General features: G+C 44.4%; 1 protein-coding gene across 1 annotated transcript; it reads left to right on the forward strand.

Annotated features, from left to right (window-relative positions):
* The first annotated feature begins 7,974 nt into the window (after positions 1 to 7,974).
* On the forward strand, positions 7,975 to 67,514 carry LOC126106235 (uncharacterized). Its single transcript, XM_049912463.1, has 4 exons — positions 7,975 to 8,024; positions 9,184 to 9,522; positions 50,992 to 51,333; positions 67,343 to 67,514. The coding sequence occupies exons 1-4, from the start codon at positions 7,975 to 7,977 to the stop codon at positions 67,512 to 67,514; spliced, it is 903 nt and encodes a 300-aa protein (XP_049768420.1).
* Positions 67,515 to 144,179: the final 76,665 nt, after the last annotated feature.

Raw genomic sequence — 144,179 nt, forward strand, 5'->3', positions numbered from 1 at the left:
CACACTAACGCCGGCTGTTGCAAGTCCTTCAGTAGAATATCGAGTCGGATCCCGGCTGGTCTTCCCAGTTTTGGGCGATGCGCAAACAAAAAATGGTACGAATGGCTCTGAGCACTATGGGACTTAACATCTGAGGTCATCAGTCCCCTAGAACTTAGAACTAATTAAACCTAACTAACCTAATGACATCACACACATCCATGCCCGAGGCAGGATTCGAACCTACGACCGTAGCGATCGCGCGGTTCCAGACTGTAGCGCCTAGAACCGCTCGGCCACCCCGGCCGGCGATGCGCAAACAGTCTGAACTGCCGGTTGTGGAACAGAGTTGAGTGACATGGGTGGACAGGAATCTGACGGATCGTGACTGCATAACTCACAATAAGTCAAGCAATTAAGTTAGAAATTGTTTTAGACAATACTGTGACACACGACGCGCAAACTCATCACACTGTTATCATCCAGTATTTGGGTAGGAGAGCTCTTAGTGACTTCCAGCAGACTTTACTCACAATTTCAAACTATTGCGACACTTTTGACGTCCCCCCAAAAAATAAAGAAACGAGAAAAGTTTATCGACTACTACATTTTCGTTGTTCTTGCACTAAACACTAAGCATCAGGTATGACTTTTTAACTTATTGCTTGTCTACTAATAACACTCTTCGTGACACATTTTGCAGACAGTATCCACGTACACCATTGAATATACCTGCAGAATTATATCATTATACGACTTGGAGATGACGTCGTAACACTGACATGCGTGAAAGATTATGTTTTCTTAAAATGGAGCATTAATTACCCAGAAGCTGTTTATTCGTGGGATTTCTATTCTTTAACGAAGTGTGGATTGAGGAGCAGGTGTTACTGGATTGTTTATGAAGTGGAGCAGGCGACGAGGATCAGTTTGAGAAACCTTCATTCTATCTTCCGGCCACTACATCCTGCTGCACCATAGACTGAAGGTATGTCCGGTACCTCCATAATTAAGTGATCCATCTACGAAAGCCAGTCGTGAACTGTAAACGGTGGTAATATCCACGTCACAGACGATTGTATTTCTTCCGGGTTCGATACCACAGTCGGTGATTTGTTTGAAATGCAAGCAATGTACAGAAACATGCTTCTCGGGCATTGTTCATTTAAGACATCATACTGCTTGAAATGTTCGTTTCTGACTGTTGGTATCTTATTTCAAAATACTCAGTTTGGAAGCTGTTACCGTCTGTATAATTCTGACATTACGCCGTTATCGATGGCCAACCCTGGTGATTAGATCTTCAGACAGATTGCAACAATTTACCAGAGCGAAGAGAGATTTGGAACTTCTCGTTTCACAGTCGTACCTCTACTATCTACGCCGTTTGTCCACTTTCACAGCCAGATTCTGCTTGTCACGCCCGTTATATACTCTAATAGGGCTAGTAATTTCACTAAACACGGTTCGTTGGTTGATCTGGAAGAAGGGACCAAACAGCGAGGTCATCGGTCCCATTGGATGGGGAAGGATGGGGAAGGAAATTGGCCGTGTCCTTTCAAAGGAACCATCCCGGCATTTGCCTGAAGCAACTTAGGGAAATCACAGGAAGCCAAAATCAGAACGACAGGACGCGGGTTTAAACGGTCGTCCTCCCGAATGCGAGTCTAGTGTGCTTACCACTGCACCACCTCGCTCGATCCACTAAACACGAAGAACACTGGTGGTTGTCCTACCTGGCGCAGAGAATTGCAATCATCTAAATCGTTTAAATATCTGCTTGAAGGTACGTACGTGTTCGAATTTACATTGAAATCCGATATTGTCTTCTGCATTCCACTGCTTTTGGTCTGGAAGTGTGTAAAAGGAAATATTTCCACCCATGTCCTTATGCCAATAAAGGACAAAACTAGTGAACAGAGAGATGTGAAAGGAGTTTTTGAATGATCCTGTGCACCTAAATAGGTGATGAAGAAAGAGCAGCTATTCCTCCTTGAGACATCTGACGCTTCTTCGACTTAACAGGTACAGTTACACTGTCGCTACTGGAGATGTTGTGGTTCATAAGCTCGCATGTGACTTTTTTGTACTCAGTAGTAGGACGAATTTTTACCTGTATCTGTCGAGTACAGATCGATAAATATCAATATTCTGGTGCGAAATAAGCAAAAATTAAGAAAAAAATACTATTGACAGTCTTGCTGTGCATAGCTGTGTGTTGTAGCATGCAGCGCTTAGGATAATTTTGATTACTTTATAACTCTCCCTGTATATAGCTATAACTTTTTCTCTCCTGGCAAGCGAATCAAGGGATGGCGGCTATAGCTGAAACAACCGGTTTTCGGTTACTCCGGTTCTTTTCGCCCGACTATTAAAACCGCTCAAAAGAACTAGTTTTTAATTTTTTATTACTATTGCTTCTAGTAATAAACGTAGACTTTGAACAAAGATTGGAAAGTTTTAATGAAGGCGAAGGAGTATGTGATCACGATCGATACGGCGATGAGGCTGTGACAGAAATCTGTCTCATTGTCCCGACAACGAGGGCGAAAGGTCGCAAGTCGATGACTTCACTGCATCGTCACTTCTGGACGGTGTCAGCTTTTCACACCGAAGTAACCACAAAAGTAAGGGTCAGTTATCATTCTCAGTTTATAGAACGTCAACAACATTTAAGTATATCAACGATAGTTGGGCTATGTGATCAGAAGTATCCGGACACCCCCAAAAATATACGTTTTTCATATTAGGTGCATTTTGCTGTCACCTACTGGCAGGTACTCCATATCAGCGACCTCAGTAACCATTAGACTAGGCGCGCAGTCTGGAACCGCGCGACTGCTACGGTCGCAGGTTCGAATCCTGCCTCGGGCATGGATGTGTGTGATGTCATTAGGTTAGTTAGGTTTAAGTAGTTCTAAGTTCTAGGGGACTGATGACCATAGATGTTAAGTCCCATAGTGCTCAGAGCCATTTGAACCAGTGAACTAGTAACCATTAGACATCGTGAGAGAGCAGAATGGAGCGCTCCGCGGAACTCACGGACATGGAACGTTGTCAGGTGATTGGATGTCACTTGTGTCAAACGTCTGTATGCGAGGCTTCCACACTCATGAACACCCCGAGGTTCACTGTTTCCGATATGATAGTGAAGTGGAAACGTGAATAGACACGTGCAGCACAAAAGCGTTCAGGCCGACCTCGTCTGTTGTCTGACAGAGAGCGCCGAAAGTTGAAGAGGGTCGTAATGTGTAATAAGCAGACATCTATTCAGACCATCACACAGGAATTCCAGAATGCATCAGGAGCCACTGCAAGTTCTATGACAGTAAGGCGGGAGATGAGAAAACTGGGATTCCATGGTCGAGCGGCTGCTCATAAGCCACACATCATGCCGGTAAATGCCAAACGACGCCTCGCTTGATGTAAGGACCGTAAACATTGGACGATTGAACAATGGAAAAACGTTATGCGGAATGACGAATCACGGTACACAATGTGGCGATCCGATGGTAGGGTGTGGGTATGGCGAATGCCCGGTGAACGTCATCTGTCAGGGTGTGTAGTGCCAACAATAAAATTCGGTGGTGGTGGTGTTATAGTGTGGTGTGTTTTTCATGGAGGGGGTTGCACCCCTTGTTTAATTTATGTTTTAAGCACCTTCTTGCGTCCCACTGTTACAGAGCAATTCGGGGATGGCGATTGCATCTTTCAACACGATCGAGCATGTGTTCATAATGCACGTCCTGTGGCAGAGTGATTACACGACAATAACATCCCTGTAATGGACTGGCCTGCACAGAATCCTGACCTGAATCCTATAGAACACCTTTGGAATGTTTAGGAACTTGGTGTCAAGCTTCACCGACCGACATCGATACCTCTCCTCAGTCCAGCACTCCGTGGAAATGGGCTGCCCTTCCCCAAGTAACCGTCCAGACACCTGATTGAACGTATGCCTGCGAAAGTGGAAGTTATCATCAAGTTAAGGATGGGCCAACACCATATTGAATTCCGGCATTACCAATGGAGAAAGCTACGAACTTGTCATTTTCAGCCAGGTGTCCGGATACTTTTGATCACATAGTGTACCTTCTTCTCCAAGAAACATTACGAATGTTTTTCCTTGTATGACGCCACAAGTTTGTTGTGCCTCCTTGCTTTTAAAGCAAATGGTGCATTGCACTTCATTCCTACAGCACTTCGCAAAATACATCCACAATCAAAGGACAGTACCGTTCAAACAAATTTCGGGCTTGCAGCCGGTCGTCGTTCAATACTTCGCACGATATTTCAACTGGGCACCTGCCAGTCATCTTCAGGTGAGCCCGTCGCAGACTGGCGAAAACGTTTTTATTTATTTTTTTATTTTTTATTGCATTTCAATTCCCCATCGGGGCGGGCTGGCAGCAGCATATGCGCTGCTCTTCAGCCGAAAGACATAGAACAAACAATAGAAGACATTTAAAAAGAACAAAGGAGAGAATATGGTGAACATAGATATAAAAAAGGGGGATCATTATGGAAGGCAATAGACAAAAAACGGGGTGACCGTAAAATGGAGATAAAAAACTGTTAAAACTGTTTAAAAGTAGCACACACAAAAAGCCACACACTGTGACAATTAAAAGAACACAAGGCACAGTATGACTGGAGCATGAAAGGTATCGGCGGATGGTGTAGCACATAACAAACACTGATGGCGAACCTCAAGGCAGTACACAATTAAAATCACACCTCTTGACGCACAGGAGAAACAGCACTAAACACAACACTGATGTGGCACACTGACGATGATCAAGACAGAGGATCTGCCAGGCGCAAGGAGATGAGGGAGACTGGAAGAAGGGAGGGAGGGGAAGAGAGGGGGGAGATGGGCAGGGGGCGCGCTGAAGAGGGTCAGGTAGGGAGGGACGTGGGAAGGAAAGGGAGGAAAATCCGCTCTGGGAGAAGGAGGGAAGAGGAAAAAAGTGAGCCCTGGGGAGGGGAGGGGGGGATCGAAAACGTCCTCCGTTCCGCAATATATAGCGTACTGTAACTATTCTGCGCATGCGTCGAAAACTTGATAGTTGAAACACACTGCCCGCCGGCAGCGCCCTCGCTGGTGGAATAGCAGAACTCAGTCGCCCTCTGCGTTGCTGTTTGACACGGCCGTCGACGCACTCTGTCGCCTTCGATTTGAGCAAATCGTGGAGATGATGGGATTCCAAGCACTGTCCAGCTGGTAGCCGCTGTCACGGTTTAACAGATTTTCCGCCAGTCGTATTTCTACGGATTCTTTAATAATGGAGTCCCAGAAAGACGTTGCTGTGGACAAAATCATTGTTTTCTCATACTCCATTTAATGTTCAGTAGAAATACAATGTTCAGCAATAGCGGACTTGCTTGGCTGCAAAAGGCGGGTGTAACGTTGATGTTCAGTGCAGCGTTCTTTCACGGTGCGTGTGGTTTGACCTATGTAAGCCATACCACATTGGCACGGTATCTTGTAAATTCCGGCCTTTCGTAGTAACAGATTGTCCTTAACTGATCCCACAAGAACAGCAATCTTCGATGGTGGGCGGAAAACCACTTTTACCTGAAATTTTCGGAGGATTCTTGCTATTTTAAACGAAGTGTTGCCAACGAAACGAAAGAGCGTGACTGAACAAAGCAGTGATATCAACAGGAAACATGTTACCAATCAGTGTCAAAGAATCTGCAAGAGGAACTTTTGTAAAAAGTGAGACCACATCAAAACTTACTAGAAGGTCTACACTGCTAAGACGAAGAGCCCCCAGTCTATTGAAGAAGAAGAAAGTTAATAACGAGGAGAACATGCCGGAACAATCTTTGGCTTTAGCATTGACATGACAATTTTTATCCTGTTATTAGTAAAAAAAAACATTGCAACCGATACCAAGCAAATGTCGAAAAATACCAGTTATTCAGATCTTAAATACTGGTACCGGTTTTAACCGAGCGGTTTTTCACATCCCTACGCCAACCTGGCGAACTTAGTGCCACAAAGAGGATATTGCAGATGGTCAGCCCAATGTGCTTTGTGTTCTGGTTACAGCTCTCCGTTCCCACCCGAGCACTGCACTGTGTCTACGGTTAACATACTAAAATTAATAGGCGAAATGTCACTCCTAGGTGTTGTCTGCTATTTGATCCGTAGTATACATCGTGATTATAGTCGCTTCCTTCCTACAAGAACCTAGTTCCACTGCTATATCTTTGATTACGATGTCTGGAAGTTAAGGAGTACAATTTGAAGAATCTCTCTGAAGTAATTTCCATTGCTGCTACAAACTCTTTTTTAATTATTAAAAATATTTATGTGGATTCTGTAACTATCTAGAGGTAAAAAAAGTTACTTAGGAGGACAAGTTCTTAGCCAAGATCAGTATAAAAACTTTATTGTAGATAACCGGTTTCGGTAAAACGAAGTTATCATCTTCAGGTCTTCATAAGGGTAAATACAAATCTTTATGATGCTCTGAAGATGGTAACTTAGTTTTATCTACAATAAAGTTTTTATAGACATCTCGGCTAAGAAGTTCTTCGAGCTCAACATAAGAAAACGAATGAATAAAAAAGAAATTAGTTGAATTACAGTGGAGCATGCAAGCTTGAAAATTCACAGAAACCGCCGCTAAGCCGTCGCTGAGTAGAAAACTTCCTGCTAGATTGAAATTGTACACTATACTGTCAGTCGAAAATGTCTCTCGCAGGCAATGACTAAACCATTTATTGGCAACACTCTTTCATCTTGGAGTGCTAGTCCTTCAAGTTATGCCGGAAAACTTCTGTGAAGTTGGGAGTTAGGAGTGAGAAGGCGGAAGTAAAGCTGTAAGTTTGTGTCTTGCCTGGATAGCTCAGTTTCTAAGACCATTGCACATGAATGGTTGAATTCCTGGCGCGAAGCCTGGTCTGGCGTACAATCATCTGCTGGGGAGTTTCATAACGGTGCATAAGCCATTGCAGAGTGAAGAGCCCAGTCCAGAAATAATGTCCTAGCATAGTTAATCAAAATAACAATAAAGGAAGATAAATACAGGGCCTCGCGTATAAGGATACAGAACGTAATGTAATAGAGGGAACAGGCTGGCCCACAGAATAGCCAACTGGCGATCCAGAGAATTGACATAGCAGAAAAGACAGTCAAACCAGCCAGGATAAACTGCAGCCTCCACTAAACTAAATGGGCTGTCATAGAAGCTAGGCCATGAAGCATTGGTTGGATGGGCTGAAATCACCAGTTTCCACTGATTGTGCGGACTGCGATGTGTCTCCAAGAGTGGGCTGTCAGAGCTGAACAGCATCCACCAACTCGCCAGTGAAACTGCACTTCCTCGCATATTAGAACCGAGGCAGGTATTGGAAGTGATTGGTTGGCTGGATGTTTCTACGTGTCCAGGCTGACATCGTGGGTGGCAGTCAGCTATGGAGTCTGACGAGCCAGGTGGGCTGGCCTGCCTGGACAAGACTATCAAGCATAGGCCACTATGGTGTCATGATATGACCCCATAAGTTGGATGTCAGAGACAAGCAGGACCGGAAGTTGGATGTCAGAGACAAGTAGGAGCTTGTACAACACCCATCAAGTGACACTGTCGACTGTGTCATGCCCTCTCATGACTGACTGGTTTTACATCTTCACATAAGCAATAACCCCAAGGGCTCAAGAAATTACAGGGCAACAAGGTGCATTAACCCAATTCCACTGCTATATCTTTGACTACGATGTCTGGAAATTAACAAGTACAATTTTAAGAATCTATGGGTTGTACTCAGCTGTAGAGACTGGCAACTCCAGTGTACCCTGCATGCCATTTGGATCAGATGTGAAGCAGACCCTGACCAAGTTCAAATCAATACTGAGGGTTATAATTGTGGGGCCACACTCTGTCCCAAGAAGGAGGATATTAGAGTGCAGAAGGAGCCAGTATGACAATGAGTAAGTGGTGCTGTTAATCAAAGAGAATTAGAAGTGGCGCGACCTCCGCGACTATGGTTGTATGTGAGCTAGAACCTGAACGAGCTGGAGAACTGACAGGCCAGTGAGGTGCGTCATCCCAATAGCCAATAACGAAACTGACAATACTGTTATTGTTTCCACTTACAAAAAAAGTAATTTTGTAAGTACAGCACTAGGAAATCCATTTTTCAGTTTTCTAGACATGACGTGTTGTGTTCAGCAGCAGAAATCAGTAAGCCAATGTCGCTGACCAGTGTACCATACAGGCCATGCCACAAGGCAAGGGCCGATTGTTCTGAAACCAGCACTGCGCATAAGTCTAATTGTGGGAATGACAGTAAGTCCTTATGAGTGGGATGTTGGGGTAGAGCAGCAGCCTGTATGGTGCAGGTCGCACCATGTGCCTGTATTTCAGTGCACCTTCTGGCAGCTGGGGCTGTTCTTTCACTCAGACAGAACAAGGAGAGGGTGGAGATGTGACAGGCTGACTAGGTTCATTGAGCCAGCTGTGCTGACCCAGTGTGTGGTGCCCAGCTGTGAGGCTATGTACTGTATGGGCTACACCACAAGCCAAGGGCTGCACGGGCTGAAACCAGTACAGTGGATGACTAATTATGGCAAAGTTGCCATGTATCCATGAGTGGCATCTAGGAGCCAAGCATCGGACTATACAGTGTAGATGGCGCCATTTGCCCATAGCATAAAGTTCTGTGCTTCCACCCAGACAAATAACACAGGCAGCTTCGAGATATGATAGACCAGCAAGGGTTGTCAATCCAGCTAGAATGACCCAGTGGGTGTGCTCAGTGGTAGAAGTGCCCAGTGAGCCAGCTGGTTTTGCCTGTGCACCGTATTGACCAGGTCGCAAGGCAGCAACTGGATCGATGAAAGAACTGCACGACCGCTACGGTCGTAGGTTCGATCCTGCCTAGGGCATGGATGTGTGTGATGTCCTTAGGATAGTTAGGTTTAAGTAGTTCTAAGTTCTAGGGCACTAATAACCTTAGATGTTAAGTCCCATAGTGCTCAGAGCCATTTGAGGCAGCCTGGAGATATGATAGACCAGCAAGGGTTGTCAATCCATCTGGAATGACCCAGTGGGTGTGCTCAGTGGTAGAAGTGCCCAGTGAGCCAGCTGGTTTGGCCTGTGCACCATATTGACCAGGTCGCAAAGCAGGGACTGGATCGATGAAAGCAGTTCCGGTCATGACTCTAATTCTGGGAACGACGTGTGTCCGCAGGTGTGGGATGTCGGAGCGGCAGGGGCGGCCGGAGCCTAGCAACAGCCTGTACGACATCCTGCAGGTGGCGCCGTCGGCCACGGAGGACGAGATTCGGCGCGCCTACCGGCGGCTGGCCCTGCGCTACCACCCCGACAAGAACCCGGGCGACCAGGCGGCGTCCGCGGAGCGCTTCAAGGCGGTGCAGCGCGCCTACCGCGTGCTGGGCGACCCGCGCCGCCGCCAGCTCTACGACCTGTACGGCTCGGCGTCGCTGGCCGAGGGCTTCCCCGACGGCCAGCTGTGGGTGCTGACGTCCGGCTGGGCGCGCTGCCTGCTCGTCGCCATCTTCCTGGCCACGTGCTGCTGCTGCGGCTGCTTCTGCTGCTGCTACTGCTGCTGCTACTTCTGCTGCGGCCTGATGCGACCACCGCCCGTGCCGCAGTACAGCGACTTGGACGCCGTCGTGACGTCTCAGCCGGTAGCCGCGTCCTCGGGCCGAGAACTCACGGAGTACAGCAGCCTTCTCGGCGCTCGGAGGTTCACCTACAACGCGTATCATCCCCAGGGCGCTACATAGAGCGCGAACCTCTACCTGACTGGGGGACAAACTCTGGCCTGTTCAGTTCTGCACACAGTATCCTCATCACTGTATCGTCTTAAACAGTAGTATGCTCCCACCTATATCCCATGTGATCTTATATTCTTTTTAGCCAATACTTAAAATATCGACGCTGTTATTTTTTCATTCATAAAAAGATTATTTTATAATTCCAGAAATAGAAAATCTATTTTTCACGTTTCCATGCATACACAGCAGGAACTCCACTGATACTATTTCAGAGGTTATTCTGGGATTTTTTTCTGAATATTTTAATATAATGGATGTATGTGACCTAGATGATCTTTAGAGAATAATAAAGTTATTGATCTTTTTCAATTTGTTTCTACAGTTACCTTTGTTCCTATGAAAACGCCTGTATTAAACCGAGGACCTAGAAACGACAGAGAGGCTTCGTCCCGCCATAGCCCTCAGAGGTTCACAACCCCACAACAGGCCACAGCAGTCCACCTACCCCACCGCCGCCCCACACTGAACCCAGGGTTATTGTGCGGTTCAGCCCCCAGTGGAGCCCCCGGGAACGTCTCATACCAGACGAGTGTAACCCCAAATGTCTACGTGGTAGAGTAATTATGGTGTGGTCCGCCCTCGTGGTCTCGCGGTAGCGTTCCTGCTTCCCGAGTACGGGGTCCTGGGTTCGATTCCCGGTGGGGTCAGGGGTTTTTCCTGGCTCGAGATGACTGGGTGTTGTTGTGTCGTCTTCATCATCATCATTTATCCCCATTACGGTCGGAGGAAGGCAACGGCAAACCACCTCTATTAGGACCTTGCCTAGTAATGTGGTGCGGGTCTCCCGCATCGTTCCCCTACGCTCTGTAAAGAAGCATGGGACTTCATTTCCATTTTCAATTATGGTGTACGAGTACGTGGAGACAGTGTTTGCGCAGCAATCGCCGACATAGTGTAACTGAGGCGGAATAAGGGGGACCAGCCCGCATTCGCCAAGGCAGATGGGAAACCGCCTTAAAAACCATCCACAGGCTGGCCGGCACACCAGAGCTCGACACTACTCCGACGAGCGGATTCGTGCCGTAGACCGGCACGCCTTCCCGCTCGGGATATATTTAATTACTAATATGTAGAAAAGAAAAAGTCCTGTGAAGTTGTTGCTAGCGCTAAGGAAACTGCTCAGCATAGTGTTGGGCTGCGCCAGTGGATTTAGCTGAAAGTTGGTCGCCAACGCATTGGTGTTCCGTCTCATCGTCACTGAACGAAGGGGTTGGGGCCAAGGGATTCGGCCATGTGAAGTCATACTTGGCTTGAAAACTTGCCGATATTGCTCCCAATTTGTTATTGTTATAAATTAGACAGGAAATACTATTCGAAGCAAAAACGTTTAGTGAATATGTGCTCTAAAATGCATACCGTAAGAGGTTTGAGCAGTTGTTCATCTTCGAGACAGTAAAACACACCTTTTCACAGGAAAAAAGGGCTCATGGCCCTTTAGAGCCCGTAATTATACACTACACAATTTTTTCTTGTTTTTATCCTTACTACCTCCTCCAGACATACGGAAAGCAAAGAGGTTGGAGTAGAAGAGATTTGTTTCAGAGTATCGAAGATGAAGAGGTGCTCATAGTATGCATTTTAGAGCCCACATTTAGTAGACTTTAAAATGATCGTTCGTGCTCTATCCCTGAATACCGACCGTTCCTCCTCGGACACCCTTTTTGCGTGGAGTTGTGGATAGTGAAGTATCGTTAATTTACTTTCAGTGCCAACGCAGGAAATCTGATCAGCCCAACACAATATAATTGCTAATTCCCTGTGTCACAGACATTGATGAAGCGGAGGAAATTTGATGAAAACACAATATAATTGCTATTTCCATGTGTTATGGAAACAGCCACATTTTTCAGAGACCAAGAATAGACTTCTCAGTGACTGTTTACCAGACAACATCCCTGCCCTTAGTCCCAAACTCAGATTACGTAGCGTAAATTGCTAACGTTGCCTGACTCAACACAACAGATGTTTTTTCAGTATCCAACATTTGCAGAGTATTCTGCTTCACATCTTTACGTTATTTTAGTACCTGTCTTCATTTTATAAACGAAAGGAAACGAAAACACTCATTTTGTGTGCACTGGACATGACTAGCAAACCCTAATATCATTCCAGAATGAGATTTTCACTCTTCAGGGGAGTGTGTGCTGATATGAAACTTCTTGGCAGTTCAAAACTTTATGCCGAACTGAGACTCGAGGTCGGGCATAGGTCCCGAGTTCGAGTCTCGGTCCGGCACAAAGTTTTAATCTGCATGGAAGTTTCATATCAGCACACATTCCGCTGCAGAGTGAAAATCCCGTTCTGGAAACATCTCCCAGGCTGTGGCTAAGGCATGTCTCCGCAATATCCTTTCTTCTAGGAGTCTAGTTCTACAAGGTTCGCAGAACAGCTTCTATGAAGTCTGGAAGGTAGGAGTCGAGGTACTGGCCGAATTGAAGCTGTGAGAACGGTCGTGAGTCGTGCATGGGTAGCTCGGTTGGTGGAGCACTTGCCTGCGAAAGCGAAAGCTCCCGAGTTCGAGCCTCGGTCCGGCACACAGTTTTAATCTGCCGAGAAGTTTCCTAATATCATTTCTTATTAAAGCATAAAAAACATTTCAAACGTATTTTTCAGGAATCGTCTGAAAACTAAATTATTCTCCTGCCAAACTGATATTTTGACTTCCACGCAAGCGGTGAACTATATGACGCACAGTGTAGCAAAAGGAGCGAATACACCTAAGAAAATGTAATTATGGTATTTGTAAAAGAATATACGGAAAGACCTGCAAATGCCGTTTTGTTAACGTTTTAACACGATATATACCATGGGAATTTCGCAGTTCACTTGGCAAGAGAGGAACTCGGCTTTAATCCGCAGTCACGTTGGTTCCAAGTCCTAACATGGCAGTGACGGGGGCGTGCACAGTCTATACCTTTCCTGATCAAAGTGGACATTCACTTGGGTTGTGTCCGCACGAGTCACTACTTCCGCCGATTTCATGTGTAGCTTTTTTACAGCCACCCTCGACAGTACACTACGGTCCCTGTTCTTCAGTATATGAGATCTTGATCTTGGTTTAGCTGTAGCTGTTGCCTGGCGTTGTGCACTAGTCAAGTAGAACTGCTTTACATGGGTTGACATGTCAACGATAGATTTGTTAGACAGGTGACGTCCAATGAATAGTCCATGTTCGAAGTCAATGAGCTCTCTTGTTAGTGCTTCTCTGCTGACAACAATGCCGACCAAATTTTATACTGGCGTGGCCGCCTCTCGTACATATAGTGGTCAGTTCGGCGTTCATTAAGTAATGGAGCGCATTTTCTCTCGGCTAGTTTAGGTTCAAAAAATGCCGAATTTGTTGTGCGCTCGCTTCAGCCCCTATAGTTTAATGTTCAATAAGTAATGGAACGCATTTTCTCTTCGCTAGTTTCAGTTGAAAAAATGCGGAATTTGTTGTGCGACATAATGGAATATTCCCGCTTCAGCCCCTATAGTTTCACGAAGCGCTATACGTAGCCTTCAAAATGGCGTCTGTAACGGAGGTGCGTTAAAAGCAGCCAGCGGTCATTGAGTATCTTTTGGCGGAAAACCATATCTTCGCAGATATTCATAGGCACTTGCAGAATGTCTGGCGGTGAACAAAAGCATGGTGAGACCAATTCCTCCATCAAGATGAAATGATCACCTCTAAAGTCTGTTGTGCTACCTTCAGGAAACTGAAGAAACTGTTTCAGTGGGTCCGTCGCCACAAAAATGCAAACGAACTTATCCTCCATGATAACGCAAGGCGCACCCGAGAGGAGATCACAAAACTTCATTAGACTGTGCTTTCTCATCCACCCTACAGCCGACTCGCGTTCGGGAGGACGACGGTTCAAACCCATCGTCCTGCCGTCCTGATTTTTAGTTTTCCGTGATTTCCCTAAATTACTTGAGGCAAATGCTGGGATGGTTCCTTTGAAAGGGTACAGCCGACTTCCTTCCCCAACCTTGCCTAATCCGATGGGACCGATGTCCTCGCTATTTGCCGTCTTCCAAATCAACCAAACCGTGCAGCCAGGGACTCGCAACTTCCAACCTCCACTGGTTGGCCCTAAGAAGGATGCATTTGGCGGGAAGCAGTACGTGGACAATGGGGAGGTTATTCATGCAGCAAGACGTTGGCTCCGACGTCTACCAGTGGAGTGGTACCATACGGGCACACAGGCCCTCACAGTAAAGCGGCGCCTTGAACGGAGATTATGTCGAAAAACAGGTTTGTCTAGCCAAAAGAGTGGGGAATAACATGGTGTATTGGAACCATGAATAAAACCAACTTGTTGCTGTTGTGGTCTTCAGTCCTGAGACTGGTTTGATGCAGCTCTCCATGCTACTCTATCCTAAGCAAGCTTCTTCATCTCCCAGTACCCAATGGAACCTACATCCTTCTGAATCTGTTTAGAGTATTCATCTCTTGGTCTCCCTCTACGATTTTTACCCTCCACGCTTCCCTCCAATACTTAATTGGTGATCCCTTGATGCCTCAGAACATGTCCTACCAACCGATCCCTTTTTCTAGTCAAGTTGTGCCACAAACACCTCTTCTCCCCAACTCTATTCAATACCTCCTCATTAGTTATATGATCTACCCATCTAATCTTCAGCATTCTTCTGTAGCACCACATTTCGAAAGCTTCCATTCTCCTCTTGTCTAAACTATTTATCGTCCATGTTTCACTTCCATACATGGCTACGAACCATACAAATACTTTCAGAAATGACTTCCTGACACTTAAATCTATACGCGATGTTAACAAATTTCTCTTCTTCAGAAACGCTTTCCTTGCCATTGCCAGTCTACACTTTATATCCTCTCTACTTCGACCATCATCAGTTATTTTGCTCCCCCAATAGCAAAACTCCTTTACTACTTTAAGAGTCTCATTTCCTAATCTAATTCCCTTAGCATCACCCGACTTAATTCAACTACATTCCATTATCCTCGTTTTGCTTTTGTTGATGTTCATCTTATATCCTCCTTTCAAGACACTATCCATTCCGTTCAACTGCTCTTCCAAGTCCTTTGCTGTCTCTGACAGAATTACAATGTCATCGGCGAACCTCAAAGTTTTTATTTCTTCTCCATAGATTTAATATCTACTACAAATTTTTCTTTTGTTTTCTTTACTGCTTGCTCAATATATAGATTGAATAATATCGGGGAGAGGCTACAACCCTGTCTCACTCCCTTCCCAACCACTGCTTCCCTTTCGTGCCCCTTGACTCTTATGACTGCCATCTCGTTTTTGTAGAAATTGTAAATAGCCTTTCGCTCCCTGTATTTTACCCCTGCCACCTTCAGAATTTGAAAGAGAGTATTCCAGTCAACATTGTCAAACGCTTTCTCTAAGTCTACAAATGCTAGAAACGTAGGTTTGCCTTTCCTTAATCAAGCTTCTAGGATAAGTCGTAGGGTCAGTATTGCCTCACGTTTTCCAATCTTTCTAAGGAATCCAAACTGATCTTCCACGAGGTCGGTTTCTACCAGTTGTTCCATTCGTCTGTAAAGAATTCGTGTTAGTATTTTGCAGCTGTGACTTATTAAACTGATTGTTCGGTAATTTTCACATCTGTCAGCACCTGCTTTTTTTGGGATCGGAATTATTATATTGTTCTTGAAGTCTGAGGGTATTTCGCCTGTCTCATACATCTTGCTCACCAGATGGCAGAGTTTTGTCAGTACTGGCTCTCCCAAGGCCGGCAGTAGATCTAATTGAATTTGTCTACTCCCGGGGCCTTGTTTCGACTTAGGTCTTTCAGTGCTCTGTCAAACTCTTCACGCAGTATCGTGTCTCCCATTTCATCTTCATCTACATCCTCTTCCATTTCCAGAATATTGTCCTCAAGTACGTCGCCCTTGTATAGACCCTCTATATACTCCTTCCACCTTTCTGCTTTCCCTTCTTTGCATAGAACTGGGTTTCCATCTGAGCTCTTGATATTCATACAAGTGGTTCTCTTTTCTCCGAAGGTCTCTTTAATTTTCCTGTAGGCAGTATCTACTTTACCCCTAGTGAGATAAGCCTCTACATCTTTAGATTTGTCCTCTAGCCATCCCTGCTTAGCCATTTTGCACTTCCTGTCGATCTCATTTTTGTGACGCTCTTACTCATTTTTGCCTGCTTCATTTACTGCATTTTTATATTTTCTCCTTTCATCAATTAATTGCAATATTTCGTCTGTTACCCAACGATTTCTACTAGCCCTCGTCTTTTTACCTACTTGATCCTCTGCTGCCTTCGCTACTTCATCTCTCAAAGCTACTCATTCTTCTTCTACTGTATTTCTATCCCCCATTCCTGTCAATTGTTCGCTTATGCTCTCCCTGAAACTCTGTACAACCTCTGGTTCTTTCAGTTTATCCAGGTCCCATCTCCTTAAATTCCCACCTTTTTGCAGTTTCTTCAGTTTTAATCTATAGTTCATAACCAATAGATTGTGGTCAGAGTCCACATCTGCCCCTGGAAATGTCTTACAATTTAAAACCTGGTTCCTAAATCTCTGTCTTACCATTATATAGTCTATCTGAAACCTGTCAGTATCTCCAGGCTTCTTCGATGTATACAACCTTCTTTTATGATTCTTGAACCAAGTGTTAGGTATGATTAATTTGTGCTTTGTGCAAAATTCTACCAGGCGGCTTCCTCTTTCATTTCTTAACTCCAATCCATATTCACCTAATACGTTTCCTTCTCTCCCTTTCCTACTCCAGTCACCCATGACTATTAAATTTTCGTGTCTCCTCACTATCTGAATAATTTCTTTTATTTCATCATACAATTCTTCAATTTCTTTGTCATCTGCAGAGCTAGTTGGCATATAAACTTGTACTACTGTAGTAGGCGTGGGCTTCGTGTCTATCTTGGCCACAATAATGCGTTCACTATGCTGTTTGTAGTAGCTTACCCGCACTCTTATTTTGTTATTCATTATTAAACTTACTCCTCCATTACCCCTATTTGATTTTGATTTTATAACCCTGTATTCACCTGACCAAATATCTTGTTCCTCATGCCACCGAACTTCACTAATCCCTACTATATCTAACTTTAATCTATCCATTTCCCTTTTTAAATTTTCTAACCTACCTGCTCGATTCAGGGATCTGACATTCCACGCTCCGATCCGTAGAACGCCAGTTTTATTTCTCCTGATAAGGACGTCCTCTTGAGTAGTCCCCGCCCGGAGATCTGAATGGGTGACGATTTTACCTCCTGAATATTTTACCCAAGAGGACGCCATCATCATTTAACCATACAGTAAAGCTGCATGCCCTCGGGAAAAATCGGACAACTTGTTGTCAGAAAAAAATGTATTGCTTTTCTTAGTGAGCGCCCTTTACAGATAGGGTTATACGGATATACTTAATCAGATAGTGCATTTATCTCTGATGTAAGCGATCAAGGCATGATCATTCAAAATGGAAGAAAATGAAGCCACAAGACTCCAACCTGTTAACGTTATTTTCCTATAACGCTGTTTGTTTACTATTTGCAGTGCGACAGAAACTATAGCATTACAAGTTTTTTTTTTCTGTTTGTGTACATTCACGGTAGCCAATGAATTCGACAAGTGGGGGAAATTTACATTTCGTAAATGAGTAACACAAAAATTTTGTTACGTGTACCATCAGAGCCCGGATTTGGTGTAATGCCATATCAAGAAATATGTACATAAATATGTAACCAAAATTAGTGGAATACGTAAATAAATATGTAATGAAAGAGTTATATGTAAAATCCAAAATTCTATTTTTTTGCCAGAAAATGTAAGTTCACAGGTAGGCTAGACAAATATCTATGTCAATTTTAATCAGTTCGCATCTGCTGCAGAGTAACGGAGTATAAATGTCTCCTAATTACGCATTTAAGTCACACTGCAATGGAATGCATAATTAATTATAATGTACTTTTCCAAATATTCTGTTGCCATTCACAGTCTCCTGTCTGAAAATATGTTATTTACAAATACAAAGAGGTCGTTCAGCTTCTCAAGACGTCAACGGTGCATATTTATACAGAGGGATTGTGGTAGGAATAACATTCTCAGGAGATTCTACGATTTCACCATTAAATAAGCGAGACAAAATAACAAGATCTGTGTATCCACGGTTCATATTCAGGACAGACTGCAGTTTACTGGAAACTACATCACCAACTTCACCTGGTACAACAATGAGCTTCCCAGCTGCATCTGACTCTATTCCCACAGCCTCTTGGGGAGACATAATTGAAGTCTTCAGTTTCTTGATACCGACGGGATGTCAGCTAAAGCGATTTGCGACCTATGGAACTGAACTGAGCGCTTTAGAAAAGTTGAATACTGAATACCAGACTGAGATTCATTGGAAGAATCCTAAGGAACCGCAATCCGAAAACAAAGGAAGTAGGTTACAGTCCACTTGTTCGCCCACTGCTTGACTACTGCTCAGCAGTGTGGGATCCGTACCAGATAGGGTTGATAGAAGAGATAGAGAAGATCCAACGGAGAGCAACGCGCCTCGTTACAGGATCACTTAGTAATCGCGAAAGCGTTACGGAGACGATAGATAAACTCCAGTGGAAGACTCTGCAGGAGAGACGCTCAGTAGCTCGGTACGGGCTTTTGTTGAAGTTTCGAGAACATACCTTCACCGAGGGGTCAAGCAGTATATTGCTCCCTCCTACGTATATCTCGCGAAGAGACCATGAGGATAAAATCAGAGACATTAGAGCCCACACAGAGACATACCGACAATCCTTCTTTCCACGAACAATACGAGACTGGAATAGAAGGGAGAACCGATAGAGGTACTCAAGGTTCCCTCCGCCACACACCGTCAGCTGGCTTGCGGAGTATAGATGTAGATGTAGATGTAGATCAGGTAGCTGCCCCTTTTAGCGTTGTACACGATAAGGGCATTTCACGAAAACCTTTCTCGTTACCGATTACAGAATATTTATTTCTGGGAATTGCCACTCTTAGCGGTGCATGAGCTGTACATGTAACGTGCACTAAGTTTAGATAAAATACATTAAGCGATTCCCGCCTTTCAACATGTATGGGGATGCATCTCTGTAAATCAGTAGGCCCCTCTCTTCTTTTACGCCATCTGGCCATGATACTGTAAGTTCATTGTTAATGAATCTAGCAATTGTGGAAGTGTTTGTTGATTCCCAATGTTTACAATAAATTAATTAGGGATTAGGTGCAGCCACAGAGCCCAAAATTAGATTAGCGATGAAACGGATTCATCTCATTAACAGAAATTCATGTAAAAGATTTGCCAATGCCTGACCTAATTTTTTCTAGTATACCAACATACGAATAATCCCCGTAAATGTTCTTGAGTGTGGACTCATCGGAAATGCGGCTGCAGTATTTCTGTAAGAAATGTTTACATTTAGGTACCTGAAGTTTGTTACAGGGTACGTTCCCTACAACCATTGCAAAACACACTTCTTCGTAAAATTCACTATTTGAAGATATAGGCTGCCCCTGCAGTTGTGTAAATAGAACCTTTTTCTTCGAAGAAATCATTTGTTTATTTGTAATATGTCGATTGCTGGTTGGTTGCTGGTTGATTTGGGGAGCGACCAAACACCGAGGTCGTCGGGCCCACCAGATCAGGGAAGGAAGTCGACCGTGCCCTTTCAAAGGAACCATCCCGCCATTTGCCTGAAGCGATTTAGGGAAATACTGGATAACCTAAATCAGGATGGCCGAAGGCGGGTTTGAACCGTCGTCATCCTGAATACTAGCCCAGTGTGGTAGCCACTGCCCCATCTCACTCGGTATGTAGACCGTTTCGTAAATGATGTTCAGTTTCAGATTACATGTTACGTCCCACTCGAATTAATAATTGGCAACAGATGTTGTACAATCGCAGTAAAGTCATGAGATGGTCAATTGACTAACTTATTAGAACATGTTACGCGTTTCGGCATTACATCCATCTTCAGACATCTGTTACAAAAAAGTACAAAACATAAGTGAACAGCACATTCAACACGTCTCAACGTTAGAGAAAATGAGATCGGGTCATATGAGTCACATACCACGAACTTCAACTCCTTCCTAACCAACTAGGCATGCAGCCTTGACAACTCAAAGAAAGTGTCCGATAACATATGATTACTGTAGTGTCACCGCCAGACACCACACTTGCCGCGGTCCGTTAGTATACGTCGGACCCGCGTATCGCCACTATCAGTGATTGCAGACCGAGCGCCGCCACACGGCAGGTCTAGAGAGACTTCCTAGCACTCGCCCCAGTTGTACAACCGACTTTGCTAGAGATGGTTCACTGACAAATTACGCTCTCATTTGCCGAGACGATGGTTAGCATAGCCTTCAGCTGCGTCATTTGCTACGACCTAGCAAGGCGCCATTATCATTTGCTATTTATCTTGTGATGCATGTACCGTCAGACCGATGTTCACCAATTATGGATTAAAGTTAAGTATTCCAGCAGCTACGTATTATTTTTACTAGACTCAACTCCTTTAACTGTTCCAGACCTCACGCCAGCCTGCGTGAGCTTAAACGCGTGCCTTTCGGCTACCGGTCATAGTGGCTTGGCTGTCTTGCCAAGTCACAACAATTACAACTGCGACACAAGCAGTCTAGAAGTAGAACGTATACTGACGCTAAACAAATCAACTAGCAGCGAAGCACCCTCGGTAGGGGGCGCTGCATGGTCATGTGCTCCATGCGTTTACATGTAATCTAATAACAATATACTCAGTACGTAACATCTAACAGCGTATAATTACGATTAGAAACCGGAATGGTACTTCCGTACACGTTAACACTAAAGGATTTTTTAAATTTTTTTTACATTGCCCTACTATATCTACAGCCATTAGTGGCACTAACCGCAACTCAAACCATATGTCGATATAAAATAAATAATGGGGGGGGGGGGGGGAAGGGGCAGTTCCTTTATGAATAAACCTTTCAATCTACAAAATCTCTAAAGGAATACTATCAAATTAAATATAACCAACAGTATCCGCCATAAACTATAACCCGGTAGTAAGCTCTCGTACGCAAACGTCTTAGGCGCCATCTGTTACAGCCAACGGCAACCAAGTCAGCTGCAGCCATCCGCCTATCGAATTACAGCCAGTTGACTTCGTAGCAGCTGAGGAGAGCTCCGCCTACCATCCTAAGGGAGCGATGGGTCTGATGATGGTTATGTAAAAATAGCCGAAACCGGTTACCTATGCCATTGAAACATAAATGGTGTGATCAAGACTGAACTTTAATCAAAATATAACAGCCAACTGAGATTCATGGGCCATTGTTTGAAGGCTTCTATTTGGGCAATCATGGCCCTTGAATACCACTTGGCTGTAATTCGATAGGCGGGCGGCTCCCGCTGATGTGGCTGCCGTTGGCTTTGACAGATGGCGCCTAAGACGTTTGCGTACGAGAGCTGATTACACGGTTATAGTTTATGACGGATACTGTTGGTTATATTTAATTTGGTGGTATTCTTTTAGAGATTTTGGAGATTTAAAGGTTTATTCATAAAGGAACTGCCCCCCCCCCCTCCCCATTATTTATTTTATATCAACATATGGTTTGAGTTGCGCGTAGTGCCACTACTGGCTATAGGTATAGTATGGAATAATAAAAATTTTGGAGCTTTTAAATTTTTTTTAAAAAAATCCTTTAGTGTTAACGTGTACGAAAGTACCATTCCGATGACTAGTCATAACTACATCCTGTTTGATGTTACATGGTGAGTATATTATTAAATTACATGTGAACGCATGGAGCACATGACCATGCAGCGGCCCCTACCGAGGGCGCTTCGCTGCTAGTTGACTTGTTCAGCGTCAGTATACGCTCTGCTTCAAGACTGCTTGCCTGCCTCGAGATGACTGGATGTTTGTGTTGTCCTCATCGTTTCATATACTCATGTACGTGGTGAGATTGGACTGAGGAAAGGTTGGGAATTTGTACGGGCGCTGATAACCACGCAGTTGAGATCCCATCATCATCATCATCATCATCATCATCATCAAGACTGCTAGAGTCGCACTTATGGTCATATGTTATTGGACACTTTCTTTGAGTTGTCAAGGCTGTACGCCTAGATGGTTAGGAAGGAGTTGAAGTTTGTGGTATGTAACTCATATGACCCGATCTCATTTTCTGAAACGTTGAGACGTGTTGAAGGTGCTGTTCACTTATCTTTTGTACTTTTTTGTAACAGATGTCTGAAGATGGATGTAATGCCGAAACGCGTAACATGTTCTAATTAAAGAGTCAATGACGTCGATAGAAATGCGATACGAAGGAAAGAACACGGTTTTTTTTTCGTAACGAATTGCCAACAATTGACAAAGTGCTTACAGTCGTGAACGAAGATGCAGATCTGGGCAATTTTCGTAGAACTACATTTTATAAGTTATTGACGGAAATGAATTTGAAATATGTCCGGCGTGGGCGCGATAGCATGCTAATAGACAGGGATGACATAATTTTATGGAGGCGGCGTTATCTTCGAGCCATTAAAACGGTTGAGAGATGAAGGCAGACCCATTTACTATTTGGACGAGACGTGGGTGAACGCAGGACATACCCGAAGTTACGTCTGGGTAGGTGACCCTATAAATTCCTCAAAACAAGCGTTTCTGTCTGGATTATCCACCAGAAGCAAGGGCCCATCATGTAAAGGGAAACGTCTTATTATCGCACACATTGGCAGCAAAGCAGGGTTCGTTGAAGGAAGTTTGTAGACTTTCGAATCCAAGAAAAGTGGAGATTATCATGAGCAGATGTGCGCCGAAACCTTCGAGAAGTAGTTTCAAGATGTTCTTCCTCGGCTTCAGGAAAATGCAGTTATTGTTCTTGATAACGCGCCGTACCATTCTCGGAGAAAAGAAAAAGTTCCCAATGCGAATACCAATAAGCACGAAATATCAGAGTGGTTAAAATCTAAAAACATCGATTTCGAAGACTGTATGTTGAAGAAAGAACTTTCAGATATAGTTAAAAATCACAGAACAGCGCACAACGAATACGCAATAGATGAAATGGGGAAGAATGCAGAGAAAACTATTCTCAGAATTCCTCCGTACCACTGTGAATTAAACGCCATCGAGTTAGTGTGGGCCTGAATCAAAGACTACGTTGCAGCGAAAAACAAAACATACAAAATGCCGGAAGTTAAAGTACTGCTAGAAGAAGCAGTAAGAACAGTGACTGCTGAGGATTGGAACAAGTGCGTCCACCATGTCGTAGAAAAAGTGGAAACTCAAATGTGGAAATTAGACTGCATTATAGAGGAAAGAGAGGAGCAGTTTGTTATAAACCTCAATGAAAACAGTTAAAGTTCGACAGAGTGAACCTTGTCTCGTCCTTTACCATTATTATTACTGGTATTGTTATTAAAATTACCAATTAATTACGTTTGAATGGAGCGTTTTGTTAGCAACCTGAATGAAAATAAATCTGCTTCGAAAGAATGAACTCAGTTGAACATTATTTTAACATTATTGTTAAATTTATTTCGTACATTGTTGCCCAGGTTTCTCACGGTCCGCTGCGACAGCTCGGCAGCCAGCCGCAAAGCGTGCGTCAAGGATTTTCCACACCCCTACGTGTCACGTGAACACCGAATGCTTTCTCTGGAAACGAACGTAGTCACTCACGTGACACTGTTTATGTTTCGTCCCAGCCCTCGGTGAATAGACTTTAGAATATTTAAGTGAATATCAGAGAAAGCAGTGGGGCACTTTTTCGTGAATGTTCAGATGCACACGCAATGTCGGCCAACAGTGCAGATAACCTGACCAAGGTGTCAGAAGCATGAATAAATACTACAGTCTCACAATTTACGTTGATGTGCTTCATGGTTCTCAGCGCCTCAAATGGATTACTGTATGATAAAATCTAAATTTTAATGTACTATAACTCATTCAGAATCCCACAAAATAGGTTTTTCTATCAGTACAACTGCAACATCTACTGACGTCCGGTCTAATTTTACTATATAGTGGCCGGCCCACGTGGTCGAGCGGTTCAAGGCGCTACAGTCTGGAACCGCGCGACCGCTACGGTCGCAGGTTCGAATCCTGCCTCGGGCATGGATGTGTGTCATGTCCTTAGGTTAGTTAGGTTTAACTAGTTCTATGTTCTAGGGGACTGATGACCTTAGAAGTTAAGTCCCATAGTGCTCAGAGCCATTTGAACCATTTTACTATATAGTGAGTGAACTGGCATATCTGTGGAGTATGCAACAGCCTAGCGCGATTTATGCCAAGCGAACTTGGGTAAACGTCTGCTGCAGTGTGCTGCCACCTGCTGACATTGACGTAAACTGGTAGTTGAGTGGAAAGGGTTAGCTGTGCACGCCGTGAACTGTGCACATTGTTTATCAAATCCGTATGTATTTGGCCTGTAAGGCTGGTATTACAGTATCAAATTTCTCTGTCAAAGATTTGATCAAAGATGTGATCAAATATTCCGTCAAATATATTTGACAAAGATCTTTGATGTAGCGCTAGAAGGGGTATTACACTGTCCTCATATTTTTCGTCAAAGTTCAAGATGGCTGACAACAACAACTTGCCGGCCGCGGTGGCCGTGCGGTTCTAGGCGCTGCAGTCCAGAACCGTGGGACTGCTACGGTCGCAGGTTCGAATCCTGCCTCGGGCATGGCTGTGTGCGATGTCCTCAGGTTAGTTAGGTTTACGTAGTTCAAAGTTCTAGGGGACTGATGACCTAAGATATTAAGTCCCATAGTGCTCAGATCCATTTGAACCATTTTTGAACAACTTGTTATTAACCGGAGCAGTTGCATGTACCACAATTGCACTGTGTGCACATGCGGAACAGAAGTGGGGGAGAAAAAGGAAACATACCCGGGTGAAGCCGTGGGTTTTACGACAACCCGATAAAAGCATTCGACAAAACTTGTTACGTGAACTTGTAGTGGAGGACGTCAAGTTGTACATCAGTTACTTAAGAATGGATGAGCTTACATTTCTGTACGTGCTGAGTGAAGTGTATCCTCATATCACAAAGCACAATATTCACTTAAGAACTGCTACATCTGCAGAAGACAGGTTCACTGTAACACTCCGATTCCTTGCTACAGGTTAGGTTAGGTTAGGTCAGGTCAGGTCTCCAATCTTCTTAATCTGTTTTTGTGTTCAGGATGCCTCACGTTGTAAAGCTCCTCATCAGCTTCATACATCTCTATTAATTTTGTAGTTGTAGGCACACACCAGTTGTATTTACCGGCAATGTTAAATGTTTATAAAAACACTACAGACGACAGAGCGCTGCTAGCGCTCCACGTGGTAACATATCACATTGCAGTGAACAGAAGACAAGCGACTTATTTGATCAAATCTACAGCGAGGCCCTAGATTTGATCAGATATTGGACGACATTTGACAAAGTTCCCTATTACACCATCAAATATCTTTGACAAAGATTTTTGACAAAGATATTTGACAAATCTATTTGATAGTGTAATACCGGCCTATGGCAATTACGGTACGTCACGCCAGTTGCGCATGAGCAGAAGCTCCTTAAAATGTGCACAAGTAAAGATGTGCTCGCAACCCCGATGCCAAGTTTCACTGAGTCGAGAGAGAAATGTAGCACAGCACGATAGATTTAATGAATTTTATTTCATATTACCGCATTTACATTATGCCTCCCCCCATCTGCCACCATGTCACCTGTATAGTGCTGTTATAAGTGAGTGTTCAGTGTTGTGCGTCACCTGTCATTGTTGCGAACAGCCGCCATACTGTCGCTAGTTGTGTTTCTTATCTCGTGCGAACAGAAATCAGACTGTCGCCTTGTTTTTTAATTGTGCCTGTCTACTCCTTCATCCGCATCGTCACCACAGTGATTTTATATTTTAAATTCCACACCTTACCGTCATTTGACAGTTTTTTTTTTACCATGTCACCGTTTTATCACCTGTTTTTCTTGTTTGTTGCTATTCTCATTATGTTTTTTAACTTTTCTGTTGGGTGTAGAGCAGCATATTACGCTGCTGCCAGCCTCCCTCTAGGGGGGAATTGAATCCAATAAAGACATCTACATCTACATACATACTCCGCAATCCACGATACGGTGCGTGGCGGAGGGTACCTCGTACCAAAACCAGCATCTTCTCTCCTTGTTCCACTCCCAAACAGAACTAGGGGAAAATTACTGCCTATATGCCTCTGTACGAGCCCTAATCTCTCTTATCTTATCTTTGTGGTCTTTCCACGAAATGTAAGTTGGCGGCAGTAAAATTGTACTGCAGTCAGCCTCAAATGCTGGTTCTCTTAATTTCCTCGGTAGCGATTCACGAAAAGAACGCCTTCTTTCCTCTAGTGACTCCCACCCGAGTTCCTGAAGCTTTTCCGTAACACTCGCGTGATGATCAAACCTTTCCCAAACGCTCGAGCAGTACTCAAGAATAGGTCGTATTAGTGTTTTATAAGCGGTCTCCTTTACAGATGAACCACATCTTCCCAAAATTCTACCAATCAACCGAAGACAACTATCCGCCTTCGCCACAACTGCCATTACATGCTTGCTCTGCAATGTTACGCCCAAATATTTAATCGACGTGACTGTGTCTTGCGCTACACTGCTACTGGAGTATTCAAACATTACAGGATTCTTTTTCCTATTCATCTGTATTAATTTACATTTATCTATATTTAGAGTTAGCTGCCATTCTTTACACCAATCACAAATCCTGTCCAATTATTACATTGTGTTTAACATTATTACATTATGTTTAACAGCTTCAAAGAAAAATAACCAATAAATCCGGAAGGTGTCTAAAGCTTAGGTGTTCACATGATCTTCACACAACAGCCGCCACTACTAATGACGCTGTACTATGGGATAGTGGCATTGTTGAGAGACCGTAGGAGGATACAAGATGACTTAGACACACTATTCGGTGTGATGAATGGCAGCTAGCTCTAGATGTGGAAAATGTGAGTTAACGCAGATGAGCGGAAAAAATAGACAACTGATGTTCGAATACAGTATAAGCGGTGTGAAACCTGACACAGTCTCTTCGATTGAATATCTAGGTTTAATCTGGCAAAGCGACATGAAGTGGAACGAGCATATAAGGTCGGTAGTAGGGATGGCGAACGGTCGACTTCGGTTTATTGGTAGAATTCTAGGAAAATATAGCAGCACCTGTAAAGATTTGAGGATGAATAACACTAGTGCGACCCATTCTTGAGTACTGCTGCAGTGTTTGGAATCCCTACGGGGTCGGACTAAAGGAAGACACTGAAGCTATTCAGAGGCGTCCTGCCTAATTTGTTACTGGCAGACTCGATCAACAAACGAAATGTACGGAAACGCTCAGTGACCTTAGATGATAATCCCTGGAGGTAAGAAGATGTTCTTTCCGCGAAAAATTATTGGAAAAAAATTACTGAACTGGCATTCGCGACGGACAGCAGAACGATTCTACTGCCACCAATGTACATTTCGCTTAAGAAAGACGAGTAAAAGAAATCAGGGCTGATACGGAGGCATACAGACGGTCGTTTCTCTCTCTCTCTCTCTCTCTCTCTACTTACTAGTGGAACACAAAAGAGAATGAGTAAGAGCGGTAGAAGGTACACTCCACCACGCAACATATGGTGGTTTGTCGATTATTTACTGTTCGTCCACGATTAAGTTGGAAATTGGCGCGGTGGTTGTCGGGAACGGCCGTGGCACCGCACTGGAGTAGCGGCGGGCTGAAGGGGAGAGGGGGACGCAGAAGCGGCTGTTTGCACCGATGCTGCCACCACTACGTGCGTTTTGTGCTTAGGGTGACAATACCTCCCGATTAATGGGGATTGTCCCGTTTTTTGAGGCTTAAAAATTTGTCCTGACTTTTTTTTTTTTTCAAACAAGCAATTTGTCCCGGTTTTCAAGGATTATTTTCAGACATTTACAAAGTGGTTAAAATATTTTCTGAGTGTCGATTTTATAAACTATCAATGGAAACTGACATTCCGTACGTTGGTACCCCTGATAATGTACAGCTGAAGCACTATAATTGTTGCGTACTCTTATTTTCTTTGCTTTTGCTTGCCATTGTTGTCAGCACTCAGTATCAGTTTCGTGAAGTGCTAGCACGTCGTGACGATGCCGAAACGAAAATCAAAGTTTTCGGAAGAGCTTCAGAGGAAATTTCCTTGCTTCACTGCTACAGACAATGACTGTTCAGAAAAATGTAACGTATGTAACTATGCTGTATCTGTGTCTCATGGTGGTGCTGCAGATCTCAAGCATCATGTGGAATCAGAGAAACACAGCAAGAATCTTCGATCGGCAGGTTCCTCACAAAAATGACGATATATTTTGTAACTTCAAATACACAGGAACAGAAAAACGTAGCTGCAGCAGAAGGAACCCTGTCATTCCATGTTGTTAAACACCACCAAAGCTATCGTTCTAATGACTGCAGTGTTCAACTAAACAAAAAAAAAATTCCTGATTCTAAGATTGCAGAAAATGTTTCGTGTGGAAGAACAAAGTGTGAAGCAGTTATCAACAATGTTATAGCTCCGCATTCCCAGAAACAGGTAATAGCTGCTGTAAACAGTGCGAAATACTTTTCAATATCTACTGATGCTAGCAACCACGGGCATCAGAAAATTTTTCCTGTGATATTTCAGTATTTTTCTGTAAATGAGGGTGGACTGCAGACGAAATTGCTTGATCTTGATGAATTGCAGAACGAGAAGTCCGAAACAATTTTCAATTATCTTTCTCATGTTATACAGTCATTCAGTATCATATCAAAGTGTGTTGCATTTGGTGCAGACAATACTAACTGTAATTTTTTGGGGGGGGGGGGGAATGAAGAAAGACGGTAATAATGTTTTCACACATCTGAAACAAAAATTAAATAACATTGTTGGCATAGGTTGTCCAGCACAAGTTGTTCATAACACACTTCAAAGTGCTTGTGATGTTTTACCTGTTGACATTGACTGCATTGTCATGAAGTTGTACAACCATTTTCATATTTTTTCTATTCGTGTTGCATAACTCACTGAATTATGTGAATTTGTTGGTGTCACTTACAAAAATTTACTTTCCTTCTCCAAAACAAGGTGGCTATCATTGTTGCCAGTCATAGAAAGGATCTTGAAAATGTATGAACCTTTCAAATCTTACGTTTTGTCACAGTCTAACTCGCCCTGCAATCTTAAAGCGTTTTTTCAGCGATCCTATAAATGAATATTATTTACTTTTTGTACATTCACAAATGAGTGTTTTCCAACAACCCATTCTGAGCATTGAGAAACAGAATAATCCATATGTGAAGTATTACCAGTCTTAAATAAAGCTTTGACAAGTCTAAATTCAAGGAAACATGAACATTTTGTATCACTAAGTGTAAAAAAAAAAAAAAAAAAAAACTGCTGAATGATTGTGATGACCAATCTGTTAAGAAATTTGACATAGCAGTATCAATGTTTTATGATGCTGCAGTAGACTATTTATCCTCATGGTTACAGGGAATAGCTGAGTTTCCTGTTTTCTCATGGATGGTGCTCACAGAACCACCAGAATGGTCAGTGGTTGAAAATACTTTAATGTGCCTAAATGAGAAGGGCATTCTAGTAAATGACAGCCTCGTATTTGATGAAATAGTTCATATACAGTCATTTGCAAAACAACAAGTACAAACAGACAGTGAACAAATGGAATCAGTTGATGGCACATGAAAAATGGTGAAGGTTTTTCAGATCTTGCCAGTGTAAAGAACAGTTCAGAGAATCGCTTAATATAGCGCATTACTTCTTTTCACCTCCTGCCCACAATGCAAATGTTGAAAGAGTTTTCAGCTTACTATCGTCACAGTGGACAGATGAGAGGAATAGATTTACAGTGAGGAGCGTTAGTGTATTTTATTGACCTGTTTAAACTTCAGTAAATACAGTTGCACTGACTTCTATTCATACCTATTAGGCAAACCTGAGTTGCTGAATGAAATTTCATCTTCGAAGAAATATGATTGCAGTGTGGAATCCACAAAACCATAAATTCCTTGTGTTCACTAAGAACTTTTTTTGTAGTGATTGTTACTGTATGTCTATCTACATTCTGTGTTATAAATGTTACATTTCTTAATAAGTAAATTTCTGAAAACTTGAAACGTACTTCTTTCCATTCTTTGTTTGGTTATGTACAGACACACACACACACACACACACACTTACACACACACACACACACACACACACACACACACACACATATATATATATATATATATATATATATATATATATATATATATATATATCAGTGAATGCTATATTTGCAGAGGAAGAAGAAATGTTAGCATTAAAAGTCATATTTAACGAGAAATAAAAATTGTCCCACATTTTGGCCAAAAAAATGTATGAAAGTCCTACTTTTGTCCGAAGAAAATATGGTCACCCTATTTGTGCTTAACACGAAATCGGAGGCAGCACTCGCGGAAATGTTGTCCGCTTAAGTTACACTTCCTTCGGATCGGTAATCAGCTAACTGATTGACATATTCACGCTCTAGAGTTTTATCCACAAATTATGTATTATTATATTAATCGAAAATAATGTATGTACAACTTAAGACACTATGAATCGAAAAACAACTGATCTTTGGAATCTGTTTGGACATTGCATTTATTAAATACAGTACAGCAGTAATGTTTACAAAGTGTAGTTAACTATCCCTAAAAGTATTGTCAAAAGAATTTTTATTAAAGAGCACTGTCATTTGTGTTTGATTCGAGACCATTATCATCATCGCTTGAGGGCGTGGTATTGATAACTTCATCGATAGCCGTTTCCGTCATCCTGAAATCATATTCATGAGGCAGTCTACCCATCTTCCTGCTGTGGTATGGCGCATTACCCACACAATCACAGAATCGGGTGCAATGTTAGGATCCACCACATCAGCAAGGCCCACCGCCACTTTCCATCCACGTCCGTTAGTCTCGTCAACTTCAAGAAGTTCAAAAGTTAGAGAAAACAGTTTCTTGCTCGAAACTTCCTGACAAATTAGAACTGCATGCCGGACAGGGTTCCCAGGTTCGAGTCTCGTTCCGGCGTACCGTTTTAATTTGTTAGGGAGGTTCAAATCAGCGCACACTGCAATGCACGGTGAAAATTCGTTCTAGTTTCTAGGATATTGCTGCAATTACTTCTCGAATTTGGTATTTCGTGGAAGTTTTCTCAAGCTTACGGAATCTGTGTGTGTTCAGTACTAGCGCGAAAATATCAGTATGGAAAAGGAGAATGGCAAAAGACAGATAGAGCCGAAACAAATGTACCATTGGAACCACTAGACACACATAATTGGCATCACCAGTCATCGAAGTGCGAAATGAGTTTACCAACCAGTTAGTTTCACCACAAGGGAAAGCGGAATGCCAATAAGGATGTCGTTAAATTCTGTATGATTACATTTATGGTAAAAGTAGTAAGTACTGCTTGCAAAAATCGAAGAATAATTAAAAGGCAGTTTCTTGATAACGCACCGTGCCACATTTTTGTTCCCTGTGATCGAACATTTGATCATACAATAGACAAGAGATATACGAAATTTGCATACTACACCCTCAAACTTCTTAATCTACACTCCTGGAAATTGAAATAAGAACACCGTGAATTCATTGTCCCAGGAAGGGGAAACTTTATTGACACATTCCTGGGGTCAGATACATCACATGATCACACTGACAGACCCACAGGCACATAGACACAGGCAACAGAGCATGCACAATGTCGGCACTAGTACAGTGTATATCCACCTTTCGCAGCAATGCAGGCTGCTATTCTCCCATGGAGACGATCGTAGAGATGCTGGATGTAGTCCTGTGGAACGGCTTGCCATACCATTTCCACCTGGCGCCTCAGTTGGACCAGCGTTCGTGCTGGACGTGCAGACCGCGTGAGACGACGCTTCATCCAGTCCCAAACATGCTCAATGGGGGACAGATCTGGAGATCTTGCTGGCCAGGGTAGTTGACTTACACCTTCTAGAGCACGTTGGGTGGCACGGGATACATGCGGACGTGCATTGTCCTGTTGGAACAGCAAGTTCCCTTGCCGGTCTAGGAATGATAGAACGATGGGTTCGATGACGGTTTGGATGTACCGTGCACTATTCAGTGTCCCCTCGACGATCACCAGTGGTGTACGGCCAGTGTAGGAGATCGCTCCCCACACCATGATGCCGGGTGTTGGCCCTGTGTGCCTCGGTCGTATGCAGTCCTGATTGTGGCGCTCATCTACACGGCGCCAAACACGCATACGACCATCATTGGCGCCAAGGCAGAAGCGACTCTCATCGCTGAAGACGACACGTCTCCATTCGTCCCTCCATTCACGCCTGTCGCGACACCACTGGAGGCGGGCTGCACGATGTTGGGGCGTGAGCGGAAGACGGCCTAACGGTGTGCGGGACCGTAGCCCAGCTTCATGGAGACGGTTGCGAATGGTCCTCGCCGATACCCCAGGAGCAACAGTGTCCCTAATTTGCTGGGAAGTGGCGGTGCGGTCCCCTACGGCACTGCATAGGATCCTACGGTCTTGGCGTGCATCCGTGCGTCGCTGCGGTCCGGTCCCAGGTCGACGGGCACGTGCACCTTCCGCCGACCACTGGCGACAACATCGATGTACTGTGGAGACCTCACGCCCCACGCGTTGAGCAATTCGGCGGTACGTCCACCCGGCCTCCCGCATGCCCACTATACGCCCTCGCTCAAAGTCCGTCAACTGCACATACGGTTCACGTCCACGCTGTCGCGGCATGCTACCAGTGTTAAAGACTGCGATGGAGCTCCGTATGCCACAGCAAACTGGCTGACACTGACGGCGGCGGTGCACAAATGCTGCGCAGCTAGCGCCATTCGACGGCCAACACCGCGGTTCCTGGTGTGTCCGCTGTGCCATGCGTGTGATCATTGCTTGTACAGCCCTCTCGCAGTGTCCGGAGCAAGTATGGTGGGTCTGACACACCGGTGTCAATGTGTTCTTTTTTCCATTTCCAGGAGTGTAGATAAATCCGTCTAATTTCAGTTAATTGAATAGTGTTTTTTGATAATATCAATACGTACGCCTCTAAGACTGTTCTCAATTTATTTTTTATTTTTTTGTTTCGTCACGATTTTTTCATTAATAATAATGCAACAATGATGGCAACTGCTATGATTTTTAAGAATAACTGCACTTCTGGTTCAAATGGCTCTGAGCACTATGGGACTTAACTACTGAGGTCATCAGTCCCCTAGAACTTAGAACTACTTAAACCTAACTAACCTAAGGACATCACACACATCCATGCCCAAGGCAGGATTCGAACCTGCGACCGTAGCGGTCACGCGGTTCCAAACTGACGCGCTTAGAACCGCACGGCCACACCGGCCGGCTACTGCATTTCTGCAAGAAGCACTTCACAGCAAGTTCCTGAAATAAACTTGTCCTAGCGACTTGATGAAAACAAACTTGAGGAAGTTTTTGTTCTAGGGTCGACACTCAGCAAATGCTTAGCACTAGCGAAATCGTCAAATTATCGTGGCCAGATAGCACGCAGATGCAGATGTAGACGAAATGACTGAGACTGACGTACAAGAACTTTATTGTCTGACTAACATTGCTCAACGCATTTAACGAATTGCCTGGCAGCACATTTTATGCTACCAAATTTATATACAGCACTTGTTTGTTAAACATGACCATTGTATTGTATTGTATTGTATTGAACTGGGGACCTAGAAGCGAGGGAGAGGCTTCGTCCCTGCCGTAGCCCTCAATGGTAAACAACCCCACAACAGGCTACAGCAGTCCACTCACCCCACCGCCGCCCCACACCGAACTCAGGGTTATTGTGCGGTTCGGCCCCCAGTGAACCCCGTCCCCCCTCCCGGGAACGTCCCACACCAGTCGAGTGTAACCCCAATGTTTGCGTGGTAGAGTAATTACGCGTACGCGTACGTGCAGACAATGTTTGCACACCAATCGCCGACATAATGTACCTGAGGCGCATTCGCCGAGGCAGATGGAAAACCGCCTTAAAAATCATCCACTGACTGGCCGGCACACCGGACCTCGACACTACTCCGCCGGGCCGATTACATCTACATCTACGAGGGCTATCCACAAAGTACATTACGTTTTGGAATTATAAATAAATAAAGTATTGGAATTTTTTAAAATTATATACAGATGAAAGCCACACTTAAATACTACTTTTCTTCATAGTTGCCTATTAAATTAAGGCACTTATCGTAGCGATGGACGAGCTTGGAAATTCCTTCGTCGTAAAATTCGGCCGCCTGCGCCTTCAACCACGTGGTTACTTCTTCTTGAAGCTGTGCGTCGTCATCAAAACGCTGCATAGCCAACCACTTCTTCATTGCTGGGAATAAGTGGAAGTCGCTCGGTGCCAGGTCGGGACTGTACGGCGGATGAGGAAACAACTCCCACTTAAAAGATTCGAGAACTTCACGAGTGGCATTTGCCGTGTGGGCCCGGGCGTTGTCGTGAATCAGCAAGATCTTTGAGCCCAACTTTCCCCTGCGCTTGTTTTGTATTGCACTTCTGAGGTTGTGCAGAGTTTGGCAATACATTTGAGAGTTTATTGTAGTGCCTCTTTCCAGGAAATCCACAAAAATCACACCTTTTCTGTCCCAAAAGAAGAGGTAACCACGTGGTTGAAGGCGCAGGCGGCCGAATTTTACGACGAAGGAATTTCCAAGCTCGTCCATCGCTACGATAAGTGCCTTAATTTAATTGGCAACTATGTAGAAAAGTAGTATTTAAGTGTGGCTTTCATCTGTATATAATAAAAAAAATTCCAATACTTTATTTATTTTTAATTCCAAAACGTAATGTACTTTTTGGATAGTCCTCGTACATCTACATGGATACTCTGCAAATCACATTTAAGTGCCTGGCAGAGGGTTCATCGAACCACCTTCGGGGGCCGGCCGTGGTGGCCACGCGGTTAAAGGCGCTACAGTCTGGAACCGCGCGACCGCTACGGCCGCAGGTTCGAATCCTGCCTCGGGCATGGATGTGTGTGATGTCCTTAGGTTAGTTAGGTTTAAGTAGTTCTAAGTTCTAGGGGACTGACGACCTTAGAAGTTAAGTCCCATAGTGCTCAGAGCCATTTGATTTTTGAACCACCTTCACAATTTTCTACTATTCAAATCTCGTATAGTTTGCGCAAAGAACGAACACCTATATCTTTCCGTACGACCTCTGATTTCCCTTATTTTATAGTGGTGATCGTTTCTCCCTATGTAGGTCGATATCAACAAAATATTTTCGCATTCGGAGGAGAAAGTTGGTGATTGGAATTTCGTGAGAAGATTCCGTCGCAACGAAAAACGCCTTTCTTTTAATTACGTCCACCGCAAATCATGTATCATTTCTGTGACACTCTCTCCCATATTTCGCGATAATACAAAACGTGCGGCCCTTCTGTGAACGTTTTCGATGTACTCCGTCAGTCCCATCTGGTGAGAATCCCACACTGCGCAGCAGTGTTCTAAAAGAGGTCGGACAAGCGTAGTGTAGGCAGTCTCCTTAGTAGATCTGTTGCATTTTTTAAGTGTCCTGCCAATTAGCGCCGGGGATCGGCACACCTTCCCGCTCGGGAAGCAGTGCGTTAGACCTCACAGCTAACTGGGCGGGCAACATGACCATATGGGTTTCCTACGGTATTACATGTTTATCACACTGTTTGTCGATACTCATCAGCACATAAGGCTCCTCTTACTTGTAAGATACCTATTATCAGCCCTTTGTGGTACTTAATTATGAAAAGTGATTTTTCCACGTTTGACGTGCCGTGTACTCTAGATTATCTGCAATTACTGGGGTCTTGAAAACCGCGGATAATCGAATTCGGCGGATAACCCGCAATTAAAGTAGACGGTAGTGTATTAGAGTCATTCAAGATCTAAAATTAAACATAATGTCACAATTAAAATCACTCAACTAACGTATATAATAAATTATGATTTATGCATCGTACTACGTACGAGCACTTACGAGCAATAGAGTGGAAGCCAATTTCTCATTATGCAGCAATTCTTTGAAACAAAATAGTCTCGAATTGATTTCTGTCTCAGTGAGGTAGCCTGTCTTTTACACGTCGCACTACGAATTTTGCGCAACACAAACTTGCTGTTCCAAGTAGTCCAACAACCCTTCGGCCCACTGAAGCGCTGATCCATAACTGATTACTGTTTCTGAACTTAGAGGAATTTTATCATCTTCGGCCTTGCCGCAGTGGTAACACTGGTTCACGTCAGATCACCGAAGTTGAGAGCTGTCGGGCTGGGCTAGAGCTTGGATGGCTGCCCATCCGGTCTGCCGTGCGCTGTTGACAGCGGGGTGCACTCAGCCCTTGTGAGGCAAACTGGTGAGCTACACCACTGGCCATTAAAATTGCTACACCACGAAGATGACGTGCTAAACACGAGCAATTTAACCAACAAGTAGAAGATGCTGTGATATGCAAACGATTAGCTTTTCAGATCATTCACACAAGGTTGGCGCCGGTGGCGACACCTACATCGTGCTGACATGAGGAAAGTTTCCAACCGTTTTCTCATACACAAACAGCAGTTGACCGGCGTTGCCTGGCGAAACGTTGTTGTGATGCCTCGTGTAAGGAGGAGAAATGCGTATCATCACGTTTCAGACTTTGATAAAGGTCGCATTGTAGCCTACCGCGATTGCGGTTTATCGTATCGCGACATTGCTGCTCGTGTTGGTCGAGATCCAATGACTGTTAGCAGAATATGGAATCGGTGGGTTCAGGAAGGTAATACGTAACGCCGTGCTGGATCCCAACGGCCTCGTATCACTAGCAGTCGAGATGACAGGCATCTTATCCGCATGGCTGTAACGGATCGTGCAGCCACGTCTAGATCCCTCTGTCAACAGATGGGGACGTTTGCAAGTCAACAACCATCTGCACGAACAGTTCGACGACGTTTGCAGCAGCATGGACTATCAGCTCGGAGACCACGGCTGCGGTTACCCTTGAGACTGCATCGCAGACAGGAGCGCCTGCGATGGTGTACTCAACGACGAACCTGGGTGCACGAATGGCATTTTTTCGGATGAATCCAGGTTCTGTTTACAGCATCATGATGGTCGCATCCGTGTTTGGTGACATCGCGGTGAACGCACATTGGAAGCGTGTATTCGTCATCGCCATACTGGTGTACCACCAGGCGTGATGGAATGGGGTGCCATTGGTTACACGTCTCGGTCACTTCTTGTTCGCACTGACGGCACTTTGAACAGTGGACGTTACAGTTCAGATGTGTTACGACCCGTGGCTCTACCCTTCATTCGATCCTTGCGAAACCTTACATTTCAGCAGGATAATGCACGACCGCATGTTTCAGGTCCTGTACGGGCCTTTCTGGATACAGAAAATGTTCGACTGCTGCCTTGGCCAGCACATGCTCCACATCTCTCACCAATTGAAAACGTCTGGTCAATGGTGGCCGAGCAACTGGCTCGTCACAATACGCCAGTCACTACTCTTGATGAACTGTGGAACCGGGTTGAAGCTGCATGGGCAGCTGTACCTGTACACGCCATCCAAGCTCTGTTTGACTCAATGCCCAGGCGTATCAAGGCCGTTATTAAGGCCGGGGGTGGTTGTTCTGGGTACTGATTTCTGAGAATCTATGCACCTAAATTGCGTGAAAATGTAATCCGATATCAGTTATAGTATAATATATTTGTCCAATGAATACCTGTTTATCATTTGCATTTCTTTTGGTGTAGGAATTTTAATGGCCAGTAGTGTACTTGACTTAGAAGTAGCGGCTCCGGTCTCGTAAACCGACATACGGCCGGTATAGCGGCCTGCTGACCACATGCTCTCCATATCCGCATCCAGAACGGCTTTGGGTGAGGACGACAAGGCGGCTGCTCGGTACCGTTGGGCCTTGCAAGGCCTGTTCGGACGTAGTTTAGTTTATCTGTTATTAGGTTATCTGTCTTGAACTGACTGCAATGTAATTATAGCTCAAGACACATAATCTATAATAACAGATGTTAACAGCTGCTGCGGAAGAGCTCGTGGTCGTGCGGTAGCGTTCTCGCTTCCCGCGCCCGGGTTTCCGGGTTCGATTCCCGGCGGGGTCAGGGATTTTCTCTGCCTCGTGTTGCCTTGGTGTTGTGTGATGTCCTTAGGTTAGTTAGGTTAAAGTAGTTCTAAGTTCTAGGGGACTGATGACCATAGATGTTAAGTCCCATAGTGCTCAGAGCCATTTTTTTTGCTGCGGAAGATGGCCACACAGACAAACGTAGTTGACTTTAGTTTATCATCTTCGTGACTGTCAGTCACCTCATCGGATATCCCTTGTACTCACTCAATGCACTGTCATTCAAACTCTCATGACCTGGCTCTGTACCATCCACATAAAACCATTAAGAAATATTTTCTTTGTCAACAGTTTCACATCCTGGAGTACTTTTCAAAAGAGCAGCTAACGTTGCTAATTAGCAGTTTCTTTTCTCATCGTAATAACTGATATCATCAATTTTAGGAATAATGCATTTACATGACTTGGCTTTGGTTGACTGTTTTATCTTACGCCACACTTTCGACATTTCATAGATTGCGTCTAGCAGCGTCAATTGTTTAATTGTTTCCGCAATGTTTGAAGATTGCTGCACTCATCAATAAGCTTTTGTAGCAGATTTTGTCTATAAATATTTTTCATGACAGTAATGACAAAAAAATGGCTCAAATGGCTCTGAGCACTATGGGACTCAACATCTTAGGTCATAAGTTCCATAGAACTTAGAACTACTTAAACCCAACTAACCTAAGGACATCACACACACCCATGCCCGAGGCAGGAGTCGAACCCGCGACCGTAGCAGTCCCACGGTTCCTGACTGCAGCGCCAGAACCGCTAGACCACCGCGGCCGGCCAGTAATGACACTATGATCTATAGGTTTAATTAAAGCTATCACATTAGGGGGTAAAGATTTTACAAATAACATCCCGTCACCCGATTTCAGAGCAAGTTCATTCGGATGCGATGGTGCATTGCGCACCAGCAATACAGCCCTTCAACGTTAAATGTCCTCTCACCTGTGGCGCAAAGCAATTATGGAACCGTGTTTGAAATATTGTGAGGTCCATCCACGCCGCTTTCTAGTGAAAATAATGAACAGGTAAATTGTGCATTTCTTTTCCATTGAAACAGCTTTACCTATTATACCAACCTTAACTTTATGTGATCCCATAGCATTAGCACAACACAACACAGTTATCCTTTCCTTACTTGACTCATAAGCTGACACGCTACGCTCCGTTTCGAAAGCTTAAGACTTTGTTGGTAGACACTTCCAAAACAGCCCGATTTCGCCCGTGTTGTGTATTTGCTCCAGCTCTAAATTCTCTCGTGCAATCATCTCCTTGAAATCATTACAAAATTCAGAAGCAGTCTTATTATCTGCACTAAACATTCCATCTTGGACGGCAATCTCCCGGATACCATGACGCTGTTTAAATCTTGTTAGCCAGCCGGACTATGCGTTAAAATCTCCTTCAGTCCCCAAGGTTTTGAAGAAAAACTGGGTCTGTTTGGCGCATATTGGACCATAGATTTGTGTGCCCTCTGCTCTTTTCTGGTGAAACCATTCCGTCATGGCTTTATCCAGTTCTGCGTGTGTACTTATTCATAACCTTCCGCTTTGATTAACCTTTAGATGGATCAGAACTGGCTGCCAGGGTGGTCGAGCGGTTCTAGGCGCTACAGTCTGGAACCGCGCGACCACTACGGTTGTAGGTTCGAATCCTGCCTCGGGCATGAATGTTTGTGATGTCCTTAGGTTAGTTAGGTTTAAGTAGTTCTAAGTTCTAGGAGACTGATGACCTCAGAAGTTAAGTCTCATAGTGCTCAGAGCCATTTGAACCATTTTTTTGATCAGAACTGCTAACAAACTGAATTATTTTGTCTTTATTTTCCAGAATATGTAAATCAGTGCCCGATTCCGCGTATTGACACTGCCTTCTTCGAGTTTGTGTTATATTTCCAGTTTCTGCTGTGCCGTCTGCATAACTGTTTTCGCTTTTGAGAAAAATGGTTCAAATGGCTCTGAGCGCTATGGGACTTAACATCTATGGTCATCAGTCCCCTAGAACTTAGAACTACTTAAACCTAACGAATCTAAGGACAGCACACAACACCCAGTCATCACGAGGCAGAGAAAATTCCTGACCCCGCCGGGAATCGAACCCGGGAACCCGGGCGCGGGAAGCGAGAACGCTACCGCACGACCACGAGCTGCGGACTCGCTTTTGAGATTGTTTAGCACTAGCATAGGGTGACCAAATTATTTTCGGTGAAAACCGGGACACATTCACCTGGGTGCCAATGGACACCTCATTCCACATGTACCCAGGTTTCTTAATTTTAAATATTAATGTTTTATTGAGACATTTTGTTAACCCGATTATTGTAAGTAATAAGAGGATGCAAAAGATTGATATAATCAAGATTATCTGTATAATTAATGACATTTAATAAACGTATACAGTAATAAAGAAATGTATTACGATTTTACAAAATTTTACAGCCATTCAACTTTTAATCAATTAATATTAACATGAGCTTTAATATCACTGAGCACTTGTATATGGAATTGACTGTCCTCGGAGAAAAGGTTATTTTTCACTGCCTTCAGCCTTCTTGATCATGTCTTTGTTCTTTGAGACACAGTGATAAAACTCGGCACAGTCCATTTTGTAGTTGTACAGGATCTGCAGGATTGCTTCAAGAGAGTCCACCTCCATTCTGTTTCTTTCATCAGTCCACTGGATATTCATGAACGAAAATATTCTTTACACATTAGCATTATGGGCTGGGATTGCAAATAAATACCTTGCAATTATTACCAACTCAGAGTAATGCTGAAGACAGCCACAGCTTTTTAAGAAACTCACCCACTTCTCATAACATTCCAATGGTGTTTTTTTTTTTTCATTATTCCACTTGTGGAGACTTTCTTCAACAAAATTTGTCAGTATGCCGAACTGATCAAAGAGAATGGAATCATCGATTTCAGTTTCTTTACTCTTCAAATAAGAAACTGTCTCTTCAACACTTTCCCATTTTGGTACTCTCTTCAGTAACATCCAATCAAACACCGGCGATGAGGGTAAATATGAGGCGCTCCACTTGCTGAAGTATTCTACACAAGTGTTTTAAAGATTGTTAACTTCTTCTCTAAAACTCCTTTCCACTGCTTCTGATACTTCTGCTCTTTTAAGGACAGATTTAACATTAAAAGATATGAACTGCTGTTCTCTCCTCTTAATAACAGTTTTCAGAGCATTTTTCAAAACATCATTTACCTCTATTACACTTTTCGTGCTTCCCTCAATTTCCTTTATCCCATGCTGCAAAGTGCTAAGCTGACTGTGAATGAACCATACGTAGGCTTCACTTAAAGGTTTACTGAAAAACTGAACCAATATTTTGGGGGTTTTGTCTTCATTTAGGAAAAAATCTTTTAACGGTTCAAACAGGCGGATTACTCTTTCAACTGCTGGAAACAGTGATAACCAGCGAGTTTTCGAGTGACACATTACATTCATATATTCAGTTCCCACATAATCACAGAACTCCTTAAACCTCTCTGGTCCAACAGTAAATATGTAAAAGTGTGAGTATACCTTCATGACGATAGTTTCAACATCACAGCTTAAACTGTCAGCAGATGTCTGCACGCTATTGTGTAAAACATGTGCAGGGCACCCTATGCCTTCAATGTTTTCATGCAATGTTGCCTTTAATTCGGTAAATACGTTGCATTTGCCTTGCCTTTTTAAACCACGAAAGTTTGTGTTGGTGTTGTCTCCACAAAATGCCACACATTTATTTTTCTCAAGATCAAACATTTCGATAGTATTCATACAAAATATTGAAATTTCGTCAGACGTTTCGTTAGGTAGGGAACTCATCTTCAAAAGTTTGGTCTGAATTCACTGATTAATATCCAAAAACTGAACAACAAACGGAAATATTTTAGTGACCTTATTATTTCTGGCATCAGTGGATATCCCGTAGAGAGAAGACTTTTTGATGTATTCAAGGATTTCCTTTACACTCTGGGGAGCAATAACTCCTTTCACTAAGGCTGACACTTTAGTTCTTGCTGAACTAAACTTTTTTGCAATGGAAGAATCATCAAACATAATGCTGTTAAGCTTTATAGTACAATCACTAGATCTATACGTTTGGTGATGTTTTATCGTGTGGGAGGCTAGTGTAAGCTCGGCTGCTCGAACTTTCGTCTCTTCACTTGACTGATGTTTCACAAAATAATTTTGTAGAGTTTTACTGCATCTCGGTGCACTGTATCTGTTAATGTGTTTCTTTGACCTGATGTGATCAACTGTGTTGGAACGTCCACCATGACTTATACTAATGAAACAGTTACATACGGAACACTCTGCTTCGTAATCAATACGACCTTTCTAAATGGAATTCCATTCCTTGGAATAACAGTCACTGAACTTGCAGGCACGTTTCGGCATTGCGTTTCACAGTACTGCAGCAATAATACCACTAATATGAGAAAAAACTATTGCAGTTTGTCTGACAAAACATCAACTACTGCACTGTTCTGACAATGAGTGTGTGAGTAAGTGGCGCGACAATCGGACGGTTTCATAGCTCTGTTACAATAATACAACTTACTACTTGTTGGCCAAAGTACCGCTCAAAGTAAATTATTGCCTGAGTGTACCAATACTGATACTGTGATTACTAGTATGGGACAATGGAGGTTTTAGGCAAATAAGCTAAAATATATTAATTTCTTGTGTTGTATTTCCTTTAATATAGCGAAATCCCAAAAATTTGAGAAAGTTTCACAAAATGTATTTAAAAACTGAATTCCGGGACTTTTGAGCTTCCCGAAACAAATTTTCGGGACACCGGAACACAGGGATGAAAACCGAGACAATCCCGGTTTTCCGGGACGTTTGGTCACCCTACACTAGCAGAAACCATATGACTACAATATCCACCACAACAATACAGAGCAGCTCTTGAGGTGTTCGAGCAGCAGATTGTTTACTACGCTCTTGTTGTAACGTGACATTATGGTCCACAGCTGATCACTCCAAGGGTAAGATAAAAATTTTCTGCAGAAAAAAAGAAAAAATGGGAGAAACGGGCCGCGGATAATCGAGCGTTTACTGTATTTAGATTTACTTCCGTAGCAGCAACAACTAACAGACAATGCTATAACTACAAAATAAATCTCTGAGAACCAGGGAAATAAATGTAATAGTAAAGTTTCGACCTTATCGCAAAATGTAAACAATGTCACGTGACTATTTCGGTTTGATGTAGGTGATAGGTACACAAATCTCTCACGCCTGCACACAGCTCAAGCATGTATGTACGTAAAAGCATCAGTTGGTGCTCGAAATATGTCACACTCTGACGACGAATGATTCTACAAGGAAGTCGAATTTTCCACACTGTGCTGATCGTATTGACGGAAAACTGAGAGTGATAGTTCCTTCAGCTGCGAATGGGTCAATTTATTTTAATTACAAACATACGGAATTGTTCTACTTGCCACAGCAGATGTAAATTACAGATTTATTGTGCTCAATTTCAGAACAAAGGCGGAATATCAGACGAAGGTGTTTTTCAGAATAAAAAAAATTTTAGGTGATTTCTACAAGTCATTGAATATTTGAAAGAGAGTATAGTAGCGAACAGTTCACGGAAAGTGCCAAATGTATTGACAGGATACGATGGGTTGACTTTGAGGACTGATATGATGAAGCTATTTGTTATTTTTCCTGTTGTCATTTGTTCTTGGTGGTTTATCTTTTTTGTTACGCATCTTTTAGTGTTGCAGGATAAATTGCTTTAGATGTAACAGGAAGATCATATTCAGCGTTCCATTTTGCTTTATCATGATACGGATTTGATCTGATGTTCCACAGGAAAGGCGAACTGTTACCAGCGCGAATAGTCTTCCAGATTTCGCGAAACTGAGTTACTTTTGACTTGTTTTTCAGGCAGGTTGGACTTATGGCATTTTACTTTTGCTGGCCGAGCGGTTCTAGGCGCTACAGTCTGGAACCGCGAGACCGCTACGGTCGCAGGTTCGAATCCTGCCTCGGGCATGGATGTGTGTGATGTCTTTAGGTTTAAGTAGCTCTAAGTTCTAGGGACTGATGACCTCAGCAGTTAAGTCCCATAGTGCTCAGAGCCATTTGAACCCTTTTACTTTTAATCTTCAACTTGTGCACATTTTATAAGAATGACTGTTTTACAAACCATGCTGGATCACTCCCTTATAAGCCAGGGTATGGAACAGCTGGCAATTCTTATACCGTTCCATACACTATAACATCTGCTGTATGATTGCAAATTATGGGCATGTGATGCACCTCTTACTAATGCAACCGGCAATTTTGCTTGTTTATTACCGTCATCTTGCTCGATCGTTATTAAGTTATTAACTGCATACTGTCATTGTCTTGTTGGCCCTCGATACGAATGCATTTCCTTGCATGACTACAGTTTATGATGATGTGTTTTAACGCATGTTCACCGCTAAAGATGGTTGTGGAAAACAACCCAAACTAGTCATCGTGCTGTAATTGTATATTGAAAGTTGCGGTCCAGGCACCAAAATTCTTTATATTAAATTGCTTTTATTTAATGAAATATCTGTATGTTGCGAGAGTATCGCCGAAGAAAGGTCACGTGATGTACCGTTTCATACTTTTCATGGTTTTAAGAAACTAAAGGAAGAAAAATGAAGTGTCACGTGTGAGTTGTTGCCGAGCTTTATGACACTAGATACGGTCATGTAAAAGCTATGTTATAAATCAATATAAACGATACTATTCACACTCATCTGATACCGTATTCAGAAGTGTAGCTTACAGCCGCTTGGAGCGCTGCTGTTGCAGTGTGTAACAACACTGGATAATTGCCAAAAACATTTGCAAACGGCACACGTCGAAAGCGTGACGGTCACGGCTCCAGATATCGATTTTGTTTACAGTGTTGACAACTTCAAAGCCGAAAGGGGAACGACTTCGATTTTGTTTACAATGTTGGCAGCAGAAACGCAAAACATGAGTGTCCTCCAATAATGAAATAAGATGTATCTCTCTTACATTACTCATCATCGATATCTTCACACCGGACAATACTGCGTTATGTGTGTGTAGCTGGGAGCAATGCTTTTTTCCTGTGGCCAGGATACACTGTAGCAGTATCTGTCAAGAAAATTGTAGGAGTCTCGTAGGGAAGTTTCTTGCCAAGCGAGCGCAAATTGAGGAAACACAGCTACTGAAAAACATACAGTTCGTCGCTGTCTCCTGATGGGCCTTCTCTTTTGACAAAGGATTTCAGAGATTTCCACAAACGTTCGATATAACGCATGTGAACAGCGGGATCTTTGGAAGCAACTAATTCCACTGGATGATTCAGAAAATCGCAATCGCAACCTACTTCCTGCAAGCTATTGCACGACTTCCAGCCCTCGGTAATTACTTCGGTTCCTGGCAAGATAAAGTGCCTGATAAAGGCCTCTAAAGTGCATTGATCTCTCAAATAATAGTGTTAATGGATAATCCAATTTCAGAAGATGTGTTTTGCAGTGTATAATGTTTTATCCAGCAAGATACCAACATTGTTCTAAAAGTCTGATGATAAATGGGTCCACAGACTTTGTGGAGTTTTTAAATGAAATCATACCGCTTTTGGCAGTTAAATGATTATTTACTGCGATTGCAATTTTGACACGTGGTAATTTTTAAGCATTGTGGGATGTTGTAAGCCTCTCAAAAATAAAAAGATGTGACACGCTGTGTAATAGCAGTTGCATGTGGCGCTGTGAATTTTTCTGCTGTTCCATATACCATATACGCTATAGATGTGTTGAAATACTGATGTAAATACTGAAATCAGGTTGTATTTACAATTTTTATGCTTTTGTGATCAAGTTATCACACCTGTTACATCAAATTTAAACTTCAGTGTTTACGTAATTGTTTCACCAACTCTGTAACTTATAAAGTAAATGGAATAGCTGAAAAATTCACAACACGTCATGTATAGGGGGATAGGCAAAATAATATGAACACCTGTACGTACTTGGGAATTGTTTATTAATAATGGTTTGCCGGCCGCGGTGGTCTAGCGGTTCTAGGCGCTCAGTCCGGAACCGCGCGGCTGCTACGGTCGCAGGTTCGAATCCTGCCTCGGGCATGGACGTGTGTGATGTCCTTAGGTTAGTTAGGTTTAAGTAGTTCTAAGTTCTAGGGGACTGATGACCACAGATGTTAAGTCCCATAGTGCTCAGAGCCATTTAATAATGGTTTGTGCCCCCATTTGCCCGTAATACAGCTGCAATTTTTATTGGAGAACTGGCATATAATGATTGTATAGTCTAGAGTGAAATGTTATGCCACTTTTCGATCAGAACCTCATCGAACTCCTGTAGTGACGAGGGAGGTGGAAACCTGCTCCGGAGTCTGCGAACGCAATGCTCAAGTTCGTTGACTGTCCTGGCCAGGGAAGACGCTGCAATTCAGTTACATGCACCTCATACCAAGATTGTACTCTCCTGGCTGTGTGGATGGGTGCATTGTCATTCTGAAATATGGCATCACTGTTGGGAAACAACATTTGAATTATGCGGTGCACCTAATCACCTAAAATGTTTAAACAATCGTTGGCTGTAACACGGCCTTTAAGAGTAATGATGGGACCAGCAGAATACCATGATATGGCTGGCCACACCATCACACTTCCACCTCTATGCTTAACCGTTAGAATCAAGTAATCAGGACTGTAGGCTTCTTTTGGCGTTCTCCGGACGTAAACCCGGTTGCATGTTGAAACAACGAAAACGTTGACTCAGTTTCCGCTATCAGCCGTCCAGGATTTATGCTCCTGACACCATGTTATACGCTTCTATGCGTTGGTTGTCGTCACTAATGGTTTTGGTATAGCAGCTCGTTCATGAATATTCGCTTTATGGAGTTCTCGGCGGACAATGTCGATAGATACGGGGTTTCGAAGATGGCTATTGAGCTCTGCAGTCACTTCAGGCGCCGTAGCTTTGTGCTGTTTTGAGACAATGCGTGTTAGCGTACGACGATCTCTGTCATTTAGTTTTGATTTTAGCATTCTGTTAAGTTTACACCCTGATGTCTTTCCATGTTTTGTGTAGGCTATCATTACTGTTGCAACAATAGCTCTTGAAACATTCAGTAAGTTGGCTGTCATGCTCCAGCTAATCGGGCCCGCACAAATTGCCCTCTTTGGGACTCTTAGGTCTTTCATTGCACGTCGACATCGGCATTTGAATGCAAATACATTTATGACAACCACAGTGCGATTTACTTGTTATCACTCACACACACAATATTCATGTGACCAGGCCTCTTACACTTAATCGTCACATAAGGTAGGTCAAAAACTTCCAGTCTTTAACAATGTTCACAATTACACTTTGTGTGGTACCGACCAGAAAAATTAACCGACTTGCCGCACTTTTGCTCCATGAGAATCTGACCGAGAACTACTGAGAACTGCACCAGCTCCGACCTTATATAGACGAGTGCTTGAATATTTGACTATTTCTGTTAATATATTACAGTTTATAATTTCCCAGGGTTAAAATGATCCTTTCTAATTGGTTTTGAAGTTAATTATTAGGTTTTATTACTTAAATAACATGAGTGAGCTGTATCAATTTAAATACGCGGAACTAACTTATGCATCCGCAGTGGCAATTCCCTATTTATAACCATGGCCGCCCTCTTGAACAATAATTTTTACTTATTCAAATTTACTTAATTCTTAATTAATGCACTTACAAAGTTGAGACTGGAGTCATTTTACGTAGAAAAATAAAGGTAGCAAAAGTATCAAAACACATCTCGGAATTATTTAGTAGTTTGGTCACAACTGGCACTGAAAGTCATACAGGCTATCTGTTTAACTAAAAGACTTTAGGTTAATTTAAACACTTTGCTGGAATCAGTAAAATTTAGACTTTCTTTTGGATGGAGTCTTATAGCTGAATTCGATCTATTAGCTCACACGAATTTTACTTAATATATATTGCACAATATACGTCATTGTTCATAACTTTTAATAGGATGCATTTCCAATAAAACTAATTAGCTCATTACTTTCAGAATAGACATTATAATGTAATGAAATAATAGATTTTACTAGGGGAGTTTTATTTAAACTATTTCTGAATTCTGTAATATGAGGCTGAAGGCTACAGAATCTGTAGTCGGAATCTGAGTAGTGAAAATGAAAAAAAAATAAAAGTTCATTGCTTAACTAAGTTACTGAAGGAGTGTAAAACCAAAACAGGCTAGCAGTGGGCAACCCTGCTTCGTTACAACACGGCTCCACGCAGTTCCTACTATCCTATCAGAAACAGTCCCAAAACTCCCCTAATTTTTTTTTTATTTTTATTTTTATTTTTTTTTTTTTGCATTCGCTTCTGCTGCGCGTTCAAGTGACTGGTATGTATAAACAACATCGATATCGTAAACGCAGGCGATATCTGATAGTCGCGCATTCGATATACATCGCCATGTGTTCTTAGAAATTACCCAAAAATCAGCACGAGTGACTAGACCGTGACTGGAGTGTGCGCAGCCTATTTGTGTCCGTGGTCAAAGGTCGCATCTCAATACTGTCTCCATAGATATTCCTACTCAGTGCGAAGGACCAGAGCTCAAAGATAGTGTTGCACGGCATCCAGCTGGAAGAATCATCGCAGGTAGCGTTCATAGAGTAAATATCTCTGGAGTGAGCATTGCGTTCTGCGTATGTTGTCAACATTAAACCAGGATAATCACGTGTTTTCGGGACTTCGCTGTGCGTCTGTGCTTTCCGCAGAGTTTGAAGTTTACATTATCAAGAGTTTTTGTTGTGTTTTCACCGTTTGTTGATAGTGTAATAGCGATGGTGAATTACTGTTGTTGCTACGGATGCAAAGAAAAATATGTGAAAGGAGGGTTAGTAACTTTTCACGGGTACTATGTTTAAAAATTTCGAGACGCGTTGTAATTAAGGCTTGAATCTGTAGACGTAATTTTCTTCGATTTTATGGCTATATAATAGATATTATGGCTCGTACAAAAGCTTACAAACAATCGCTTTCTCTTGTAAATTTGCTAGTGGAACAGGAAAGGGAATGGTTAGTTGTTTCAGCAAATACTATCCTCCATGCATTTATCAGTGACTTGTCGATTATATATATAGATTTGAAAGATGGGAGACAGATAAATTCAATAGAGTGGGAGTCTGTAATGGTCTTCGTATAATATGTGTGTCCAAACCATTTTGTCTACTATAAAGTTACAGTAGGAGACCACGTTAAGTGTGTCTAGGATATGGAGAATGATTATGTGTGATTTCTATTTTAGTTTCTCGAAGGATGAACAACGAGATAAGATGTTGCTCCAGAAAATAAGGAGGAGTAATTTTGTCCCCACAAAATATTCCAAAGTATGTTCAAAACTCTTTGAAGAGGAATGTTTAGACAGAGAAAAATTTGGACGTGTGTGGCTGAAGTTAGATGCATACCAACTATTTTCAATTTTCCACAGCACGTACTACCAATTCCTGCGAGGCGAGTGTCGCTAGAGTTTTATGTTTTTGTGTGATGTCTGGCCTTCTTACTAAAATATTGGGATTGAAGTCTTAATGTGCTGTCCAGTGGTTTGGTCACCCATTATTTGTAAGTGGTCACTCAGCCACCGTTAATTATTTTTACCTGTTTCTACTCCTATTTTATTTTTAGTTTCATCTCCCTGTTTTGATGTGCTGTGTCCCATCTTGCAATTTGAACAATACCAATTCTCTCACAATTCGGCTCTGAATTGAACTTTTGGGAACGGGCGCTGATAACCTCGTTGTTATGCGCCCCAAAACACTAATAATCATCATCTGCATTCAGCTTAAATACATTTTCTGCACAAATCAAATAAAAAAACACAGCAGTGTAGCTAATCGAAGTACACATTCATCTTCTTTGGTGTATTTTGCCTTCCATTTATTTTCTTCACCATTTGATTAAGAAGCGTAAAATATTAGTAAACATGTCCCCAAACTCTTTCATTTGTGTCACTTTCCACTTCTCTTAATGGTATTATATGGGTTGACTGTTACATGACCAACTGTATTTGCTTTACAGTACATTTATTCTCCGATCCTCTTTTCCCCCCTTCTTAGTCAGTCTACTATTTATTTAATAAACTGGGAGAAAGTACGTAAAATGCGTTAAATAAACACTTAAAAGCGTCACCAGTAAGAAAAATTGTGCTTTAGGTCGCAAAAACGAGAAAATAAATACGCAGAAATAGCAGAAAAAAGGACGAATTACCAGGGATATAATCGCTAATGTGTGGCAAATTCGGTGCTTTTCGGACACTTGCAAAAGTACTAGCGTACTGTCAAGTCGTTTTGCAAGACTATCACTGCGAAAATGTACGTCAGGCTCTGTAATACTATAAAGTGCCGTATCATACCGAAAACTACCAAAAATCGAGTGCATCTGAACTGTGACAAAATGGTTCAAATGGCTCTGAGCACTGTGGGACTTAACACGTATGGTCATCAGTCCCCTAGAACTTAGAACTACTTAAACCTAACTAACCTAAGGACATCACACAACACCCAGTCATCACGAGGCAGAGAAAATCCCTGACCCCGCCGGGAATCGAAACCGGGAACCCGGGCGTGGGAAGCGAGAACGCTACCGCACGACCACAAGCTGCGGACGAACTGTGACACCTATCGCAAAGAAGCAGAATGCAATATTACTTGCCCTTAAAAGTTACATAGCCGGTTTATTCCCGGTATCAAATGTCTGCGCAACATATGTAAATAATCCACGACACGTACGAAAAGAATCCGTCTGTACTAGGGATGTAGTGACATTCGAAATATACAGGGCGCTATACGGACAAACACACGACGTCCCGAGAACAGGTGACCAGGCCGGCAATGTATGTTGACAACACAAAATTTGTTCTGCGCGTGTGAATGCTCTCTCCAGAGATATTTACTCTATGGTAGCGTTCAACTGTCGCGCTGCGACAACAAACAAACGGATCCGCGTTCTGACAGAGATGAGGCGAGCGAGATGCGTATCGCTGGCGTGAAGCAGCGCGGACCCTACCGTATGTCTCGTCAGCGGACAGCTCGTCAGCGCACGAGCCAACGCATCGGGACCTCCTTGTACGACTCGCTGGGCGTAGCGAGGGGCGCTTCGTCAGAGGAGATCCAGAGGGCGTACCGGCACCAGATGGGCATCCTCCACCCCCGCAGGCACCATCACGACCCGCAGGCCGTGGAGAGGTACCACCAGGCGAGGCGCGCCTACAGCGTCCTGGGACATCCCGACCGCAGGAGGATCTACGACCGCTACGGCAACCTGGGAGTCCAGATAGCAGAGACCGCCGGGGAAAGGTGGGTGCCAACTTACGGTAGCATTCATCTCACGCTAGGTGAGGAGAGCCCTGCGTCATAGTGACGTAGACACGCGTCATAGTGAGTTTCACGAGTTGTCCTATCGTCTGTTGTGTGCATTCTGTATATACCGACTATTGTGTGCGTCTTGAATCTGCATTGTTATTTGTTTATGTGCTTTCATTGTCCTACTGTCCGGTGTTGCTAGCGTGTACGTCGTTCTGAACATGGACTCTAACGGAGATGAGAGAACTTTCGAGCAGATCCATGAAGATAGTATGATTTACAACACGAAGGCAAAATTAAATGGAACTATATGGCTTAATGTTTCTAGCAACCTTCGTAATTATTTTCAAAACCACCTCAAATTCTCAGTTTAACGTTTCTGCCCACATGAATTATGTACAATTCATTGGATTTTATAAAAATACGAAACACTTTAATTTCTTCCTATTTCGCGTTTTTATCCACATGATTTATTCAATATTAATCGGATTGAAAACATGACTAGACACTTTTTAACTTTCGTTATGGTTATGATTCCTTCATTCAGATATTCGTTACGTTCACGAAACACACAATAACATCCCACATTCTTTGGATTGCAGCTTAATAATTAGTTACTTCACTTTTTTGTCCACACGATTTATCTGTTGTGGTCTTCAGTCCTGAGACTGGTTTATGCAGCTCTCCGTGCTACTCTATCCTGTGCAAGCTTCTTCATCTCCCAGTACCTACTGCAACCTACATCCTTCTGAATCTGCTTAGTGTTTTCATCTCTTGGTCTCCCTCTACGATTTTTACCCTCCACGCTCCCCTCCAATACTAAATTGGTGATTCCTTGATGCCTCAACACATGTCCTACCAACCGATCCCTTCTTCTAGTCAAGTTGTGCCACAAACTTCTCTTCTCCACATGATTTATCGTATTTAAAAAGAATGACAAACTTTTTTTTTATTTCGTTATGGTTCCTTCGCTCAGACGTTAATTATGTTCATGAAATACACAATAACATCGCAAATTGTAGGGATTACATTTAACAATTCATTCAGCTGGGATGAGCATATCACACAACTCCTGCCACTGCGTTTGTACACATGTATTTACATTTAGTTTTGACGCTATCGGTACAACTGCAAAGATCGATACACGTACTCATTTAGTCGATTTAGGTTATTACGTCACGATGGCGTAGCGTTACGTCATTATGACGTAGTGTTCTCCTCATCTGCCGTGAGATGAATGCTACCCGCCAACTTAAGCTAAACTTCTCATGCGGGTGTCCGCGAGCTGCCGCTCAAGGTATTCGCCACCTTGTCGTCTTCGCTGATATCGTCCAAAAATATGGTGCATGCAGGGCTTGACCAGAAATAAGATGGACAGAAGCGGGAGCTTAAAATGCCCAAGTGTTTAGAAAAAAAAAAAAACTGGCCAAGTGAGGGTACGACTCGCGTGCTGAGGGAGCTGTGGAAAGTGAATGACTTGTGTAGATAGTTCATTCGGTAATTTCCAAGAATGATTGCCCATCGAAGTGGCGGGGTCCAAATGACACATATCGAAAGTGCGATTGTAAATCGATCATGCGAGTTTCGTGGCGAGTGCTATGATCAATTATTTGTGATCGACATTTTTTTCTGTTTCCCGCCGTTCATTTACTTGCTCTGTTCTCCCCGAATTATTTGTGACTTGCTTGGGAAACGCAGACGATTTCTGTGGATAGTGAGTGTGATGTCTGGTGTTCCTGAAGTTTCTTCGGCGGATTCTCTCACATGGACAAATCTCATTCCCTGCATATCCACCGTAGAAAATTGACTTTTTGCTGCAAAATGTGGAGTTCTACCGGATGACGAAAGGAGGGACTGTGTTAATTGTGGTGCTGCGAAGTGTGTAAAACTTCGTAAGAGTTTCGATGCTGACATACCGTTACAATTTCATTGCGGACAGTGCGGAAAACGAACGAGTATCAGGAAGAATACGTGATTCGACTCTTCCAAGTTATCCATCCATACCAGCGTAATTCTTCTACCGTACTGGATTCAAGACTACACGTTGCAAGCAACAGCATCAGAAACTGAGTTACCTGCAAATACCGTGTGTGACTATTTCGGGAGACCGAACGATGTGGCGCAGTGGTTAGCACACTGGACTCGCTTTCGGGAGGACGACGGTTCAATCCCGTCTCCGGCCATCCTGATTTAGGTTTTCCGTGATTTCCCTAAATCGTTTCAGGCAAATGCCGGGATGGTTCCTTTGAAAGGGCACGGCCGATTTCCTTCCCAATCCTTCCCTAACCCGAGCTTGCGCTCCGTCTCTAATGACCTCGTTTCGACGGGACGTTAAACACTAACCACCACCACCACCACCACCACCACCACCACTATTTCGGGTTTTGCCGAGAAGTCTTATGTGGTAGTGACAAACGACAGTGTACCAATTGGTGGAGAAAGTAAAGTTGTGGAAGTTGACGAATATCATATAGCTAGACGTAAGAACCATAGAGAACGACCTTCAAAAAGTGAGATCGTTCTCATTTGGGTATTCGGTGGAAAAGAAAGAGACGTATTTAGTTGTCAGAGTATTGCCCACAGACAAGGTCGCTTTAGTGGGTCTGATAAAGCACTTCATACTCCCTGGTACTAAATTCATTAAAGACGGGTTTCAGTCGTACAAGACTCTTAAAGCTGAAGGATTCGATCACGAATTCGTGAACCACTCTGTGGAGTTTGTGTCTTCGGATGACCACAGTGTCCACACACACAATATTGAGCGGCTATGGCAATCTGCGATGTCTTTCATTAAAAGAGAAGGGCGTCCAGGACAACTTGCGTATGCAGGGAAAAGTTAACGCATGTGACACTGCCGATATTCTTGCGCGATATTGACAGAGTTTGTCCGCAGCTCGTGGTCGTGCGGTAGCGTTCTCGCTTCTCATGCCCGAGTTCCCGGGTTCGATTCCCGGCGGAGTCAGGGATTTTCTCTGCCTCGTGATGACTGGGTGTTGTGTGCTGTCCTTAGGCTAGTTAGGTTTAAGTAGTTCTAAGTTCTAGGGGACTGATGACCATAGTCCCATAGCGCTCAGAGCCATTTGACAGAGTTTACCCAGGCTATGGGAAAAAGGGAATTGTCCCTGTAGCGTACACATCACATGGATTTTCACATGACAACAACACGAACGACGAATAAGGTAAATCGTGTCCTTTGTTATTACAAGTATTTTTTAACGCTCTTCTTATGCCGTTGCTGTAGTGACCACCGTAAACATACTCATAAAACCCACCACGAGACTCGCATGATCGATTTACAATCGCACGTTCGATAAGTGTCGTTTGGACACCACGACTTCGATAGGCAATCATTCTTGGAAATTACCGTTCATTGATCCCGGGGATCGAGAATCTCGACAAATTTTGCCGGTTACAGATATCGATACTTGTAAGATATAGATTCCAGGAATTCCAAGAATCTCTGCAGCAGTCCCTGGAACTAGTCCGAAAATACAAAAAGAAGCAAGAAGGGGGACTTCAACTTACACATGTAGAGAGAGAAGATCTAATAAACCATTTTCTATTTACTTACTAAAACATGACTACAACTTACATTTTCCTATTACGCTTTCGACGCATGATGATTGCAATGTAAGTCCTAATGACAAAAAGATATTTTTTGTGTGACATAATTACAATTTACATTTTCCAAATTTTTTGCTTTCCTTGCACTGTGAAATCTTATTTCTCACCAAATTTCGTGATTCTATGTCAGCTGGAAATACCCTATAAGTTTTGGAGACTGAGTTCGCGTGTATCAAAATACGTGACATAAACGGCCGTATCCTTTGATTTCTCTGACTTAGAAGCTCACATGTTTTACACCGCCAAGGGGTCGTATATCTTAGCAGCTAAGAAAAATTTCAACTTAATACTCCTATCCGCCTGAGAAAAATGGGTCTTAATAAATGGATAGACAGATAGATGGATAAAAGAAAGAAAATTGTTTTTCCGTGTGATGTAATTACAAATTTACAATTTTTTCCGTTACTCGTACTGTGAAACTTTGCTTCTTGCCAAATTTCATGGTTCTAGGTCAACAAGAAGTACCCCATAGATACTGATGAGTAAGTTTGCGAGTATCAAAAGATGTGACATAAATAACCGTATCTTTTGTTTGTATTTACTCACTAGCTTATATGTCTTACAACGTAAAGGTATCGTGTACATAAATTTCAACTGGATATGTCTTCCTGTTGCTGAGAAGAAGAGTTTTTAACAATCGGAAAGACAGACAACCAAGCTATCCTACAAGGGTGACTTTTTACGGATGGATGTACGGAAGCCTAAAAGAAGCATTTTTGGCGCAAGTCGGACGAGGCAATAAGCCATTGAAGATAGATTAGTTTCTAGGCTGCGTTTGGTTCAAATGGTTCAAATGGCTCTGAGCACTATGGGACTCAACTGCTGTGGTCATAAGTCCCCTAGAACTTAGAACTACTTAAACCTAACTAACCTAAGGACAGCACACAACACCCAGCCATCACGAGGCAGAGAAAATCCCTGACCCCGCCGGGAATCGAACCCGGGAACCCGGGCTTGGGAAGCGAGAACGCTACCGCACGACCACGAGATGCGGGCGCTGCGTTTGGCACGGAGGAAAGAGAGTATACCGTTAATCAGAGGGTTGTGGGATCGAGCCCCCATGTGGAAACTATTTAATTTTGTTTTTACCTGACACTACAAAGAAACTGAAGTAATGCTCAATATATTTTAATTATTAATATTTTCGTGCCAACGGCCTTGCCGCAGTGGTAACACCGGTTCCTGTCAGAGCACCGAAGTTAAGCGGTGTCGGGCTGGGCTAGCACTTGCATGGGTGACCATTCGGTCTGCCAAACGCTGTTGGCAAGTGGGGTGCAGTCAGCCCTTTTGTGGCAAACTGAGGAGCTACTTGATTGAGTCACTGGATGCGGACATGGAGGGGCATGTGCTGACGCCTTTGTACTGAGGATGACATGGTGACCGGTCGGTACCGTTGGGCCTTCATGCCGTGTTCGGGCGGAGTTTAGTTGGTTTTATTCATATTTTCATAATAGGAATGAAACAGGAAAGCAGTGGAAAACTTGGGATTGCAAATAAATTCCCAGGAATGGTTTTTAAGGCGTACATGAGAACTTCGTAGATAAAATTAGATACTTTTATTATTTTACAGTTGATGATTCACAAGTGCTGTGGATGATATTTATAATAAAAACAAGGGGAGCTGTAATATTCTCGGCATCTTGCACTCGTTATAACCGTCGCATTTTTACTATTACACGGTTGTTTTACAGTGACTATAGAAGAACAAAAGTGTCACCACGTTCTAGCAACATCCTCCAAAAATCCAAGTCAGCCGAAAATCACTGGGTGAAGAGCTAACAAGTGGATGAGCTCAATAGCTCTACCGTTGCCCCAACGGCCGATGACATCTTTGACCTTAAGACTCACTAATGCTCGCGTGCAGCTGCCGGAAAACTGCTCGAAGGTCAATATAAAACTAACGAAATGCTGAGTCCTGTACGCATTAATTTGGATCCCATCTTGGAAGTTTATTTGCAATCCCAAATTTTGCTTTCCACGCTTTTTATGAAAATATTAATAAATACAATAAATTGAGCATTATTTCGATTTATTTGCAGTGTTAGTAACGTAAAAATTGTAATTAAAGAACAAGTTACCGCACAGAGATTCGACACCAAAACCCCACCGTTCTGCACATTCCCCACTACGCCAACGGCTGTCTAGAATCTATGTTAACATAATTGGCTCATGACTCGCCGAACTATTCTACTTTTTTTCTAAACACTTGCCATCTGGAGCTGCCACTTCTGTTACTTCATTTCTGGTCAAGCCCCATATTTTCTGTAAATCAGGTGGAAATCGGTCATGACGAGCAGGTGCGTTCCCCTTGTAAATTATAGATCAGGGTCAGCGGCACCCACGGTGGTTTTTACTGCTCATGTATTGGCAACGCGTCAGTTCCACGCAGCCAGTGGGATGATACTTTCACATAACTAGAAGAGGCGAGAAAAGAGGCAATGAAATTTTAGCGCCGAAATAGAAACCACTATTCGCTGCTGTCATAGTCATTTGACTTCTTTTTTCAGAATACGTCACTAATTACGAAGTTGTGATTAGGTTGGAATGTGACAGCTCGGTTGCGAGATGGCGAAGCGAACGAATGTGAAAGCTAAGAAACCCGGTTGCGGCGACAACCTGAGGTATAGTTTAGTCCGAGGTTTAGGTTAGCTTGGAATTTGATAGTGTGGTTGTGAGCCGGAGCCCGACAAATTTGTCTAGTAGGGAGCAAGGCTCAAAACATGTCAGTTTTTATATAACTGATGCAATGAATCGGAAAACGCGCTGTGCCATAAGAACTAAATTGAAGTGAAGCACACAAAAATCGTCCGTCAAAATATTGATAATTATCTTCCTACTACTTTTAATGTAGATCACTTAACTATCTAAACGGTAAGCCTATTTCAATCTAGTGCATGCACAGTACATCTTTTTATGTTATTAACATGAATATGGATGCCTCCTGATTCATTCAGCTGCCTTATGTTACATCCTCAAATGTTTAAATTCACGATATGCAATGAGTTATGAAATAAAGCTAGAAAAATATGTTTTGACACTGCCTTAATGTTAGGCTGAGACTAAACATTACAAATTTGAAAGAAGAAAAAAAGTGACTATGACAGAGAAAATCCTGCTAGATGTCAATAAAAATGCTACATTACTCCTGGAAGCTGTCAATGGGCTTTACAAAGAAATGTGTAGTAAAATCCTCAGATATTGTAATAAATATTTCATTTTCAGTGTGCCTTCAACCTTATCTTTTGCATTTCAGTACACTAGACACAGAAGCAGTAAATATTCACAGTTAATGAAATATTTGAAAAATGAAAACATGTATCATCGACCCAATCAAGACAACTGGTTGTCTTCATTGCGCCAGGCAGTTTCTATAAATTTGCTGTCGTGTAGTAGCATCTAAATACTGTTGTTGTTGTTGTTGTTGTTGTTGTGGTCTTCAGTCCTGAGACTGGTTTGATGCAGCTCTCCATGCTACTCTATTCTGTGCAAGCTTCTTCATCTCCCAGTACTTACTGCAACCTACATCCTACTGAATCTGTTTAGTGTATTCATCTCTTGGTCTCCCTCTACGATTTTTACCCTCCACGCTGCCCTCCAATACTAAATTGGTGATCCATCGATGTCTCAGAACATGTCCTACCAACCGATCCCTTCTTCTAGTCAAGTTGTGCCACAAACTCCTCTTCTCCCCAATCCTATTCAATACCTCCTCATTAGTTATGTGAGCTACCCATCTAATCTTCAGTATTCTTCTGTAGCACCACATTTCTAAACCGTCTATTCTCTTCTTGTCCAAACTATTTATCGTCCATGTTTCACTTCCATACATGGCTACACTCCATACAAATACTTTCAGAAACGACTTCCTGACACTTAAATCTATACTTGATGTTAACAAATTTCTCTTCTTCAGAAACGCTTTCCTTGCCATTGCCAGTCTACATTTTATATCTTCTCTACTTCGACCACCATCAGTTATTTTGCTCCCCAAATAGCAAAACTCCTTTACTACTTTAAGTGTCTCATTTTCTACTCTGATTCCCTTAGCATCACCCAACTTAATTCGACTACATTCCATTATCCTTGTTTTGCTTTTGTCCATTCCGTTCAACTGCTCTTCCGAGTCCTTTGCTGTCTTTGATAGAATTACAATGCCATCAGCGAACCTCAAAGATTTTATTTCTTCTCCATCGATTTTAATACCTACTCCGAATTTTTCTTTTGTTTCCTTTACTGCTTCCTCAATATACAGATTGAATAACACCGGGGAGAGGTTACAACCCTGTCTCACTCCCTTCCCAACCACTGCTTCCCTTTCATGCCCCTCGACTCTTATAAGTGCAATCTGGTTTCTGTGCAGATTGTAAATAGCCTTTCGCTCCCTGTATTTTACCCCTGCCACCTTTAGAATTTGAAAGAGAATATTCCAGTCAACATTGTCAAAAGCTTTCTCTAAGTCTACAAATGCTAGAAACGTAGCTTTGCCTTTCCTTAATCTTTCTTCTAAGATAAGTCGTAAGGTCAGTATTGCCTCACGTGTTCCAGTATTTCTACGGAATCCAAACTGATCTTTCCCGAGGTCGGCTTCTACCAGTTTTTCCATTCGTCTGTAAAGATTTCGTGTTAGTATTTTGCAGCTGTGAGTTATTAAACTGATAGTTCGGTAATTTTAACATCTGTCAACACTTGCTCTCTTTGGGATTGGAATTATTATATTCTTCTTGAAGTCTGAGGGTATTTCGCCTGTCTCATATATCTTGCTCACCCGATGGTAGAGTTTTGTCAGGACTGGCTCTCCCAAGGCCGTCACTAGTTCTAATGGAATGTTGTCTACTCCCGGGGCCTTGTTTGACTAAATACTACACACATCTAAATAAGTGACAATACATATAATATTTTTTATTTTAGGCGTTTTTTTGGGATCTGAAACTGAATAACACCTAATCGAAAACAAGGTGAGTAAAAGCAGAAATGTCGCCTTTGAAGGTAGAATAACATATTTGACTGATTACGAAAATACTTACATGTACTTAGATAAGATACAATGGAAACAATCACTTAAATTTTGTTAATCGTGGCCTATTTAGACTTAAGATTAGACAAAATTCGAGGTCGCTCATCCGAGGCAAATCGCACTGCATTGCTTAGCAGTACCTAGTTTCCTTCTATAATATGTAACTTTTCATTGTTAATACGACAAAATGGCGTGAACTGTTCGTACTTTCCAGTGAGGGCTGAAGAAGTTCAGTCACTAATACCGTATCAGTTCGACGTTTCAATCCCTAATACAAGTCAATTATACGAACGTAGTGCTAATGCTATTTTTTCTCATTGTTACTCTGTGTCTCTGTGGAACAACTCACAACTAACATGGCGAATCTTTGGCAACATGGGGCACAGTTAATGATTGGCGGCACGCGCCTGTTGTCAATATCGACAGGGAAATCGAGTCGACTTATAAAATTTCGCATTTGTTCACATTAAAGTTTTTTTTGCATTAGTTTAAAGATTTATATTTTTTAGTGTCGACTGGAATAACTGAAGTTGAACTAGATGTGTTTTGAAAGCTAATTTTGTTGTAGGGTGGTTATGGAAAGTGCACGTCAGGGCCAGTAAACGACTTGATAAAAGTGTAGACCTTCCAAAAGCGTCCTCAAATTGGCTGGTAGAATCAATTTTTTATCAGCGTGAGACTACACCGATGTAATCCTCCTCTCTCCAGTGTGTCATATTACTGTGCCGTAATGCCAACTGGACTGCAGAATTCCCAGCTGCGTGACTGACTGCTGTATGTCGATCCAAGATACTTACGGGTAGAAGTTTTTCGTTAACGCAATTGAATTTTCATCTAATTTTAGATTTTAAATTGGTTGTAGTTAAGGTATAGTGTCAAATATCAGTTCGTGCATGACTAATATTCATATTTTCGATATCTCATTGACTACCAGTGTGCTGAAATGACGTAGTTCAGTTACAAAGAGTTCACGATCAAGATTCGTTTCGTACTTTCATTCGAATTGATGAGGAGGTTGTTTCGAAGCTGCTCATCACCTTTGAAAAAGATACATACCAGCAAGATAGAAATATGAGCCCGTTCATAAACTACACTCCTGGAAATGGAAAAAAGAACACATTGACACCGGTGTGTCAGACCCACCATACTTGCTCCGGACACTGCGAGAGGGCTGTACAAGCAATGATCACACGCACGGCACAGCGGACACACCAGGAACCGCGGTGTTCGCCGTCGAATGGCGCTAGCTGCGCAGCATTTGTGCACCGCCGCCGTCAGTGTCAGCCAGTTTCCCGTGGCATACGGAGCTCCATCGCAGTCTTTAACACTGGTAGCATGCCGCGACAGCGTGGACGTGAACCGTATGTGCAGTTGACGGACTTTGAGCGAGGGCGTATAGTGGGCATGCGGGAGGCCGGGTGGACGTACCGCCGAATTGCTCAACACGTGGGGCGTGAGGTCTCCACAGTACATCGATGTTGTCGCCAGTGGTCGGCGGAAGGTGCACGTGCCCGTCGACCTGGGACCGGACCGCAGCGACGCACGGATGCACGCCAAGACCGTAGGATCCTACGCAGTGCCGTAGGGGACCGCACCGCCACTTCCCAGCAAATTAGGGACACTGTTGCTCCTGGAGTATCGGCGAGGACCATTCGCAACCGTCTCCATGAAGCTGGGCTACGGTCCCGCACACCGTTACGCCGTCTTCCGCTCACGCCCCAACATCGTGTAGCCCGCCTCCAGTGGTGTCGCGACAGCCGTGAATGGAGGGACGAATGGAGACGTGTCGTCTTCAGCGATGAGACGATGAGAGTCGCTTCTGCCTTGGTGCCAATGATGGTCGTATGCGTGTTTGGCGCCGTGCAGGTGAGCGCCACAATCAGGACTGCATACGACCGAGGCACACAGGGCCAACACCCGGCATCATGGTGTGGGGAGCGATCTCCTACACTGGCCGCATACCACTGGTGATCGTCGAGGGGACACTGAATAGTGCACGGTACATCCAAATCGTCATCGAACCCATCGTTCTACCATTCCTAGACCGGCAAGGGAACTTGCTGTTCCAACAGGACAATGCACGTCCGCATGTATCCCGTGCCACCCAACGTGCTCTAGAAGGTGTAAGTCAACTACCCTGGCCAGCAAGATCTCCGGATCTGTCCCCCATTGAGCATGTTTGGGACTGGATGAAGCGTCGTCTCACGCGGTCTGCACGTCCAGCACGAACGCTGGTCCAACTGAGGCGCCAGGTGGAAATGGCATGGCAAGCCGTTCCACAGGACTACATCCAGCATCTCTACGATCGTCTCCATGGGAGAATAGCAGCCTGCATTGCTGCGAAAGGTGGATATACACTGTACTAGTGCCGACATTGTGCATGCTCTGTTGCCTGTGTCTATGTGCCTGTGGTTCTGTCAGTGTGATCATGTGATGTATCTGACCCCAGGAATGTGTCAATAAAGTTTCCCCTTCCTGGGACAATGAATTCACGGTGTTCTTATTTCAATTTCCAGGAGTGTATTTCTACTAGTGCAAAAGCCTGTTCACAGATACATACGAACTGTAGTGATCACTGACGAATTGTCTACGAAACCGCATTCGCCTGTGTTCTGTTTGATTCGCTCCGGTGAAAAGAGGGCTGCACTGATTTACACATCTCCTGTGAATATTCTACCATCATATGGTAAATGAAGATGGCGCTGCTCTATGCTCCATGAAGCAATTCAGCAAGGACGACTTTCACCGAGGTCACAAAAGTCGTTGAATAGCGATATGCTAACATAGAGGTGGCGATAGTATGGCGTACACAAGGTATAAAAGGAAGTGCATTGACGAAGCCATCACTTGTACTCAGGTGGCTCATTTGAAAAGGTTTCCTACATGGTTATGGCTGCACGACGGAAATTTATATGCTTTACGCGCCGAATGGCAGTTGGACCTAGACACATGGGACATTCCGTTTCGGAAATCGTTAGGGAAGTCAGTATTTTGAGACCCACAGTGTCAAGGGGTGAAACGACATACTTCAATTGTAAAGCGTTCACGATCGAGATTCGTTTCGTGCTGTCGTTCAAATTGAAGAGGAGGTTGTATCGAAGCCGCTCATTACCTTTGAAAAAGATATTCAGACAGATTTCAGGCATTATGTCTCACCACGGGCAACGCAGTGGCCGACGACCGTCACTTAACAACCGAGAGCAACGGTATATGCGTAGAGTTGTCAGTACTAACAGACAAGCAAAACTGCGTGAAACAACGGCAGAAATCAATCTTGGGAGCACTTCGAACGTATCCGTTAGGAAAGTGTGGCGAAATTTTGCTTTACTCGGCAACAGCAGCAGACGACCAACGCGAATGCCTTTGCTAACAGCAGGACATCGCCTGCAGCCCCTCTTCTCGGCTCGTGACCACATCGGTTGGATCCTAGACGACTGAAAAACCGTGGCCTTGTCGGATGAGTCCCAATTTCAGCTGGTAAGAGTTGATGGTATGGTTCTACTGTGGCGCAGACTCCACGAAGTCATGGACCCAAGCTTTCAACAAGGCATTGTGCAAGCTGATGGTGGTTCCATAATGGTCTGGGCCGTGTTTACATGAATGAGCTGAGACCTCTGGTGCAACAGAACCGATCATTGACTGAAAATGGTTCTTTTAAACTGTCTGGAGACCATTTATAGGTATTCATGGACTTCGTGTTCCCAAACAGGAGTGGAATTTTTATGGACGACAATACCACATGCCACTGGGCCACAATTGTTAGCAGTTGGCTTGAAGAACATTCTGGACAGTTCTAGAGAAAGATTTGGCCACCCAGATCGACCGACATGAATCCCATCGAACATTTATAGGACATATTACAGACACCAGTTCTTGCATAAAATCCTGCACCGACAACATTTTCGCAATTATGGACGGCTGTAGACGCAGCGTAGCTCTATATTTCTGTAGCGGATTTCCAACGACCTGTTGACTCGAGTTGCGGCACTAAGCCGGGCAAAAGTAGGTCCGACAAGATACTAGGAGGTTTCCCACGACTTTCGTCGCCTCAGTGTGGAGCAACATTGGGCTGTTGCTTGCCACACTTGGCAAAGTGTGGGGAGGTGCATTCCCAATAGAGATGGGCAGACTCGTTCATCCTTGGGAACTAGTTCACTGGTGATCGCTCTTTTTTTGGGAACCGTTCATTTTTACTCGTTCACCGTTCATTGTGCTTGATATATGGTTCTTATGAAAAATTGAAAATTACTACCATAAGTTACTGAAGATGGAGGGCACTTGCCTCCGCCCTGGAGTACCGAGTTTTTGGTCACATCAGAATTCTCACGCACTTGTAATTTTCGTGATTCTGCAAGACATCTCGTTTAGCCATCTGTAGCGTTATGCCGGCCGGTGTGGCCGTGCGGTTCTAGGCGCTTCAGTCTGGAACCGCGTGACCGCTACGGTCGCAGGTTCGAATCCTGTCTCGGGCATGGATGTGTGTGATGTCCTTAGGTTAGTTAGGTTTTAGTAGTTCTAAGTTCTAGGGGACTGATGACCACAGATGTTAAGTCCCATAGTGCTCAGAGCCATTTATTTAGTAGCGTTATATGGCTGATCGCAGTAAAATAATGTAAGGTGGCGCACGAGAAACCGGCCGCGAGTACAGACTGCTCGCCAATTACGCACGATTTGTTGACCTCTACGAGCAGAATAGATAAACATGTAATAATTAGGCAGTGAAGAAATGACAAATAAGCTAATGCAAACAACTTCGAAACAACAGGTAAGCGACAATGAGCAGTCTAGTACTCGGGGCCGATTTTTCGTGCGCTACCCTGTGCCACTGAAATAGTATTCCAGGAGTTCTCATATTTGCTTTACAAAATGTGACACCATTGACTCGATTACGAAGCGCAGGCTTCATTCTGTTGTAAGTCGGTCTGCCTTCCATAAAAATGGACACGCTCTTTTACCTTGGATCAAAAAGAGACGGAAAATGGCCACTCGTGTGTGCCGTGCCGACATCCTTTGCACGTGTAATAACAAAAAATCTTCCCTTTTTACAAGTATTTCTTCTGCTGTTTATAGAAATAGTGACGTGAGCAGATACACCGTTTTGTTACCTGAAAAGATGTATGAATTACTTACCACGTAATTTTTATGTAATTTACGTAATTATAAAATACATTTTAATTACCGGTTGTTAGACGCTGAATAGGACATGAAAAGAACCAGAAGTTAAGAGTTCAAAAACGGTCTGAAACAGATCTAGAATGGCGCACGCGAAGCGAACGATACGAACAACAACTCGATACTGACCTATGAGCAGTCGGCAGCAGAACTACGACTGGCCGCGCGAAGAATAACGAGTCCGGCTGAGGGAGACCGAGACAGGCGGGAGCGAGACCAGCCGATGTGCGTTGCAGGAACGAGACCGACCGTCTCCCGTTCCCGGGAACTGTAAGTACACTACTGTCCGTTAAAATTGCTACATCACGAAGATGTGCTACAGACGCGAAATTCAACCTACAGGAAGGAGATGCTGTGATATGAAAATGCTTAGCTTTCCAGAGCATTGGCGCCGGTGGCGACACCTACAACGTGCTGACTTGAGGAAAATTTCCAACCGATTTCTCATACACAAACAGCAGTTGACCGGCGTTGCCTGGTGAAACGTTGTTGTGATGCGTCCTGTAAGGAGGAGAAATGCGTACCATCACGTTTTCGACTTTGATAAAGGTCGGATTGAAGCCTATCGCGATTTCGGTTTATCGTATCGCGACATTGCTGCTCGCGTTGGTCGAAATCCAGTGACTTTTAGCAAAATATGGAATCGGTGGGTTCAGGAGGGTAATACGGAACGCCGTGCTGGATCCCAACGGCCTCGTATCACTAGCAGTCGAGATGACAGGCATCTTATCCGCATGGCTGTAACGGATCGTGCAGCCACGTCTCGGTTCCTGAGTCAACAGATGGGGACGATTGCAAGAGAACAACCATCTGCACGAACAGTTCAACGACGTTTGCAGCACCATGGACTATCAGCTCAGAGACTATGGCTGCGGTTACCCTTGACGCTGCATCACACACAGGAGCGCCTGCGATGGTGTACTCAACGACGAACCTGGGTGCACGAGTGGCAAAACGTCATTTTTTCGGATTAGTCTAGGTTCTGTTTACAGCATCATGATGGTCGCATCCGTGTTTGGCGACATCGCGGTGAACGCACATTGGAAGTGTGTATTTGTCATCGCCGTACTGGCGTATCACCCGGCGTGATGGTATGGTGTGCCATTGGTTACACGTCTCGTGCACCTCTTGTTAGCATTGACGGCACTTTGAACAGTGGACGTTACATTTCAGATGTGTTACGACGCGTGGCACTACCCTTCATTCGATGCCTGCGAAACCCTACATTTCAGCAGGATAATACACGACCGCATGTTGCAGGTCGTTTACGGGCCTCTCTGGATACAGAAAAAATTCGGCTGCTGCCCTGGCCAGCATATTCTCCAGACCTCTCACCAACTGAAAACGTCTGGTCAATGGTGGTCGAGCAACTGGCTCGTCACCATACGCCAGTCACTACTCTTGATGAACTGTGGTATCGTGTTAAGCTGCATGGGCAGAGTTACTTGTACACGCCATCCAAGCTCTGTTTGACTCAATGCCCAGGCGTGTGAAGGCTGTTATTACGGCCAGAGGTGGTTGTTCTGGGTACTGATTTCTCAGGATCTGTGCACTGAAATTGCGTGTAAATGTCATCACATGTCACTTCTAGTATAATATATTTGTCCGATGAATACCTGTTTATCATCTCCATTTCTTCTTGGTTTAGCAATTTTAATGGCCAGTAGTATAGAAACCCGCGACCGAACTATGAAACACCGTTCCTTGGAATGCGTTCCCCGCTCGCTCCGTTTATCTTGGTGAACCGTTCCTTTGTACCCCTTAGTTCGCGAACGACCCATCTCTAATCCCCAAGCTGTCGACGACTGCTGTGGTGTTTCGCTGCGTCACCAGCTGCGTGCCGGCCGAAGTGGCCGAGCGGTTCTAGGCGGTTCAGTCTGGAACCGCGCGACCGCTACGGTCGCAGGTTCGAATCCTGCCTCGGGCATGGACGTGTGTGATGTCCTTAGGTTAGTTAGGTTTAAGTAGTTCTAGGGGACGGTTGACCTCAGAAGTTAAGTCCCATAGTGCTCAGAGCCATTTGAACCAACCAGCTGCGTAGCACAGTCTGTGTCGGCGCAGGTTCGTGCTACCGGCGTACATCCTGAGCAAGCGGTGGGGCCGCCTGCTCATCACCTTCTTCTTCCTGCTGACCTGTTGCTGCTTCGGCTGCTGCTGCTGCTGCGGCTGTTGTTGCGGCTGCTGCGGCGCCAGAATCGCGGCCTGGGAGGACGAGCTGGAGGACGAGCACGGCGCCGACTTCTCCGACGACGAGCGCGGAGGCCGCCCTGACGAATCTAGTGCCGACGATGACGACGACGCGCACCGCGACCGCCCCCGCCGCGACAAGAAAGTTACTTACGGGCAGGCCACTGTCGTGGACTGAGCTGCGCGCCGAACCGTGTGACTGCCATCCGGGCGACAGCTGGCCCTTGTATCCATTTAGTCGTGTAGTTTATGTAATAAAAATAGTTTACAGAAGCTAGTGTGAAATCAGAATGATGAGTTGGAAAGAATGCGTCATCACTAGAAAAATCAGTAGCTGAGAACACATACAAAAGAAAAAAAAACGGTTACTGCAGCATGTGTGCATACTGGACAAATTCGTCACACAAGATCACGTCTTGCCAATACTGTCCGCCTACTTAGCTAGGTGGTAACGTGCTTGCCTTCCATGCGAGCACGCCCGGGTTCGATTCCCGGCCGGATTGGAGGTTTTCTCCGCTCGTGGACCGGGTGTTGTGTTGTCCTCATCGCCGGCCAAAGTGGCCGAGCGGTTCTAGGCGCTTCAGTCTGGAACCGCGCGACCGCTACGGTCGCAGGTTCGAATCCTGCCTCGGGCATGAATGTGTGTGATGCCCTTAGGTTAGTTAGGTTTAAGTAGTTCTAAGTTCTAGGGGACTGATGACCTAAGATGTTGTCCCATAGTGCTCAGAGTCATTTGAACCATTTTTTTGTCCTCATCGTCATTTTATCCTCATCACCGGCGCGCTAGTCGCCCATCTATATCTACATACTCCGCAATCCACCGTATGGTGCGTGGCGGAGGAAACCTCGTACCACAACTAGCATCTTCTCTCCCTGTTCTACTCCCAAACAGAACGAGGGAAAAATGACTGCCTATATGCCTCTGTACTAGCCGTAATCTCTCTCATCTTATCTTTGTGGTCTTTCCACTAAATATAAGTTGGTAGCAGTAAAATTGTGCTGCAGCCAGCCTCAAATGCTGGTTCTCTAAATTTCCTGAGTAGCGATTCACGAAAAGAACGCCTCCTTTCCTCTAGAGACTCCCACCCGAGTTCCTGAAGCATTTCCGTAACACTCGCGTGATGATCAAACCTACGAGTAACAAATCTAGCAGCCCGCCTCTGAATTGCTTCTATGTCTTCCCTCAATTCGACCTGATAGGGACCCCAAACGCTCGAGTAGTACTCAAGAATAGGTCGTAGTAGTGTTTTATAAGCGGTCTCCTTTACAGATGAACCACATCTTCCCAAAATTCTACCAGTGAACCGAAGACGATTATCCGCCTTCCCCACAACTGCCATTTACATGCTTGTCCCACTTCATATCGCTCTGCAATGTTACGCCCAAATATTTAATCGACTTGACTGAGTCAAGCGCTACACTACTAATGGAGTATTCAAACATTACGGGATTCTTTTTCCTATTCGTCTGCATTAATTTACATTTATCTATGTTTAGAGTTAGCTCCCATTCTTTACACCAATCACAAATCCTGTCCAAGTCATCTTGTACCCTCCTACAGTCACTCAACGACGACACCTTCCCGTACGCCACAGCATCATCAGCAAACAGCCGCACATTGCTATCCACCCTATCCAAAAGATCATTTGTGTAGATAGAAAACAACAGCGGACCTACCACACTTCCCTGGGGCACTCCAGATGATACCCTCATCCCCGATGAACACTCACCATCGAGGACAACGTACTGGGTTCTATTACTTAAGAAGTCTTCGAGCCACTCACATACTTGGGAAACAATCCCATATGCTCGTACCTTAGTTAGGAGTCTGCAGTGGGGCACCGAGTCAAACGCTTTCCGGAAGTCAAGGAATATGGCATACGTCTGATACCCTTCATCCATGGTTCACAAGATATCATGTGAAAAAAAGGGCGAGGTTCGTTTCGTAGGAGCGATGCTTTCTAAAGCCGTGTTGATCCATATACAGCAACTTCTCTGTCTCAAGGAAATTCTTTATATTCGAACTGAGAATATGTTTGAGAATCCTGCAACAAACCGATGTTAAGGATATTGGTCTGTAATTTTGAGGATCCGTCCTTGTACCCTTCTTATATGCAGGCGTCACATGTGCTTTTTTCCAGTCGCTCGGGACTTTACGTTGGGCAAGAGATTCGCGATAAATGCAAGCAAAGTAAGGAGCCAATACAGTGTCGAATGAAATAAGACTTGCACTTGGCGGCAGAACTTCCCCGAATGGGGCCTCACAGCCAGCGATGCCATACCCTCATTTCATTTCGTGTCATGCTAATACTGACAAAGCCTATAGCCCTGTTACCGGCACCACTTATCGAGGAAGAGTGTTCCCAAATTCTGTCAGATACGCCATATCCAACTGATGCAACTGGTGCGTGCTTGGATCCCTTAGTGTTACCTAATTCCAAGGGTGTTTCATCCTTTTATTGCAAAACGAGCATTATTTATTTGTTTATTGACTCATCCCTCATCCTCTCTTGCGCCTACTTCCTCTTCTCTGACCATCTTTGGCATCCTACATCCTCAGTTATTAGCCTGATGTCGTGGTGGTAAGTTCCTATGGGACGATACTGCCGAGATCATCGATCACTTGGCTTACACACTACTTAATCTAACTTACGCTAAGGACAACACACACACCCATACCCGCGGGAGAACTCGAACTTCCGAGGGGGGGAGCCGAGCGAACCGTAGCAAGGCACCCAAAGACCGCGCGGCTACTAGATATGTTTCAGTCTTTGTCTTTCCCAACAGTATTTGCCGTCCGCAGCTCCCACTAATATCATGGACGTTATTCCCTCATGTCTAAACATACCAGCTATCGTCGTGTTCCATCTTTTTATCACTGTTCTTGATATGACCCTTTCGTAGGCTTCGGAGAATCGCCTCATTCCTTATTTTATCAGTCCACCTAATTTTCACTATTCTTCTGCAGCTCCACATCTCAAACGCTACAATTCTCTTTTGTTCCGGCTTTCCCACTGTCCATGTTGCTGTGCTTCTCAGAAATTTCTTCCTCAAATTAAAGCTTATTAATGATACCAGTAGGCTCCTCTTAGGCAGAATTGCCCTCTTTACCTGCACCAGTCTGCTTCTTATGTTCTCCTTTGTTCGTTCATGAAGGATTGTTTTGCTTCCAAGGCAGCAGAACTCCGTAACTACCTCTATTTCGTAACGACCAATTTTTAGTTTTAGTTTCTCACTTCTCTAATTTCTGCTACCTCTCATTAATTCTGTCTTTTTCCGGTTTACTTTCAGATCATATTTTGGACTCAATCGGCTGTTTATTCTGTTGAAAAGATCTTTTAATTCTTCATCACTTCCACTGAGGATAAGAACGTCATTGGCGAATCTTATTATTGACAACCTTCCACCCACTAGTTTAATCCCACTCTTGAGTCTTACTTTTATTAGCGTCATCGGTTCTTCGATGTGGATATTGAACAGAAGTAGTGGACAAATCCATATCTTAATCCAAACACTTCGTTATTCACCTTCCATCCTTACTGTTTACTCTTGGTTATTGTACATATTGTATACCTGTGTATACAGCTGGGGGACATCACGTAGTGTATCTTTATTTCTCAACCATAAACGTATATCATGTACAAATTTTATTTTATATTCTGTTTTACTAAAACTTTTATAACACTTTTCATGGGGATCCTTACGAGTGGGACACCCGATTATCCGCCTTTCCCTAGAACTTAGTCCTATTTTTCGCACAATCTCGGACATCTAACACCAGTTCTCATTGTCGAACTCTTTTTATTGGTCGGCAAATACTACGCATGTGACTTAATTATTCTTCCATTATCAGTCACAGGGACAGAACTGCTTCTCTAGTGCATTTACCTTTCGGAAAGCCAAATTTATCGTCATCTAACAGATCTTCAGCTATCTTCTCCATTTCTCTGTTCATTATTCTCGTCAGCAGCTTGGATGCCTGACTCGTTAAGCTAATTGTGGCTAGGTCTCTCACTTATTAGCCCTTGCGGTCTTCGGGATTGTGTGAATGACGTTCATCCGAAAGTCTGATGGTACGTTCCGCTCTCATCTGTTCTACACACCAGCTTGAAATGTGACTTGGTTGCTGATTCCAATAACTATTTCAAAAATTCCGAATTGTTGTTATCTATCCCTTACGCCTTATTTGATCACCGGTCTTCAAAAGCTCTGTCCCACTCTGACTCCATTATTGGATCACCTTTGTGTTTCGTGTCGACTCTCAATTGTTCCTCAGTCACGGCCCAGTCGCAACAGATATCGTCTGTGGGATTAGGACTGGGTGTTATAGACCAGTCGACATGTGATGTGGAGCCTCACTGTTCTTAAAATCACTACTACCAGTGTAGAATTATGAACATGAGTATTGTCATCTTGGTGGATGGGAGGGGTGTCTACAGATTTCTCATCATGAAGATTTATAGAAGAAAGAGCAATACTTGATCAGCAAGAATTTTGAAATAAACATCTCGGGCTTCATATTCACGGTATTCTGCAGCATTCTTGCAGTTGATAAACGACATTATTTGTACACACAGACAAAGACAAGGCTGCTTGCTTTTTGTATATTTATTTTTGCGGACCAGTATCCAGCTACATGCTCATCGTCAGTGGCTCTATGAAAGATATTTAACGATGTAATACATGATGCAATATGCGATGGACTACATGTTATGGGAGTTACGATGTGTTTATAATTTAACGTAAATATTAGACAGTCAAAAAAATGGCTCTGACAAGGGAACCTCCCCATCGTACCCCCATCAGATTTAGTTATAAGTTGGCACAGTCGATAGGCCTTGAAAAACTGAACACAGATCAATCGAGAAAACAGGAAGAAGTTGTGTGGAACTATGAAAAAATAAGCAAAATATACAAACTGAGTAGTCCATGCGAAGATAGGCAACATCAAGGATTATCTGAAAGCAGGAGCGCCGTGGTCCCGTGGTTAGCGTGAGCAGCTGCGGAATGAGAGGTCCTTGGTTCAAGTCTCCCCTCAAGCGAAAAGTTTTTCTTTATTTTCGCAAAGCTATGATCTGTCCATTCGTTCATTGACGTCTCTGTTTTGCGACCGCACCGCAAAACCGTGCGATTAGTAGACGAAAGGACGTGCCTCTCCAATGGGAACCGAAAATATTTGATCTCTAGGTCATAGGTCAACCGATTCCTCCACAGGAAAACGCGTCTGATATATTCTATACGACACTGGTGAGGGCATGTGCGTCACATGACAGGAATATGTTGTCGACCCACCTAACCTGTACACTTGGCGAATGGGTAAAAAGATTCTTCTACATTGCCCGATTTAGGTTTCTTGTGGATGTGAGAATTACTCCCAAAAAAGTGATGAAAACATAAGAGTTTGTCACATAAACTGCAACAAATGAATCCAACAGTTTCACAGTCGAACACTTTTCCCTGTGCTCTGTAAAAACAATGTTTTTAACGTTTTCAAATTTTTCCGTGTGTAGACCGTCAAATCCTGCATATGTCCAAGCAAATCTGAACATGTCCTGGAATTTTGGAGAGCGAAGTTGATTATGTGTGAGTGCCTGAACTTCGATAATTGTCTGAAAATAAAAAATAAAATTTTACACTCGAAGGAAGCCTTGAACCAAGGACCTCTCATTCCGCAGCTGCTCACGCTAGCCACGAGACCACGGCGCTCCTAAGCTCACACGCTCCTTGAGTTGCCTATCTTCGCATGGACTACTCAGTTTGCTTCTTTTTTTCATAGTTCCACACAACTTCTTCCTGTTTTATCGATTGATCTGTGTTCAGTTTTTCAAGGCCTATCCACTGTGCCAACTTATAACTAAATCTGAGGGGGGTGCGATGGGGAGGTTCCCTTGTGAACACTATGGGACTTAACATCTATGGTCATCAGTCCCCTAGAACTTAGAACTACTTAAACCTAGCTAACCTGAGGACATCACACAACACCCAGTCATCACGAGGCAGAGAAAATCCCTGACCCCGCCGGGAATCGAACCCGGGAACCCGGGCATGGGAAGCGAGAACGCTACCGCAAGACCACGAGCTGCGGACTATTAGACAGTCTATCGAAAAATTATAAAGACACTGCATCTCCCATAACAGATAGTCAATAGCATAGTGTATCACGCATTGTATTATTACGAATCTTTTGTAGGATCGCTGACAACGTGCACGTTGTTTGCAACCAGTGCGGAAGAAATAAATACGTAGAAAAACAAGCAGCTTTTTCTTTGTCTGCATATACAAATACGAGGATGGTTTGATAAGTCTGGTAAAAAGAGAAAAAATTAGAATATTGTTTGTTTCATAAGCAACTCACCTTACTTCTGCACATGGTCTCCTTTGAGGGATACACACTTTGTGCAGCGATCATGCAGCTTTGTCATCCTATCGGAAAAATAGGCTTTTTCAGACTCTGCAAAATACTCGTTAACTGCAACTATCGCTTCCTCATTTGATAAAAACTTCTCTCTGGCAAGCCAGTCCAAAGTTTCAAGTTAGTGAAAAGATAGGAGTCACTTAGGGCTAAGTCTGGCGAATAGCATGAATGCGATATAAGTTCAAAGCCTAATTCTTGTACTTTCGCGATTTTTATCGCTGATGTGTGGGTGAAAGAGCACTTTTTTGCGTGATAACCTTGCTTTTCTTTCAGCCTCTCCAAGTTTTAAACAGTGGAACACTGAAGCATAATAGGACCTAGTTATGGTTCTAACATTTACAAATAATCTCTGAGGATTATTCCTTGGGAATCCCAAGAAATAGTGGCCATTTCCTTACCAGCTGACAGAATGGTCTTTGCCTTCTTCGGTACACTTCAACCAGCCTTTGTCCATTTTTTGACTGCCGTTTTGACTCTGGCGGTTTCACCAAGAGTCACAAATCGGCGAGAAAGGTCTTGCGGATTGCGATTAAACTTCGCCGTACATTGTGTTGAAATACTGTTCCGGACGCGCTTTTGATCGACTGTGAGCAACTGCGGCACCCACCTCGCACACAGCTTCTTCACAGCCAATCCTCCGTGTAGGATATCAAAGACTCGCTCTGTTGAGAACCTACAGTCTCAGCAATCGCACAGAATTTTATTCAGCGGTCTCGCATTACCGTATCAGTTTTATTTTGTCAGTGGTTTCCTTTCTGGTGGCTTGAGTTCGACAGCCGGAGCGCCCTTGTCTTCGGTGTTTGTCCGGCTATGTTTAAATTCATTAATCCAATAGTAAATGATATTCAAGGATGGTGCAGGCAGAGTCCGTGTGAACTTCAACCAGTTTTTTTTTTTTTTGAGCTGTGCGGCAGTCCAACCCTCCAAATGAAAACAGCACGAAACTTGTCTCCATTTTCAGTCGCGAGCCTCACACTCACTAGTTCAGACGCCTGTCAGCAGTGAAGTGTGCGCTGTACATTGTCGAATTTCTCTATAAGATCTTTGGAATAATCAAGCTTACCAATCATGAAGGCACACAAAAAATTTTCCATTCTTCCATGGAAATCTACGAGACTTATCAAACCACCCTCGCAATGTCGTTTAGCAGCCTGTTTGGGCCACTGGTGCACTCGATGCACATTGTCTGAAGAGCCAGTAGGGCCGTCGGCACATTTGTCATCTTGAATAGCTAGAAAAGTGGCCAAATTCCGATTGTCATAACCGCATTATACGCATGCAGTCAGCTACTGTCTGTTTCTGCGTTGCTTGGTGTATTGAAGACATGCAACCTTCTGTGTCGCTGTGATTAGTAGCTTTTTACGAGGCACCCTATTCCAAACATCCATTGCAGTTAGATTGTTTCGCTGAGTTTGCTCAGAAGCCGGTTGAGACTGACCTGCCATCAGCCCTACGCCTTTCGGTTCCTAGAGCCCTGGCCATCTGGTACTCCGAAATTTTGTAAGCCGAGTTGGACCGCCTCAGAGTCAAATTTCGCCAGAATGGTTATAGTGAATGAGACCAGAAGAGCGCTGCCCTATCGACCAACCGACCAACCGTTGCTATTCACAATATACATAAATGACCTAGTGGATGACATAGGAAAGTTCACTGAGGCTTTTTGCAGATGATGCTGTGGTGTATCGAGAGGTTGTAACAATGGAAAATTGTACTGAAATGCAGGAGGATCTGCAGCGAATTGACGCATGGTGCAGGGAATGGCAATTCAATCTCAATGTAGACAACTGTAATGTGCTGCGGATACATAGAAAGAAAGATCCCTTATCATTAAGCTACAATATAGCAGGTCAGCAACTGGAAGCAGTTAATTCCATAAATTATCTGGGAGTACGCATTAGGAGTGATTTAAAATGGAATGATCATATAATGTTGATTGTCGGTAAAGCAGATGCCAGACTGAGATTCATTGGAAGAATCCTAAGGAAATGCAATCCGAAAACAAAGGAAGTAGGTTACAGTACACTTGTTCGCCCACTGCATTAATACTGCTCAGCAGTGTGGGATCCGTACCAGATAGGGTTGATAGAAGGTATAGAGAAGATCCAACGGAGAGCAGCGCGCTTCGTTACAGGATCATTTAGTAATCGCGAAAGCGTTACGGAGATGATAGATAAACTCCAGTGAAAGACTCTGCAGGAGAGACGCTCAGTAGCTCGGTACGGGCGTTTGTTAAAGTTTCGAGAACATACCTTCACCGAAGAGTCAAGGAGTATATTGCTCCCTCCTACGTACATTTCGCGAAGAGACCATGACGATAAAATCAGAGAGATTAGAGCCCACACAGAGGCATACCGACAATCCTTCTTTCCACGAACAATACGAGACTGGAATAGAAGGGAGAACTGATAGAGGTACTCAAGGTACCCTCCGCCACACACCGTCAGGTGGCTTGCGGTGTATGGATGTAGATGTAGATGTAGATGAAACGACTGAGTGATGCAAACAACGTAACCGCACCTATGTCTACTGCCTTTTTGCCTTATGTAGGTGAGGATTGGTCGTATTCTGCGGAAACATGATGTGAAATGAGTTTTCGATCAGGGTTCTTTTGGTGTCTGTAAACGTTGATCTCAGTTTGCGTAAGTTGGAGGTCTTCCGTATCCCTTGCAGTTATGGCATGTTATGGATTGGTCGGGCCACCAAGACAGTGGAGGACTGGTGTATGGAGTATACACTATACAGAGGTCGTTCTTTTAATTCAGTACTGGAGTGAGTGTGGACGAGCGTAAAGAACTGACTTGGAAACTCATTATTGGCTCTGGTTGAGAACTGCGTGGTGCAGTTATTTACAGCTGCTCAAGTTCATCAGGAGCTGCGACTACTTTATGAGCCTACTGTAATGAGTGAAGAAAATGTTAGACAACGGTGTGAAAACTTCAAATGTGTCAGTACAAATGTGAATATTGAGCAGTCTGTAATAAACCTTTATTTTCTAACTTGTTACGTGATTACGAATCCAATCAGTAATTTTGACATAAATGATGCATTAGGCTGAGTAAATACACTACTAGCAATTAAAATTGCTACACCTCGAAGATGATGTGCTCAAGATGCGAAATTTAACCGACAGGAAGAAGATGCTGTGATATGCAAATGATTAGCTTTTCAGAGCATTCACACACGGTTGCCGCCGGTGGCGACACCTACAACGTGCTGGCATGAGGAAAGTTTCCAACCGATTTCTCATACACAAACAGCAGTTGACCGGCGTTGCCTGGTGAAACGTTGTTGTGATGCCACGTGGAAAGAGGAGGAATGCGTACCATCACGTTTCAGACTTTGATAAAGGTCGGATTGTAGCCTATCGCGATTGCGGATTATCGTCACGCGACATTGCTGCTCGCGTTGGTCGAGATCCAGTGACTGTTAGCAGAATATGGAATCGGTGGGTTCAGGAGGGTAATACGGAACGCCGTGCTGGATCCCAACGGCCTCGTATCACTAGCAGTCGAGATGACTGGCATCTTATCCGCATGGTTGTAACGGATCGTGCAGCCACGTCTCGATCCCTGAGTCAACAGATGGGGAATTTGCAAGACAACAACCATCTGCACGAACAGTTCGGTTCGACGACGTTTGCAGCAGCATGGACTATCAGTTCGGAGACCATGCCTGCGGTTACCCTTGACGCTGCATCACAGACATGAGCGCCTGCGATGGTGTACTCAACGACGAACCTGGGTGCACGAATGGCGAAACGTCATTTTTTCGGATGAATCCAGGTTCTGTTTACAGCATCATGATGGTCGCATCCGTGTTTGGCGACATCGCGGTGAACGCACATTGTAAGCATGTATTCGTCATCGCCATACTGGCGTATCACCCGGCGTAATGGTACTGGGTGCCATTGGTTACACATCTCGGTCACCTCTTATTCGCACTGACGGCACTTTGAACAGTGGACGCTACATTTCAGATGTGTTACGACCCGTGGCTCTACCCTTCATTCGATCCCTGCGAAACCCTACATTTTAGCAGGATAATGCACGATCGCATGTTGCAGCTCCTGTACGGGCCTTTCTGGATACAGAAAATGTTCAACTGCTGCCCTGGCCAGCACGTTCTCCAGATCTCTCACCAATTGAAAACGTCTGGTCAATGGTGGCCGAGCAACTAGCTCGTCGCAATACGCCAGTCACTACTCTTGATGAACTGTGGTATCGTGTTGAAGCTGCATGGGCAGCTGTACCTGTACACGCCATCCAAGCTCTGTTTGACTCAATGCCCAGGCGTGTGAAGGCCGTTATTACGGCCGGAGGTCGTTGTTCTGGGTACTGATTTCTCAGGATCTATGCACCCAAATTGCGTGAAAGTGTAATCACATGTCAGTTCTACTATAATATAACTGTCCAATGAATACCCGTTTATCATCTGTATTTCTTCTTGGTGTAGCCATTTTAATGGCCAGTAGTGTATAACCTGTAAGTATACAGGCCACAGATAATAATAATAGTCATAACAATATAATTGATGTGTGTGTTCCTGTCCTTGGTATCCCTCTTCCCGAAGACAGAGAGGGCGAACTAAGATAATTGGTTTTAATCAGCGACTTAAACAGATAAGACGCATTCGACTATTCGTCCGCTGTTAACAGCAATTCAGTGAAGGGAAATTATAATCCATCATTATGCGCAAGCTTCTGAACAGGACGTGAAATATTGATACTTACGTAAAATTATTACTACCCATTGTCATAGCTGTGAGAAAAGATGCACAGGGTGTTCCATAGTCTTTGCATGAAACTTCTAGGAGTGATAGAACACGTCGTGGGGAAACCTATTATTGACGATAAAATGTTCGATAGCGCTTTACAGCGACAGAAGACGTCTTTGGCTCTGAGCACTATGCGACTTAACTTCTGAGGTCATTCTTCGCCTAGAACTTAGAACTAATTAAACCTAACTAACCTAAGGACATCACACACATCCATGCCCGAGGCAGGATTCGAACCTGCGACCGTAGCGGTCGCTCGGTTCCAGACTATAGCGCCTAGAACCGCAAGGCCACTCAGGCCGGCAGAAGACGTCTTTCCATTGAAATTGCCGTCCCTAGGATGACGAGATTGCTCCGAACTAGCGGGTCTGCTAACCGGGTTAGCTGCATACTCTCTGCTTTAGTAAATTCATAGAATGGCTTCAACAAGAAAACTATAATAATGAGTGTCTCTAAGTAGAGAAACATACATTGAGGGGGAAAAAGTTGCAACACCTAGAGGGAGTTGTGTGGGATAAACGAAAGTTGGTAGGCAATAAGAAATTCAGCCTTCAGTTGCAAGGTAAAATTTTTTTAGTTTACCTAGGTTTCGGTGCCAATAATGGTACCTTCTTCAGAAACTTTATAGATTCTGAAGATGGTCGCATCCGTGTTTGGTGACATCGCGGTGAACACACATTGGCAGCGTGTATTCGTCATCGCCATACTGGCGTATCATCCGGCGTGATGGAATGGGGTGCCATTAGTTACACGTCTCCGTCACCTCTTGTTCGCATTGACGGCACTTTGAACAGTGGACGCTACATTTCAGATGTGTTACGACCCGTGGCTCTACCCTTCATTCGATACCTGCGAAACCCTACATTTCAGCAGGATAATGCACGACCGCATGTTGCAGGTCCTGTACGGGCCTTTCTGGATACAGAAAATGTTCGACAGCTGCCCTGGCCAGCACATTCTCCAGATCTCTCACCAACTGAAAACGTCTGGTCAATGGTGACCGAGCAACTGGCTCGTCTCAATACGCCAGTCACTATTCTTGATGAACTGTGGTATCGTGTTGTAGCTTCATGGGCATCTGTACCTGTACACGCCATCCGAGCTCTGTTTGACTCAATGCCCAGGCGTATCAAGGCCATTATTGCGACCAGAGGTGGTTGTTCTGGGTACTGATTTCTCAGGATCTATGCACCCAAATTGCATGAAAGTGTAATCACATGTCAGTTCTAGTATAATCTATTTGTCCAATGAATACCCCTTTATCATCTCCATTTCTTCTTGGTGTAGCAATTTTAATGGCCAGTAGTGTATTTGCAGTCAGGGTGTGTGGGATAACCAGGAGTGTGTGTCTGCTGTCCTACGATATCACACTCCAGACCATAACTCCGTATGTAGGTCCTGTGTGTCTAGCATGCAGACACGCTGACTGGAGGTCCTCAACAGGCGTCCTCCTAGCCAACAAACGTCTATCACTGGCACCGCGACAGACAGAGATTTCACCAGAAACTGCTACAGACCTTCTCCCTCCTCTCCAACGAGCTCTCCCTTGACAGTCACTCAAGCAAACGGCCGTGGTCTGGGACAAAGGAACACACGCTACACAGCATCTGGCTCTGAGCTGTCCTCGAAGTAACTGATTTGTAACAGTTCGTAGTGTCACTGTGGTGCAAACTACTGCTCGAATAGCTGCTGCAGATGGTGTATGATGCGTGAGAGGCAAATGCCGAACATGACGATGTTCCGTCTTGGTAGTGCCACGTGGCAGTCCAGAGCCTGGTCATCATGTGACCAGCGCTGCCAGCAGTGGCTACATTCCTGCCAAGTCTTTCTCCATATTTCAGAAGGAACATCCAGCTTCTCGTAGCCTTACAAGACGACTTCGTTCAAACTCAGTGAAGTATTGATAATTACGTTTTTGTCATCATAAATGCATTCTTGACTAACATTAACAAAACACATCCAGTCTCAAAGGTAAGAAACGCTCATGCCCGTTGTAGCATGTATTTAAATCAAACCTGATTTGCGAACTCATAGTGGCACTACTAGTACCTCTTTTATGCGACTGGCGCGAAATTTGGATAACCGTCATCTTTCAGATGTAGAAACACGCCTACCAACTCTGAGAATCTTTAACATAATGCAGCGCTTCAGCAACCGTGAATTGTTCAGACAATAAGAAATTCAGCTGTCAGTGGCAAGATAATTTTTTTTTTAGTTTACCTACGTTTCGATGCCATTCCTGGATTCATCCGAAAAAATGACGTTTTGCCTTTCGTGCACCCAGGTTCGTCGTTGAGTACAGCATCGCAGGCGGTCCTGTCTGTGATGCAGCGTTAAGGGTAGCCGCAGCCGTGGTCTCTGAGCTGATAGTCCATGCTGCTGCAAACGTCGTCGAACTGTTCGTACAAATGGTTGTTATCTTGCAAATGACCCCATCTGTTGACTCAGGGATCGCGACGTGGCTGCACGATCCGTTACAGCCATGCGGATAAGATGCCTGTCATTTCGACTGCTAGTGATACTAGGCCGTTGGGATCCAGCACGGCGTTCCGTATCACCCTCCTGAACCCACCGACTCCATATTCTGCTACCAGTTATTGGATCTCGACCAACGCGAGCAGGAATGTCGCGATACGATAAACCGCAATCGCGATAGGCTTCAATCCGACATTTATCAAAGTCGGAAACGTGATGGTACGCATTTCTCCTCCTTACTCGAGGCATCACAACAACGTTTCACCAGGCAACGCCGGTCAACTGCTGTTTGTGTATGAGTAATCAGTTGGAAACTTTCCTCATGTTAGCACGTTGTAGGTGTCGCCACCGGCGCCAAACTTGTGTGAATACTCTGAAAAGCTAATCATTTGCACATCACAGCATCTTCTTCCTGTCGGTTAAATTTCGCGTCTGTAGCACGTCATCTCCGTGGTGTAGCAATTTTAATGGCCAGCAGTGTATGTATGTCAGTCTGGTGATTCGATCTGTTGTGGTGCCATTCATAAAGAGCATTCCAGGGTGTGTTTTCCAAGAGGATAACGCTCGCCCACACACCGCTGTTGTAACCCAACATGCTTTGCAGGGTGTCGTCTTGTTGCCTTGGCCACCATATCTGTCTCCAGTCGAGCACATCTGGGACATCATCAGACGACGACTCCAGTGGCAACCAGCAGCAGCACTGACCACCACTGTACTGACCAACTGAGAGAAGCTGGCATGAAACTCCGTCACACAATATGACTTCCGTCTTCTGTACAACACAATGCATGCACGTATACCAGCTCGCATTCAACATTCTGGTGCTTACACTAGTTATTAATGCGCCAGCGTTAATACATTAATTTATTTATCTGTGATCTCGTAATGTTAATGACTTAAATATGTTACCTAGACAAATGTATTTCTGAAATTTCATTACTCTGCATTATTAGTTTTTGGTGCTGCAAGTTTTTACTGCTGTGTATTTTATAAGCAAATCATGAACTTTAATTTCGAGGGCCTAACTCCTTTCATATGGAGCAGACGATTGGCTTATAGACGACACATACGGCATAGAAATGCCACAGAGGACCTACACTGTGTCAGTATTCCAAAGATGATGAAATAAAGAGAGTAGCCTGCATCCTAACAAACCAGTGGTATCAAAATTGAATTTCTATAAATAAAGAATATATTATTATTATGTCTTCTGCTATACAATGTAATTCACATTTGAATACACTGCCAAAATACGAATTTATCACAAACCATGGGATGGTTTGGGATTTCCCAGAGGGTGGTGAGGGATGGAACATAAATTACCTGTAGAAAACTGCTGACATCATTGGTGGAAGAGGGGATTTAATTGATTTATTAATTAACTAATGTGATATAAATTTGATATAAATTGTCCCAGTACAGCCATTACCCTGCTGCTTACAGACTGCTTATAATTAAAGTTTCTGTACTTAAGCGGGCCCCCATGAAAAATAAGTGACAGTACGACAAAAAACTTAGTGGAAACAGTTGTAAGGGCCTGCGGAAGAGAAATAACAAAATAAACCATTGAAAGAAATGAATTGAAATTTCCACATGAGAGGCTCACATTGCAACGTAAGCGCAAAGTCTACTGGAAGGCCTATGTCACGTGGTAAATGATAGTGAGTAATGTTAGTACCATTTCACATTTATTTGCAGCACTTTTCGAACTGTGGAGAATGGGATGTTCCACTGTCGTTACACAACTCGTGCACTGCATGAAGACCGTATTCTCAGTCGTGGCAACAGTAACTTCTTCATCAAATTGTGGCACAATTTGCCATCGGGCTCTCTCAGCAGAGCAATTACTAAGTCTCCAGTTAATTCTAAGATCCGAAAAATGTTCTTGAACCCCGCCTGGAAAGAGGCCCTCTCCTAACCTTTTAATGCTTCAATACTCTCGAATAGAGCAGCACTTCTGCTGTTGTTTTGATAACACAGATTTACGAGTAAAAATCATCGGTCACCTTGTGCAGACCCATGTCGACTGTCTGCATCTGTAGCGCACACTAATGCTTGTGTTTCAGTCCTTCGTCATCGTACCAGTACCTGCTCCTGAGGGCAAGTCATGACAATAACACGAATAGAAACGAAAATCCTGCAGTGCACAGTCTGAACATCATTCCTATAAAGTTGGGTATTCATGTGGTAAATAGCTTTTCGTCTGAACTGGTTCAAGTAGCGGAAGTTTACTCATAACCAGATTTCGAAATCTCTTGTCTATGGGCCCTGAGTTCCTCTTGGGGTCTGAAGGAACGATTTGGCTCTTGCAATTACTTTTTATTTGTAGAATTCGCCTTTAAACCGTCACCACACGCTTAATCAAAGGAGGTAAGGTCTGGGGACCTTGGTTCACAAGAAATATGAGCGTATCTGCAGTTCCACCTCCTAGGAGCCGGCCGGTGTGGCCGTGCGGTTCTAGGCGCGTCAGTGTGGAGCCGCGTGACCGCTACGGTCGCTGGTTCGAATCCTGCCTCGGGCATGGATGTGTGTGATATCCTTAGGTTAGTTAGGTTTAAGTAGTTCTAAGTTCTAGGGGACTGATTACCTCAGCAGTTAAGTCCCATAGTGCTCAGAGCCATTTGAACCATCTGAACCTCCTAGGAAACGTTACGTATACATGGTACGGCCGCGTAATCCAAAAACGTTCAAATGTGTGTTAATTCCTAAGGGACCTAATTGCTGAGGTCATCGTTCCCTAGATTTACACACTTAAGTAACTTACGCTAAGAGCAACACACACACCCAACCCCGAGGGAGGACTCGAACCTTCGGCGGGAGGGGCCGCACAATCCGTGACATGGCGCCCTAAACAGTGCGGCCACTGCGCGCGGCCCGCGTAATTCCAGGTAATGAAAGTCTGATCTTCCAATGAAGGTGAAAGGCCCGCATCTCGTGGTCGTGCGGTAGCGTTCTCGCTTCCCACGCCCGGGTTCCCGGGTTCGATTCCCGGCGGGGTCAGGGATTTTCTCTGCCTCGTGATGGCTGGGTGTTGTGTGCTGTCCTTAGGTTAGTTAGGTTTAAGTAGTTCTAAGTTGTAGGGGATTTATGACCACAGCAGTTGAGTCCCATAGTGCTCAGAGCCATGTGAACCATTTTTGAAGGTGAAAGGTTATTTTCAAAGAAAGTGTAAATAAGTGGATGCACTGGGAGAACAGGCTGAGTCAACTGACTGATTGTCGTGCCGCACCAAACATTTGCATAGAAGTTAGAGTTCGGATTTTTGAAAATCAAATTTGAACTTCACCATTTGCCTTTGCTTAACGTCTTCTGTGAGTAGGTTTTGGGTTACAGTCTAACAGCTGCATCTCCATAACAAGTAAAGCTTACTCGCATGTTATGGCTCAAATGGCTCTGAGCACTATGGGACTTAACATCTGTCGTCATCAGTCCCCTAGAACTTAGAACTACTTAAACCTAACTAACCTAAGGACATCACACACATCCATGCCCGAGGCAGTGTTCGAACCTGCGACCGTAGATGTCACGCGGTTCCAGGCTGAACCGCCTACAACCACACTGCCACATCGGCCGGCCTGCATGTCATATGGAGTGACTTACTCGATTCCATCTTTACAGCTTAGCAGTCATCTGAGGGCATTACAGTGTTCAAAAGTCCGCCCTCAGTAGCTGAGTGGTAGCCGACGCCTCCTTTTACTGATCAGAGCATTTGTGCACCGCCGCCGTCAGTGTCAGCCAGTTTGCCGTGGCATACGGAGCTCCATCGCAGTCTTTAACACTGGTAGCATGCCGCGACAGCGTGGACGTGAACCGTATGTGCAGTTGACGGACTTTGAGCGAGGGCGTATAGTGGGCATGCGGGAGGCCGGGTGGACGTACCGTCGAATTGCTCAACACGTGGGGCGTGAGGTCTCCACAGTACATCGATGTTGTCGCCAGTGGTCGGCGGAAGGTGCACGTGCCCGTCGACCTGGGACCGGACCGCAGCGACGCACGGATGCACGCCAAGACCGTAGGATCCTACGCAGTGCCGTAGGGGACCGCACCGCCACTTCCCAGCAAATTAGGGACACTGTTGCTCCTGGGGTATCGGCGAGGACCATTCGCAACCGTCTCCATGAAGCTGGGCTACGGTCCCGCACACCGTTAGGCCGTCTTCCGCTCACGCCCCAACATCGTGCAGCCCGCCTCCAGTGGTGTCGCGACAGGCGTGAATGGAGGGACGAATGGAGACGTGTCGTCTTCAGCGATGAGAGTCGCTTCTGCCTTGGTGCCAATGATGGTCGTATGCGTGTTTGGCGCCGTGCAGCTGAGAGCCACAATCAGGACTGCATACGACCGAGGCACACAGGGCCAACACCCGGCATCATGGTGTGGGGAGCGATCTCCTACACTGGCCGTACACCACTGGTGATCGTCGAGGGGACACTGAATAGTGCACGGTACATCCAAACCGTCATCGAACCCATCGTTCTACCATTCCTAGACCGGCAAGGGAACTTGCTGTTCAAACAGGACAATGCACGTCCGCATGTATCCCGTGCCACCCAACGTGCTCTAGAAGGTGTAAGTCAACTACCCTGGCCAGCAAGATCTCCGGATCTGTCCCCCATTGAGCATGTTTGGGACTGGATGAAGCGTCGTCTCACGCGGTCTGCACGTCCAGCACGAACGCTGGTCCAACTGAGGCGCCAGGTGGAAATGGCATGGCAAGCCGTTCCACAGGACTACATCCAGCATCTCTATGATCGTCTCCATGGGAGAATAGCAGCCTGCATTGCTGCAAAAGGTGGATATACACTGTACTAGTGCCGACATTGTGCATGCTCTGTTGCCTGTGTCTATGTGCCTGTGCTTCTGTCAGTGTGATCATGTGATGTATCTGACCCCAGGAATGTGTCAATAAAGTTTCCCCTTCCTGGGACAATGAATTCACGGTGTACTTATTTCAATTTCCAGGAGTGTATATATATATCGCATACCGAGTTCCCCATGTAGCACAAGTTCTACCTTTCCCGCTTACTGTGGCACGTCGCATGTTGGCAGCGATGGCATCTTTCGTCAGCTCTGGGCTGTTGTTCAAAGTTAACTATGCAACCCTTACTCTTCCCCGTGAACGAGGTGGGATAGGTCTGTTTCACGAGCCGGATAGAGCTCGCGCCCTATTTGTCAGCTCCCAGATGACGGTATGGACACGTTGCCCAACGAGCCTCACTGGTCTCCTCCTGTCGGCATATACGCCGGTCTCACTGTCAGCCCCAGTGATGATCTCGGATGTTCCGGCCCAATTGCATTATATACCATACTTATTTCTTGAACTCAGTTATCTACGCCTCACCTTACGAAGACAGCTTTTACTCAAGATAAAGGCAGCATACAATGTCCTCCAATTAGGTCGTCCACCTAACCCGATTGAACAAAAGTTCCCCCAGGTTGACTGGCGTCATGTATGGTGCGCGGTGTTCGCCTGTTACCTTGACACGAATGTTCAGTGTGTCTGGTACCTAACTGTCTATGGTAAGCAAATCAACCAATCTCGCCTTCATCGTATCCACCTCGCCCACTCACCTCTGTGATCCACGTGTGGAGTGCCAGACAATGACGAACATCGGTTTGTTTGCGGACCGGCGGCGGAGGTTTGGCAATTGATTCGTCGTATTGTGGCTTTTCTAACGCGGGACATTCCGGATCGGATTACTCCCCTTTCATTAATATTTCCGGAACGTGACTATTTTCCTCGGACTAAGACCATTGCTGTGAATTGGATTCGCGGACATGCCATTCACTACCTATTTGGACAAACTGTAGACTCTGTACTCGATTTTTGTACATATCTCAATGGCCGTCATTATGTCGTTGTCCGTCACCCAAAATACAGACAATTTTTCTCGAACTTCCTTGGGAGTGTTTTCCACGACCCGCCTCGCAGCTGGAATGTGTTAAGCCAAGAGAGAAGAAGGTTTCCTGTTTGAACCAATGAACATTTCTGAACAATTGAACGGAACACATCAATTTCGAGAAGACGTGACTCAACATATTACCAGCGGGGCGCAGAAGGCCTCTGATCAATAGCACAACAAAAATAAACAAAAAAAATTCAGAAAAAGGAAGTTTTGTTTTGTTTGTGAGGATAGCCCTAACCTTGCTTTCCCATATTTCCCCTGGTATATAGGCAGCTCTCTGGTGTAGGTTTAGTCAGGAGCCAACGCTTGAAGTGGACCAGATTTTCTTGTTATAGGATGAAAATTGGCGGTGTCATTTAGTTTTTTTTTTGTAGTTCCATTTTCATAAGGGGCTTTAAAATAAAAAAGGAAAAAAGTGGTTAAGGCAAAAAAAAGTGGTCAGTGAGACAGGATGTCAATCCTAAGGGTCCGGGTTCGATTCCCGGCTGGGTCGGAGATTTTCTCCGCTCAATGACTGGGTGTTGTGTTGTCCTAATCATCGTCATTTCATCCCCATCGACGCGCAAGTAGCCGAAGTGGCGTCAAATTGAAAGACTTGCACCAGGCGAACGGTCTGCCCGACGGGAGGCCCTACCCACACAACATTTTTGTTTCTTACTGTGAAAAAGGAGCTCGGGGTGGGGCAGTTGGGGGTGGGGAGGAGGCGGGGCGGCAACGTACTTCTTCATTATGAGTGGTCAAATTTAATTCATTTACTGCTGAATTACAGCTTACATCCAGTACATTTTTATGTAAGTTACAATTATAGTACGTCTTAGGAAAAAATTAAAAATATTTGTTGTATTTACTCTCAGGGCCTATGCCTCGTATGTTGATTTGATCCCTGTTCCATTTCTTCTACAGTAGTTGTTCAGATGCTAGGTAGTGCACGTGTTTTGCAATTACAGTATTGATATTCTTCTTGAAAATTGTGACTGTTTGGTGGCAATGTACAGTTTAGTGTGTTCGAACATTCCAAGGAAAGTTAGAAGAAATTCTTTGTTAGCTAGCAGCAGTTACCAGTACCCCCATCGCCGATTCACTGAATAATGCTGCATCCATTTACAAAACAGCTGGATTTTAGGAAAAGCTTGTTTCTCATGCATCTCAATGTTTATAGAGGTTATACCTCGTGAACTATGCGTCGTATAATTAGACAACTCTTCGAGTACATGCAGTGGTATACGTGGATACTGCCAGCATAATGCGTTTGCGAATAAGATTAGTAGTAAAGAAGTAATAAAACGTCACGACTGATGCTGAAATTTTACTGCAAGAACAGTGAGAATATGTGTTGTTGTGGTGGTCATCAGTCCTGAGACTGGTTTAATGGAGCTCTCCATGCTACTCTATCCTGTGCAAGCTTCTTCATCTCCCAGTACCTACTGCAACCTACATCCTTCTGAATCTGCTTAGTGTATTCATCTCTTGGTCTCCCCCTACGATTTTTACCCTCCACGCTGCCCTCCAATACTAAATTGGTGATCCCTTGATGCCTCAGAACATGTCCTACCAACCGATCCCTTCTTCTGGTCAAGTTGTGCCACAAACTTCTCTTCTCCCCAATCCTATTCAATACTTCCTCATTAGTTATGTGATCTACCCATCTAATCTTCAGCATTCTTCTGTAGCACCACATTTCGAAAGCTTCTATTCTCTTCTTGTCCAAACTATTTATCGTCCATGTTTCACTTCCATACATGGCTACACTCCATACAAATACTTTCAGAAATGACCTCCTGACACTTAAATCTGTACTCGATGTTAACAAATTTCTCATCTTCAGAAACGCTTTCCTTGCCATTGCCAGTCTACATTTTATATCCTCTCTACTTCGACCATCATCAGTTATTTTGCTCCCCAAATAGCAAAACTCCTTTACTACTTTAAGTGTCTCATTTCCAAATCTAATACCCTCAACATCACCCGACTTAATTCGACTACATTCCATTATCCTCGTTTTGTTTTTGTTGACGTTCATCTTATATCCTCCCTTCAAGACACTGTCCATTCCGTTCAACTGCTCTTCCAAGTCCATTGCTGTCTCTGACAGAATTACAATGTCATCGGCGAACCTCCAACTTTTTATTTCTTCTCCATGGATTTTAATACCTACTCCGAATTTTTCTTTTGTTTCCTTTACTGCTTGCTCAATATACATATTGAATAACATCGGGGAGAGGCTACAACCCTGTCTTACTCCCTTCCCAACCACTACTTCCCTTTCATGTCCCTCGACTCTTAAAACTGCCATCTGGTTTCTGTACAAATTGTAAATAGCCTTTCGCTCCCTGTATTTTACCCCTGCCACCTTAGAATTTGAAAGAGAGTATTCCAGTCAACATTGTCAAAAGCTTTCTCTAAGTCTACAAATGCTAGAAATGTAGGTTTGCCTTTCCTTAATCTTTCTTCTAAGATAAGTCGTAAGGTCAGTATTGCCTCACGTGTTCCAGTATTTCTACGGAATCCAAACTGATCTTCCCCGAGGTCGGCTTCTACTAGTTTTTCCATTCGTCTGTAAAGAATTCGTGTTAGTATTTTGCAGCTGTGACTTATTAAACTGATTGTTCGGTAATTTTCACATCTGTCAACACCTGCTTTCTTTGGGATTGGAATTATTATATTCTTCTTGAAGTCTGTGGGTATTTCGCCTGTTTCATACATCTTGCTCACCAGATGGTAGAGTTTTGTCAGGACTGGCTCTCCCAAGGCCGTCAGTAGTTCCAATGGAATGTTGTCTACTCCGAGGGCCTTGTTTCGACTCAGGTCTTTCAGTGCTCTGTCAAACTCTTCACGCAGTATCGTATCTCCCATTTCATCTTCATCTACATCCTCTTCCATTTCCATAATATTGTCCTCAAGTGCATCGCCCTTGTATAGACCCTCTATGTACTCCTTCCACCTTTCTGCTTTCCCTTCTTTGCTTAGAACTGGGTTTCCATCTGAGCTCTTGATGTTCATACAAGTGGTTCTCCTTTCTCCAAAGGTCTCTTTAATTTTCCTGTAGGCAGTATCTATCTTACCTCTAGTGAGATACGCCTCTACATCCTTACATTTGTCCTCTAGCCATCCCTGCTTAGCCATTTTGCACTTCCTGTCGATCTCATTTTTGAGACGTTTGTATTCCTTTTTGCCTGCTTCATTTACTGCATTTTTATATTTTCTCCTTTCATCAATTAAATTCAATATTTCTTCTGTTACCCAAGGATTTCTACTAGCCCTCGTCTTTTTACCTACTTGATCCTCTGCTGCCTTTACTACTTCATCCCTCAAAGCTACCCATTCTTCTTCTACTGTATTTCTTTCCCCCATTCCTGTCAATTGTTCCCTTATGCTCTCCCTGAAACTCTGTACAACCTCTGGTTCTTTCAGTTTATCCAGGTCCCATCTACTTAAATTCCCACCTTTTTGCAGTTTCTTCAGTTTTAATCTACAGGTCATAACCAATAGATTGTGGTCAGAGTCCACATCTGCCCCTGGAAATGTCTTACAATTTGAAACCTGGTTCCTAAATCTCTGTCTTACCATTATATAATCTATCTGATACCTTTTAGTATCTCCAGGGTTCTTCCATGTATACAACCTTCTATCATGATTCTTAAACCAAGTGTTAGCTATGATTAAGTTGTGCTCTGTGCAAAATTCTACCAGGCGGCTTCTTTCATTTCTTAGCCCCAATCCATATTCACCTACTATGTTTCCTTCTCTCCCTTTTCCTGCACTCGAATTCCAGTCACCCATGACTATTAAATTTTCGTCTCACTTCACTATCTATATAATTTCTTTTATTTCATCATACATTTCTTCAATTTCTTCGTCATCTGCAGAGCTAGTTGGCATATAAACTTGTACTACTGTAGTAGGTGTGGGCTTCGTATCTATCTTGGCCACAATAATGCGTTCACTATGCTGTTTGTAGTAGCTTACCCGCATTCCTATTTTCCTATTCATTATTAAACCTACTCCTGCATTACCCCTATTTGACTTTGTGTTTATAACCCTGTAGTCACCTGACCAGAAGTCTTGTTCCTCCTGCCACCGAACTTCACTAATTCCCACTATATCTAACTTTAACCTATTCATTTCCCTTTTTTAAATTTTCCAACCTACCTGCCCGATTAAGGGATCTGACATTCCACGCTCCGATCCGTAGAACGCCAGTTTCCTTTCTCCTGATAACGACATCCTCTTGAGTAGTCCCCGCCCGGAGATCCGAATGGGGGACTATTTTACCTCCGGAATATTTTACCCAAGAGGACGCCATCATCATTTAATCATACAGTAAAGCTGTATGCCCTCGGGAAAATTTACGGCCGTAGTTTCCCCTTGCTTTCAGCCGTTCGCAGTACCAGCACAGCAAGGCCGTTTTGGTTATTGTTACAAGACCAGATCAGTCAATCAACCAGACTGTTGCCCTTGCAACTACTGAAAATGCTGCTGCCCTTCTTCAGGAACCACACGTTTGTCTGGCCTCTCAACAGATACCCCTCCGTTGTGGTTGTACCTACGGTAGTAGGTAGAATATAGTAAGCGGAAAACATTCTTGATTTTGATTTTGTGAGGGGTGTAAGCGGGAAAAGGTTTCGTAAAGGTTTGAATATGAGAATTTGTTGGAAGTCGCTAGGCGCTCTAATTCTCAAATACTGGATAATTTGCTCTCCGAAGGTTATATGGCTCAAGGCGTATACAGAGCTTCTAACTCTGATACTTGACTTGTTGTGTGAAGCCTTTAACATAGGATTACACTGAGGTACACTGGGATGCCTCCCAATATAATGTCGGACCTCCTTTTGCCCGGATTAGTGCAGCAAGTCTACGTGGCATGAACTTAGCAACTCGCTGCAAGTCCGCTTTTGATATACCGAGCCAGGCTGCCTCTGTAGCAGTTCATAATTGCGAAAGTCTAACCGGTGCAGGATTTGTTGCACGAACTGACATCTCGATTATGTCCCATAAATGTTCGATGGGACTCATGTCGGCCGATCTGGGTGGCTCAAACATTCGCTCGAACTGTCCAGAATATTCTACGAACCAACCGCGCACAACTGTGGTCCGGAGACATGGCGCATTGTCATCCAAAAAAATTCCATCGTTGTTTGGGAACTAAGTCCACGAATGGCTGCAAATCGTCTACGATCGGTTTAGTTGGACCAGAGGACGCGTCCATTCCATGTAAACACAGCCCACAGCACTATGGAGCAAACAATAACTTGCACAGTGCCTCGCTGATAACTTGTGCCCATGGCTTCATGGTTTCTGCGACACACTCAAACCCTGCCGTCAGCGCTTACCAACCGAAGCCGGCACTCCTCTGACCAGGGTGCCTATTATGTATCTTTCCGCCATTGTGCCGATAGGTGCGCGAGCCCACCGAACGGTCTTGTTTTCGAAGTAGAGGCTCTGATCCTTAACAGTATCAGGCCAGTATATCCATTTCCACGATTTTCAGCTGAAATGCATAGAACTTTTTACAGTTTCCCTGACCGCATGTTTCCAAGCAAGCACAATAACGATAGCGTATTTGACTGTATTCTGGAGACGTCGTAAATGCCGCATTATGTCATCTTATTCTCATTCACACTGACATCGTGTTTTGGAATTTATGTTTCGGAAAATGAGTTAGGAATAGTGTGTAGTACCACATTGTACCAATACATCTATAAACAAACACCCGAAAAATTCATTCTGAGAGTTTCGAAGAAAAGAAGGTGAACAGAATGTGGTTATAACTCGCTCCTAGAGATCCAAATGATTAAGTGGCCTACTTTCCTATATGATACGTCAACGATTTGGGTCTTAAAAACAAAATTTAAAAAACGCATTTTCGAGAGCACCTGCAGTTCGTCGAAGTTTATAACATGCATCTCATTAATGAAAATGTTTCATATATGGTGCTAAAGTCTAAAAATGTTACGGCAGAGAGCTTTCATCTCTGTCTACTGTTGTTGAGGATTCGATCGCAGATAAATACTAGTGACAAGCAAGTGTATGAAGATGACTGCTGCTAGTTACATTCCCAGTGATTTAAGTTGTGCTCTTTGATTCCTGTCTAATCGCATGCACGGAAATCGCTAAATATTCGGAAAAAATGGTGAATTATTTCTCACAAGGGAAAATATCAAGGTCACTGTCGGTTGTTTCACTCACAGCAATTTCATCTCCAGCAATTTCATATTTCGTTTTTTAAACATACAGAAATCACGAAATCATTACTGAGGAAGTGCGCTCTTACATGTAAGTAATAACGAATATAGCAGAAAAATACTTAACTTACAAGAATATCAATGTCTCAGAATGTGTTACATATACGATGAGGGGAAAAAAATGCTCTTATCTGTGCGCGAACCCATGTCTTTTCGTACCGCATTCCCGCGCGCTAACCACTTGCCCACGGCACACAACAGGACAGTAATCCACAATTCTCGCACTATTACGTAGAGGTGCGTAGGCTGACTTCGTTGCCAAGTCATAAATACGTGATATTTTGGAAGGTTTCCAGTATCAGGCTCCACGTAATTGCTTTCCATTGTTACTTGAATGATGTAAACACGTTTCGGATAATTACAAACTAAACCATTTTTGGGAAAAAGTACACAAAGTCGCTAGTAACTTTAGCTCACACTCATGTAATATACGTAAGCAAAGCCGGTGTCTTGATATTTAATGAACTTTAAACTCTTATTTGCATAAAAATAACACGTATTTTGAGAGAATATTGACCGAAAACGGTTTTTTTATGTTGTAATCATTCACAGTAACAACCTAACCTAATAATGTTTCTAACAAAGGAAAACAGTATATTATGAACTCAGTTTCCAACCGGATCCGTCCTCTGGTGATTCTTTAATTACACAGTCTCTAAATCCAAAGCTAAAGCCCTTCAATATGTTCCAAATAACAAATTATAGTCGTAAATAAGCCACAGGTTACCGAACGACACGGCCATACCGAAATCCAAAACCTCTAGGTACAATTGTCGAAAAATCGGTGTGGGAGGACCGTTCGGTAACAGGTCTCAGAAGCTTACTGAATAGGATATTCGGATAAAGAACCGAAAATAACGTCACTACCGATACTAACCTACTGCACCGATCGGTGTGAACGATATAGAATAGGGCCCAAGGCCATGGTTTTCAGTCGACTAGGGTCCAACCGATATGGTCACGAGCCCTGGAGTGACGCCGCAGGCGATGTCGTGATGTTAGCAAAGACACCCGTGTCGGTCGTTTGCTGCCTGAGCCCATTAAGGCCAAATATCGCCGCACCTTCCTAAGGGATACGTTCGTCGTACGTCCCGCAATGATTGCTGCAATTATTTCAGGCACTGTTGCAAGTCCTTTAGCACTGACAACTCTATGAAAATGCCGCAGCTCTTGGTCGTTAGATGAAGGATGTCTGCCACTGCGTTGTCCGTGGTGTGACGTAATGCCTAAAATTTGATATTTTCGCACACTCTTTACACGGTGGATTGTGGGATGTTGAAGTCTCTAACGATTTCCGAAATGGAATGTCCCATGCGTCTAGCTCCAACCATCATTCCAGTCTGTTAATTCCCGTCGTGCGGCCACAGTCACATCGGAAACCTTTCCGCACCAATCAGTTGAGTACAAATGACAGCTCTACCAAAGAACTCCCCTTTTGTACCTTGTGTACGCGATACTACTGTCATTTGTATGTGTGACTTTTCCGGTTGGTTGATTGCTTGATTTGGGGGCGGGCATTACACAGCGAGGTCATCCGTCCGACCTGATTAGGGAAGGATGGGGAGGGACGTCGGCCGTGCCCTTTCAAAGCAACCATCCCAGAAATTGCCTGAAGCGATTTACAGAAGTAAAGGGAAACCACTTCGTAGTTAGGCTTCCCAGCGACTGCGCCCACTGATAAAGATTGTTCAATATGTGATCGTTTGCAGTTCGTTCTGACCTCATCTGCCATTGCCTGGAACATTCCAGCTACACGGCGGACTGTGAAAGGCACTCCATAGGTAGCTTGCGAAGCCCGGAAATAGCATGATGTCTTTCTTGCAAATAGAGCCAGAAGTCAAGGAAAATCTTGTGTCCGTCGCGACAGAGGTAATGGACCGCATGTCCAGGTATCCAGGTGACGGAGTTGGTTCGAGTCTTGGGGTAAAATGTCTCATCCGGAAACAATAACGTGCGTGCAGATATATGCTCCGGCCTAACTCGCAAGCATCTGCCGCACTAGGTGCCAAACCGGTTCCGCCTCTCCACAGCTGAGGCGGTGCTCGTCAAAATCTACTGTATCACAACCAACACAATTGGGAGACTCTGCCATGTGGATACTGTAGAGACGTTCTTGCGTCACCAGCTTCCTATTAACGACTACGTACCATTGGGAAACAACATCGGAATTAAGCATGGCATCGTGTACAGTCTTCCACACCACGCGCCACCGTACGTCAGGATATTTTAGTTCGACCACATTTAGGGGGCGGCGTTGCAGCATGTCATGATATAGGCGTCGAGTCGTGGCCATTTGTGGTGTCGTGAGCGCTACACTGCAATAACTTTGTTCTAAATAGAAACGCCCTATATAAAAGAGGGGCGCTGGGATGTCCTGTAGTGGCACCGGCGCTCTTAGTGAAGCAGGTCGTAGCGCCGTCAGAAGCAGACTCGTGAGGCTCGTAGGACAACGGCGCAGCAGACATAAATGTGAGCTAACATAGAGGGCAATGGCCCTATCATGGACGTTAAATAGGCCGACACCACCTTTTTCCTTGGGAAGGGTAAGAGATACGTATCTGATCTTCAGTAACATACCAGCGGTGACGAAGTATTCCAGAGCTGCCATAATGCTGCGAGCCAAGGGTTTCGGAATGGGTAGCGTTTGGGCGACATGCGGTATGCGGAACGCAAGGTATACATTGGCATAATACGCCCGCTGAAAGATGTTGAGGGATCGCAAGCGCTGATTTGCAATTCCGTCCCTAATTTGGTTAAGAAGGCGTCGATAATTGAGCGTCGTCACGCGTAGCATGTCGTTCATGAAATCTAAGCCCAAGCAGCGGACAGTATCACTGAAGCGTAAGGGGGCAATGTGGTCCTGCGGAAGCCCAAACCCGATGCTCAAGGCGACGGACTTATCAACGCTGATTTGGCTACCAGAAGCTGTACCGTAGGTTGCAATCCAGTCCAAAGCCGCGGCCATATCGTCAGCTCCACGTTCATCAAATCATCTGCATATGCGGTGCAGCGATAGATGGAGCCGCCGAACTGTATCCCAGTGAGCCTGTCTCGGAGACCACACAACAAAGGTTCTAAGGCCAGTGCAAATGACAATGTTGATAATAGACATCCCTGTCGTAGTGATCGGCGGATCGGCAGGGGTGCCGTCATTCTTCCATTAACAAGAACTCGAGAAGTAGCACCATGCAGAAGGCGTGTCAACACTGTGATAAAGGGGTCGAGGTATTCCATGCGCCGTAGAACGGCCGTGAGGAAAGTGTGGCCCACACGGTCAAAAGCCAGGCTAAAGTCGATAGACGCGAGGGCTGCCGGCAAACGTCTCACCCGTGCAAGGGAGATGAGATCACGGTAACGACATAACGCGGTTCTGATGTTGTTGGGTCCCCCCAAGGACGTCTGATCGCTGGACAGGACGTGCAATAGTGTGCTGCGAATACGTTCTGATAGCAGCCTCGAAAAGATCTTGAAGTCGCTGTTCAATAATGTTAAGGGGCGATAATCGCGGACATGATTCCGTCCCTTCGGCTTATGGATAGGGACAATCAGTCCTTCCAAGAACGGTGCAGGCAACGGAACACGGTACCAACAGTTGTGTAAAGGCTCGATAGAACTCTAATGGTAATCCATCGATTCCTGGTGATTTGTGGGGAGCACCTTTACCAATGGCGTCCAGCACTTCCTCTTCTGTCACTTCTCCCAGTAAAGTCGGTATCATGTCTGGTGGAACTGTATCGTGGACATGTGCTGAAACGGTGTCTACCATCGCCATATCAGGGAGCACTGCTGAATAAAGTTGAGCGTAAAGCCCATAGAAGACTTCTGCTATATCTGCTTGTCCTACCACGTGTCGTCCGTCGTCGGTTATCATGTCGGTTACCAGTGCCCTACGGCGCCTCCTGCGTTCTAGGATCACGTGGTGCATAGATGGCCTTTCTGATTGTATCACGTCTGGAATACGCGACCGTATAACAGCGCCCTGTAAACGATGGCGCGCTAAGGAGACGAGCTGCGCTTTCGCGCGATTGACTATGAGCTGTCTGTCAGGTGAGGGCTCCATAGCAAGACATTCCCGTAGGACGGTGTAATAAAAGTTTTCCGTGCTCCTCCTCCACGCCGCCGCTTCCCGGCCGTAAGCCATGAAGGTGCGCCTAAGAGCAGGCTTCGCACATTCAATCCACCAACTGAGGGTCGATCGGTAACGACCACAACGCTGTAAGGACGCGTATAAATCCTGTCTAACCGACTTGATGAACGACTTGTACAATGGGTGTAACCAGGAGCTGGGCCGTGGATGTGGCGCCACGTGTCGAGCAGGTGGAGGTCACGCACTAGCATTTCCAATTCCGCACACGGGACGTGATGTGGTTGCTGATCAGACGGAGATAATCTACAGTTAAAATCTCCTCCGATCACCATATCGTCTATGCGGCCCATAAATAGACACGTAATATCTTCCGAAAAAAAGCGGGCCCGATCTCTCCGTCTCCCTGATCCTGAAGGGGTGTACAGGATGTTACAAAAAGGTACGGCCAAACTTTCAAGAAACATTCCTCACACACAAAGAAAGAAAATATGTTATGTGGACATGTGTCCGGCAACGCTTAATTTCCATGTTAGAACTCATTTTAGTTTCGTCAGTATGTACTGTACTTCCTCGATTCACCGTCAGCTGGCCCAATTGAAGGAAGCCTGATTGGCCTCCACGGGTACACTTCTGCGAATGGTCCATCCAACAATGTGTCAATCCTCATTTCAGTGCAAATGTTCTCTTTACGGATGAGGCTTCATTCCAACGTGATCAAATTGTAAATTCTCACAATCAACGTGTGTGGGCTGACGAGAATCCGCACGGAATTGTGCAATCACATCATCAACACAGATTTTCTGTGAACGTTTGGGCAGGCATTGTTAGTGATGTCTTGATTGGGCCCCATGTTCTTCCACCTACGCTCAATGGAGCACGTTATCATGATTTCATACGGGATACTCTACCTGTGCTGCTAGAGCTAGAACATGTGCCTTTACAAGTACGACACAACATGTGGTTCATGCACGATGGAGCTCCTGCACATTTCATTCGAAGTGTTCGTAGGCTTCTCAACAACAGATTCGGTGACCGATGCATTGGTAGAGGCGGACCAATTCCGTGGCCTCCAAGCTCTCCTGACCTCAACCCTCTTGACATTCATTTATAGGGGCATTTTAAACCTCTTGTCTACGCAACCCCGGTACCAAATGTAGAGACTCTTCGTGCTCGTATTGTGGACGGCTGTGATACAATACGCCATTCTCCAGGGCTGCATCAGCGCATCAGGGATTCCATGCGACGGAGTGTGGATGCATATATACTCGCTAACGGAGGCCATTTTGAACATTTCCTGTAACAAAGTGTTTGAAGTCACGCTGGTACGTTCTGTTGCTGTGTGTTTCCATTCCATGATTAATGTGATTTGAAGAGAAGTAATAAAATGAGCTCTAACATGGAAAGTAAGCGTTTCCGGACACATGTCCACATAACATATTTTCTTTCTTTGTATGTGAGGAATGTTTCCTGAAAGTTTGGCCGTACCTTTTTGTAACACCCTGTATACATTGATGAGTCGTACACCGTTGAAGTTACTGCCGTGGCTCTTGAACTCGGTAAGTACAGTACGTCCGTAGCCGCCAAGCCGTCTAGTAGCAGGACAGCCACACCACAATCGGTAGAAGAGGCGTGGGAGATGTGGGCGGTATATCCGTAGGAGTTAGGGAAACTAGCGACACATACGTCGCTAGGAGTGGCATCTGTCACCCGTGCCCTGTCCAGGAAGTTCCTCAACATCGTCCGACCACAGAGGGTGCAACACGATGCTGTGTAGCTGATCGGCACCTAAATCTCTCTCACACCACTTAGGTCCTCAGCAGGCGCAACATCCATGCCGAGATGTCATCTTCTTGACCGGCCGTGTGTAGGAGGCAATCGTCAGAGGGGGTCCGCCGACATCGCTTGCGTCGTCGAGGCGAACGTTGCTTTCGAACGTGGACATCCGTATCCGAATGTGGGAGGCAATCCGCTAGGAAAGTAATCTCGGTCGGTGACTTTCCTGGCCGCAGTGTTTATCTCCTATGAATTAGATTACGAGAGAATTTAAAGTTTTTAAATTGGCTCAGTAGTTGTATGAAGTAATTAAACTTAAATTTTTGTTGTCCCTGGAAGCCATTAGATAGTTTGCAACTGTGATGGGTGACGAGGCGACCCTTCTGCCGCTTAGTAATGCGCAGTGCGGTTAATGTCGACGTTGTGAACGTTTTCTTCTCGTCGTTCTAGGACCAAGGTCGGCAAATGGCGGACCACGGTCCAGGTCCGGATCTCAGTAGGTCCAACCCTGGACAGCCAAGACGTTTTTCATACTTACAAATTACTCAAGCAAATTACTTAAAACGCTTTTTTCCTGTGGGTAACAATACACCTGAGCGCCGCTCTTATTATTTTTTATAGTATTTTACAAGTAACTGCGTGACTGATCTGAGTTGTTTGTGGTTGTTAGTTGCTGTACAGTGTAGAGCAAAAGAGTGAAGTGGAGAGCAGGGGCGCAACGGAGCAAGTTGGCCGGTCCGCGCCGCGTGTTATGCTGGTCCACGTGAAAGTTCTGCACGCCGCAAAGGAATACCAGAATTTTTTAATGGAACAGTGAATTTTACAAATCGACCTCTGACACTGGCAGTTTATGAAGCCTCTCTTAATCGGAGCCCGCATATTCGTATTAAAGCAGTTTTCGTGCTCGGAACTCCAACGAAAGGTGAAGACCGGTTTACGAAACTTCGATGTGAAATGACGATTGTATCCTTCGGACGGACGTGTCCACGGCGGCGGCGTCGACCCGTGACATGCAAGTGGCTCGTTTGTGGTGCGTCGACACACACTTTGGCGCGGAAGGAACTTCTCTGCGGTGCTTCGGGACCCTCTTTGTGCTGGTAGGCGGTATTTTCATAAAGAAGGAATCTACATAACACAAAATACACAAATTTTATCGTCACTCTGTCAATATATGTTGTGATTTCATACGTTCATTACTGAGCGGGGTGGCGCAGTGGTTAGCACACTGGACCCGTATTTGGGAGGACCACGGTTCATACCCCAGTCCGGCCATCCTGTTTTACACTACTGGCCATTAATACTGCTAAATCACGAAAAAAATGCTGATGGTAAACGTCTATTCATTGGACAAATATATTACACCAGAACTGACATGAGATTACATTTTCACGCAATTTGGGTGCGTAGATCCTGAGAAATCAGTACCCAGAACAACCACCTCTGGCCGTAATAACGGCCTTGATACGCCTGGGCATTGAGTCAAATGGCTGGTTCAAATGGCTCTGAGCACAATGGGACTTAACATCTATAGTCATCAGTCTCCTAGAACTTAGAACTACTTAAACCTAACTAACCTAAGGACATCACACGCATCCATGCCCGAGGCAGGATTCGAACCTGCGACCGTAGCACTCGCGCGGCTCCGGACTGAGCGCCTAGAACCGCTAGACCACCGCGGCCGGCGGGCATTGAGTCAAACAGAGCTTGGATGGCGTGTACAGGTACAGCTGCTCATGCAGCTTCAACACCATACCACAGTTCATCAAGAGTAGTGACTGGCGTATTGTGACGAGCCAGTTGCTCGGCCAACATTGACCAGACGTTTTCAATTGGTGAGAGATCTCGAGAATTTGGTGGCCAGGGCAGCAGTCGAAATTTTCCTGTATCCAGAAAGGCCCTGCAACATGCGGTCGTGCATTATCCTGCTGAAATGTAGGGTTTCGAAGGGATCGAATGAATGGTAGAGCCACGGGTCGTAACACATCTGAAAGGTAACGTCCACTGTTCCAAGTGCCATCAATGTGAAGCGAACAAGAGGTGACCGAGACGTTTAACCAATGGCACCCCATACCATCACGCCGGGTGATACGCCAGTATGGCGATGACGAATACACGCTTCCAATGTGCGTTCACCGCGGTGTCGCCAAACACGGATGCGACCATCATGATAACGTAAACAGAACCTGGACTCCTCCGAAAAAATGACGTTACGCCATTCGTGCACCCAGATTCGTCGTTGAGTACACCATCGCAGGCGACCTTGTCTGTGATGCAGCGTCAAAGGTAACCGCAGCCATGGTCTCCTAGCTGGTAGTTCATGCTGCTGCAAACGTCGTCGAACTGTTCGTGCAGATGGTACTTGTCTTGTCTTGTTGACTCAGGGATCGAGACGTGGCTGCACGATCCGTTACAGCCATGCGGATAAGATGCCTGTCATCTCGACTGCTAGTGATACGAGGCCGTTGGGATCCAGCACGGCGTTCCGTATTACCCTCCTGAACCCACCGATTCCATATTCTGCCAACAGTCATTGGATCTCGACCAACGCGAGCAGCAATGTCATGATATGATAGACCGCAATCGCGATAGGCTACAATCCGACCTTTACCAAAGTCGGAAACGTGATGGTACGCATTTCTCCTCCTTACGCGACGCATCACAACGTTTCACCAGGCAACGCCGGTCAACTGCTGTTTGTGTATGAGAAATCGGTTGGAAACTTTCCTCATGCCAGCACGTTGTAGGTGTCACCACCGGCGCCAACCTTGTGTGAATGCTCTGAAAAGCCAATCATATGCATATCACAGCATCTTCTTCCTGTCGCTTAAATTTCGCGTCTTTAGAAGGTCAACTTCGTGGCGTAGCAATTTTAATGGCCAATAGCGTAAGTTTTCCGTGATTTCCCGTAAACCATTTGAGGCAAATGCCGGGATCGTTCCTTTGAAAGAGCACGGCCGATTTCATTCCCCACCCTTCCCTCATCCGAGCTTCTGCTGTGTCTCTAATGACCTCGTCGTCGACGTGACGTTAAACACTAATCTCCTCTTCCTATTCGTATTTTCATAATTTGTCTCGTAGTTGTCCAAAACTGCTAAGTGTTTTTGCATCTGTGTGGATCCTTAAAGGCGTGAACTTGATAACGAAAGTAGTAAGTTTTTGACTGAGTGAAACGGGCAACACATTGAGGTGACAAAACGTTGGATAGCGATACGGACATATACAGATAGCGGTAATACCCCGTATACACGGTATTCGAGATCTGTTCAAAAAATTCCGTAACTTTGTCCCTCAAAATTTTTCTACCCTTACCCTTTATTTATCGTGCATGGTCTCCTACAAAATACTCTCCTCCACAATTAATACACCGCTCCTAACGCCGTTTCCACTTCCAGAAGAAGTCTTGGTACGGCTCTTGGTGGATCGTGCGAATCATCGTCTTCGCATTTTCTTTAATCTCGTCTATCGTTGCAAATCTTCATCTTTTCAAAGTGGTTTTCGACTTTGATAATAAAAAAAGTCCACAGGGAGTACGGAGGATGAGTCAGCACAGTGATTTCGTTTTTTGTGCAGCACTCACACACCTACAGGGATGAATGTGCGAGCCATGCAGGAGCTACGAACTGTGTCGCCACATTTCCTTCTCACATTTTCTCGGAGGCGTCGCAACACGTGCCGATAGTAACGTCGAGCAACAGTTTGTCCTGTTGCACGAATTCGTGATAAACGAATCCTTCAAAGTCAAAGAAAACTATCAGCATGGTTTTAACCTTTGACCTGACCTGACGAGCCTTTTTTTTGTCTTGGAGAACCGTTAACGACCCATTGGTCTCAACATCGTAACCGCAGACCCACGTCTCATCACCAGTTATGATTCTCTTAAGGGACATCTCGTTTTCATTTGCGCAGATCCAAAAGATCTTCACAGGAGTCGAAGCGAAGGCCTTTTGGTCTTGACCGAAGAGCCGTGGGACGAAATTGGCGGCAACACGATGCATTCCAAGATGATGTGTCAGGATTTCATCACATGATCCAACTGAAATGTTACGTCTCGGACAGTCAGTCTTCGATTGGCACGCGCAATTTCGTTGACGTTCCTGACATGAGCGCTGTCGGTAGACGTCGAAGGGCGTCCTGAAAGAGGATTATCACCAACTTCGTCCGGCCACATCTAAACCATGTCAACCACTCATAACATCGAGTACGGCTTAAGCACTCATCACCGTAGGCTTCCTGTATCGTCAGGTTGTGTCTGTATAGGTTTCCTTGAGTTTCAGGCAAAATTTAATGCAGACGCATTGCTCCTCTGAGTCTGCCGTCTCGAAATCTGCAGACAGTGCGACACAACGTTCTACTCACTACAGCACCCAACAGCAGCCAGCAATGAAACTTCTAGCAGTTACTAATTAAACACAGACCTGTGCAAGGACGCCAACCGCATTTCCCTCCATCTCACCACTGGCGCGAAATTATGAATGATTTGGAATTTTTTGAACAGACCCCGTATATGGGCGCTGCACTGGTGGAGCTGCCATTGGTAGTCAGGTGACTTATATGAAACTGTTTCCGACGTGATTACGGCCGCGCGATGGGAATTAACAGACTTCGTACGCGGAATGGTAGTTGGGGCTAAATGCATGGGACATTCCATTTCGGAATTTGTCAAGGAAAATATTCCGCTCTCAACAGTGTCAAAAGTGTGCTGAGAATGTCAAATTTCAGGCACTGCCTCTCACCGTAGAAAACTCAGTGGCCGACGGTCTTCATTTAACGACCGCGAGCAGCGGCGTTTTCGTTGTGTCGTCAGTGCTAAGAGACAAGCAACAGCAGAAATCAATCGTACGACGAACGTATTCGCCAGCATGATGTGCCGAAATTTGGCGTTAATGGGCTGTGCCAGCAGATGACCGACATCAGTGCCTTTGCCAACAGCAACAGCCAACATCGCCTCGATCGTCACTTCAGGGCCCTTGAGCTTATTGGCTGGACCCTAGACGGCTGGAAAACCGTGGCCTGTTCCGATGCTGAGTCCAAATTTTGCTTGGTAAGAGCTGATGGCAAGATTTGAGAGTGGCGCAGACCCCGCGAAGTCACGGACCTAGATTGTCAACAAGGCACTGTGCAACCTGGTGATGGCTCCATAATGGTGTGAGGTGTGATTATTTGGAATGGACTGGCTCGTCTGAACCAAGTAAGTCGATCATTGACGATCTGCAGCCATTCATGGACTTCATGTTCCCAAACAAAGATGGAATTTTTTTGGATGACAGTGCACCATTACTATGAGCCAGAATTGTTCACGATTGGTTCGAAGAAAATTCCGGACAGTTCGAACGAATAATTAGCCACTCAGATCGCCCGACATGAATCCCATAGAACATTTATCGAATATAATCGAGAGGTTAGTTCGAGCATAAAATCCGGCACTGGCAAGAGTTTCGCAACCGTGGATGGCTGCATAGGTAGGAAAGCGCAGTAAGTCCGCAAGGGACTTCGAACGACTTTTCGAGTCCATGCTACGTCGAGTTGCTGCACTACGCAGCAAAAAAGGAGACCCAACAAGATATTAGGAGATAATCCACTACTTTTGTCACCTTAGTGTTTTGTTTTACGCTACCTGATAGGCCCGGAGCTGTTACAATTTGGAAATTTGTGGTAAGATCTTATGGGACCAAACTGCAAAGGTCATCGGTCCCTAAGCCTACTGAGACGCCCTGCTAAACCTGCAGGACAGTGCAGGTAGCTGGAACTGTGGAAAGGGGCCAAAATGAGCGGCTGTCAGTTACACTCGAACACATGTAACTTTATTTATTTGACCAAACAATTACAGGAAGAATTTCTTGAACTTAGTTATCGGCTGAATACGCCACACTATCTTATGACTTAAAGGCACAACCTCTTTAATGAAAAAAAACGGCTAAAAGCCAATAACTCAAAATTCAGACGCCAAAGAGAATATTTAGAGGGCAGAAGGCCTCACGTTAAGTAAGTTCTACAATTTGGCTGAAGGCCCAAACTCTAATACTTGAAAAGCAACATCTTAATTTAAAGACGGCTGAAGACCCATGATTTAAGACTCAAGGTAAAATTAAATAAAAAAACACAAGGCAGAAGGTCTTATCCTCAATTAGGCTGAAGGCCCCAAACAGTCCGATGCTCGAAAACAAAGATCCTTAATTTGAAAACGGCTGAAGACCCCATGACTTTTTAAGTATCAAGGTAAAACAAATTTAAATAATAACGCCATATCTTAAATTAGGCTGAGGACTCCAAACAATCTAATACTTGACAAGCAAGGAACTTTAATTTTAAAATGGCAGAAGGCCCATGACTTAAACCACAACTAAAATAAATTTTAGTAGGCTGAAGGCTCCAGCCTTTATCTGTAAACAATATATTAATCAGGCTGAAGGCCCAAAGAATCTAACACCTGACAAGAAAGAAACTTTTAATTTTATAGCGGCTGAATGCCCCTGACTTAAAACACCACTAAAAACATTCAATTTTAATTCACAACCATCGGCTATGAGCCATACAAATATACACAACAAAAAATAAGAAAAGGCAGTGCAGCTAACGGCGCTTAGACGTTTCGGAGAGCCGGCCAGCACTTGAAATACTAACGTTCACTTAGGCGAGACAGGCAGTCGGCCCATCTATACTGGATCGGACGACAACCCAACCAACAGACAGTCATCGGACCGACAGACAAGGTAACTTGCGCTCCTCTCGACCAGCATACAAATGGTTCAAATGGCTCTGAGCACTATGGGACTCAACTTCTGAGGTCATCAGTCCCCTAGAAATTAGAGCTACTTAAACCTAACTAACCTAGGGACATCACACACATCCATACCCGAGGCAGGATTCGAACCTGCGACTGCAGCGGTCTCGCGGTTCCAGACTGTAGCGCCTAGAACCGCTCGGCCACTCAGGCCGGCACCAGCATACAACCGGGATTTCAATGCAAAACGTAAAAGGCATGAACGCCCACAACCAAGCATACATTAAGCTGTCAAACTACACACCGTGCTGGACAGCGATAACACGGTGAGGAAGGGACACTGCCTGAATTTACGTCAACGGCCAGTGCAGGTAACCGTAACGTTAACGGCCACAAGGCAGAAAATTCCGCTGGTGCACTACAATTGCAAATAACCAAATACAGCTAGACTCCATTGGATGGTGGCTAAACCTTCGCCAACTCGAACACACACGTTGTTGCTCGCGGGAATGTCCCAAAAGCCAACAACGAGAACCAGATGGCACAGTGTGAACACTCTTGACTTGCTGATAGATGAATCCAAACTCAACTTTTGTGTCCGTGGTCGGTGAACCACGGACCTCGGGTCCGTAGCAATGGGAACAGCCCCACACACTCCGACACTGCGTAGAGACTGCAGCGGGCCCGGTCAAACTACGCCTTGCGGAGATTTCCTGGCTGCTCCACGCGAACCGACAAACTGCCACACATCAGCACGGAGACAGCAGGCAGCCACTGTGCAATAACGAGGACGAATCACGAGTCGGCACACGCAGGCAACCCATAAGCGGTCGCCGGCCAACGTACACGTCATCCGACAAGACGACCGACCGACGACCAACCAAGGTGGCCCGCACTCGAGTGATATGTATCGGCAACCGCCGGGAGAGTCACGGCTGTCTGGACCTCACTGCAGCCGCGCCCCGACTGAACTTCTGCCGCGTCCTAAGTCAAACACTGCCAGGTCCGCACTGCACTGCTAGCGCCTCCTAACTCACTGGCTGATCCGAGCTGACTCCGAACACACCAACTGGGAAGTAATAGCAGTCAGCAAAGATAATACATCAGGGATTATATGGATGAGCGCCGCTGCTGCCACTCACGGACAGGCAAGGCGGCAGCTCAGTGACATCAGTAATTGAAATTAGTATAACGAGGTGGTAGTACGGTAAAAACAGGATGTTCAAAAATGGTTCAAATGGCTCTGAGCACTATGGGACTTAACATCTAAGGTAATCAGTCCCCTAGAACTTATAACTACCTAAACCTAACTGACCTAAGGACATCACACACATCCATGCCCGAGACAGGATTCGAACCTGCGACCGTAGCAGTCACGCGGTTCCGGACCGAAGCGCCTAGAACCGCACGGCCACCGCGGCCGGCAAAACAGGATGTCAAATGAGATATGGCACGAACACGAGCCACGCACAGCTCACCTACACACTACCTAATCTAACTGAAACTAACTTACACTATGGACAACACACACACCCATGCCCGAGGGAGGACTCGAACTTCCGACGGGGGGCAGCCGCACGGACGATGACAAGGCGCCTTAGACAGCGCGGCTATCCCGCGCGCCAGCTGTTACAATTTGCCTCACATGCGACAAAACTGTCGTTCTTGTTAAAAGTGCCAATTTAAAGCGACACAGCGAAAAAACTCATCAATAGTTCCATAAGAATTTTCATCTAAGTAGTGAACTCTTTAGTTATAAGTCCAGGCATATTTAGTTTCTTAACAAAAAAAGAAAAAAAAAGCGTGGCTTTACGAAAACGCTCTAGCAGTGGACATGAAAAATATGCCGAAAGATCGTTGCGTGTGCGTTGAACGCTTAGTGAACACCAGAAGTCATTTTAAGACTCTGAGATAGTAAAGAGAAATAAGTAGGAAATAGCTGCGGCGCTGTTTGAAGAGAAAAAGGACATGTTGCCGGAATTGAAGGTATTCCATTATCGGCAAGAAGCAATACAACAAGAATGGAAATTTTGACTGCTGACAATATAAGCGGTGTGCTCAGACTTCTGCAGAAGACGCCTCGTCAGACTGGGTGTTGTGTGATGTCCTTAGGTTAGTTGGGTTTAAGTAGTTCTAAGTTCTAGGGGACTGATGACCATAGATGTTAAGTCCCATAGTGCTCAGAGCCATTTGAACCATCTTTTGAACGCCTCGTCACTGCACAGCACTTGTAGAGCCACGTGATATTGTTGATGAAGAACAAATGGCTGCTTTCATGCGAGTTTTGTATAGTGAAAGTAAAGAATTTACGGAAGAATTGCTAGCAATATTACCGTTTAAAGATAACACTCGCAGAGAAGATATATTTAAGACTTTTAATACCATCATGAGAAAATGAAACATTGGTTATGATAAAATGATCTCTCTTTCAACTGACGGGGCCCCAGCGAAGATCGCTGAAGAAAAAGGAGTAATAAAGAGAATAAAGGATACGAATGCTGAGCTGCTACCGTATCTGTGCATAATTCACCAGGCAGCCCTTTGTGAAAACTTAAGTTGTCGTTGGAAAAGGAAAGGTGCAGTGACTGAATGTTTCTGGCAAATAGAAAAATAACTAGAGCCTTCTTCTTAGGCAACTTGGGTACACAAGAAGCAAGGAAGCATGTGGAGTTCCCGGCAAACGAACGCGGTATGGTAACTGTGGCTTTCCTTATACACATTCTGCAATAGGGTTATTACAAATGATTGAAGCGATTTCACAGCTCTACAACAACTTTATTCTTTGAGATATTTTCACAATGCTTTGCACACACATACAAAAACTCAAAAAGTTTTTTTTAGGCATTCACAAATGTTCGATATGTGCCCCTTTAGTGATTCGGCAGCCGATAATCAAGTTCCTCCCACACTCGGCGCAGCATGTCCCCATCAATGGGTTCGAAAGCATCGTTGATGCGAGCTCGCAGTTCTGGCACGTTTCTTGGTAGAGGAGGTTTAAACACTGAATCTTTCACATAACCCCACAGAAAGAAATCGCATGGGGTTAAGTCGGGAGAGCGTGGAGGCCATGACATGAATTGCTGATCGTGATCTCCACCACGACCGATCCATCGGTTTTCCAATCTCCTGTTTAAGAAATGCCGACCATCATGATGGAAGTGCGGTGGAGCACCATCCTGTTGAAAGATGAAGTCGGCGCTGTCGGTCTCCAGTTGTGGGATGAGCCAATTTTCCAGCATGTCCAGATACACGTGCCCTGTAACGTTTTTTTCGCAGAAGAAAAAGGGGCCGTAAACTTTAAACCGTGAGAGTGCACAAAACACGTTAACTTTTGGTGAATTGCGAATTTGCTGCACGAATGCGTGAGGATTCTCTACCGCCCAGATTCGTACATTGTGTCTGTTCACTTCACCATTAAGAAAAAATGTTGCTTCATCACTGTAAACAAGTTTCGCACTGAACGCATCCTCTTCCATGAGCTGTTGCAACCGCGCCGATGTCATCGGGCGTCAGGGCTTGTAGCAATTGTAAACGGTAAGGCTTCTGCTTTAGCCTTTTCCGTAAGGTTTTCCAAACCGTCGGCTGTGGTACGTTTAGTCTCACTGCGCTCTCGACCGCTCTGGCGGCAGAAACCTGAAGTGCGGCTTCAGCCGAACAAAACTTTATGAGTTTTTCTACGTCATCTGTAGCGTGTCGTGACCATATGTCAATGAATGGAGCTACAGTGAATTTATGAAATCGCTTCAATCATTTGTAATAGCCCTGTATTTAAATGCGCTCAATACAATGCTACAAGAAAATGTGAAAATAATATGCGTTCTGTTCTTTCCGTCGCGAGCAACTTATTTCCGAAAAGGGCATTGTAAGTTAATAATTTATAAAATGGTTGAAACGGCTCTGAGCACTATGCGACTTAACTTCTGAGGTCATCAGTCGCCTAGAACTTAGAACTAATTAAACCTAACTAACCTAAGGACATCACACACATCCATGCCCGAGGCAGGATTCGAATCTGCGACCGTAGCGGTCGCCCGGCTCCAGACTGTAGCGCCAGAACCGCACGGCTACTTCGGCCGGCTAAGAATCGTTGAATACGAAATTAACTCTCAAACAAACATTGCAATATTTTGAAATTTGATGTCAAATCTTAAGAAGGAATTTGCAGTAAGATTCCAAGACTCCACAGAAATGGAGAAGTTCTCGCAGTTGTTAAAATCGCCTTTCGAAGTTTCTCCAGCGGCACAAAGTGGCATCGAAGTTTTTCCGCCATTCAAATGGAAATAACAGACTTGCAGGATGGTATTTCCTGGAAAACGCATAAAAGTCAAACCGCTGAAGAATTTTAGAGCAATTATGACCCAGATAAAGATGGCAATTGCAGAAAAAAAGTAGACATTTTCCTCGCAACTATGTTTGGCCCTACATATTTTGTGGAACTTTATTTTCAAGTATTGGACAGGTGCGAGAAGGACTGGCACAGTGAGGGCTTCGTACAAAGTTACATTTTGTATGTAGACAGTTTACCCTCCCTGCGAATCGAGGATATTGACCATTTTTCCCTGTTACCGACATTGATACTGGCAAGATGTCGGTCCCGGGGATTGGAAGGCTTTGAAATTTCCTCCCGAACTGGTCATGAAGGCCCAACGGCACCAACCGGCCGCCGTGTCACCCTCAGCCCATAGGCGTCACCGGAAGCGGATATGGAGGGTCATGTGGTCAGCACACCGCTCTCCCTGCCGTATGTCAGTTTACGAGACCGGAGCCGCTACTTCTCAGTCAAGTAGCTCCTCAGTTTGCCTCACAAGGGCTGACTGCAGCCCGCTTGCCAACAGCGCTCGGCAGACCGGATGGTTACCCATCCAAGTGCTAGCCGAGCTGGACAGCGCTTAACTTCGGTGATCTGACGGGAACCGGTGTTACCACTGCGGCAAGGCCGTTGGCGGAAGACTTTGGAGAATGTTTTAATTTTAGGTCTGAAGTCGGATTAAAGAAATACTTTTTTTGTGTGATGTAATTAAAAATTAGCAATTTCAGACTTTTCCCTTTACCGACACTGAAACTTTGCTTCCTGCTTAATTTCATGATTGCAGGTCAACGGGAAGAACCCGATACGTCTTCAAAAGTGAGTATCAAAATATATGACATAAATAGTCGTCTCTTTTGATTGAACTGACTTAGTGGCTTAAAATTTTTGCACCGTCACTGCACCATAGCCCTCAATATGTGACATAAATTTGAACTTGATACGTCTTCTCGTTCCTGAGAAGAAGGGTTCCTAGCAGTCGAACAGACAGACAAACGAAGACAAAGAGATCCTACAGGGGTTCCGTTCGTGCAAATTGAGGCATGGAAACCTTAATTCTTTTTTTTTTTTTTGCGATTCAACATCGCTCAGGGTTGACGGCCGCGTGCCATGAATACACGCTTCGTATAAGCTGTTGTCCACGTGAACCTGACTTTAAACAACGGCCTCAGTTGTGTGTGCATAGGAATCACACAACCAACCGGCTGCAAATATCTGTTTGGTACACTGACCTAGGTTTCGACATGTCTAAGGATCTCTTTATCAGAATGAAATTTTAAGAGACCCTATAAAATAATACATAGAAAAGTAAATTTGAAAAAAATTGTTAGTCAAGATGACAACTGTCAAGGCATACAAAAGTCATTTATTTAAAATTACTTTGCGAGGAAACAATGGTCAAAGTTTCCAGCAGATATGCTGAAGTCAAAAAGCCATGGGCATGCAAGCCTTCCTAGGAACAACGCACTGTTCCTAGCAAGGTATACCTGCAAAAGGCCTGAAAGTGTTTAATTTTTGACATGAGCATATCCGCTCGAAACTTTGACTACTGCTTTCTCGCAGTGTAATTTTACTTAAGTAAACTCTGTATGCCATGATAACTGTCATCTTGGTTAATACACTTACGAAGATGACGTGCTACAGACGTGAAATTTAGCCGACAGGAAGAAGATGCTGTGATATGCAAATGATTAGCTTTTCAGAGCATTCACACAAGGTTGGCGCCGGTGGCGACACCTACAACGTGCTGACATGTCATACACAAACAGCAGTAGACCGGCATTGCCTGGTGAAACGTTGTTGTGATGCCTCGTGTAAGGAGGAGAAATGCGTACCATCACGTTTCCGACTTTGATAAAGGTCGGATTGTAGACTATCGCGATTCCGGTTTATCGTATCGCGACATTGCTGCTCGCGTTGGTCGAGATCCAATGACTGTTAGCAGAATATGGAATCGGTGGGTTCAGGAGAGTAATACGGAACTCCATGCTGGATCCCAATGGTCTCGTATCACTAGCAGTCGAGATGACAGGCATCTTATCCGCATGGCTGTAACGGATCGTGCAGCCACGTCTTGATCTCTGAGTCAACAGATGGGGACTTTCGCAAGACAACAAACATCTGCACGAACAGTTCGACGACGTTTGCAGCAGCATGGACTATCAGCTCGCAGACCATGGCAGCGGTTACCCTTGACGCTGCATCACAGACAGGAGAGCCTGCGATGGTGTACTCAACGACGAATCTGGGTGCACGAATGGCAAAACGTCATTTTTCGGATGAATCCAGGTTCTGTTTACTGCATCCTGATGGTCGCATCCGTGTTTGGCGACATCGCGGTGAACGCACATTGGAACCGTGTATTCGTCATCGCCATACTGGCGTATCACCCGGCGTGATGGTATGGGGTGCTATTAGTTACACGTCTCGCTCACCTCTTGTTCGCATTGACGGCACTTTGAACGGTGGACGTTACATTTCAGATGTGTGACGTCCCGTAGCTCCACCCTTTATTCAATCCCTGCGAAACCCTATATTTCAGCAGGATAATGCACGACCGAATGTTGCAGGTCCTGTACGGGCCTTTCTGGATACAGAAAATGTTCGACTGCTGCCCTGGCCAGCACATTCTTCAGATCTCTCACCAACTGAAAACGTCTGGTCAATGGTGGCCGAGCAATTGGCTCGTCACAATACGCCAGTGACTACTGTTGATGAACTGTGGTATCGTGTTGAAGCTGCATGGGCAGCTGTACCTGTACACGCCATCTGAGCTCTGTTTGACTCAATTCCCAGGCGTGTCAAGGCCGTTATTACGGCCAGAGGTGGTTGTTCTGGGTACTGATTTCTCAGGATCTATGCACCCAAACTGCGTGAAAATATAATCACATGTCAGTTCTAGTATAATATGTTTACGCAATGAATACCTGTTTATCATCTGTATTTCTTCTTGGTGTAGCAATTTTAATGGCGTGTAGTTTACGATTCTGTCAGGTGAAGTGTACCTAAGCTCTTGTCTGATCACCTGCTTCCATTCATGTGCATTGTGCATTGCGACGGACTTGGGCAATTCCAGCAGGACAATGCGACACCCCACACGTCCAGAATTGCTACAGAGTAGCTGCAGAAACACTCTTCTGAGTTCAAACACTTCCGCTCGACACCAAACTCTACAGACGTGAACATTGTTGAGCACATCTGGGATGCCTTGTAACGTGCTTTTCAGAATAGATCTCCACCTCCTCGTACTCTTACGAATTTATGGACAGCCCTGCAGGATTGATGATGCCATTTCCCTCCAGCACTACTTAAGAAATTGGTCGAGTCCATGCCACGTCTTGTTGCGGCATTTCTGCGTGTTCGCGGGGTCTCTACACATTATTAGTCATGTGTATCAGTTTCTTTGGCTCTTTAGTGCGTGTTAGCTACGTGTAGTGTTAGGACATTGCAGTAGATCATTCTTGAGGACGTGAGTGAGAAAGTTAGTGCTGGCCTCACGGATGGCCCTCGTTACGGTTGGAGAGGGTACAGGAGGTGCGTGCGAGTGGCCGCCAATTGTGCGCGTGCGCGTGGTGACCCAGTTGCCTGTCCCCCGGCTGCGTGGTGAGCTCGTTATGCGGTGTCCCGTCTTCCACTTGCTACTCGCCGCCGCCTGCCTCGTTTGTTAGCGCCGGCCAAAGGACGGAGGACGGGCGCCCTTCCACCGTCCAGTAGCGACAGGGAGGCGCCTCCCCAACACTGCCTGGCGCATCGACCCCAGGAGCGGTTTGGTGCGCGGACTGGCAGTCGCAGGTCGACGTATATACGAGGGGCTTTTAATAAGAAATGCAGCTCATATTTTCCTTGGCCAATTTCTCTCGAAGAAAAATGCCAAGTTTGTTGTGAGACATTGTGGAATATGCCCACTACAGCGTCTATAAGTAGCCTTCAAAATGGCGTCGGTAACGGAGGTGCATTCCAAGCAGAGAGCTGTCATTTAGGTGGCAGCTATTCGTAGGCGATTGCAGAAGCCGACGGAAACCAGTCAGCGAATAAAAGCACGGCGAGTCGTTGGGCGAGGCTTCTGTCATCGTAGCAACAAGGTCGCGCAAATCTGTTCGATCTCCTGCTTTGAGCACAAAGCTGTGACTCCTGCAGTGATGGAACGTGCAGACACTCTCATTCGAGGTGGTCGTCGCTACCAAAATACGACACGACGTTCACCATCTGCACGACAATGCGAGGCCTCACACAAGTCTCCACACTCGAGAGGAGCTCACAAAACTCAATTGGACATCTACACTTGCTACGGTCGCAGGTTCGAATCCTACCTCTGGCATGGATGTATGTGATGTCCTTAGGTTAGTCAAGTTTAAGTAGTTCTAAGTCTAGGGGACTGATGACCTCAGATGTTAAGTCCAATAGTGCTCAGAGCCATTTGAACCATTTGAACGTACACAGGACGGATTCATTCAGTCCGTATTATTTCGTACTCGTTTTGCTTAAAAACCCTATTTTTGAACATAATATCCGTCCAATGTGACACACTTAAGCCATCTTACTGGGAGGGCCTGTATGCCCGCAAAGTACCGTTCTACTTATCGACGCCGCAGCCAGTGTCTTGGTGCATCAGTAGCCTCCCCATCATTCACATACTGTTTCCTGCGGAGTGGATCCCTCATTGGACCAAACAGACAGAAGTAGAAAAGTGCGAGATCCGAGCTGTAGTGTGTATGTTCAAATGGTTCACATGGCTCTGAGCACTATGGAACATACGAGGACATCAGTCCCCTAGATTTAGAGCTACTTAAACCTAACATGTGGACATCAAACACATTCATGTCCGAGGCAGGATTCGAACCGGCGACCGTAGCAGCAGCGCGGTTCATTACTGAAGCGCCTAGAACCGCTCGGCCACATCAACCTGCGACCAGAACAGCACCCTGTAGCAATGAAGTACAGCAGCTGCTGCGGTTTTTGACTCTCCAGGTATAATTTGTCTTACGTTAGACCAGTATTAGTAAACTGGTTGTTACATCGCAGTTTCTCAAATACAAAACTGAAGTAATATCCCGACATTCTCACTACGGGACGCCAGGAAACTAGAATCAAGCATTTACTTAATATCTTGTACATCTTTAGAAGGCCGTTAAAACAACATAATGGGCAGTTAGTAAGGTGCACTACTCTGACAATTACCTCAAAATCGCAAGAGAAGGTGTACGTGTCTATTTTGTGCCTTATATACCTATGCGTAAGTGCCGGACGTTCCAGTTCATGTTGGTCACAACCCCACCCAAATTCAACAATCTTCATAACATTTACGCTACCCTAAATACACTACTGGCCATTAAAACTGCTTCACCACGAAGATGACGTGCTACAGACGCGAAATTTAACCAACAGGAATAAGATACTCTGATATGCAAATGATTACCTTTTCAGAGCATTCACACAAGTTTGGCGCCGGTGGCGACACCTACAACCTGGTGACATGAGGAAAGTTTCCAACCGATTTCTCATACACAAACAGCAGTTGACCGGCGTTGCCTGGTGAGACGTTGTTGTGATGCCTCGTGTAAGGAGGAGAAATGCGTACCATCACGTTTCCGACTTTGATAAAGGTCGGATTCTAGCCTATCGCGATTCCGGTTTATCGTATCGCGACAGTGCTGCTCGCGTTGGTCGAGATCCAATGACTGTTAGCAGAATATGGAATCGGTGGGTTCAGGAGAGTAATACGGAACGCCGTGCTGGATCTCAACGGCCTCGTATCATAAGCTGTCGAGATGACAGGCATCTTATCCGCATGGCTGTAACGGATCGTGCAGCCACGTCTCGATCCCTGAGTCAACAGATGGGGACGTTTGGAAGACAACAACCATCAGCACGAACAGTTCGACGACGTCTGCAGCAGCATGGACTATCAGCTCGGAGACCATGGCTGCGGTTACCCTTGGCGCTGCATCACAGACAGGAGCGCTTGCGATGGTGTACTCAACGACGAACCTGGGTGCACGAATGGCAAACGTCTTTTTTTCGGATTAATCCAGGTTCTCTTTACAGCATCATGATGGTCGCATCCGTGTTTGGCGACATCGCGGTGAACGCACAGTGGAAGCGTGTATTTGTCATCGCCGTACTGGCGTATCGACCGGCATGATCGTATAGGGGGCCATTGTTTACACGTCTGAGTCACCTCTTGTCGGCATTGACGGCACTTTGAACAGTGGACGTTACATTTCAGATGTGTTACGACCCGTGGCTCTACCCTTCATTCGGTCCCAGCGAAACCCTCCATTTCAGTAGGATAATGCACGACCGCATGTTGCAGGTCCTGTACGGGCCTTTCTGGATATAGAAAATGTTCGACTGCTGCCCTGGCCAGCACATTCTCCAGATCTCTAGATCTGTCACAAATTGAAAACGTTTGGTCAATGGTGGCTTAGCAACTGGCTCCTCACAATACGCCAGTCACTACTCTTGATGAACTGTGGTATCGTGTTGAAGCTGCATGGGCAGCTGTACCTGTACACGCCATCCAAGCTCTGTTTGACTGAATGCCCAGGCGTATCAAGGCCGTTATTACGGTCAGAGGTGGTTGTTCGCCGGCTGCGGTGGTCTAGCGCTTCTAGGCGCTTAGTCCGGAACCGCGCTACTGCTACGGTCGCAGGTTCGAATCCTGCCTCGGGCATGGATGTGTGTGATGTCCTTAGGTTAGTTAGGTTTAAGTAATTCTAAGTTCTAGGGGACTGATGACCACAGATGTTAAGTCCCATAGTGCTCAGAGCCATTTGAACAATTTTTGGTGGTTGTTCTGGGTACTGATTTCTCAGGATCTATGCACCAAATTGCGTGAAAAAGTAATTACATGTCAGTTCTAGTATAATATTTTTGTCCAATGAATACCCGTTTATCATCTGCATTTCTTCTTGGTGTAGCAATTTTAATGGCCAGTAGTGTAGAATAACAACGAACTATTGAAGATGTGCTGACCCATTGTACATATGGGGAATATAGTTTCTCCCAAGTGTGATTGTGGAGCTGCTAGGTAACTCATAAAACATAGATAGCCTCATTGACCTGCTTCCATAGTGATTCCTCTGATTTCCAGACTGCTTATGAAAAGGTGGTAGAAAGTTCCAGTGACAGGGACAATAAGTTATAGTTGTGTTCCGCTATATTCTGTGGTTTTACATAGTTCACATATTTTATATGTATTCTTTTTTCCTGCTTTATGTGACCTAAATGTATGTAGCATATGTAATGTCCATAGTGTAAGATGTTTGTATATAACTTATTTACGTGATGTATTTTGTCACACACTAAATAAATAAAGCACATGGTCTACCTACAACTGAAAATAAGTGTTTAGCGTTCCAGCTTCGTAAGAGGAACGTGTACGAGGCGACGGTTCGACTTCCGCTCAAATTTAAGTTTTTAGTAGAAACGTAATTTCTGTGATATTTATAAAATTTGCAGCTACACTATTCGCACTCGCTAGATTAGCAACGTCTCAGCGGTACGCAGGTTAACTGCCAAATGGGCCCTGCTTCTTGTGTTTCAGCTCAAAGTGCTTTTACCAAAAAAATGGCTCTGAGCACTATGGGACTTAACTTCTGAGGTCATCAGTCCCGTAGAACTAATAACTACTTAAACCTAACTAACCTAAGGACATCACACACATCCATGCCCGAGGCAGGATTTGAACCTGCGACCGTAGCTGTCGCGCGGTTCCAGACTGTAGCGCCTAGAAAAAAATGGTTCAAATGGCTCTGAGCGCTATGGGACTCAACTGCTGTGGTCATGAGTCCCCTAGAACTTAGAACTACTTAAACCTAACTAACCTAAGGACAGCACACAACACCCAGCCATCACGAGGCAGAGAAAATCCCTGACCCCGCCGGGAATCGAACCCAGGAACCCAGGCGTGGGAAGCGAGAACGCTACCGCACGACCACGAGATGCGGGCTAGCGCCTAGAACCTCTCGGCCACTCTGGCCTACGTACTTTACCAGATTGCATGTATAAGGGATTTCGCAAACCACGACTGGCATACATTTTCAGGAAAACTTTATGCGTCTCTTCGTTCACTTGTCGATAATTGTAAATATGTCTGGTCTTATAATTAAATTAAAAATAGTAAGTAGTCAAATAACATGAAATTCGCCAGAATGTCATGCTAATGAACGTGTTTTTTACTTCCATTACCTCTCAAATATCATATAAATTAAATAATATTACGAGTGATGAAAAATATATACACACATCAAAACATGTTTTGCATCACCCAAGTTCCCAGAACTCCTAAAGGTAGACGTTAAATGTGCATATTGTATCACAGACAGCCAGCCAGTGTGGCCGAGCGGTTCTAGGCGCTTCAGTCTGGAACCGCGCGACCTCTACGGTCGCAGGCTCGAATCGTGTCTCGGGCATGGATGTGTGCGATGTCCTTAGGTTAGATAGTTTTAAGTAGTTCTAACTTCTAGAGGACTGATGTCCTCAGATGTTAAGTCCCATAGTGCTCAGAGCCATTTGATTTGTATCAGACACAGTCCCTTTGACTGTTTAGAGATTTCGCTTAACCCGCCCAAAGATGTAAACAGCCTCGCATGAGCAGCGCCTATTAGACGGAGGGGGTCCGACAGCCGATCAGGTCCAGTCATTCCACCAGGAAGGAGGTACACGGCTCGTGTTGTCTGTAGTTCAACCATGCCTAGACGGTCAGTACCGCGGTTCGTTCTTTGTTAATTTGTGCCAGGAAGAGCTCTCAGCAACGGAAGTGTCCAGGCGTCTCGCAGTGAACCAAAGAGATTTTTTCGGACATGGAAGAGATCCAGAGAGAGACAGGAACTGTCGATGGTATGCCACACTCAGGCCGCCCAAGGGCTACTACTGCAGTCGATGACCGCTACCTAGATAGTATGGCTCGAAGGAATGACAGCAATGCCACCATGTTGAATAATCTTTTTCGTGCAACCACAGGACGTCGTGTTACGACTCAAACTGTGCGCAACAGGCTGCGTGATGCGCAACTTCACTCCTGAGGTTTATCTTTGCAACCATACACCATGCAGCGCGGTACAGATGGGTTCAATACCATGCCGAATGGACCGCTTAGGTTTGGCATCACGTCCTCTACACCGATGAGTGTCACATATGCCTTCAACCAGACGATCGTTGGAGACTTGTTTGGAGGCAACACGGTCAGGCTGAACGCCTTAAACACACGGTGCAGCGAGTGCAGCAAGGTGGAGGTTCCCTGCTGTTTTGAGGTGGCATTATGTGGTGCCGACGTACGCTGGTGGTAGTCATGGAAGGCGCCGTAACGGCTGTACGATACGTGAATGCCATCCTCCGACCGATAGTGCAACCGTATCAGCAGCGTACTGGCGAGTCATTCGTCTTCTTGGACGACAATTCTCGCCCCCATCGTGCACATCTTGTGAATGACTTCCTTTAGGATAACGACAACGCTCGACTGGAGTAGCCTGCATGTCCTCCAGACATGAACCCTACCGAAATACCTGGGATAGATTGAAAAGGGCTGTTTACGGACGACTTGAGCCACCAACCACTGTGAGGGATCTACGCCGAATCGCCGTTGAGGAGTGGGACAGTCTGTACCAACAGTGTCTTGATGAACTTGTGGATAGTATCCACGACGAATACAGGCATGCAACAATCCAAGCGGACGTGCTACTGTGTATTAGAGGTACCGTAGTGTACAGAAATCTGGACCACCACCTCTGAAGGTCTCGCTGTATGGTGGTACAACATGCAATGTGTGGTTTTCATGAGCAATAAAAAGGGCGGAAATGATGTTTATGTTGAGCTCTACTCCATTTTTCAGTACAGCTTCCGGAAATCTCGGAACCGAGATGATGCAAAACTTTTTTTGATGCGCGTACATTAAAATTCAAGTTTCATCGCGAGTGGAACCGTCGCCTCAGACACGTTAGCCTGAACGCTAACCACTTTTCTCTTTTTTTTGCTTCTCATTTTGTTCTTTATTGGTCGTTGTATTTTTCGGGGCGAACGTCCCACAGCGCTTGTTGAAGTTCATCGTTGATCCATTCATTCAGTTTTTTTTAAGTACAGAGGGCAGCTAAGCCTCTGACAGAACACGCTGGGCTACGGTGCCTGCCGGCCGGAGTGGCCAAGCGGTTCTAGGCGCTACAGTCTGGAACCACGAGACCGCTACAGTCGCAGGTTCGAACCCTGCCTCGGGCATGGATGTGTGTGATGTCCTTAGGTTAGTTAGGTTTAAGTAGTTCTAAGATCTAGGGGACTGATGTCCTCAGAAGTTGAGTCGCATAGTTCTCAGAGCCATTTTGAAGCTACGGTGCCGGCGCCGCTTGACCACCATGAACTCTGCCGTCTGCCACTTTACGCAAGCCATATGATACACGAGTAAAATTTCTCTTACGATTTTCTCGGAATTTCCAGAGTAGTACACCTTAGCACTTGTACATTATGTTGTTTTAATGGTCTATTGAAGGTGTACAAAGTTTGAAGTAAATTTGTGATTTCAACGTCGCGGCCTCCCCTCTTCGGTGTGGATATTTCAGCCCAAAGTTCTGTTTCTCTCTACACCGAAAGAAATACAAGGGTGCGACAATTGTCTCTGGTGCAAACTCTGAGAGCGCGTGAGGAAACGGCGTTCGGTCGAGTTTGGTTCGCATTCGCTTGTGGTCCCCTGTTTGGTCGCTGTTGTAGCGAACCGTACTCCCTCTCCCCCCCCCCCCCCCCCACACTCACCTCCGCCGCCACCCTACACAGCTGGGACTGAATTTGTGAGAACATTTTCCAGACGTTTGCGTAGCGTTTATCTGAGACGGGACGTGGGTACTAGCCCGCCATTCATCTATTTGGATGTGGAAAAATGCCTAGAAGCCACATCCAAACCAGCCGGCACATCCGGCCCTCATCGTTAATACGCAGGGTGGATTCGATTCGCTGCCAGCGCGTCTCTCCGTGTCCTGCAAGAGGGCGCTTTTAACACTCTCGGCTATGCGGGCGGGTCGAAGGAAAGTAAATGTAACCGGTAGAAAATTGTCGAAGCACTGAAAGATCTAACAGGGGACGAGAGAAATACGATAAATTCGTTAGATGCTTGCGTTAGGTGGGAGCAAAGTGGATAAGCGCTAACTTGGTAGTTCTTCCTCAAAAAATGGTTCAAATAGCTCTGAGCACTATGGGACTTAACTGCTGAGGTCATCAGTCCTCTAGAACTTAGAACTACTTAAACCTAACTAACCTAAGGACATCACACACATCCATGCCTGAGGCAGGATTCGAACCTGCGACCGTAGCGGGCGGCTACGGCTAGTTCATTCTATTCAAAAGGAAGAGCACAATAAATTTCATTGAAAGTAGCCAAGTGCGAATATGTAGCTATTAAGACAATTAAAATAAAAACATATGAAAGTCCTTATTATTCTCATTGCTTAATTTCGTGGTATCTGTAATTACGGTACATGGCTGATGTGTCACGGTTATATTAAAGATTTCTGATCATAAATAAAAATGATATATCCGCGATCACGCTATCTGTCCTCTCAGACAACATAGAGGCGATTTTGTCAAATAGAATCTGTGCCAGGTTCTATACGCGAGAGTGTGCTGATAAGTAATTATTAATAGCTACCTATCTACCGTTGCTAATAATCAGATTGTAAATGCTGGCGTTTCTTCAGGTTATGTGGGTTGTCGGAAATTAGTGCTCTGCTTTTGAATTTAGTCCTGAACTGTAATGAGAATCCATCGAAGAGCATCAATCTACAAATGTGCCACGTTTTCAACTGATGCTAAGTTAAGCTGGAGCTGTTAAGTGCGCTATTTCAACAGATTTCTGGCTACGTACAAATTTAGAAACTTAAATTCTTCCTTTCCTACGCGATTTTGCTTACTTCGTCGGAAAGAGTCCTCTCGCCATGCAAAATAATAGACTCTGAATATCAAAATTGTGCATCGTCCTGTAAGCCGATTATTAGCGGCAAAAAACATATACGCAGCGTTTATATGCTATGTTCGTTATGTCATGTTGTCTTCCGTCTCATCTGTTCACAGATACAAGCGAATGGTAGTTAACACTGGTGTACCGTCTGTGAATGCAAATTCCGTTGCGTTCGCTTTGATTCGTTCTGGCGTAATGTGTACTTAAGAAAACTGGGCGGTACACGCAAATCTCTTCTACCAATTTTGGCGTCCATCTTCTCTTTTATACATATTTATCCTCTTCTTCCACCTCTTCCAGAGTGAGGTTTGGTCTCCAAATCGTTATCCAGTTGACAGTTCTAACAACCCTCCCACAACAAAGGTCAAAAATTAATTATGATTGTAGTGTTGCTCACGCTACTAAATATTACATTTTCGGGCAACAACAAAGTTATTTTATGTGGCGGGTGTCATTTCATGAAATAATGGATAAACTAGGCACTCATTTTTTCGTGTTTCCCACGCTGGTCTCGTTGTGAAATCATGGCTCAATCGTCGAAAATCTAGATAGTGATGATTCCAAGCTCGGATGCAAAGAGGCCTAGGTGTTATTCTGCGATATTAAAAAGTTTTATAGATGTGTTTCATAAACCATTCTTGAAGATTAAACTTTTGCAAGTTAGCACAATGGTGATGTAAAAAAGTTATCAGCACTCCGAATTTAAATTACGCTTCTTTTTTATTACTTTTGTTGCAACATCACTTCACAATATAAAACATTCTTGAAAATATATTCCTCACTGTTAAACTTCACATTTTATAAACTGACTACAATTTGCGTCTTTTCACATGACGACTAAGACTTGACTCTCTAATAACCGCTTGCGCGCCCAAAAATCAGAGTTACAAGTACGTCAAAGATGATAGTGACAAAAGAAAGAATACACATAAGAATAATATCATTGCAATATATACATATCGATGTATCGAAGTACCTTTACATTAATCTATCTATCTATATCCGAATACCGCTCCAGCTACTGCCGGGTCTGGGTGCTGACGAGTCCTCTCCATTTGGCTCGGTCCTCCCACCACTTTTCTTCCTCCACTTGCTGCCAGGTCACACCTCTCCTTTCAACAGATATTCTCACTCCCATTTTCCACCGTGTTCTTGGGCGCCCTCTAGGTCTTTTCCCATCCATCTTTAGTTCTTCCATAATTTTGGGGAGTCTCTGCCCATGCATCCTCTTAACATGCCCATACCATCTTAATCTCTTTCTTTCAATTTCTTCTCTCATACTTTCTTGTTTGAGGTCCTTTCTAATCTCTACATTCCTTACTCTGTCCATTCTTGTTTTTCCCTTAACTGCTCTGAGAAATTTCATTTCCCCTGCTTGCAGTCTGCTCCAGTCCCTTTCTTTCATTGTCCATGTTTCTCCACCATAGGTGACATTAATATTACATAAATATGTTAACTAGTTTACAGAAACACAGTAGAATATTGCTGGTATCGAGAGGTTGAGATGAGGTGCCGTAATAGTTACGTAATTCAAGTACCATTACACAGTCAACCATTTTGCGTTTGGCTTCTCTCACGGCGTGTTGCGGTACTGTGGCAGTGGAATTTTAATGCATACGTGCAGCCGGAAACAGTCAGTTAAGTAACATCAGTTTTTCTGGGTAATAACTGAAACTTTGCGACTACATATTATCCAACGCGGCGGGAATGTAACGCCAACCAGAGTTGTAGAACTGAAATTTGTCTGTGGAGAGGCACGTGGCGCTGCCAGCGATCCGTACATTCGTGTCCTTGCGCACGAGGAACTCAGGTCACGAAAAGTATGCTGTTGCGGTCTTTAGGAGAAGTGGGTGGGCGGGTGAAGGGCGCGGCAGGTCACGGAGAGGTAGAGGTAGGTCACCCTAAATGGCCCAGAGTGCCGACAGTGACAGCGTTCGCCCTTAAAATAGCCTCCCGCCTCTACGGCAAAACAGAACGCAATGCGGCCTGGCCGGCGCTGCGGATATTGTGCGCCAGATGGCAGCTCGCGCGGCCTCTGTTTGTCGCTTGTTTACCGCGTCAGGGCTGCCAAAACACGCGTGCCGGAGGAACTAGGTCGCGCGTACTCTTCGAGGTTAGGGGCGGCACGAATATCGCCACGTGTGAGATGGTAATCTAACCTGCGTCTGGTACGATTTGAATGTAATGAGGCAGACATATCCCACCATGACAAGAAAAGTGACGCAAGTCAAAAAAAAAAGGAAATGTTTAGTATTTATCACCGGAAAAACGTACTGTAACATTTCTACCTCGCAATTTCTCCACTTCTGGACGGTTGCGTGATTTGCCACGGCATTCGCTTCAGCGTTGTTACTGGCATATGGCGACAGGGTGGCGCACAATATGAGTTACCATTTTGTTTTTGAATATAAACTTTATTGTCAATACAATCTGAAAGGAACATATACTACAATGAAGGGCTGTCCATGGAGATTTGTTCTAACTCAGCACATGCTCAATACGTCCACTATTTCGATTCCTAACTTCCTTCGAACGAACACTGAAGTTAGTGATTACCCTACAGCACATGTCTTCTGTAATTTCACTGCAAGCTTGAAGAATAAGTCTTCTGAGCCCGCGGGACTGCTACGGTCGCAGGTTCGAAACCTCCCCCTTGCATGGGTGTGTGTGATGTCCTTAGGTTAGTTAGGTTTAAGTAGTTCTAAGTTCTAGGGGACTTATGACCACAGCAGTTGAGTCCCATAGTGCTCAGAGCCATTTGAACCATCTTCTGAGCGCCATTAAATCACGTGGACGTTTCGGCAAAATTTTTTCCTTTATGTACCCCCAAAGAAAAAAGTCACATGGATTGAGGTCTGGACTATTGGGGAACCAATTTTGTCCGTCATTGAAGTGACCTGGAAACCTGAGTGAGATGATCCACATGTTGAAATGCTCGTGTAAAATCTCCAACACAGTGTTTGCAGTATGTGGCCTTGCTCCATCTTGCACGAACCACTGCGTGTTGAAGGGCAAGGCAGTAGCAAGAAGCTGTGGAATGAAGCTATTGCAAAGCATGCTCAAATAACGCTCGCTGTTCACAGTTTCTTCAAAGAAAAAGGATCCAATAAGTCTGTGACTGGAAATTGCTGCCCACGCTGTAATCCTCGGAGCATAATGTTGTCGTTCATGAAGCACTTGTGGGTTTCCAGTGGCCCAAGCGTACATTTTGTTTGTTAACCACACTGTCTAAATGAAAATGCGCCTCGTCTGAAAACCAAACGTTGTTGAGAGTTTCTTCCCTATCCTCCGCCCACTGAGCTGCTTGTGTTCTTCAGTGAGCTTCTGTGCACAGGTCATCTTGTATGGGTACATATGGAGGTCACTTTTAAGAATGCGTTGAACGGAGCGTCTGGATGTTCCCAGTTGCACTGCTGCCTTTCTACACGATTTCCCGGGACTTCTCTGTACAGCAACGCGTATCGTTTCAATATTCTCCTGCGAACAAACAGGCTTAGGCCGAGGTCGCTTCGCTTCCAATACTGTTCCTTCCTGTACAAATTTATCGTACAACCTGTGGATGGTCTTCTTGTAAGACACCCATGGTGTGTTAAACTGTTGTCGAAAACGCCTCTGAGTCACAACAAGGCTTTTCGTTTCATGGGAAAATAACACAATTGCCGATCGTTGCTGTGTCGTCAGTCTTCCATTGTCAGCCATTGCTGCTTACTAGTCTCCTAGCGGCAGTATCGTGGATTAAACGTCATTTCGTAACTCATTTGTTTTTCCAAGCTCTGCTGGTACTGCTTAGAGATCCCAGCGGGATATCTAATGTGCGTCGTAAGTTGTGAAAGAAACAATTGGTAACACATTTCGTGCGCCACCCTGTAAGTTGAATGTAATTGTTAATATAACTGAATATGACAATCTCTGTGTTTTATCTGTATCTTATATTACAATGTCCTTCATATGTGCATGAATGTCTAAGAGAAGAGACACTGTTTTGAAATTATAGCTGCTGTAAATATTGCGAAATTTCGTGCATTGCACCATACAAGGAATAAAGGTCATTTGCACTACAAAGGAAGTTCATGCTGAACATCTTTTTTAGGGGGAAAGAATTGCTACATTATATAAGCCCGTTTATGACTCTGCATTTTCTTAAATAGTGTTCCTTATTAAGTTGTATTAATTTTCATAAACTAAAATTTAGCATTTAGTATTTTCTAATACAACATTTCAACTTATTTTCTTTTTTCTTTTAAGTTACATACTAATTTTACCTGATGGAGGTTGTGATGTGTGATATCACAGTGAGCAAAAAAAAAAGTATATTATTTGAGGTGGAAAAGTGCAAAGTTATTACATAAAGGATCATAACGAAAACAAAATAGCTACTAGAAAATAAAAAAAAGTGACACAATCCAAAGAACTAATTAATAGCTTTCTGATAACACTCCACATTCGACAGAAACAGAACTATATGTCCACATTATTGTAGTATATACTGAAATGGAATTTACTGACAAAATTACTTACTTGAAATGTAAAAGGAGCTTATACAGTTTCAACATATGTGTAACAGAATTCTTTAAGTCGATTTACCTCAAGTACTGTGTTTTTTGTGTTGTGTCACTGTTCTTGCTGGGGTGTGATGTGTTACCAAGTCTAACAAGAAATATATGAGCCAAAACATAGATACAATTGCCTACTGTGAAACTGTATGCTGCCTGGTGGCGTCATGGACACGCGTTGTGGTGTCATGAGGAAAGTAAACTACATGATCAAAAGTGTCTGGACACCTATTATTGGACATTAATATGGAGTGTGTCTGCTGTTCGACTTTAAGATGGCTTGAACTCTGCCACAGACACTTACAATGAGCCACTTCCAGTGAGGCATCCGAATGTCTGTGGTAGGGTCACCAACATGTTATTGTGGTTTTAATGGGTATGAAAAACATCTGACCATGGTTTTAAGGGAGATTGGCGGTAGACTACATGATCTAAAGTATCTGGACAGCTATTATTGGACATTAATATGGAGTGTGTCTACTGTTCACCTTTATGATGGCTTGAACTCTGCCGCAGACACTTTCAATGAGGCACTTCCAGTGAGGCATCCGAATGTCTGTGGTAGGGTCACCAACATTTTATTACGGTTTTAATGGGTATGACTACATCTGACCATGGTTTTGATGGAGGTTTACGGTAGGTTTTCGTCACAATAAATTTCAACTGCATGACTACATTACATTTACTTCGATTAGGTAACAATGGAGATATAAATATAAAAAATGGATTATTTTGTTTACTTTTACTCTGTTATGTCATATGGCATCATATTTTGGAGGAATTACAAAAACTGGGATGAAAAAAGCACACAATAAGCTTGATTAACGCCGGAGGCTGCAGGCTTTAACCAAGAATATTTTTCTTCCCACGTCTTCAAATAAACATATGAGTAGTTAATCCTCATGCGTCAAGGAGCTTTTACATCTTCATTTTCACTGTGAGAGCACAAGATGAAAATAGATTCACTTTACAGGCATATGAAGACACACATGAAAGCTGACAGTAGACAAGGTACGATTATGGAAAGGAAACGACCCAAATCGGAACATTTCATGTTGACTGTTGTCTATTTTCGATCGCTGCCAACTTAAGCGATCTGTTGGTACTGTTTCTTTCGGAATGTTGTGTGTAGTGTCATCCTAAGACACCACTAATGTGCTGGTCATCAAAAGCCCACCAACACAAACGTCAGTATCTCAGTGTCTGCGAACCCCGAGGGGTTGTGGCAGTATGTGCAGGTCATGCGCCACACCTCCCCTCTCTGGGAAGACTACACGACACCAGCGTCCTCTCCAGCGCTGGGGTGAAGGACGCTGACAACAGCGCAGGGGGGCGAGTTCGTCAGCGCAGATCGTCTCCTCAGTTTGACAGCTCAACTCCACTGGACAGCGACTGCCACCATCATAGTTAGTTAGGTCTGTGAGAACTAGTACAGCTAGAAAGTTAGTTTACTGTCGAATTGACAAAAGACTTTATTCAGAGATTGGAAATACTTGTTATGTTCTACCTGGCTGCTTCTCAAAACATAAATAAATGTGTTTGATTATTTAGTTACGTCACTGTCTATTGATACGAGGGTTGTCCAGAAAGTAAGTTCCGATCGATCGCGGAATGGAAGCCACAGTGAACACCAGAAACGTTTTATTTGCAACAAAAAAAAAAAAAAAAAATGGTTCAAATGGCTCTGAGCACTATGGGACTTAACTTCCGAGGTGATCAGTCCCCTAGAACTTAGGACTACTTAAACGTAACTAACCTAAGGACATCACACACATCCATGCCCGAGGCAGGATTCGAGCCTGCGACCGTAGCGGTCACGCGGTTCCAAACTGAAGTGCTTAGAACCGCACGGCCACACCGGCCGGCTATTTGCAACAGTTAGGTTTACCTTCCACCTACTTCTCTACATAGTCACTGCTCCAACTTCGAGTGTTTTCGTAGTGTTGTATCAACTTTCCAGTATCCTCGTCATAGAAAGGATCCGCCTGTGCTTTCGGCCAGTTATCTGCACTGGTCTGCAGCTCGTTGCTTGTGGAAAAATTTTGTCTTCGTAGCCAGCGGTTCTTGTGAGAAGAGATGAGACTCAGGCGGAGCCAATTACAGACTGTATTATGGGTGATCAGACACTTCTCATCGGAAACGCTGCAGGAGCGTCTTCATTGCCCCTGCAGTGTGCGGCCGAGAACTGGCATGAAGAAGGAACTGCTCGACAGTTGTGTTATGTGGGCTGCATGACACAGGCGAAATCTCTAAACAGGCCGTCATGCTTGGCGGGAGACGCTACTCCCTACGCATCTTTAAGTGCTCACTGTTCACTCAAAACTGAAAAGAGCGTCGCGACACGATCGACGGGCATACTAGAGACACTGCCCAACTGTGCAAAGCTTTACCGGATTTCTCCAGTGGTTTCCATTTCGCAACCGATCGGAACTTACTTTCTGGACAACCCTCGTATCATGAAGTATACCCAGCTACCCTGCTCTGTATCCTGATTCACACTCCATGAATTACTGTTGAGGCCACCTGACGTCAATTGAGAAATAATGTAATGGATGTGTTTAAACATGAATGTCTCCAACATCCACTTCTGCAACTTGTTGCTACTTTCTTGTATTATTTGTAGCATAGCTGTGGAACGAGTCGAGTTTATCAGAAATGTTCAAATGTGTGTGAAATCTTATGGGACTTTACTGCTAAGGTCATCAGTCTCTAAGCTTACACACTACTTAACCAAATTATCCTATGAACAAACACACACATCCATGTCCGAGGGAGGACTCGAACCTCCGCTGGAACCAACCGCACAGTCCATGACTGCAGCGCCTCAGACCACTCGGCTAATCCCGAGCGGCTCGAGTTTATCCACTGCTTGTCAGTGCTGAACATGAAACTACTAAACATATTCTTCCTCTTATGATCCATCCATAGTCGTAGGCTATGTCATTCTCTCTGTGCTCCTTATATTGTTTTTAGCCAAATTATCTCCTTCATGCAGAAACACGAACAGAAAAAAAAAGATTATATGTCGAAAATACTATCGACTTTTACACCCAAACTTTACACGATCTGTCAGTGTGGAAATTTGAACTATCTATGGTACTTTGAGAATTGATATTTCAAACAGTGATAACTAACGAAATACATGCGAGAAATGGGCGATCAATAAGGGAGCCAGTATGCTTAAAAAAAGTGATATAATTTGGGAGAACCCGTGAAAGACAAGAAAGTTAACCACCCTAGTCTGTGGAGGTATGGCAGCCAATTTTGTCTCAAGATCCGAAACCAGAGAAGTTTATGAAGCTAGACACTGGGGTATGGAGCGAAATCGACTTCCTAATTCATCTCAAATGTGCTCCATTTAGGTTCAGGTCGGGACTCTGTGCATTTAGAAAGGCTACTGTCCACAAGCCATTACTTCAAAGATGCTGCTTTATGACAGAGTGGATTGTCATGCTGGAACAAACAATTATCGTCGTCATACTGCTCTTCTACTGTACACAGAACACAATACTGTAAAATACACTCCTGGAAATTGAAATAAGAACACCGTGAATTCATTGTCCCAGGAAGGGGAAACTTTATTGACACATTCCTGGGGTCAGATACATCACATGATCACACTGACAGTACCACAGGCACATAGACACAGGCAACAGAGCATGCACAATGTCGGCACTAGTACAGTGTATATCCACCTTTCGCAGCAATGCAGGCTGCTATTCTCCCATGGAGACGATCGTAGAGATGTTGGATGTAGTCCTGTGGAACGGCTTGCCATGCCATTTCCACCTGGCGCCTCAGTTGGACCAGCGTTCGTGCTGGACGTGCAGACCGCGTGAGACGACGCTTCATCCAGTCCCAAACATGCTCAATGGGGGACAGATCCGGAGATCTTGCTGGCCAGGGTAGTTGACTTACACCTTCTAGAGCACGTTGGGTGGCACGGGATACATGCGGACGTGCATTGTCCTGTTGGAACAGCAAGTTCCCTTGCCGGTCTAGGAATGGTAGAACGATGGGTTCGATGACGGTTTGGATCTACCGTGCACTATTCAGTGTCCCCTCGACGGTCACCAGTGGTGTACGGCCAGTGTAGGAGATCGCTCCCCACACCATGATGCCGGGTGTTGGCCGTGTGTGCCTCGGTCGTATGCAGTCCTGATTGTGGCGCTCACCTGCACGGCGCCAAACACGCATACGACCATCATTGGCACCAAGGCAGAAGCGGCTCTCATCGCTGAAGACGACACGTCTCCATTCGTCCCTCCATTCACGACTGTCGCGACACCACTGGAGGCGGGCTGCACGATGTTGGGGCGTGAGCGGAAGACGGCCTAACGGTGTGCGGGACCGTAGCCCAGCTTCATGGAGACGGTTGCGAATGGTCCTCGCCGATACTCCAGGAGCAACAGTGTCCCTAATTTGCTGGGAAGTGGCGGTGCGGTCCCCTACGGCACTGCGTAGGATCCTACGGTCTTGGCGTGCATCCGTGCGTCGCTGCGGTCCGGTCCCAGGTCGACGGGCACGTGCACCTTCCGCCGACCACTGGCGACAACATCGATGTACTATGGAGACCTCACGCCCCACGTGTTGAGCAATTCGGCGGTACGTCCACCCGGCCTCCCGCATGCCCACTATACGCCCTCGCTCAAAGTCCGTCAACTGCACATACGGTTCACGTCCACGCTGTCGCGGCATGCTACCAGTGTTAAAGACTGCGATGGAGCTCCGTATGCCACGGCAAACTGGCTGACACTGACGGCGGCGGTGCACAAATGCTGCGCAGCTAGCGCCATTCGACGGCAAACACCGCGGTTCCTGGTGTGTCCGCTGTGCCGTGCGTGTGATCATTGCTTGTACAGCCCTCTCGCAGTGTCCGGAGCAAGTATGGTGGGTCTGACACACCGGTGTCAATGTGTTCTTTTTTCCATTTCCAGGAGTGTATGTTCAAATCCTTCTTCATTTAGAGTTTATATAAGCACAGTAAGGGACTACACCCCAACCACGAAAAACACCATTATACCATAGCACCACCTCCTACATACTTTAATGTAGGCTCTACACAGGACGACACGTAACGTTATCCATGCACCCGCCAAACACAAAGCATTCCATCTGACTGCCACAGTATACAGTCCGATTCACCACTCCGAATCACTCAGTTCCAGTCTTCACCCGTCACTCTTTACACAACCTTAAGCATCACTTAGGACTGACTACGGAAATGTGTGATCTACGAGGAGGTGCTGCTGTGATGATACGGTGGTTTATGGGGCAGTAGCGCTGATAATATTCCATCACGCAATACATGCTAAGTAGTTCTTAATAAATTCTGAAATATTAGTAGAATTTGTACAAGTTGCAATACTATGTGATGGTTAAAAAAATGTGTTATGTTTCTTATGTTCCATGTTCCTCGTGTGGGGGCCTGGCGAAGGCGAAAGGACCAATATTTATGTCCATATGAAAAAAAGACCATAGCTCGGCCCCGCTGGCAAAAAATCGGCAGCCGTCTTGCCATAGAAGACATCCTGCAACGGCTCGCTATACCTGCGCTAACAATGAGGATAAGCGGATAAAATGTACCAAGAAATGAAAAATTATAAAAGTTGTTCAGTTCATGTTCATCCTTAGTAACACTTAGTTGGAAACTACTGAGCAACCGGAGCAACGCTTTAGACATGGGAGTCTTTTTAGTGTGTAAAAAAAAACCCTATGTAGGCCTGCTAAATATCTTAAAATGTGACAAGTTATTTTGAAGATTTCAATTTGTGCTTGAAAGTAGTTTTCCTGAAGAATTATGATTAGTGATGTTTTAAAATGTATGGAAGGTACCTGCTCTGAAATGAAATCTGAAATATAAAATGAAATAGCTTAGTCTTCGGAACACTATTTCTGTAATTAGGAAAAGCACGCTAAGAAATTTTATGTGGTATTATGTGTCGAATTTTGTCAAAATGTTTATGGATGTTTTTGTGGTGTCACCACCAGACACCACACTTGCTAGGTGGTAGCTTTAAATCGGCCGCGGTCCATTAGTACATGTCGGACCCGCGTGTCGCCACTGTCAGTGATCGCAGACCGAGCGCCACCACACGGCAGATCTAGAGAGGCTTACTAGCACTCGCCCCAGTTGTACGACATCTTTGCTAGCGACTACACTGACGAAGCCTTTCTCTCATTTACCGAGAGATAGTTAGAATAGCCTTCAGCTAAGTCCATGGCTACGACCTAGCAAGGTGCCATTAACCATTTCTGGAGAGAGTCTCACTTGTATCATCAAGAATGCTGTATACAAATGATGGATTAAAGTTAAGTATTCCAGAAGCTACGTACTTTTCTTTATAGCATTCATTACGTATCCTGTTTCAGACCTCACGCCCGCCTGCGTGAGCTTAACGCGTGCCTTTCAGCTACTTCCGAGTGGCGTGGCTGTCTTGCTACGCCACAACAGTTTGGCGACGAGGACGGGATTTCCGTCGACGTCGACGCACACTGTTTGTGGGACGAACACAGTCACTGTGAGAGAGAGTAGCACTGGGCGGAGTGGCATTAACTACATGAATGTCCATGGGCGAAGGTTCACGAGCCTGAGTGTTCTTGGTTCGATTCCGGCGCGAAGCAAAGGGCCTGGAATGGTTGTGAGCGTCCAATCTAAGCTTTTTCTGGCAAAACTTTTTTATTACAGAAAAAGCAAATAGCTTGGCGTGACAGGCAATTCTCACGCGAATGTCTAGGTGCACACTGGGGGCATGATTTCACTGCATTTGCTTGCTTGCACGGGACACGTGGCTGTGCGGACGTGCGCGAGGGCTGATTACAGTTCCGTGCAGCTCGCCCGGTGGGCCAGTTAATGTGACACACAGCTGGCGAAGTTTCAAATGATTCCTAGCAAAGTCGTCGTACAACTGGGGCGAGTGCTAGTAAGTCTCTCTAGACCTGCTGTGTGGTGGCGCTCGGTCTGCGATCACTGACAGTGGCGACACGCGGGTCCGACATGTACTAATGGACCGCGGCCGATTTAAAGCTACCACCTAGCAAGTGTGGTGTCTGGCGGTGACACCACAGTTTTTCCCAAAATACAGGTTGATTTTCTATTACTTTTGAACTAAGTGATGTTTCATTAATAGTGGAGGACATATTGAAGTGGCAGTTACGATTCAAAAGAACAGAGGTTATCTTTGTGTGTAGCTCTCAAGGGGACTGCTCAGTGGCGCTGAGCTGAAGTCAGCAAGGCTGTCAGTACAGTTGGCTGGTCAGATGCATTACAATAGGCGAATTATTAATGATGAACATTGCGCTGCATGCGGTAGAAGGGTAATAATAACTTAACTTGAAGTTAAAAGCATATCATATAATTAACTGCACAAGGTGTGATTATGTTTTGTGGATGTCCTGTGCTCAGCTTACAACTGCTAGCTGAAGATTCCGAGATTGTAGACTGCATCAAGTGCGCACGAAGTGAAACTCTGTGGATTACTACAACAACGAACAAGACCATAATGAGGCTATCAAAACCACGCAGGATGTGCCGCCGCTTCTTTCGCAAAGCTGGTCGCAGGTGATGCTCCAAAAACGAACAGCAATACTGTGCACTGACGGTCTGTCGTGGAGGAACGTAATGTGTTAGGATAACACCATCACAGTAGTGGACGAGAATCACCATAACTTTCAGCATACTGGGGCTCTGACGCACTTTCGACTTTCTCGGCGACCCATAATGCTTTGCGAACGAAGCGGTGACACTTTCTGCGAAACCCACCCATCATTTTTCACGACAATGCGCGGTCGCATACAGAGCAAGGTTTGGCTGCTCTGTTCGGCCGATGGGACTGGGAAGTACTGTACCATGAACCGTACTCCCCGGACTTAAGTCCCTGTCACTTTGATTTGATTCCGAAGATGAAGGAACCGCTTCGTGGCATTCGCTTTAGAACTGTTCCATAGATTCGACAGGCAGCAGACCGCTCCATTCGCACCATCAACAGAACAGGCTCTGCTAACGGTATACTACGCCTTCCACATCGCTGGCAACGGGTTCTAAACAACGCTGGTGACTACTTTGAAGGACAGTAAAGGTGCAAACCTGTAACTCTTTTGTATCGGTTGTGAACAAATAGTTGCCACTATTTCAGTTCCAAACCTCGTATTACACGTAATAAGCTACCTGTAATAAATAATACAGAAGTGGTCCTGAAAAATCATGCAACCCAAGTGTAAAGGTGTTAACAAAAAGAAACGAATTATTGTTTGAACTAAATATCCACATAATTTTGTAATAATTTAGTAAAAATTTTGACATTTCAGATCAAATGAAACGGAAACCCACTGGTGATGGCACAGTGTTGCTGAAATATGTTTGGGAACCTGGAAAAAACGGCGTTTTGCATAACTGGCGGACCTTACATCCTACAATTTCAACTGTAAACACGGCAAACACAAGAAGCTGCAAATCCAAATGACGAATAAAGAAACTGAGGTTTTTACACTCTAGGTTCAAAAAAGGAAGCGCAAATATCTGCAGCAAAAAGTCAACAGAAATTCGTGATTTCCTAGGAACATGAATGCGCCAAGCATCTTTAGCAAAATTCTGTTCATATATAAATCACTGAACAGATCGAAGGCTTCTATCCGTTCATTCGTCGACCAATCTGGAGTGGCAAGAGAATACAGCAAATGAAAGCTGAAGTTTTATATTTCACGTTTGAGAAATCATTCACGCAGGAGGATCGTGGGATGAAATTTGACGAGATCCTGATAGTTGCGAGAACCTTCGGGCACTTGGACAGTGATTGTATGGAGTCAGTTGAAACTAGATTCAGGGATAGCGTTTTGGTTGTATGTTAAGGACAGTCAAATGAAAATAAGAGTGTGGTGTCACCGCCAGACACCACACTTGCTAGGTGGTAGCCTTTAAATCGGCCGCGGTCCGTTAGTATACGTCGGACCCGCGTGTCGCCACTGTCAGTGATTGCAGACCGAGCGCCGCCACACGGCAGGTCTAGAGACACTTCCTAGCACTCGCCCCAGTGGTACAGCCGACTTTGCTAGCGATGGTTGGTTGGTTGGTTGGTTGGTTGTTTGGGGAAGGAGACCAGACAGCGTGGTCATCGGTCTCATCGAATTAGGGAAGGATGGGGAAGGAAGTCGGCCGTGCCCTTTCAGAGGAACCATCCCGGCATTTGCCTGGAGTGATTTAGGGAAATCACGGAAAACCTAAATCAGGATGGCCGGACGCGGGATTGAACCATCGTCCTCCCGAATGCGAGTCCAGTGTCTAACAACTGCGCCACCTCGCTCGGTGCTAGCGATGGTTCACTGACAAAATAAGCTCTCATTTGCCGAGACGATAGTTAGCATAGCCTTCAGCTACGACATTTGCTACGACCAAGCAAGGCGCCATTACCAGTTACTATTGATGCTGTAAAACATGTACCGTCAAGAGCGATGTTCACCATTTATGGATTAAAGTTAAGTATTCCAGAAGCTACGTACGTTTTTTGGCTAGTCTCAATTCCTTGTCGTGTTCCAGACCTCACGCCAGCCTGCGTGAGCTAAAACGCGTGCTTTTCGGCTTCCTTTCATACAGGGTTGGCTCTCTTGTCAATCCACAACAAAGAGCAATGAAGAAAAGGTACGTGAATTGTTGATTATTTTAAAAATAATCAGCACAACTGTGAGACAAGACTGTCAATGCTTTCATGGAAATATTTTTGCGATTGCCTACAGGAACCATGACTGTATCCGGGTGTGCTCCTCTTCATTCGAAGAAAATCAGTGGGTTTTGAGACATGCGGGGCCGCCCACATATTTCCAGGCTTGTTTCGTCTATGCTGCAGGCGTTTCGCTGAGATGCCATTATGCATCCTCCGGTCTGTATCTTCACTCGTGTGATTTCCATATTTTTGGAACCGTGAAGAAAGACATTCGTGGCAGTCAATTTCCTTCAGACGAGGAGATGTACGCCTGGGTACAATTATGTTTCTATAGGAAACCGCAAACATTATTTCATGAAGCCATGAAGCCAACGGACACCTCACAGTGCACGTTCTGTAAATGGTTTTCCCTGTCGATGGAAGGAGCGAGCGAAATGTCCACAGGAAACGTAGCAGTTTGCTTGCTCACAATTAACATTACGTGTAGTGCTGTACTGTCCTGTGTCAGAGGTGGGTGTTACAATACAACTCGATTAATGAAGAACAAAGAAATAATAACCTCAAGGTTTGCCGATGAGATTGCACATCTAGCAAAGACACGAAAAAACTGAGAAGGTAAGCTACAGGAAATGAATAATACCTCAAGAACAGTTTGTAAGCTCAACGGAAACATAGCACATATGCAATGTAGGGTACTTCCTCAGGGAATTAGATTAGAAAATGAGACACTGAAAGTAATAGTTAGGTTTTGCTATTTGGGCAGCAAAATAATTGGTCACGGCCATAGTAGGGAGGACATAAAATGCTGACTGGCAACAGTAAATAAAGTTTTAATGGAAACATGGAATATTAGTTTCATTGTCAGGAAATCTTTTCTGAAGGTAACTATTTGTATGAAGTGTATGACCTTGTACCGAAGTGAAATGTGGACAATAAACGTTTCAGCCAAAAAGAGGCTAAACGCTTTTGAAAAGTTGTTGTTGTTGTGGTCTTCAGTCCTGAGAATAGTTTGATGCAGCTCTCCATGCTACTCTATCTTGTGCCAGCTTCTTCATCTCCCAGTACCTACTGCAACCTACATCCTTCTGAATCTGCTTAGTGTGTTCATCTTTTGGTCTCCCTCTACGATTTTTACCCTCCACGCTGCCCTCCGATACTAAATATGTGATCCCTTGATGCCTCAGAACATGTCCTACCAACCGATCCCTTCTTCTGGTCAAGTTGTGTCACAAACTTCTCTTCTCCCCAATCCTATTCAGTACTTCCCCATTCGTTATGTGGTCTACCCATCTAATCTTCAGCATTCTTCTGTAGCACCACATTTCGAAAGCTTCTATTCTCTTTTTGTCCAAACTATTTATCGTCCATGTTTCACTTCCATACATGGCTACACTCCATACAAATACTTTCAGAAACGACTTGCTGACACTTAAATCTATACTCGATGTTAACAAATTTCTCTTCTTCAGAAACGCTTTCCTTGCCATTGCCAGTCTACATTTTATATCCTCTCTACTTCGACCATCATCAGTTATTTTGCTCCTCAAATAGCAAAACTCCTTTACTGCTTTAAGTGTCTCATTTCCTAATCTAATTCCCTCAGCACCACCTGACTTTTGAAATAGGGCGCTGCAAAAGAATTTTAAAAATTAGATCGATTGAAGGAATAACTAACTAGAGGGTACTGAATAAAAGGGGAAAGGGAAGAGGAAATAGCTTTGTGCCACAACTTAACTAAAAGAACAGACAGGTTGATAGAAAAACGCCCTCAGTGTGCGTTTGGGGGGCAGGGGAGGGTATAAAGTTGGAAACTCAGGCCAAGGCTTCACTTTAGTGATGATGATGATGATGAGTCCCATACTTCTTTCCAGAGCGTAGGGGAGCGACGCGGGAGACCCGCGCCGCCTTACTAGGCAAGGTCCTAGTGGAAGTGGCTTGCCATTGCCTTCCTCTGACCGTAATGGGCGTGTATGATGATGATGAAGACGACACAACAACACCCAGTCATCTCGAGGCAGGAAAAATCCCTGACCCCGCCGGGAATCGAACCCGGGACCCCGTGCTCTGGAAGCGAGAACGCTACCGCGAGACCACGAGCTGCGGACTTTACTTTAGTACGCACATTAAAGTGGAAGGCGGTAACAACAGTTCGCAGAGATGACGAGCCTTGCGTAGGATATAAGCTGCATTCAACTTGTTTTCATACTGAATTCTACAACATCTTTCTACAGTTAGACACGCACGTGTATTTTTGGTAGTCTGACGGCAGACGACAACAACACCAGGCCGTGCGTCGCTGGCCTGGTTTAGAAGAGCGATGCTGTGGATATAAAAGAGCATATCGGGAAACTGTGGAGCGAACGATCGCTGGCATTGTCGCGTGGCCGACGTATCTGTCAGACAGAGCTATGACACAAAAGAGTCCCGCTCGCTTTGTACCGCGAATCTGTAGCCACTCCGAAAGCGTTCGCTGCGAGCTGCATCGTCTCCATTTCATACGACAGCTAGTGAAAGTTCTGCTACCAAATGCAGCAAGTGCTCTCGTTGAAATCTGTCTAACTCGAAAAAAAAACATCTAATTTCACACAATATTACGAAAGTTGTGTAGACTGCTGCTCTGCAGTTCTTGTGGCTGCTGAAGGGAAGAGACTCAGGGCAGTAATCAACTTGTAAGTAGGCTGTTTAGGTTTTTATGTTGGTAACGCCATGTAGCGCTCTATATGAAAACCACTCACTGTGCTGTGTGCAGTCTGTGCTTCGTTTGCATTGTTGGAATCTGCTATTGTAGTGTTGGGCAGATGGCTGTTAACAGCGCGTAGCACTCAGTGTTGCCAATTTAGCGACTTTGTCGCTAGAAATGGCGACTTTTGCATTCGTCTTAGCGACAAAAAAAAATTTTTAGCGACAAAAATTATTTAGCGACTTATCTGGCGACTTTTGAAGTACTGACGACTTTTCAAGAACAAATCAAAACTATTTCGGGCCAGTATTTTCATTAACAAAACTAAGATTTTAACTATAGAATGGGTACTACACTGACTTTGTTCTAGATTTACTAAGTTAAATTAAGTTCGTAGCAGATCATGTAGCATTGTTCAGCATTTGGAAACCTGAATGTGGGAATTGCCTACAGAGTAAGAAAACCTTGACTATAGAACAATTCATTATTCATTACCCACTAGCCTGTTATCGTCGGTAGCGTATCGATCTATAATTCTTCAACTTTTGAACTCCCTTTATTTTTCTAATTGACAAAAAACATACGTAATATTAAGTATAATAAAATACATTTCTGTCCAGCAACCTCTAATTTTTCGAAATGTTAACTCGCAGTCAAATTATTACCGCATGCACAGTGGTAACGCAACAACAATTCGGTGGGGGTATCTCAGACATTATTACGTTTTAAACAATGAACAATAGGACTGATATCGAGTTACCGAGTGAGTAGTGTTTCATGACCTCTAGTTCGCCTGAGTTTTAATGTATTTTCAGTGACTGTAAATTGGTGAAACTTATGTTGTGGTGGCTTACATAATGGATTTACCGCAAAAGAAGAAGCAGTACGCTCAAAAATATCGGGATGCGTGGGAAGCAGAACCTGAATTCAATGGGTGGCTGAAACCAGTCGTTGGAGACTTATCGAAGGCAAGATGTCAAGTATGTGCAACAGAGTTTTATGCTAAATTGTGTGATATTAAAAAGCATTCGAAAACTATGAAGCATAAACAAAAAATTGATTTAAAAAAAACGCAAACCACCTTACCTGTGAAAATTGTTCCGAAAACTACAGTTAGAATAGCAAGCAGAGCGGAATGCGCCCTTTCTTTATTTATTGCTGAACATTGTTCTATTTTAGCTGTAGATCATTTAGGAATACTGTGCAAGAAGGTGTTTTCCGGTGATGAGGGCGCTAAAAACATGCAATTACATCGTACAAAGTGCACTAACATTATAACTGAAGTTTTGGCTCCATATTTTACATAATCATTGGTTGAAGATATAGGTAACCAAAAATACAGTGTACTAATAGATGAATCTACAGATGTATCAATATCTAAAATGCTAGGTATCGTTGTACGGTACTATAGTGTAAACAACCAAACCATTAGATCAGCATTTCTCAAACTCGCTGTAGTAGAAACTGCAGATGCAAGAAATCTGGCTGCTGTTCTTGTGAATTCTTTGAAAGATCTCAAACTTCCAATCGCTAATATGGTAGGAATTGGCACAGATAATGCTTCTGTAATGGTTGGAATAAACAATGGGCTTTTCGAACAACTCAAGAGAGAATATGGTTTGAAGCATTTGGTATTGATCCGTTGCATCTGTCACTCTCTTCAGCTTGCAGTTTCGCACGCCTCAGTGAATACCATACCTAGAAACATAGAGTTTCTTGTACGGGAAACCTACAATTGGTTCTCCATTTCACCCAAAAGACAAGAGGAATATAAAAAGGTTTATGAGACAATAAATTGTGGAAAACAGCCACTAAAAATTTTGAAGGTCTGTGCAACACGTTGGCTTTCAATTGAACCAGCAATACGAAGAATTCTGGAGCAGTGGGAAGAACTAAAGCTACATTTTTCACTTGCCATGGTTCAAGACAATTGTTACACTGCCGATCTTTTGTACAAGATGTATTGTGACGAATCAAATCATCTTTACATGTTTTACCTTAAACATGCTTTAAAAGACGTACAAATAGCAATAAAAGCTTTTGAAGGAGAAGACAATGACCCCACTAAATTACTAGATACACTTGTATTTCTCATGCAGTCACTCGGACAAAACATAGTTTTTCCAACTGTTGATTTGTTGACAACACCAGTTCCAAGCGAATGTATGTACGCAAATCCGAACCTTGGCTTTATGTTTGAACAGAAATTGTCTGAGTCAAGTTTGTCTGAAGAAAATAAAGTTTATGTGAAGAAGAGATGCATTCAATTTAGTCTGAAACTCATTAAAGAAATTCAACAAAGACTGCCAAGTAACGTTACGATCCTCAACAAAATGTCAATGCTGAATGTTGAAGAAACACTAAAAGTGAATAAAAATAATGCTGTAGCGGATGTAGCCAAAGAATTGGGTTTTAGTGGCGATTTCATAGACGGTATGCTGCAAGAATGGCATAATATTAACTTCATTAGGTGGAATAACACTACTAATACTGTTCGATTTTGGAGTGAGGTTTTGCAGTATAAAAATGCCGCAGGGGAGAATCCTTTTTCTTTGATTTCACAGCTAGCAATGACTGTTCTATGCCTACCGCATTCAAATGCAGAAGTGGAAAGAATATTCAGTTCTATGAACATTATAAAAACTAAACAACGTAACAGATTATCGTTAAAGACAATTAATGCTTTGATCGTATTGAGAGACCAGCTGAAGAAACAAAATAAAGATTGTGCCTCTTTTGACATACCGTCAGACGTAATGGAGCTTATTGGAACGAACAAAAGTTACTCTTTTGCGACAAAACCAGTCGAACTGCAACATCACCTTTTGAGCGACGTTCAACCCTCTACATCAACTATAGTTCTGTCAGAGCATGAAACAGAAGAGTTATTCGGTCTTCTGAGTGACGACGATGAATAGCTCACATACTGGTATGTATATATTTTGTAACCTAATTTGAGTTCTTGCTTTCTTTTGTTACAAATATAGTTGTATATTTCTAGTATATTGGACTACTGTCATTGAAACAACAATTTATGTGTTGCGTCAATTATAATAACACGTTTAATTAAACGTTAGCGTATTTTATATGTATGTTGTTGCAAGCGATGCGTCATTTAATTAAGACAATATAGCAATTACGTATGAGACAATTTTTATTAATATTTTATTAACCTCCCCCCCCCCCCACACACACACACTGGCTTATTGCACCATTCACAACACGAAATTTTCAGTACACCCCTAGTAAAATCAGTTTTAGCGACTTTCTAGCGACTTTTGATATTGAATCTAGCGACTCGGGTTTTTCAGAGTTGGCAACGCTGGTAGCATTGCGCAGTTGGAGGTGAGCCGCCAGCAGTGGTGGATGTGGGGAGAGAAATGGCAGAGTTTTGAGAGCGGATGATCTGGACGTGTGTCCATCAGAGACAGTAAATTTGTAGGACTGGATATCATGAACTGCTATATATATATATATATATATATATATATATATATATATATTACGACTTTTGAACACTATTAAGGTAAATAAATTGTTTGTTCTCTATCAAAATCTTTCATTTGCTAACTATGCCTATCAGTAGTTAGTGCCTTCAGTAGTTTGAATCTTTTATTTAGCTGGCAGTAGTGGCGCTCGCTGTACTGCAGTAGTTCGAGTAACGAAGATTTTTGTGAGGTAAGTGATTCGTGAAAGGTATAGTTAAATGTTGGTAAGGGCCATTCTTTTGTAGGGATTATTGAAAGTCAGATTGCGTTGCGCTAAAAATATTGTGTGTCAGTTTAGTGTTGATCAGAATAGGTAAAGAGCGAAATGTTTGAGTACGTTCAGTTCTGCTAAGCTGTTTGAAAATCAGATAATGTAAGAGGTTTATCAGCACAGTAATTCATTAATTTTTTTAAAGGGGATGTTTCAAACTCTTAGACTATAACGTATCAGACTGCAAAACAACAGGCATGGATCTCCAAAAGTAGTTTATATGCACTCGCAATAACTTTCGACTGGTATCTTGTCATGGTCGCCAATACACAACGTTTGAGAAAGCTAGTTAAGAAGTTGTGTTGCTATTGTCAGACAAAGTGTCTGTATTCAGTTATGTTGTTCTCTTGCCCATTGACCGTAAGCTTGATTTGCTGCATTTCTCTGTGTGGTTTAGCCGCCAGCAGTCCTGGTCTTTTCAATATAGCTACCGAATAGTACACCATCTTCGATATTCCTTGTACCTAGTTGCACAGATTATGTACGAGGCGTGTTTTTTTTTTTAAGTAAGTAACGTTTTGAAATTTAAAAAAAGACGTGCTAAGATATCTCAATAATTTTATTTTTACACGGAAGCCTGTACCTTAATCTACGCACTGACGCTATTACAATCTGATTCTTCCTTGTTTACGTTGTGTAGCGAATGTTTAAGATGCCTCCGATAATCGTGAGTCCAAATGGTTCAAATGGCTCTGAGCACTATGGGACTCAACTGCTGTGGTCATAAGTCCCCTAGAACTTAGAACTACTTAAACCTAACTAACCTAACGACATCACACACATCTATGCCCGAGGCAGGATTCGAACCTGCGACCGTAGCGGTCGTGCGGTTCCAGACTGTAGCGCCTTTAACCGCTCGGCCACTCCGGCCGGCATCGTGAGTCCCGCCGACTGTGAAGGTACGGGCTGTTGTAAGATTTCTTACTGCTAAAGGCCTAAAAGCGGTCGATATTCATTGTGAGATCTGTGCAGTTTACGGAGAAAACATTATGAGTGATGGAATGGTAAGAAAGTGGGTGAGAGCATTTAAAGATGGCTGCACAAATGTGCATGATGAAGAACGGAGTGGCCATCCTTCGGTCGTTAATATAAGTTTGGTGCAGGAAGTGGACAATAAGATGAGAGTAAACAGACGCTTTACGATTTCCTCCTTGCGGTATGACTTTCCTAATCTCGTAGTGTTTTGTATGGCATTGTGACCGAGCACTTGAATTACCGAAAATTGTACGCACGGTGGGTACCGAAAATGTTGACGGATGTGCACAAAACCAAACGTCTAGACAGTGCACTGACTTTCCTTGAGCGGTAACACAACGACGGTGATGATTTCTTAAGCCAAACTGTCACGGGCGATGAAACATGGGTGGCCTACGTCACACCAGAATCAAAGCAACAGTGTGTGGAATGGCGGCATTCAGATTCACCCAGAAAAGTGAAGTTTAAGCAAACAATTTCTGCCCAGAAATTCATGTGCACATTTTTTTGTGATATGAAAGGAGTATTGCTTTTGAAATTTCTTCCTCGTAATGAGACAATCAATGCAGCAGCTTACTGTAAGACGT

This window comes from Schistocerca cancellata, chromosome 10 (assembly GCF_023864275.1).
Source record: "Schistocerca cancellata isolate TAMUIC-IGC-003103 chromosome 10, iqSchCanc2.1, whole genome shotgun sequence".
Lineage (NCBI taxonomy): Eukaryota > Metazoa > Arthropoda > Insecta > Orthoptera > Acrididae > Schistocerca > Schistocerca cancellata.

Bases quoted from the DNA above. Each gene is read 5' to 3' on its own strand.
- LOC126106235 (XM_049912463.1), top strand. From the start codon at position 7,975: ATGGTTGTATGTGAGCTAGAACCTGAACGAGCTGGAGAACTGACAGGC. The intron at 8,025-9,183 runs GTGAGGTGCGTC...GTGTGTCCGCAG, and splicing joins GCTGGAGAACTGACAGGCCA to GTGTGGGATGTCGGAGCGGC. The intron at 51,334-67,342 runs GTGGGTGCCAAC...CTGCGGCGCCAG, and splicing joins GCAGAGACCGCCGGGGAAAG to AATCGCGGCCTGGGAGGACG.